Consider the following 144,179-nt stretch of genomic DNA (forward strand, 5'->3'; position numbering starts at 1 on the left):
CTGACTGGCATGGGGATACTGCAGGACTGAGTTGAAAAACACTGCTCTAAACAGCTTATTGGGGGGGGGTGGAGTTCTATCTGTACTTAGCTCCTATTTTGATCTTACTGAGCAACAATTGATTGGTTTCTTGTGAGCACTGCACATCACGTGAAACTGGATGGAGTAAAGGTAACCTTAAGAAGCACTTGAAAGCGATCACCCATATAAGATTAGATTTAAATGTAACCTTCAGTATCCTTGAACAACATGGAGCGCTGAATTATTATCTGAGATATATTACTTGCTTGAAATTGCTTATGTTAAAAGTGACCTCACAGATTTGATATAGTAGTTGTCCGGAATATGAAAAAAAAAAAAATACAGTACCGTAGCATATCAACTTTCAAGACCACATAGGTCAGAAAAACGGATGTATGTGGTCCCCAGGGCTCGTGAGCTACAATAGCATACAGCAGGGTAGAGGCAGTTCAGAGAAAGACTACAAAACAATGCAACATCTAAAAGGTCCTAGGAATAAAGACATTCAGGACGAAATATACATACTTTAGTAGAGAGCAGGAAGATGCAAAATATGATAAAGACATTCAGGTAACTAAAAAGTTGAAATAGTGCACAGGAAGCAATTATTTTGAACGCAAAGGAAATTCTAGGTCAGACTTATGAAGCCTAAGAAGATGCTTCTTCATGGAAACACTAGCTGATACAAGTAGAGCAACAACCGCCAGCTAGAAGTGGTGGAGGCACAAGTGATACTAGATTTAGGAAAAAGAAGGCAATATGGCACATTAAGGATCCCCGGCTATGAGAAAGTAAAGACAAAACCTGAGATCGAGTAGATTCATGAAATGGAATTTGCAACAAGAAAGGAAAATGGGGCATACAAATTTGTCCCCGCGAGTTTTGTCACTGTCCCTGCCTCATTCCTGTAAGCTCTGCCTTAACCGCACAAGACTTGAACACTTATGATTTTAAAGTGTTTGAGGCTTGTGCAGATGAGGACGGAGCTTAGGCATTGGTGGAATGAGGCATAATGACATCACAATCTGAGCTCTAGAATGTTGCTACTTAGGATTTTTAAGTGTTTGAGGCTTGTGCAGATGAGGACAGAGCTTGCAGGAATGGGGTAGGGACAGAAAAAGAACTCGCGGGGTCGGGATGGGAAAATGAGTTCCCGCGGAGACGGTAAAAAGTTTGTCCCCACATCATTCTCTAGTCTGCCATCATAGGAGGATGAGGTTAGAATGGTTAGGCCAACCAAACAAAGAGAAGATCTTGCCTTACTGTAATAACAGACCATAAGAAAAAGCAAGAGAGATGTCCTTCCAAACAAACAATATTTATTCTTTAAAATGCATGTAGTCCCAGCATGGATCCAAGTTTTGACATGAAAGTATGCCTTCTTCAGGGGACACTTTTTTCGTTTTCATCAAACATCTGGATGAATGTTCATCTTTTAAAAGCACTGATTAAGAGCCCACAAGCTAAGAGAACTAAATTTTATGGTTAACTGTTTACAAGTTATTAAAAATTGCTGCAATAAAGTTATAGGTGGACTGGGAATTTGTAGGAAATCTCTATAAACCACATTCAACTCATTCAGAAACCTCTGGATTCCAGGAGTTTCTGATTTCCTTTTCCCTCTCCAGTGGAACAGGCCGGTCTCCTAATCTCCTTCTCTTAAAAAGGATGATAGTTTGCATAAGTCCTCTGGAGAGACCGCTGTAGTTTCAGTCCTCATGACGACCCAGGAAACAGTCCGCAGTGGCATGCTTATGGACAGAAACTACATAAGAACATAAGATTTGTTGCTGCTGGTTCAGACCAGTGGTCCATCGTGCCCAGCAGTCCACTCACAGGGTGGCCCTTAGGTCAAAGACCAGTGCCCTATTTGAGTCTAGCCTTACCTGCATATGTTCTGTTTCGAGCAGGAACTTATCCAACCTTTCCCCTATAGCAGCCTCTGGAAGAGCGTTCCAGATTTCTACCACTCTCTAAGTGAAGAAGAACTTCCTTACATTTGTACGGAATCTATTCCCTTTTAACTTTAGCCACCAATTCATGCCAGCTCTGGCCTCCAGAGTCCAAGGAAGAGAGGTCTGTAACGCATCTTGTGTGGGAGCCTAGCAGGAGAGCAACACATGCTGGAGAGGACGCATGTGTGCCCTTGCTTAAGGAACTACATCAGTGTGGCTGCAATGGACCCAAGGACTTGAAGATAGTCCCACGTTGATGGAGCTGCTTTGTCCAGAAGAAAAGAAATCTGAGCACATAGCTTCTGTCTGTGTGCCTCTGGAAGATAGACATGGCTCACTGTCATGTTGAACAGAACAACCCAAAACTCCAGAGATTTCATGACAACAAACTGCTCTTTCTGTAATTCACAATCCACCCAAGGTCCTCCAAAATCCAGATCACCTGATCCACAGTGTGCTGACTCTCGGCAGACAAGGGGGCTCTGATCAGCCAGTCGTCCAAGTATGGGTGCACCTGCAAACCCATTTTCCTCAAGTGAGCTGCAAACAACTACCATCACCTTTGTGAAGGTCCGAGGAGCCGTCCCTTGGCTAAACGGCACAGCTGAGAATTGGTAATGACTTTGTAAGACATGAAAACGCAGAAATTTGCAGTGAGCTAGAAAAATCAGGATGTGCAAGATACAGAGAGGCAAGGAACTCTCCTAGGGCCACTGCTGCTATGACAGACCTCACTGTCTCCATAAGAAAGCAAAGGATCCTGAGGGCCTCACATGCGTAAGATCCAGAATAGGCCTTCAGTCGTCGGAGCCTTTCTTTGGCATGATAAAGTATATGGAGTTTCTTCCCAAGCCTGAGAGGTTGGGTGGCACTGGCTCTGTGGCCTGAATATCCAGCAATCTTTAAACATGGCGTGCACCCAGACCAGTTTGTCCAGGCACCTTGCAGGAGAGTCCATGAACCAATGCATCAGAGGCTGGGAAAATTCCAGCTTGTAACCTGATCAAATAATGTCCAGAACCCACTGGTCAGATTTAATGCATTCCCAGGCCTGCAGGAATGCAGAAAGCCTGCCCCCTGTCCAAAGAGGGGCATCCCTCAGCTTGGCGTCATTGCGCCTTTTTGGCAGAGGGAACTGAATAGGAGGTAGAAGACTGGATGCACCTTTAGCTTTAGAACTGCTACCTGGAGCCCTGTGAAAACCTTTGAGACGTGGCACTGCAAAGTGGGCGGAGACGCCTGGCACCACAAAAAATTGCAGGCGGACCTTAGGAAATTGGAAGACTGGGCGTCCAAGTGGCAGATTAACTTTAATGTGGACAAATGCAAAGTGATGCACATTGGGAAGAATAACCTGAATCACAGTTACCAGATGCTAGGGTCTTCCTTGGGGGTTAACTCCCAAGAAAAGGTTCTGGGTATCATTGTAGACAAATGATGAAACCTTCCGCCAAATGTGTGGCGGCGGCCAAAAAAGCAAATAGGATACTGGGAATTATTAAAAAAGGGATGGTTAACAAGACTAAGAATGTCATAATGCCCCTGTATCGCTCCATGGTGCAACCTCATCTGGAGTATTGCATTCAATTTTGATCTCCTTATCTCAAGAAAGATATAGTAGTGCTAGAAAAGGTTCAAAGAAGAGCGACCAAGATGGTAAAGGGGATGGAACTCCTCTCATATGAAGAAAGACTAAAACAGTTAGGGCTTTTCAGCTTGGAAAAGAGACGGCTGAGGGAAGATATTATTGAAATCTACAAAATCCGCGTGGAGTAGAACGGGTACAAGTGGATTTATTTTTTCACTCCGCCAAAAATTACAAAGATTAGGGGACACTCTGATAAAGTTACAGGGAAATATTCTTAAAACCAATATGAGGAAATTTTTTTTCACTCAGAGAATATTTTAAGAGCTCTGGAATACATGGCCAGAGGATGTGGTAAGAACGGATACCGTAGCGTTTTTTTAGAAAGGTTTGGACAAGTTCCTGGAGGAAAAGTCCAATAGTCTGTTATTGAGAAAGACATGGGGAAGCCATCTGCTTGCCCTGTAATCACGGGTGAGCATGGAATATTGCTACACCTTGGGTTTGGCCAGGTACTAGTGACCTGGATTGGGTCACCGTAGAGAACGGGCTACTGGCTTTGATGGACCATTGGTCTGACCAGTAATGCTGTTCTTTATGTTCTCTAGAGGGCTGAGGTCTTAGGGTGACAGTCCAACTCCAAATTCATGAGATTGTCCAGGCCCTTTCCAAGCAACAACTGCCCTTTAAAGGGAAGCCTAGCTAGAGTAGCCTTGAAGGTTTAATCACCAGCCCATTGTCAAATCCAGAGCATTCTACAAGCAGTGCCGGCAAAGGATAAGTCCTAGATAGAGCGGGAATGTGCAGGTAAAGAATGGCCCACTCTGAAATGCCTGCCACCAGATATTTCATGAAGTCCATAAATGCTTCCAGACCCTGGGGCATAGAGACACCATTAGATTATATCACTTTATGTTTCTTGGGCTGCAGAAGGTCCATAAATGTTTGTACAGAACCGTCAACCATGCCAAGCACCCAAAAAAGAGAAACCGCCCTGACAGGCTAGCTGAGCATTTGGTCATAAGAACATAAGAATAGCCTTACTGGGTCAGACCAATGTCCATCAAGCCCAGTACCCTATTCTCACAGTGGCCAATCCCGATTACTAGTACCTGGCCAAAACCCAAGGAGTAGCAATATTCCATGTTACCGATCCAGGGCATGTAGTAGCTTCCCCCATGTCTTTCTCAATAACAGACTATGGGTTTTTCCTCCAGGAAATTGTCCAAACCTTTCCCCATTTGTAAATCAGGGGAGAAGCTAAGCTTGGTGCTGCTGCCTACCCCGATTGTGTCACACAGCATTCGGCGCAAGGATTCTCCTGAGGTGCTAAATTTGCACAATCCTGGCATGAATTCATATTAGGAGAGTCCAAGGGACTCCATCCCAACAAGTTTTGAGCAAAAACTGCAGTTTTGAAAGTGCAGAGAGCTTTTAAAAAAAAAAAAAGAGTGCTTAAAATCCAAGATGGCTACCATCAAGGAATTCACACCACAACCATGATATTATTCACATAAAGAAAACGCCAAAAATTGTGATTTTAGGATTTTTCATGTGGAGGAACACAGGGGACATGCATAAACCTCAAAAACTTCCAAATTCAGGCCCCCATTGCCCCAAACCACCTCACAGCCTTATTCACTGTGACCTGTGTTGTAAATGTGCTGCAGCCTGCCTCAGCTCGCTTACAGTAGCTGGACTCAGAAATTCACTGCTTCATGCTGGGAATGCTTCTTTGATGCTGATCTTCAAGCTGCCAGTCAGACACCGTGTCTGACCGTACCTCCACCCTTGCAAACTGAAGGATGCGCTCAGGAAGGGTGGAGGCAAAAAATGCAGCCAGCATCCTGCAAGACACTGCTGAGTTTCCTAGGAATACCTAACAGCCTGTGCTTAAACCTCAGTTCGGCAGTAGGAGAAAAAACACGGGGACAACCCCGAGTTCCTAAGAAACTACTGTAGGCTGGCTAACAGGTACCCACTGAGATCTGCCTGTCAGCTGTAGGACCGAAGTCTGTTGATCTCAATGCAGGCAAAGCTTAAGAATTGTTCCGAATACAAATAAAACCTGAAAAGGGGATGAAAATACCGACTAAAATAAGAAAAAAGGGAGAGCAGAACAGAAACACTCCTTCAGGCACGCGTGCAAAAGGGAAAAACTGTAGGTAGATGGTGTTGTCATGGGAGGTGAATGAACGGGTAAGAGCATTCTTAAAATTTGCAGTGTTACAGAATATAAGTGTTAAGCACCCAAATTGAATGCTAGGACTTGATTTCAACAAGTCCTGGCACCCAAAGCTTGACACCGAAATCAGCACTCAGTGCTATTCTTAACTGAACACTCTTCTTTGCAATACTATGGATCTGAAAATCATTGATTTGGGGCATAATGCTGAATATGGCGAAGATTTTTATAATTATTTTGTGCAATTGCTGTCTGTGATAGTTTCAAGTTTATTTAAAATTTCTTATACCGCTCAATCAAACTTCTGAGCGGTGTACAATAAAAATATACCTTTCAACAGATAAGATTATGATTTGACAATTAAAAACGACATGAAAATTTAGAAGGACAAGATAGAACTCAGATTAAGACAAACGGGAACAGATGGAGAGAGGGGAAGAACTACAATATTTTGAGTAAAGAAAAAAAAAATAAAGGGATGAACAACAGGGAGGGAAGGGTGTTGCCAACAGCAGTCAGCAAGTGTTTGCCCCTTACAAGGGCAATTAGGTTTCGAAAGCATCTTGGAACAAGAATGTTTTCAGGTTTTTTTTTTTTAAATGAGGCAAAGATGATTCTTCACAAAGGTAATTGGGAGTAGAGTTCTAAAGAGATAGAGCGATCACTGCAAAGTTGTTTGATCTTATTGTGCTAATATGCTTAGAGAAAACGAAAAAAACTCTGTGGAGCAATGATGATCCTGAAATGGACTTTAATAAAGGCACAAAGTTCCAAATGCACATCAAAACATTCCACAGAAAGATGAAATAATCCACATAAAAATCTGATATCGCTCCTCACTTATCTCCCCCTATGCTCCCCCCCCATCCGTGATCTCCGTTTATCAGGCAAGCCCCTCTTATCTGTACTCTTCTCTTCCACTGCCAACTCCAGACTCCGTCCCTTCTTTCTTGCGGCACCGTATGCCTGGAACAGGCTGCCTGAATCCATACGTCGTGCTCCATCCCTAGCAGTATTCAAATCAAAGCTAACAGCCCACTTTTTTGAAACTGCTTTCAACTCTTAACTACCACTCACTGCTGTCAGATACCTAGACCCACTGTATCGTTTCCTCTACCATTATCTCCCCAACCCTGAACTGACCTGTCTAAATTAGAATGTAAGCTCTTCTGAGCAGGCAGGCTATCTATTGTATGTTAAAATGTACAGTGCTGCATACACCTTTCAGCGCTATAGAAATAATAAATAGTAGTAGTAGTATGCTCCACATTCCTCGGTGCCTAATTTTGAGGCACCATCTATAGAATCAGGTTCAACGTGGATAAGTGTAAAGTGATGCATGTCGGTAACAAAAATCTCATGCACGAATACAGGATGTCCGGGCCGGTACTTGGAGAGCCCTCCCAGGAAAGGGATTTGGGAGTTCTGATTGACAAGTCGATGAAGCCGTCCACACAATGTGCGGCGGCAGCAAAAATGGCAAACAGAATGCTAGGAATGATAAAAGAAGGGGATCACGAACAGATCGGAGAGGGTTATCATGCCTGGAGTACTGCGTCCAGCACTGGTCTCCATACATGAAGAAGGACACGGTACAACTCAAAAGGGTCCAGAGAAGAGCGACTAAGATGGTTAAGGGGCTGGAGGAGCTGCCGTACAGCGAAAGATTAGAGAAACTGGGCCTCTTCTCCCTCGAACAGAGAAGATTGAGAGGGGACATGATCGAAACATTCAAGGTACTGAAGGGGATAGACTTGGTAGATAAGGACACGTTGTTCACCCTCTCCAAGGTAGGGAGAACGAGAGGGCACTCTCTAAAGTTGAAAGGGGATAGATTCCATACAAACGTAAGGAAGTTCTTCTTCACCCAGAGAGTGGTAAAAAGCTGGAACGCTCTTTCAGAGGCTGTTATAGGGGAAAACACCCTCCAAGGATTCAAGACAAAGTTAGACAAGTTTCTGCTGAACAGGAATGTGCGCTGGTGGGGCTAGTCTCAGTTAGGGTGCTGGTCTTGGACCAGAGGGCCGCCGCGTGAGTGGACTGCTGGGCATGATGGACCACTGGTCTCACTCAGCAGTGACAATTCTTATGTTCTTATGAGAGTCTTAAGTGCCATTGATGAATTGAAACCTCAGTGCCCGTTAGCACTTATTTTATAGCGTTGCCCCGTTAATACTTGTTTCATCCAAGCTCTTGAACAGCAACATTAAATTGAAATCCTACAATGCTTTCTTCTACAGTATTTTGGGCCAGCAAATACTTTATCCCTAACTATGATGCCCAGCAAACAAATCAATATGTAATAATAGATAGTACAACTTTCCAAACAGAAACCTGAGCATAATTGTACTCATTTTCTGAATTTATTCTTATGTATTAAACATTTCAATTATTTTAGAGATATACTTTAGGGTGCTAATGAAAGGGACAGCGTAAGAACCATGACAGAGTGGGGGGTTCGTGCTCATGAATTCCACACTCTGATTACCAAATGTAAATCAAAATATTTGATGAATATTAAGAGCCTTTGGGGACATTACAATGAAGATGGCCATTGTGTCTACGACAATCAGGAAGTATAACATGAGTCAGTTAAGGTAAGTGGATTTTAGTGCCAGAGGGAACATTTGCTGTTTTGAAGTGGTCCCTAGAGAATTTTTCACTATAAATAACATGTATTTATGTCTCTAAACCTTCTACTTGGTATTGAGTTTTTATCTCACATTTTAAAAAGGAAGCACATTCTGCAAGCACTTAAACCAACATTACCTTTCAGAAGATTTTCAAAGGTTTCTAGGGTAAGGCAAATGGAAATTTACCACTATACAGGAAGTAGTCTGAAATCCTTTTTTTTTTTTTTTTTAGCTTATTAGGCAGGAATTGCTGTCTAATGGGTAGGAGGACATGGAGTCATGAACTTGAAGCATTTTAATTTGGCTTTACTGTTCACTGATCACTAGGTAACCCTGAGCAAGTTGTTTAACCCTCTTGAAATGAAAACACAATTATAAGCTCTTTGAGGATAGATTTTTCTTTAAATTCAGCTAGAGTTGACCTTCTGTTATTTTCTGTTAATAAAAAAAAAAGAAGGCTGATGTAAGAGAAGAATATTAGGTGAAGATACATTAGAAGGGACCATGTTTTTTTTAAAATAGAATCCCAAACCTCATGTTGTGTGTCTCATGTCTTGTGTGTCGCATGTCACATGTCACATGTGTGTATCAAATGTCACATGTCCGTGTGTGTCACGTGTCGCATGTTGTGTGTGTCGCATGTTATTTGTGTCGCATGCCGTTTGTCATGCGTCGCATGTCACATGTCGTGTGTGCCACGTGTTTCGTGTTGCCATATATGTTGCATGTCGCATGGCACTTAGTCACATGTTGCATGTCGCATGGCGTGTGTGTCACATGTTATATCGTTTCATGTTTGTCGCATTGTCCATGTGTGTCGCATGTCACATATCGCATGTCGTTGTGTGCCAAATATCGCATGTCGTGTGTGTTGCATGTCATGTGTGTCACATGTCGTGTGTGATTAAAACATGTCGTATGAGATTAAAACAAAATTAATCATTTAGGCCCTGATTCTGCAGAATGCGTCTAAATTTGGGCGCCATTTAGGTGCCTATGATAGGCGTCCTTTGTAGAATCACGCTCATGCAGAGTTCAGCACGGTTTAGGCGTCTAACTTTTTAGGCGTCCTTTAGAGAATCAGGTTTTAGGTGAGGTTTTAGACGTCCAAACAATGTCCTTAATGTTAAATATTTTATTATGTTATTAGAATGGTGATTTTATGCTGTTTTTCATTATTCATAGTAATACTAGGAGTTGGATCTGTTTAATGCTTTTATTTATTTCATCCTCCATCAGACAGAGTGATTGGGATTCGAACCAGCAACTACTTAGATTGGACACCTAAAGCACGCCTAACGTCAGGCATGCCTTAGACGCCCTTTATAGAATCAGGGCCTCAGGACCTAAGAGTTCAGTCCGTATATCCACGTACCACAAGTATGAATCTATTCCAGATCATTCCATAATAGGTAGAAATGAACTGTTCCTTGTTGTTATTTCAGTGTTTCATTTTCTATGACATTATGAACATTTGTGACTCTAAGGCAGTGATCTTCACAAATTTTTAAGTTGAGACCCCTTTAGATCCAATGAGCTCAAGGAGGACTGCCACATATCTTCCCAAGATAGGTCATGGCATTGTTGACCATGTTTGTCAATGACATCTACCCCACCAGCCCAACTTTGAAAATACCCACTATAACTGAATGTAACTTGCTTTAAGCCATTACTGGAAAGGTGTGAGCTGAATCCAAATTCCCCTCCCCATCTAAGCCAAACGTTCTTACTAGGCACCTACTAATATTTACACAAAAACAACATAACAATGAGTGGTACTTTATAGAGTAACATATTTATTGAGGCCCAAGTCTTGAGGATAATGGATGAAGTAGAATCTTGTCTTTGAAAGCTTATACCATAATCAGCCTGTTAGTTGATATGGTGATACAAGTTGCTATGTTATTTTTGGGTAGACAGAGGCAGAGAAAAAGGGAAGAAAGGGCTGAAAGGGAAAAATAAGTAGTTTTACATTTAGTATTGATAAATTATGCAGCAAAACTGAAGGGTTCAAAAGAACTTACAAAGGATTTCCCAATGTAGCAGGCTGCCCAAGTGCTCTTTCCTATGCATTAGAAACAAAACAGAGTGGAAATGACCAAGCAACTGAAGGCAACCCAACGCAGAAATGTCCTTTATTAATGATCAGTCACATCAATCTCTAATGGTAGTTGACAATTGAGTATATACAGAATGGACACAGGCTTGGTTTCGGCACTAATGCTCGCATAAGAAGTCCCTAAATACCAACAGACAAAGCAAATAAGATTATCATAAATAATAAATGTTTTTACAATAAATAAACATTCATAAAAACTAAAAATTATCCCCCCCTTTTTATGAAGTCACATTAGGCTTTTTATCGCCGGGTCTGCAGCAGTATTAGCTCCGATGCTCATAGGAATTCTATGAGGGCCAGCAATAAAGCCTAATGCAGCCTTATAAAAGGGGGCCTATATTAAAACATTATATAAGAGACAAGATTAAAAATAAAACTATGTAAAAAACATAAACAGGTCCTCATCGACTTACAACCTATGCAACTACGATGGTTTGACTTTACGACGCGTTTCCCCCATCTCCCATTCTAGCCCATACTAACTATTTTTTTATCCCTCCCCGCGTACCTTTTCCCTGGTGGTCCAGAGGTGTATCCCGCACTGAGCCCCTCCTGCTGATGTCAGCGGTTAGAAGCCAGCAGCGCACCTGGGCTGGCACACGCAGGAGTGAGCTTTTTGGAACTCCCGCCCTGCCCCTGTGCCGCTCATCTGAAACACTGCTGCCAGTTCTCACGGGACTTGCAGTTACTCGCGGCAGCCATTCAGAAAGCTGCTTAGGGCCCAAGCAGGAGCTCCATAAGCTTGCTCCTGCGCATGCTGGCCCGGGTGCACTGCTGGCTTCTGACCGCTGACATCGGCAGGAGGGGCTCAGTGCAGGATACACCGCTGGACCACCAAGGAAAAGGTACGCGGGGAGGGGTAAAGAATTAATTGTATAGTTAGTTTTATAAATTATTTATTTAACTCCACCAATCCTGTACAATACTAAATTAGTTTGATTAAAAAGAGGATAGCACCTTATTTTTGTGCGGGATACATATACTGTATTAACAAAGACCGACTTGCGTCCAGATCAACTTGTGACCTGTCAGTTGGAACCAATTGTGGTCGTAAGTCGACGAGGACCTGTATAATTGTCTAAACATGGAAAATATACTTAGTGGGACTAATATTCAGCTGGAAGCAGGAAGCGCACTTAAAATCCACTACCGGCACTGACCTCGGATATTCAATGCTAGTCCATTTCTGGCGACCAGCATTGAATATCTAGGTTTTTTTTTAAAAAGGTGGCTAGCCAATAACCAACTAGTCAATATTCAGTGCTAGCCGGCACTCAGCACATAATGATAGGACTGATATTTATTCTGTCCTATGTCACAACCCCAGCCTTAAGGCTAAGCTTGTGCCAGGTAAATCTCCTCATAATCCAACCCTTACCCTGAAAAGGGCTAACCAGTGTGACAGGTTAAACTCAGACAGACAGATAGGGTCTGAGTTCCAATTGAACCACCATGTTACAGAACCCTGGGGAGGAGAAGATGAGTGGGAGAACAGCCTGGAGCAGCAGGAGGTGCCTTACAAAAAAGGACAGCCTAAGAGGCAGGCTCAGAGCTCAGGAAATGCACAACTGCTGGGTCCAATTAAGGCCCAAAGGAAGACTCAGCAGAAGCAGCAGGTTGCCCTTCCCCCTCACAGGTTAGGGCGTATCCAGCTCAGGGCTTTAGAAGCTGAGCTGAGGAAGAACAATTCAGTCTACCCTGGGCCTGCCCAGGAAGGAGGCTCGAAGGAGTGGGCTCCTGAACTCCAACAGAACCAGGACATTGAAATGCTGGATGCAACTTCTGTCCCTGAGGCAAACCAGCCAGCCAGCCAGGATGCCATAGAGCTTATGGATATCTCCATGGAACCTGAAGAAATACACATGGATGAGAGCTACGTGAATTTCCTGACTGTTTGTGTGCTATGAATTTGAAGTTTTCTTTTGGACTCTCTGAAAGCACAAGGAGTGAGCAGTGCTAGGCTCATGGCTGGATTTGGAGCCTTATTTGTGGGACATTGAAGGAAGTGTGTTTTGTGCATTTTTACTTTTGCCTTTTTTCTGTTTGGATGGAACTTTGTTGCTGACCGTATGTAAGGGGTAGTAGTGGGGAGAATCCACTGAAGATCCTCGGGTTGGGATTGTGGGGCCAATTTTTGGCAAGTTAAAAAAATATAGTGGATTCAGCTACTCCCCTCCCCCACCAGCTTGTTAAGTTGGCTGGGGAAGGCCTGTTAAAAACCGGGCCTAGGCAACATGTTCTAAACTGTTTAGAAACCTAGTGAAGAACCAGTATAAAGGCTGGGTAGTTTTTGTAGCCTTATTTTGCCCTTTTGACTGTGGGACTGATAGGGCAATGCTACAATAGAACCATTTGGACACTTACCTGCAAGAAAGGTGTGGGCTATGTTTTTGTAAGCCCGTATTTTCTGTTTGTGTTTGAATTCAAAGACTAAACTGTAGCAGTTGCTACTTGGGAAATAAAGTTGGACTCAAGTTTATTGAAAACCTTTATTGTTCCTGACCTTTTGCTTTATTTTACTCTTAAGAACCAGCAGGACCTTCAACTTCTTTTGAAGGTACGTCGAGTTCGGTATTTGTTGAGCCCTGGTCAGTGGCCATTTGCAAAACCCCGGCACCGGCAGGCTCACACCTATCTATGTGCTAACCTTGACTGGTTAGCACTGAAAATTGGGGCCCTACATAGGACCTGCCCCCGAAGCATCCCCAGAATGTCCCTATAATTGCCGGCTAGTGTTTTGGTACTAACTGGTGATTTTCAGCCAGTATAACAATCTATCTCCTGCTGAAAATGACCATTAGTCTCCAAGACACAGGTTAACTGGTAAGCAGCCATTTCCAACTGGTTAACTCTTTCTGAATATTGGTGGAAATAAAAACAAAACCCAGCAAATATTATATTTAAAAAAGCAGCAATTTTTATATAAAAACATGCATATAGAAACTTTGAAACAAAACAGTCATGCTTAGGATAAAGAGAAATAAATACAATAATCCATTTTTGTACTAGAGGTGAATCAAATTATTATTTTTTTCTTTAAACTATGGTAGACTGAGTATACTGAATGGTTAATAAAAGTAAACATAACTGAAGAATATGTAATCTTCCTGTAGGATAATATCAGGAAAATCAGACAAAAGTTGTTGATCTAAAAGGAGTAGCCTTGTAAAGGCTCATTCATTCTGACCAGGAATCACCTAATCTTACCACCTCAGAATAAATTCTCCCTTTCAGTTCCTTCTCAGATTTCTGCCAACCTTCACTTGATGAAATTCAAAGAACCATCCAGAGCCTCAACATCTCAAACAACTCCCTAGAAACTATACCTCCTAACATCTTGAAAAAACACTTTCTCGATATTTGGGCCCTTTCTCTACGAAATGATTCAGCTAAAGTCTCTCTACAGGCTTTATGCCCAACCGATGGAAATCAACCTTAGTATTTCCCTAGGATTAAACAATCAACATCTCCGAAGAGGAAATCAGCAACTACCGACCCATTGCTAATCTTCCCATTTCTGGCCAAATTAGCTGAAAAACTGGTTTTTAACTAACTTTCCAACTTTGTTGAAAAAAAACAATGCTCTCCACCTTTACCAGACAGGATTTCGAGCTCATCATTCCACCGAACTTTCATTAATTGGTTTAGTTACAAACATTCGCTACTTCCAAGACCATCACAAGGCAGTTCTCCCTGATATCTCTTGTCCTGACATCTGCTTTTGACACCGTTGACCATACCTTACTGCTTAAAAGATTACAATCCATAGGTATTACAGGGACCTCGCTGCAATGGTTCACATCTTACTTCCAGAATCGTAATTACAAAAGTTCAGGTCAATAATACCACATGTTTAACAATAGCTCAAACCTATGGAGTTCCACAAGGCTCCATTCTCTCCCCCCCCCTCCCCATCTTTTCAATATCTTCATGTCCTCTTCTCACCCTAGCACTATCTTTGCATACGCCAACAATATTCAATTACTTCACCCCCTGAACTCTACTTTACCAGAAGAAACAGAAGAAATCAATAATAAACTTAACAAGATCAGCTCCTGGCTTCGACAAAACAAGTTTTCCCTGAACATTTCCAAATCCAAGGGTATATTTTTCTCTACTTTTCCAAAAGTAACTCTCAATCATCCAATTAGAATTGATTCACACCCTAACTAACTAGACAATAAAATCAAACTCCTAGGAGTTATTATTGACGAAGATATCAACTTTCATCATCAAATCAGCAATGTCACTCAGAAGTGATTTTACAAACTAAAACTCATCCGTTCTATCCTTTCTCTATTAGATCCCCCCTCCATAAACATTCTGATTCACTCCGTTGTTATCTCCAACATTGCAACATTGACTACTGCAATACCTTGTATCAAGGTATTACACAAAAGGAAATTTGCCAGCTTCAACTATTACAAAACACTGCAGTCAAACTCATCATAAGAACATAAGCAGTGCCTCTGCCGGGTCAGACCAGAGGTCCATCCCGCCCAGCAGTCCGCCCCCGCGGCGGCCCAACAGGTCATGACCTGCCTTAATCACTAGAAGGGGCCCCCTTGCCCCCTAGGTTTCTCATCGAAGTCCTATCTTCCCATCAATGTCCTAACCCTCCGGCCTTGCACCTGCACGACCTGGTGAGCTGTCTATACTTATGCAACACCCCAGCACCTCCCTCAGTACCCCCCCGATCCCCTTTTCCCTCAGGAATCTGTCCAATCCCTGTTTGAATCCCTGTACTGTACTCTGCCGGATCACTTCCTCCGGGAGCGCATTCCATTTGTCCACGACCCTTTGGGTGAAGAAAAACTTCCTTGCATTTGATTTGAACCTATCTCCCTTCAGTTTCTCTGAGTGCCCCCTCGTACCTGTCGTCCCTTTTAGTCTGAAGAACCTGTCCCTGTCCACCCTCTCTATGCCCCTAAGTATTTTGAAGGTCTCTATCATATCCCCCCTGAGCCTCCTCTTTTCCAGAGAGAAGAGTCCCAGTTTATCCAGCCTCTCAGCATATGGGCAGTTTTCCAGCCCTCTTACCAGTTTCGTTGCCCTCCTTTGGACTCTCTCAAGAACTGCCATGTCCTTCTTGAGGTGCGGCGACCAATACTGAATGCAGTATTCCAGATGTGGGCGCACCATCGCTCGATACAGCGGCATGATGACTTCCCGCGTCCTGGTTGATATGCCCCTCTTGATGATGCCCAGCATCCTGTTGGCTTTCTTCGAGGCTGCTGCACACTGTGCGGATGGTTTCATGGATGGATCCACTAGCACACCCAAGTCTCTCTCAAGTCCGGTGTCTTCCAGCAATCTCCCCCCCATTTTATACTCGAACAACGGGTTCTTTTTCCCTATGTGCATGACCTTGCATTTATCTACGTTAAAGCGCATTTGCCATTTGTTTGCCCAGTCCTCCAGCTTATCGAGGTCCCTTTGCAGTTCCTCACACTCCTCCCTGGTCCTAACTCTGGCGCAGAGCTTGGTATCGTCTGCAAATTTTATAACCTCACACTTTGCCTCCGTTTCCAGGTCATTGATAAATATGTTTAAGAGTAGCGGCCCCAGCACCGATCCCTGCGGCACACCGCTTGTGACTCCCCGCCAGTCAGAATATTGGCCCTTTACTCCGACCCTCTGTAGTCTACCTGACAGCCAGTGCTTGATCCATCTGTGTACATCCCCGCCCACCCCGTGGTTCATCAACAAAGCTAAAAAAAAAAATTCTACCATGTGACCCCCTCTTGTTCAAAGCCCATTGGCTATCTGTTCCTTACTGCATCACTTACAAAACAATTCTGTTAATATTTAAAATCAAGCAGTCCAATTCACCTGCATTCATCGACAAACTTCTCATTCCATATGCCCCTACCCGGAATCTGTGTTCCATTACTCAAAATCTACTTTCTGTCCCCTCTATTCATAAATTATTTCTTGATTCCACCTGCAAAACCATTTTCTCAGTCACTGCCCTTACTTTATAGAATGCCCTTCCATCGGATCTTAGACAAAAAACATCTCTTGAAAAGTTCAAATCCAAACTAAAAACATTCCTCTTCAAAGACGCCTACTCATTCTGACTTGCCTCATTCAATAAGAGCCCCAACTTCTACGCAGTCGGCAGTACCTAATTGAAATGCTTCTTTGGAAGCAACCACTACCCTATCCTAGTGTGTTAAGCCCCTCCCTCTCTTCCCTCCCTGTTAGATTTTATTTTATCATTGTATTTAAGCTCTCAACTTTTCCCACTTTTCCTTTTGGTACTAGTAAGTCCACATGTGTTGTCGACCCCCTTCTACTTTTTATTTTTAAGTTTTTATATTTTAATATTTTGATAATTGTAAACCGTTTAGGTATGCTTTTGATAAACAGTATTTCAAAGATTAAATAAACTTGGAAACTAGAGATGAGCAGGTTCTCAGATCTTGCAGATAGGAATTATGAACAAACAAATAACAGGGGAGAGTATGGTGCAGTGGTTAATACTAAAGCCTCAGCACCCTGAGGTTGTGGGTTCAAACCCACACTGCTCCTTGTGACCCTGGGCAAGTCACTTAACACCCCATATATACCATTCTGAGTTCCCCTGGGAGAACAGTATAGAAAATTGAATAAATAAATAGTGTGAAAAGTTTCAGCCTCTGATAACCAGAGTTGGCAACATCATAACCACAAAGCGCTTAGCAGCGCCTAATGTCTAAGTGGGTGTTTCTATGGGTGGAGCGGGAATTAGGCACTGCTAAGTGCAAGTCTCCAAAAACTTAGGCACCTGAAATGTAGGCCTTTAAAACCCTCACCAATATTTCAGGTGCCTAAAGTTGTTACATAGGCCCTACTAGCCATGATTCTGTAAATGGCGCCTAAGCTTGACTGACATATGGTTGATGCCTTTTTTTTTTAGGCGTCAGCTAGTTTAGGAAGCATTTATAGAATCGGTCCCTCTGCGAGCAAGAGAGTGCAGTGTGGGAGCTGGAAATGGAAGACATTGTTCAAAGGAGACCAGAACTGTTAAATAACCCAATTAAGTTGTTTTATTGCAACTACTTTAAGGGTTTTATGGGCAATTTGTCTTCTTGTTTTCATCATCCTTAATTTGAATTTACTTGTAAATTACTGGAAATCCACTAAAGGCTCTTTTTTCTAACGCTACTTTGATTTCCAGTTTTCTTTTCTGCCTTTTTATTATTTAGTTGGGTCTATTTTTCATTCCACTAAATACCTTGTGGTTATTGGAAGGGAAACCCTTTCCCTGTCTGTGTGATGTGATATAGAAAAGAGAGTAGGAGTGTGAAGTTGGCCATAGACATCATTTATTGACTATGTTAAAAAAAAAAAAAAAACTATACAAAATAGGGTAAATATAATCAATTACTGATGGACTCTATTTAAAAGCTTTAATAATAATAATAATAATAATAATAAGTTTATATACCGCAGGACTGTGAAGTTCTATGAGGTTTACAATGATTAGAAATGTTACAGATTGAATGGAATAAACAAAGTACAGACTTAGTGATTGATAGTTCTAGTGATCGTTTGTTGAGGACTAAGATTGTATAGGTTGGTTTCCTAAGTATTTGAAGAACAGATGTGTTTTTAGGCGTTTCCTGAATTCCCCATAGGTAGAAGGCACGAGCAATTGTTCAAGGTCTTTACCCCATAATGCTGCTTGATGTGCGAAAAGATGTTGGTGATGACTTTTAAATTTACAACCTCTAACCAGTGGAGAAACAAAGTTTGGGTGTGAGCTTCGCTTGTGTCTGTTGGTTGTAAAAGAGAACAGGTCTGTTATGTACTTAGGGGCTAAGCCATAAAGTTCCTTGAAGCAAAAACAACTAAACTTGAATTTCCGTCGGCAGCCAGTATAAAAGTCGATAGGAAGGTGTCACGTGATCAAACTTCTTCAGTCCACAAAGTAGTCTAACCACTGCATTTTGAACTAGTTGCAATTGCCGCATATACTTCTGGGGGAGTGCCAAGTAGACGATGTTACAATAATTGAGTTGGCTTAGTATAAGGGATTGTACCAGAATTCGAAATGATGAGACATCGAAGTAAGCTCTGATGGACCGAAGCTTCCAGAGGGTGAGAAAGATTTTTCTGATCAAGGAGTCTACCTTGTCTTTCATGGTCAGGTTCTGGTTCAGTGTTACTCCCAATATCTTCATAGTGGGTTGAATGGGATAACTAAGGTTGTTGATACACATTGGTGCTTTAGTGTCAAGTGGGTATGGCGATGCTATGAAAAATGTTGTTTTCTCTGAGTTTAGTTTTAGTCTGAATTCAGACATTCATTGCTCCATCCGATTTAGTACTTCTGTTGCTTGGGGGTGACTTCTGAGACAGAGTTGTTGAATGGGATAATTATTGTGAAGTTGTCAGCGTAGCTAAATAGTTTTATCCCCAGCTGGGACAGTTGTGCACCCAATGAGGTCATGTAAACATTGAAGAGCAAAGGGGATAGCGGTGATCCTTGTGGTACGCCAGATGGATTGCTCCATGTGTCTGAGAGATCGTGATTAAAACGGACATGGTAGATGTGTGATATAAGGAAACCTCGAAACCAGTTCAGTACCTGTCCTCTGATTCCAATTGCGTCTAGGTATTGTAATAGTTTTCCATGGTCCACCAAATCAAAGGTAGAACTCATGTCAAATTGCATGATTAGGGCATTGAGGCCCTTACTGATAATACCTGTAGCTTTTCCTAGCCTATGATTTTGTCATTAGTAGCATTTTGCACTTTGTATTACTTGTTATTGTAGATTTTAAATGTAGATGAAATAAATTGTGTTAGTTTTTAGGATAGGAATTTTTAGCCCATCCTCCCAAAGGTACACAGAATGGGTTACAAATCAGATACTCGGACATTTTCTCTATCTGTCCCGGCGGGCTCACAATCTATCTAATGGCTTAGTCCCAAAACACAAAGGGGCTGCTACACTAGTTAAAAAGCTAAGGAAGCCTAGACTAAGCAATTAAAACTGGCCAGAACAGGAGAAAGTCTGTATTAGGTAGCTTGATTCATGAGAGAGTAACAGACGATTTTGAAATAGCTATATTTAGCCTTCCTTTTTTCATATTCTTTGGGGCATTTTGAATTAGTGAGACAATCGCTCTATTAAAGAAGTCATAGGATAAGGTTGTGCTGGGGCAGAGAAACATAACTCTCGGAACAAATGTGATATAGATTTTGCTGCAAGCATTTAAAACAGATCAAAAGGCCATGAGGAACTTCTTTAAGGTTACACAAGTCCAACGACTCCTGAATATGTTCAGGACACGTAATCAGAAAATATGTGGCAATGAGGCCCAGTAAGGGGAGAGGGGATAATTTGGCCAGATGCTGGCTTTTCAAGGTCCTGCAAAGGTGCCTTATGCTGATGGGAAATAAAATCCAAAAATCTTTTAGAATTAGTTTGACAACACTAACATCGCCTACTTAGCCATTTCCCAAAAAAATATGCGACGTGTACAACTAATGCAAAATGCAGCGGTCAGATTAATCTTCGGACTAAAGAAATTCGATCATGTATCACCCTACTACCGGCAGTTATATTGGCTACCGATGGAAGCACGCATAAAGTTTAAATTCGCCTGCTTCTGCTTTAAAGCGCTAAACGGACTTGCCCCTAAATACATAATTGACCTTTTCTCCTTCTCTGCCAACAGACACAAGAGAAGCTCTCATTCCTACTTCGTTTCCCCCCCCCCCAGTTAGAGGTTGTAAACTGAAAAAACACCATGAACACCTTCTTTCACATCAAGAAGCATTGTGGGGTAAAGACCTAGATCAACTGCTTTCGCCCACTACTTATGAGGAATTCAGAAAACATCTAAAAACTCAACTGTTCCTAAAGTATCTAGACAACTGACCCACTCATCTTCTTTCTCCTCCATAGTGATTCCTCTGTCCTATTAATCTCTTTCTCCTCAACAACGCATTTCGGGTCCTATTAACTCTCCTCTTCCCCCCTCTTAAAATCAATCAATTTGTACCTCGCTTAATCTATTGTAAACCGCATAGAACTTAACGGTATTGCGGTATATAAACTGTTATTATTATTATTATTATCTCAGTGGTTGTGCCAAATGATGAGTTCAAGATAGGAAGATAGAAATCAAGCAGAAGAATCTAATCTAATACTTGGTTTTGTATACTGAGACTTCAATCTAAGAGCGCTCAACTCGGTTTCCAATAAATTGAGCTGAAAGAAACATATTGAATGGATCTCAAAAAGGATTAATTACCAAAGTGTTTAGTAAACAGAATAGTTTTCAAAGAAAAGAAGAAAGGAAACCAGAACTTCTCAGAAAAAGTGGAAGATCATTCCAAAGTTGTGTGAACTTGAAGGACTGAGAGAGGCCAAAAATCTTGGGTTCTTTTGATACCTTTACTAGATGGGCAGGAAAGCTTAAGTTGTTGATCGCCTCTTGCAAAAGAGAATCTATAAAGATTCCAAGATAAAGGGACTAAGGGAGTAAAAATACCAAGAAGAATTTTAAAAACAACACAGGCACACTTGAACTGGACTCTAAAATATACCGAGAGCCAGTGAAGATTGAAGAGCAGTGGGGTCACATGATCAAACTTACACTTCCCAAAAATCAGCTTATGTTATGTGCTAAAAATAGACACACGAAATTGAAGCCCCTAAACTAAGCCACTATTTATTCTCCTGTATTTACTATAAGTCCCTAAATTTGGAGCCTAGCATTGGACTTCAGTGCTAAGAGCCAACTTACCCTCTAAAGTGCATGAGTATTCTACCCAAATTTCTACCATCAGGGTTAGTACAGCAATATCACTGCATTTTAAAAATAATATCTGCAGTTTTAGAAATAGTTTCAAGTTTATTAAAATTTTGATATAAACGCAATATCAAATATTTTCAATGCGTATAACAATAAAAAAAAATTGGGGGGGGGGAGGACAACATAAAACAATTTAAACAGGCAAACATACCATCAATGTACACAATTAATAAGTGATACATAAGGAAAAAAGATTGAACTACAATTATTAAAGAAAGTAAGAGAACATTTAAGGAAAAACAACATCAGGAGGGATGCAGAGGAAAGTGTGTTCAAATCCACATCAGGCATATTGAAGTCTCCTAATAACACTGTATCCCCACGTAAGGTGATATTATCTATGTCACCGATTAATTCCATATCTAGATCATCCTGTTGCCTTGGGGGTCTGTATATTATGCCAAGATACAGGCATTTGTCATTCCCCCTGGCCAAATTTACCCAAAGGGATTCCCCTGTGTACCTGATATCTGTGATTCTGGTGACTTTAATATCATCCTTAGTGTATATTGCTACACCTCCTCCCATTCTGCCCTCCCTGTCTTGGCGAAGTAGGCTGTGGGTTCAAACAGACACTGCTCCTTGTGACCTTGGGCAAGTCACTTAATTCCCCCATTGCCCCAGGTACATTAGGTAGATTGTGAGCCTGCCGGGACAGACAGGGAAAAATGATTGAGTACCTGAATAAATTCAAGTAAACCGTTCTGAACTCCCCTGGGAGAACGGTATAGAAAAATTGAATAAATAAATAAATAAAATAAAAGGTCCATGTAGCTCAAGCAGGAACAGCCCCAGGGATGCATAGCAAACATACTACATGGAGGGCTATGTACGTCAACGCCCACAGTTTGGGCAACAAGATCCTGGAACTAGAGACTGAAATGAGGAACGCTGACCTGGGTGTGGTGGCGATATCTGAGACCTGGCTCACAGACTCCCACGGGTGGGACATGGTCATTCCAGGATACAGCCTACTTCGCCAAGACAGGGAGGGCAGAATGGGAGGAGGTGTAGCAATATACACTAAGGATGATATTAAAGTCACCAGAATTACAGATATCAGGTACACAGGGGAATCCCTTTGGGTAAATTTGGCCAGGGGGAATGGCAAATGCCTGTATCTTGGCATAATATACAGACCCCCAAGGCAACAGGATGATCTAGATATGGAATTAATCGGTGACATAGATAATATCACCTTACGTGGGGATACAGTGTTATTAGGAGACTTCAATATGCCTGATGTGGATTGGAACACACTTTCCTCTGCATCCAGCAGCAGCAGGAGACTATTGAACTCTATGAAGGGAGCTAAACTGAGGCAACTGATATTGGAGCCAACAAGGGAACAGGCAATACTGGACCTATTACTTACCAATGTCGAAAGTGTCACTGGGGTCTCAGTGGGCGACAAGTTGGCCTCCAGTGACCACAACATGGTATGGTTCAATCTCAGGAAGGGTTTTGCCAAAACTAACACATTGACCAAGATCCTTAGCTTCAAGAACGTCAACTTTGAGGGTATGGGGGATTTCATCCATCAAGCGCTACAAAACCGAGCAGGAACAGATAACGTAGAAGAACTGTGGTCAACTCTGAAAGCTACCATTCAGGAGGCAACCAACCGCTATATAAAATCAGTGAGTAAACGGTGCAGGAACAATAAGCCACAATGGTTCTAAACTAAACTAAACCTTGGGTTTATATACCGCACCATCTCCACGAATGCGGAGCTCGGCACGGTTTACAGGAAGAAAGATGAGAGAGGAACTACAGTGGAGAGATTAAAGAGTTAGGTGTAAAGGGGGAAGGTGAGAGGCCTAAGAGGGGGGAAGTGTTACAGTTTTGAGAATAGCCAGGTTTTTAGGTGTTTGCGGAAGAGTTGGAGGGAGCTTGAGGTTCGGAGAGGGGAGGTGAGGTTATTCCAGATCTCAGTGATTCTAAAGGGGAGGGATGACCCAAGTTTGCTCTGCGGAGATCTCGGACCTCATAAAAGAGAAGAAAAAAGCGTTCATCTCTTACAAACATACAAGGTCTCAGGACTCTAGAGAAGTCTATTTGACTAGGACAAGAGCCGTCAAAACAGCAGTTAGAGAGGCCAAATTCCGAATGGAGGAAACTTTAGCAAAGAACATCAAGAAGGGCAATAAATCCTTCTTCAGGTATATTAGCGACAGAAACCGAAACACAAGCGGTATAGTACACCTTAGGAAACCAGACGGGAACTATGAAGAAGCTGACTCGGAAAAAGCTGAATTGTTAAACAAATACTTCTGTTCGGTCTTCACCCGCGAGGCGCCGGGTTCCGGCCCTCAGCTACAGAAAAAGGATGGCTCAGAAGACCCGTTTAGTAATTTCAAGTTTACAACAAGCAGTGTCTACTGTGAGCTGTCAAAACTCAAGGTTAACAAAGCAATGGGGCCAGACAACCTACACCCCAGGGTGCTCAGGGAGTTAAGGGACGTCCTGGCGGAACCACTATCCGCGCTCTTCAATCTCTCCCTTAGTACAGGTAGAGTCCCGTTGGACTGGAAAATGGCTAACGTCATTCCACTCCACAAAAAAGGTTGCAGGACGGAGGCTGAGAACTACAGACCAGTGAGTCTCACATCAATAGTGAGCAAACTAATGGAAACTCTAATCAAACACCAATTAGATAAGATCCTGGACGTGGAGAATCTACGGGATCCCCGTCAACATGGATTTACCAAGGGGAAATCCTGCCAATTCAACTTGATCAGCTTCTTTGACTGGGTGACGGGGAAGCTCGATGTTGGAGAGTCCTTGGACATTGTATACTTGGACTTCAGCAAAGCATTTGATAGTGTCCCACACCGCAGGTTGTTGTGCAAAATGAGTTCTATAGGATTAGGTGACACTTTGACAAAATGGGTTGGAGACTGGCTTGGTGGTAGGCTTCAGAGGGTGGTGGTGAACGGCACCCCCTCCGTAACGACGGCAGTGATCAGCGGAGTGCCGCAGGGCTCGGTCTTGGGCCCGATCCTTTTCAATATCTTTATAAGGGACTTGGCTGAGGGGCTTCGGGGTAAAATAACGTTATTCGCCGATGACGCCAAACTATGTAATATATTAGGTAAGAGCACAACGGACAATATGATACACGACCTACTCCTATTGGAGCAATGGTCTAGGACCTGGCAACTGAGTTTCAATGCCAAAAAATGCAAAGTCATGCACCTTGGCAGTCAAAATCTATGCGAGACTTACACCCTAAATGGCGAGATCCTATCAAGGACTGTTGCAGAACGGGACTTAGGGGTAATCATCAGTGAAGACATGAAGACTGCCAATCAAGTGGAGCGGGCTTCATCTAAGGATAGGCAGATCATAGGATGTATACGTAGGAGTTTCGTCAGCCGTAAGCCTGAAGACATTATGCTGTTGTATAGATCCATGGTGAGGCCCCATCTGGAGTACTGCATACAATTCTGGAGGCCTCATTACCGCAAGGATGTAGTGAGGCTTGAGTCAGTCCAGCGAATGGCCACCTGGATGGTCTCGGGGACTCAAGGATCTCCCGTACGAGGAACGGCTAGATAAATTACGCCTATACTCACTCGAGGAACGCAGAGAGAGGGAAGACATGATCGAGACGTTCAAATACCTCACGGGCCGTATCGAGGTAGAAGAAGATATCTTCTTTTTCAAAGGTCCGACGGCGACAAGAGGACATCCATGGAAAATCAGGGGCGGGAAATTGCACAGCGACACCAGGAAATACTTTTTCACCGAAAGAGTGGTTGATCGCTGGAATAAACTTCCACTTCAGGTGATCGAAGCAAGCAGCATGCCTGATTTTAAGAAGAAATGGGATCGTCACATGGGATCTATAAACAGAGTTAAATAGGGGAGGGTCATTAGGGTGGGCAGACTAGATGGGCCGCGGCCCTTATCTGCCGTCTTTTTCTATGTTTCTAATATGTTTGTGAGTGACACTGCTGAAGGGTTAGAAGGAAAAGTGTGCCTTTATGCAGATGATACCAAGATTTGTAGACACTGTAGAGAGTAGACACTGAAGAGGGAGTGGAAAATATGAAAAAGGATCTGCAAAAGTTAGAGGAATGATCTAATGCCTGGCAACTAAAATTCAATGCAAAGAAATGCAGAGTAATGCATTTGGGGATTAATAATCGGAAGGAACCGTATATGCTGGGAGGTGAGAAGCTGATATGCACGGACGGGGAGAGGGACCTTGGGGTGATAGTGTCCGAAGATCTAAAGGCAAAAATCAGTGTGACAAGGAAGTGGCTACTGCCAGAAGAATGCTGGGCTGTATAAAGAGAGGCGTAGCCAGTAGAAGGAAGAAGGTGTTGATGCCCCTGTACAGGTCATTGGTAAGGCCCCACTTGGAGTATTGTGTTCAATTTTGGAGACCGTATCTGGCGAAGGACATAAGAAGACTTGAAGCGGTCCAGAGGAGGGCGACAAAAATGATAGGAGGCTTGTGCCAGAAGATGTATGAGGAGAGACTGGAAGCCCTGAATAAGTATATCCTAGAGGAAAGGAGGGACAGGGGAGATATGATTCAGACGTTCAAATACTTGAAGGGTATTAACGTAGAACATAATCTTTTCCAGAGAAAGGAAAATGGTAAAACCAGAGGACATAATTTGAGGTTGAGGGGTGGTAGATTCAAAGGCAATGTTAGGAAGTTCTACTTTATGGAGAGAGTGGAGGATGCCTGGAATGCGCTCCCGAGAGAGGTGGTGGAGAGTAAAACTGTGACTGAGTTCAAAGAAGCATGGGATGAACACAGAGGATCTAGAATCAGAAAATAATAGTAAATATTGAACTAAGGCCAGTATTGGGTAGACTTGCATGGTCTATGTCTGTTTATGGCCGTTTGGTGGTGGAGGGCTTCAGTGGCTGGGAGGGTGTAGATGGGCTGGAATAGGTTTTAACGGAGATTTCGGCAGTTGGAACCCAAGCACAGTACCGGGTAGAGCTTTGGATTCTTGCCCAGAAATAGCTAAGAAAAAAAAATTAAAAAATTTAAATTGAATCAGGTTGGGCAGACTGGATGGACCATTCGGGTCTTTATCTGAGTTTCAAGTTCAAGCTTCAAGTTTATTAGGATTTTATATACCGCCTATCAAGGTTATCTAAGCGGTTTTTACAATCAGGTACTCAAGCATTTTCCCTATCTGTCCCGGTGGGCTCACAATCTATCTAACGTACCTGGGGCTATAGAGGACTGAGTGACTTGCCCAGGGTCTGCTGTTATCTATTATGTTACTATGTAACTATGGAGCTGATCTGATCATGGAAGGATAATTCATGGTCCAATAATACGAAAGGCAGATCAGACAGGGGCTAATTTGGGGGGGAGTTGTGTGTATAGAGCACTTTTGAAAGGACCTCAAAGTCAGAATAGCTTTCAATCCTTAACCCTTCTCCTCTGCCCTCCAACCCAGTCGGCTGATTAACCGTTCCCCATAACTGTATCCATGACATCCTGTTTGTCTTTGGAAAGCAGAGCTGAGATTGTGATGTCATAATGCCTCATTACATCAGTGATGTCACAATGGCTTGATTGTCCTGTACTCCTTTCTGCCCACCAACACAGCCAACAGATTAACTGTTCACTTAATTTTCGAATGGTAAAATGAGGAAAATGGTTAAACAGAAGCTAAAAGAATCAGTGGCAAAGGTTAGGACTGTAAATCAGGCATGGACATTATTTAAAAATACCATCATGGAAGACTAGATCAGATATATGCCACATATTAAGAAAGATGAAAAGAAGAGGAAACAAGAGCTGACATGGCTAAAACGGAGGTGAAAGAGGCTAATAGAACAAACAAACAAACAAAAAATCCCATCCTTTAAAGAATGGAAAAAGGACGCAAATGAAGAAAATAAGAAGACATAAGTTCTGGCAAGTTAGATGTTAAGTTGTGATAAAGAAAGCTAAAAAAGAATATGAAGAGAAACTGACTAAAGAAGCAAAAACTCATAGTAACAATTTTTTTAGGTACATCAGAAGCAGAAACCCTGTAAGGGAATCCGTGAGATCGTTGGATGATCAAGAAACAAAAGTGGCTCTCAGGGAGGATAAGGCTTTAGCAGAGAGACTGAATGAATTCTTTGCATCGGTCTTTATAGAAGATGATGTAAGAAATCTACCTGAACCAGAAATGGTTTTCAAGGGTGATGACGTGGAGGAACTGAAATAAATCTTGGTGAATCTGGAAAATGCACTAAGACAAATTGACAAGTTAAAGAGTGATAAATCACCTGGACTGGATGGAATGCATCCCAGAGTACTGAAATAACTCAAACATGAAATTGCTGCTCTGCTGTTAGTGATTTTGAAACCTGCTGCTAGTATTTGAAGAATAGAGAGTGGCCAATGTTACGCTGAATTTTAAAAAGGGTTCCAGCATTTTTCCCTGTCTGTCCCAGGGGGCTCACAATCTATCTTATGTACCTGGGGCAATAGGGGATTAGGTAACTTGCCCAGGGTCACAAGGTGCAGCGTGAGTTTGAATCCAGCTTTAACCACTGCACCACACACTCCGAACCCAACCCAAAACATAGTTATCAGATGCTAAGGTCCACCTTGAGGGTCAGCACCCAAGAAGAAGATCTGAGTGTCATTGTAGACAATATGCTGAAATCTTCCACCCAATGACTGGGGGCGGCCAAAAAAGGCAAACAAGATGCTAGAAATGATTAGAAAAAGGATGATAAACAAGAATAAGAATGTTATAATGCCTCTGTATCGCTCCATGATATGACCTCACCTTGAGTATTGCATTCATTTCTGATCACCTTATCTCAAAAAACATATAGCAGAACTAGAAAAGATTCAAAGAAAAGTGACCCAGATGATAAAGGTGATGGAACTCCTCATGTATGAGGAAAGACTAAGGAAGTTAGGGCTCTTCAGCTTGGAAAAGAGATGACTGAGGGGGAGATATGACTGAAGTTTACAAAATCCTGAGTACAAGTGGATCGATTTTTCACTCCGTCAAAAATTACAAAGACTAGGGGACACTGGATGAAGTTACAGGGAAATACTTTTAAAACCAATAGGAGAAAATATTTTTTCACTCAGAGAATAGTTAAGAGGATGTGGTAAGAGCAGTTAACGTAGCTAGTTTTAAAAAAGGTTTGGACAAGTTCCTAAAGGAAAAGTCCCCCACCCTCCCACATGGATTATTCACCTTCTCATCCTTCTCCTGATGGTACTTGTCGCCTTGATAAATCATTCATAACATTCATCCCCAACCTTGGGTGCGAGGACTTATGCCTGCTGAAACCTGGTATAAATCCTGATGCTCGTGTTGGGCGCATAACCCCAGTATTCTATAGCTCTGTACCTAAATATTGGATATGCCCTGACCTATCCATGCCCCTCCCATGGCCACACCCCTTGTGGGTTGTGTATGATACATTTTGTACACGCAGCATAGAACAGCTTGTAAAAGGATGTGTGCATAAACCCAAATTAGTGTCAATAATTGGTTGTTAGCATGGCTAATTAGTTTATATGTATATCTGGGCTCCATGCCTAAATCTGGGCGCCCAACTCTGGGTAATAGATTGTCACAGGTAGGGTTCTTTCTGGTATTCAGGTCCATGCACTTGTCCAGTCTGTGTAGAAGGCCAATATAAAGTCTCCATAATCTACAAAGGCAAGAATCTCTCATCTAGTCAAGCCCACAACCCTAGATGGCTCCAGAGGAACAGTGTATGACTTAACCTGCAGACTGCACCCAAGGTCCTGATGTGGGGTTCTTTCTCACTCAGGGTAACCAAACAAGTTCATGATTTCAGTCTGCAAAAAGCTTGAACTTGTGAAGATTATACTGTAAAAGTTCATCAGATAAGCTTTATCTCATGGATTCTTTCCTCAGGGACCTTTAATCCAGTGATTAATATTGCCCATAAATTATATGCAAATGGTGCCTTCTCTTGTCTCCTCTGTTTATGGACTTCTCCCCAGCTTTAGGAGTTCTGGAGGCTCCTGATAACTATCCCACGGGGAGGCGCTAACTTATCCACTGGAACTATCCCTATCCCCATGCTGTCAATTAAGAAGTTGTAAATTCCAGCAAGTCTCTTGGCAATCCTCTCTTCTCATACATGGTCCTTATCTCAGGGTGCTACTCAATTGGCAGCATCAGAACAGTCCTGATCCTCTACTTCTGGGACTTGGTCATCTTCTGGTAACTCATACCTCTCCACTTCCATAGGACTTGGTTCTTCCTGCCAGTCTGCCACCTAATCAGGAAAAACACATTCATACCAAGGAGAACTCATATACACTTTACCCACCCCCCAATCAAAAGTACACAAAGCAAAAAAATATACGACGGACTATTAGCCACCAGAGCAGCAAAACTAGACCGCCACCTCTCCAATATGCTGACCATAATGCCCAACTACAAAACATTCAGGAAAGAACTTAAGACTTTTCTATTCAAGAAATTTGTCAAATGATCTAACTAAACCTGATCAACCCTCCACAGATCCCGATGCATACTACATGTATTAACCATGTATTTTCCCTGGAAATGCCCAGGCCAACTCTTGTTGTAAACCGCCTAGAACTGAAAGGTATTGGCGAGATAGAAGACACTAATGTAATGCAATTGAGAACTCGCCTCCTCTAGACTTGCTGAGATCCATAACATATCGGTTGCAAATTCAGGGAGGCGCATCTTCCTCAGGGCTATTTTCCTCCCTAACTTCAGCCTTGCAAAGTTTCCTGGGCATCCATGACCCTTCGCTGGGGAACTCCTTGGCTACTGGTGTTTTAGGTGTTCACAAAACTTCTGCTATACATGGGTTTAGGGTCAGCTTCATGAACTGGAACACAAGGATGGGTATGAATATGACAATATATAGAATCAGAGCAACGGTGGTGCAGTATTCAAAGGGAACATTTCTCTTTACAAATGCTAATATTTGCAAGCACACTGGCTGCCTCCACTTATGAAGCTAAAAGTAGCCTCTATATCTAGTTGTTACATATATCTGAGACATCACCACTAACATGATATTCAGTGTAATTCTCAGTCAAGGCCATGGATAGTGTGGGATCAGCCATATGTGCTTTTACACCATATGCATTTAATTGCGTTAATAAGTACTGGTGGCTTTACAAACCACTTCATTCATTCGTATTCATACAGAATTGAGTTCCATCACTATTATCACTTCAAGGACACAATATGTTTAACAAAGAAAGAAAACATGACAATAAAAAAGAGAAGCGGCATGAATGTAATCAGTTCTGCGAGTCCATAAAATCTGTTCTAAAACTGAAAAGGAACATTCCCAAAATGACAATTTAAAATTCTGCTCAACTCCTTTCCTTTTCTTCCCCCTTTCCCCTCCCTCCCAAAGTGAAATAATATTAAATGTTGCAAAACGATCATTTTGCAATCATAACAGAGGTGTCATTTCATTGAGGAGCTTTATCATTACCGCAAGGATCTTAAAAAAAAAAAAAGTGGAAGTTTCTGCAGAATTTGCTGAAAGGAAATCTAAGTATTAAAATTCAGGCTTCATATTCTGTTCTTACCAGATCTCATGCATTGATTAGATGGAGTCCTCATTGAAAAGTGCCAGCTTCAACTAAAGGACAATTCTTTTTCTCCTACGAGTGTGAACATTATATGCCGATATGAATAAGAAGCTTCACTACATTCTTCATCCAGCTGTAGATAATACTAAAACTACTCTATCCTTATTTAAGGCTCTCTAATCATTTTAAAGATAAAAGAGAAGGGCAAACTTTTTTTGAAATAACGGGGCCTGTTTACTAAAATGCATTACTAACCACAAAAATGGGATGATTTATTTATCTTTCTGGCAATCAGTCATTACATGACAATAAATAAATATATAATGCCCTCTTATTAAATTTAAAACAGTTATTTATTTAAAATTTCACATACATACATAATACACATAACATCATTACATTCATAAAGTGCAGACTAAAGTTCTAATTAAAGTGCTGTGTATACTTATAAATGGCTGCTATCTCAGACCTGCCATCAATTTCATTTGATTTCTCCTCAGTCTGTTGAACATAAGAACATAAGAATAGCCTTAATGGGGTCAGACAAATGGTCCATCAAACCCAGTAGCTCGTTCTCACGGTGGCCAATTCAGGTCACTAGTACCTGGCCAAAACCCAAGGAGTAGCAATATTCAATGCTACTGATCCAGGGCAAGCAGTGGCTTCCCCCGTGATTTTCTCAATAACAGACTATGCACTTTTCCTCCAGGAACTTGTCCAAACCTTTCTTAAAACCAGCTACGCTATCCGCTCTTACCACATCCTCTGGCAATGCGTTCCAGAGCTTAACTATTCTCTGAGTGAAAAAAAAATTTCCTCCTATTGGTTTTAAGAGTATTTCCCTGTAATTTCATCGAGTGTTGCCTAGTTTTTGGAATTTTTGACGGAGAAAAAAATCGATCCACTTGTACCCATTCTTCTCCACTCAGGATTTTGTAGACTTCAATCATATCTTCCTTAAGCCATCTCTTTTCCAAGCTGAAGAGCCCTAACCATTTTAGTCTTTCCTCATACGAGAGGAGTTCCATCCCCTTTACCATCTTGATCGCTCTTCTTTGAACCTTTTCTAGTGCCACTATATCTTTCTTGAGATAAGGAGACCAGAATTGAACGCAGTACTCCAGACGAGGTTGCACCATGGAGCGATACAGGGACATTATAACATTCTTAGTCTTGTTAACCATCCCTTTTTTAATAATTCCTAGGATCCTGTTTGCTTTTTTGGCCGCCGCCGCCACCACACATTTGGGCAGAATGTTTCATTGTATTGTCTACGATGATATCCAGATCCTTTTCTTGGGCGCTAGCCCCCAAGGTGGACCCTAGCATCCGGTAACTGTGATTCAGGTTATTCATGTGCATCATTCCCAATGTGCATCATTTTGCATTTGTTCACATTAAATTTCAGCTGCCTCTAGGGAATATGTATACCCTAGAGCAGTGGTCTCAAACTCGCAGCCCGGGGGCCACATGCAGCCCGCCAGGTACTATTTTGAGGCCCTCGGTATGTTTATCATAATCACAGAAGTAAAATAAAACAGTTTCTTGATCATATGTCTCTTTAGCTGTAAATGACAATATTATTATTAAGACTTGGCCAAAAGGAAAGATTTATAAACTATAAAGAGTTTTACCTCATGCAAAATTGTCATTTCTTTAATAAGACATTAACTATTTTTTCTGAGGCCCTCCAAGTCCCTACAAATACAAAATGTGGCCCTGCAAAGGGTTTGAGTTTGAGACCACTGCCCTAGAGGTAAGGAGAGACAGGGGAGATATGATTCAGACGTTCAAATGCTTGAAGGGTATTAACGTAGAACATAATCTTTTCCAGAGAAAGGAAAATGGTAAAACCAGAGGACATAATTTGAGGTTGAGGGGTGGTAGATTCAAAGGCAATGTTAGGAAATTCTACTTTAAGGAGAAGATTCCAGAACCCCAATCAGAGCAACATTCCAGAGCTGAGATTGTGATGTCATAATGCCTCATTCTACAGTGCCTCAGAGCCAACCTCATCAATGAAATTACAATGGCTTCATTGTCCTATAAGTAAGAACATAAGAATAGCCTTACTGGATGTGACCAATGATCCATCAAGCCCAGCATCCTGTTCTCACGGTGGCCAATCCAGGTCACTAGTACCTGGCCAAAACCCAAGGAGTAGCAACATTCCAGCATCTCAAAGAATAAAAAGATTCCAGAACCCCAATCAGAGCAACATTCCAGAGCTGAGATTGTGATGTCGTAATGCCTCATTCCACAGTGCCTCAGAGCCAACCTCATCAATGACGTTACAATGGCTTCATTGTCCTATAAGTAAGAATATAAGAATAGCCTTACTGGATGTGACCAATGATCCATCAAGCCCAGTAGCCCATTCTCACGGTGGCCAATCCAGGTCACTAATACCTGGCCAAAACCCAAAGAGTAGCAACATTCCATGTTCACCAATACAGGGTAAGCAGTGGCTTGCCCCATGGCTTTCTCAATAACAGACTTTGGACTTTTCCTCCAGGAACGTGTCCAAACCTTTCTTAAAACCAGCTATGCTATCTGCTCTTACCACAATCTCTATTTCCCTGTAACTTCATCGAGTGTACCCTAATCTTTGTAATTTTTTGACAGAGCGAAAAATCAATCCACTTGTACCACTTTAGAGCTAATGTGTGTCATAACTTTTAGGTGCACCCGTTTAGGCCACCCCTCGATGCCTATGTCTAAGTTACACGCTAAACAATTAGTCGGCATACAAGACTAAGAATGCCCACGATCTACCCTTGGCCACAACCCCTTTTAGTATTGCGCACTGGACATGGCGCAAAACACTTTATGCAATGTGCATACCAAGTTGTGCATATAAATTCCAATTGATTCCAATTAGTTTTAATTAACAGGGGTTAATAGCCAATTAGGGCTGATTAAGCTAATTAATCAATTAAGTTGTGCATCTTAGGTGCTATATATTAAATAAGAACATAAGCAATGCCTCTGCTGGGTCAGACCTGAGGTCCATCGTGCCCAGCAGTCCACTCACGCGGCGGCCCAACAGGTCCAGGAACTGTACAGTAATCCTTTATCTATACCCCTCTATCCCCTTTTCCAGGAGGAAATTGCCCAATCCTTCCTTGAACCCCAGTACCATACTCTGCCCTATTACGTCCTCTGGAAGCGCATTCCAGGTGTCCACCATACATTGGGTAAAGAACTTCCTAGCATTCGTTTTAAATCTGTCCCCTTTCAACTTTTCCGAATGCCCTCTCGTTCTTGTAGTTGTCGAAAGTTTGAAGAATCTGTTCCTCTCCACTTTCTCTATGCCCTCATGATCTTGTGAGTCTCTATCATGTCCCCTCTAAGTTTCCTCTTCTCCAGGGAAAAGAGTCCCAGTTTCTCCAATCTCTCAGCGTATGAAAGGTTTTCCATCCCTTTTATCAGACGTGTCGCTCTCCTCTGAACCCTTTCGAGTAACGCCATGTCCTTCTTAAGGTACGACGACCAATATTGGATGCAGTACTCCAGATGCGGACGCACCATCGCCCGATACAACGGCAGGATAACTTCTTTAGTTCTGGTAGTAATACCCTTCTTGATTATACCTAGCATTCTATTCGCTCTCTGGGAATGAGGCCCAGTTTCCTAAGTTCTCCACCCTGATAGACACAGAAGCATAGAAAGATGACAGCAGATAAAGGCTGAATGGCCTATCCATTCTGCCCATCTGCAACATCCACTATTTCCTCCTCTCCCTAAGAGATCCCATTTGCCTGTCGCATACTTTCTTGAATTCAGACACAGTATTTGTCTCCACCACCTCTTCCGGGAGACTGTTCCACGTATCTACCACCCTTTCTGTAAAAAAAAGTATTTCCTTAGAATACTCCTGAGCCTATCACCTCTTAACCTCACTCTGGTGTTTCCTTTCAACTGAAAGAGTCTCATCTCATGTGTATTATGCCACATAGTTATTAAACGTCTCTGTCGTATCTCCTTTCCTCCAAAGTTTACATATTGAGATCTTTAAGTCTGTCCCTGTAAGCCTTATGATGTAGACTAGTGTTTCTCAACTCGGTGCCACTGAATGACCATAGCTAAACGGGGCATTTCAGGAGGAGTGTCGAGAGCAAGAGTTACGCAGGACGTGAGCTGGCTTAGACTTAGTCGTACTGCATGTATAACTGAAAGTTATACAGCACAGGATCGACGGAACTTGGACTTTGTGACTTAGACCATTTAAAACATGGTCTAAGTCACAAAAACCCACCTAAAGTCACCAGATAAGCACAAAAAACACATAATACAGATCCCCACACACTACCCCAGTGATCATCGACCCCCTCCCCCCAACCCCCATAAAAATCATTATCACACCTTTAAAATTCAACCTCCAGACCATTATCACCTGGCAGCCTGGCATGGGAAAGCCTAGTCAACCTGCACAGAGGCATCTTAAGCCATCTTGGGGGTGGGTATCTTCTTTGGTTACTGCTGAGTCTTATTTTAGCATCATTCCAGAGCATTCTTTTCAACTGAAAGAACCTGGTCTTCTATGCATTTATGCAATGGAGGTAAACATCTCTATTGTATCTCCCCTCTCCTTCCAAAGTGTACATCTTTAAGTCTGTCCCCATATTTTTTTTAAGTTCAATTAATTTTTATTAGAATTTTCAATTATAAACAGATTACAATAATGAATAATAAATAGATTTGTTTACAAAGATCAGTATACATATAATGGTAAGAACATAAGAATAGCCTTACTGGGTCAGACCAATGGGTCCATCAAGCCAAGTAGCCTGTTCTCACAGTGGCCAACCCAGGTCACTAGTACATGGCCAAAATCCAAGGTGTAGCAATATTCCATGCTACCAATACAGGGCAAGCAGTGTCTTCCCCCATGTCTTTCTCAATAACAGATTACGGACTTTTCCTCCAGGAACTTGTCCAAACCTTTCTTAAAACCAGCTACGCTATCCATCCTTTGGCAACGCGTTCCAGAGCTTAAAAAAAGTTTCCTCCTATTGATTTTAAAAGTATTTCCATGTAACTTCATCGAGTGTCCCCTAGTCTTTGTAATTTTATGATGGAGTGAAAAATCGATCCACATATACCCGTTCTACTCCACTTAGGATTTTGTAGACTTCAATCATATTTCACCTCAGCCGTCTCTTTTCCAAGCTGAAGAGCCCTAACCTTTTAGTTTGAAATCTTTTTTTATTGGTAAAGAGAATAACAACCCACAACCACAGGGAACAGATAAGAATTGAAACATTTCCAACAATATACAAAAAGGGGAGAACCCCCCCCCCAAGAGGACTGGACTCTGCTGTCCTCCCAGGTTACAACCCCCCACCCCCACAGACCCCAAAGCAAAAGGAAACCCAGGTCAGACAGGTGGGATAGAATACAGCTGCAGTCTATTCAAAATTTGACTACGACTTCTTGGAGACAAACAGTCCAAATAAGGAGACCAAGTTCGAACAAAGTCTCTGTTCTTACGATGAGAGGAGTAAGCCAGCCTGGCTTCCCAGCCCATAGGTTCGTGTAGTTTATTCCTCCAGTACCAAAAGGAGGGAGGAATATCAGCCAGCCAGTGATTCAAAATACACTTTTTCCCCAAAATATAACATTTGCTAAAGAACAATTTTTCAGCAGAAGTATAAACAGAAAATGCAGTGAAGTGAGCAAACAGCATGTGAAACACAGAAAGAGGGACAGGAGTCTGAAGCAAGCCTTGAAGGAAGGAGGCCAAGGCCCCCCCAAAAGCCCTGAATACTCTCACAACTCCAAAGGCCATGAAAGTAAGAATTTACTTCAGTGAGGCACTTGAGACAGTGTTGGGTATCCACACAGCCCATATAGTAGGCCCGGTTCTGGGAGGTATAGGCCCTTAACAAGGTTCTGTAATGGCTCTCACGCAACTCCGTATTATATACCAAGGCCAGGACCCGTCGGAGAGCTCGGAGCAACAAATCCGCCCCAAGCTCCCTCCCCAAATCCCTCCGCCAAGCCTCCAATACAGAGGAAAAATCACGAGGAGGCCCCAGGGCACCAAGCTGCTGATGGAAAAGGGAGACTGAGATCCGAGGTTCTGGATCCTCCCCCACCCCCTCCAAAAAAGCTCGAAACCGCAGCCCAAAGGCCAAAGAGAGGGAATCCCTAGGGAGCAATCTCACATAGTGCAGCAACTGGCAATGAGCGTAAGCAAGGCCAAGGGAAGGAAGACCACAGTGCTGCAAGTCAATCCTGGATTTCAGCTCACCGTCATCCAGCAAGACCTGAAAAAGAAACTCAAAGCCCCTAGCCCACCATCTTCCGAAAACCGAAAGAACCAACCCCGGGGGGAAGAAAAGGTTACCAGTCAGAGACAGCAACACACTGACATGGGATTCCTGACATCACAGGGGAAGTATCCGCTGCCACACCTCCCAAAGAGGGCAAAACAAGGCACCACGTCTACTAGGTACAGGCACCTCCGCCAACCGAGCGTGAAGAAGAGACAGAAGGTGAGCCAGGTAGAAATAATCACATTCGAGGGAGACATCAGTATACAGAGTAGTACCCAAGACCCAATCCCTAATATGCCGCAAAAGACAAGCCTAATTATAGAGCACAATATTCGGCACCCCAAAGCCTCCCCGGTCCCACGAGCCCACTATCAACTGCCACCGCATTTTAGGCTTCCTGCCCCCCCAACAGAACCTCGAGAGCAAAGAGTGAAAAGTCTGAATGTCCCTGCACAAAAGACACAAAGGAAGCGTCTGCAGAACGTACAACCATTTAAGGAACAGTACCATCCAAAAAAGATGCACCTTCCTCATCAAGGAGAGCGGAAAATCACGCCAAGAAGTCAGGACCGAGCCCATAGAAGACAAGAGATGCGTTACGTTCAGCCAGTAAAGCTCCCGCACATCCATAGAGAGCTGGATCCCCAAGTAGCGAAAGGAGGACTCAGCCCATTTCAATGGAAAGGCCTCTCCCCAAGACTCTCTGAGCCCCATCGTAGAGGCCAACGCCTCAGACTTAGTCAAATTCAGTGCAAAACTGGAAAAATCCCCAAATTCCCGAACGCTCTCCAGGAGAGTAGACAAAGAACGATGCGGATCAGTCAGGAAGACCAGGAGATCATCAGCAAACGCCGCTACCTTAAAATAAGTAGCACCCAGATGAAGGCCAAAGATGTCCGCATTAGATTGCAGCTCCCGAACCAACGGGTCCAAATAAAGTACAAAAAGCGACATTGAAAGAGGACAGCCCTGACTGGGCGAGCACGCACAAAGCCCACCTGCTGGTCAGACACCAGAGAGGGCAGCACCCAGGCTAAACGATTGGCCAGCACTTTAGCCATCAATTTCATCTCAAAATTCAGCAAGGAAATGGGTCGATAGGATTCCGGCAAAACTGGGTCCCGACCCAGCTTCGGAAGAATGATAATCTGAGCAAGATTCAAATAACGGGGCAAGAAGCCCTTAGATACGCTCAAGTTAAAGATCTCAGACAAAACCGGAGCAATCTCGGTAACAAGCAATTTGTAAAACTCACCACGGAAGCCATTGGGCCCCGGCGACTTGCCCAACGGGCTAGCTCGAATCACCCATTCCACCTCCTCCCCAGTAATAGGACGCTCCAAGATATCTGAGTCTCAGACAGAAAAGCGGGGCAAATCCAAACTATCCAGATAGATTCAGCCATCAAGGAGGTCCAGGCCAGGCGAATCATACAAAGTGGCGAAAAAATCACGCAGAATTCGACTAACGTCCTCAGTCTTATGAGGTAAAACACCCCCGGGAATCCCGCAATGCTGCCACACCTGACGTCCCATGATGAGAGTGGACCAGCCAGGCCAGCAGCCGACTACTCTTGTTTGCAAACCAAAACAACTGGAACTTATAATGATCCCAAGAGCGCTGCGCCCCACGATGCAAAAGTTCATTCAATTCCCACTGCACCTCTAAAAGCTGCATCTTGAGCTCCAAAGAAGCTCGACTGGCGTAGCACCGCCGTAGGGCCAAAACCCGACGTTCCAGTGCAAGAACTGCCCTATGGCGTTGTCTCGTGGGCCACAAATGCCATGATCTCCCCGCATAACATGGCCTTCGCCGTTTCCCAATAAAGAATGGGGTCCTCTCTATGTTCCCGATTAGTACATTTAAAGTCCCCCCACTTGCGCAACAAAAAATTCTGAAAGTGAGCATTCCAGTACAAATGACAAGAAAATTTCCACTGGGTACCACTCCCCCCCCCCCCCCGAGGGCCCCCAATGCCAGTCAAGGACCACCCATGCGTGGTCGGATATCTCAATAGGGCCAAGTACCGCCTCCTGAACCACAGGTAACAGTGCTCTGGAAAGAAGAATAAGATCAATCCGAGAGAGCATGCCATGGGCCCTAGAAAGATGAGAATAATCCTGTTCCACTGGGTGAAAAACTCGCCAAACATCCAACAAGTCAAGAGAAGACACCAAAAGCTGAGCCCCAGTACAGGCCTTAAGTGCTTCCCTACCCGAGGAAGAGGAACGATCCAGCCTCGGGTCCAGAACCTCGTTAAAATCCCCCCCAAGCAGCAGGAGAATATCTCCAAATTGGAGCAAGAGAGTACGCAGCTTCCTAAAGTAGGTGGCAGAGGGATTATTAGGAGCGTAAAGATTACACAAGAGCAGGGGCTTATTGTTAAGCGTAACCGAAGCGATAAGATAGCGGCCCTCAGAGTCCTTAAGAACCCTGTGAGTCTGCAGCTGAAGACCCTTGCGAAAGAGAATCACCACCCCGCCCTTCCCCCTCAGAGCCGGAGCCTCCAAATGGTCACCCACCCACCATGTACAGAGCTTTAGCATGTTCTACAGATGTCAACCGAGTCTCCTGTAGGAAAGCCAAGAAAGCTCGTCTCCGATTCAGCAGCTGTAAAATTTTATAGCGTTTAATTGGGGAATGAATACCCACCACATTCCAAGAAATCAATTTATGTTCCAGGAAAGATTAGATAAAGAGAAAATAGCAAGTACAATAGAACCCAGTTAGTAGAACCAGAGAACTGTCCCAGCTACCCCCCACCCCCAGCCATAGCAACCCCCAAGAAGATCGCCACTGCACCACCTGTCCGAACCCAGGAATACCCCAACCCCCAAGGAACCCACCCCTCACCCTCCCGAAAGATCCCCACCCTAGCCACCCTTCCCACTTCCCCGTTGCCCATCCCGCAGACCACAACCCAAAGGTTGTCACTTCCAGAAAGCAAAATACGGCCACTACATGATCCCCAAAACGCCCCCCCCCCCCGCACTCCAAACTCCAAATAGAAAGCGTCTCCCCCAGGAAACAATCCCCCAGAGCCACTGGTGGAAAAAGGAAACCCCAACACGGAGGAGGGGGGAAGCGGCCAAGGAAGAAGCAAGAAACAAAGAAGAGGAATGAAAAAAAAACAACAACATGACAACAAAGAGCACAGGAAACCCCAAGGCCAACCCCTCCCCATACCCAACCCAGGAACCAAAAGCTCAGAAACAAGGCAAAAGGGGAAAGGACTCCAGAATCATGATGCGAAGCAGAGCCGAAGCAGCCCTATAAACCAACCTCCAGCTCCAACCCCGCCATGAAGTAGCTAACAAAGATAAAAGGCCGCCATACTCCCAAGTAGGCAAACAATAAGCATACAACACACGGACCCCAAACAGTCACTCACCAACACGCCCTCTCAAATTAAACCCCCAAACAATACCCCACTTACACCACTCAAACACTCCCCCCTCCCCCCACCAGTAAATAGCAAAGGTGCCTCTACAGGACACATCTCGCGCCCCAGAAGAGGCCGAAAGCAAGGCCAGCATAAGTCCAAGAGAATGCAGATAAGCCGTTCCCTAGGGTCAGCACCATAGGCTCAAATCCCAAAGGTCAAGTCTCGAGGGGATCTCCAACAAAGCAGCAGAAGGACCAACAGTGCTTAGGAGGAGGCAGCTGGGATCCTCTCATCCACAAAGCGTTGAGCAGCCTCCGGAGAGTCAAAATGGTGTGCTTTACCCAAGAGCATCACCCGCAGTCGTGCCAGATATTGCAGAAAAAAGGGAATGTTGCAGCGAACTAGTGCAGAGCAGACTCCAGCTAATCCAGAATACTGCAGCCAAGTTGATCTTTGCAAAACGCAAGTCTGACCATGTTTCCCCACTCCTAGCCAAACTTCACTGGCTCCCAGTGATTTCCAGAATCCATTTCAAATGCTTCTGCCTGGCTTTTAAGATCATTCACAGTATCCTTCCTCCCTTAATCCCACTATCTTATAACTCCTCGAGTCCTGACTCTACCAGACCCACCCAAAGGTATAAATTATCCTTCCCCTCTCTACATGGTATTCTCCACGCAGGTAAACTGGGAAAATCACTTCTTTTCAAAATCACAGGTCTCTGGAATGACCTTACTATCCCGCTGCGGAACCTGAGCTCCCTCCATTTATTCCGCAAGCAACTAAAAACCTGGCTCTTGTCTAACATGTAATTTCTTTTCCCTTACTTTTCCACTCGATTTATAAACTTATGTAAACCTTTTCCTACCCTTTCTCATTTTTAAGTTCATATAAACCGTGCCGAGCTCTACTTCCGTGGAGATGATGCGGTATATAAACTTAAGGTTTAGTTTAGTTTAGTTTAGTTTAGTAACACAAGAAACTAACAGCATGGATGTACAGTACATTACCAATAATGAAAAAAAAAATGATATTCATTTTAAATGTATTATATCACTATATTTTATGAGAGGCTTCCAAATCTTTTTAAAAATGTGCAAATATCCCTTTTTTCCCCCGCAAACACATAAGAACATAAGAACATAAGCAGTGCCTCCGCCGGGTCAGACCACAGGTCCATCCCGCCCAGCAGTCCGCTCCCGCGGCGGCCCAAACAGGTCACGACCTGTCTGTATCATCAGAAGAGGCTCCCTTGCCACCTTGGTTTCTCATTTAAGTCCTGTCTTCCTATCGAAGTCCTAACCCTCCGGTCTTGCACCTGCACGACCTGGTTTGGTTTCTACTCATTACCTGGTTAGCTTTCTATACTTGTGTTACATCCCAGCTCCTCCCTCAGTATCCCATGATCCCTTTATCCTTCAGGAATCCGTCCAATCCCTGTTTGAATCCCTGTACCGTACTCTGCCTGATTACTTCCTCCGGTAGCGCATTCCAAGTGTCCACGACCCTTTGGGTGAAAAAAAACTTCCTTGCGTTTGTTTTGAACCTATCTCCCCTCAGTTTCTCCGAATGCCCCCTCGTATTTGCTGTCCCCTTCAGTCTGAAGAATCTGTCCCTATCCACCCTCTCTATGCCCCTCATGATCTTGAAGGTCTCTATCATATCTCCCCTGAGCCTCCTTTTTTCCAGAGAGAAGAGCCCCAGCCTATCCAACCTCTCGGCGTATGGGCAGTGTTCTAGCCCTTTTACCATTTTCGTTGCTCTCCTTTGAACTCTCTCAAGTACCGCCATGTCCTTCTTGAGGTGCGGCGACCAATACTGAACGCAGTATTCCAGATGTGGACGCACCATCGCTCGATACAATGGCATGATGACTTCCCGCGTTCTGGTTGTTATGCCCTTCTTTATGATGCCAAGCATCCTGTTGGCTTTTTTCGAGGCTGCTGCGCACTGTGCAGATGGCTTCAGTGATGCATCCACCAGCACACCCAAGTCTCTCTCAAGCCTGCTGTCTCCCAACAATACCCCCCCCCCAATTTGTAGTTGAACAACGGGTTCTTTTTCCCTATATGCATGACCTTGCATTTGTCCACGTTAAAGCGCATTTGCCATTTGTTTGCCCAGTCTTCCAGCTTGTCCAGGTCTCTTTGTAGGTCCTCACACTCCTCCCTGGTCCTAACTCTGCCGCACAGTTTGGTATCGTCTGCAAATTTTATAACCTCGCACTTTGCCTCCTTTTCCAGGTCATTGATAAATATGTTAAAGAGTAACGGCCCCAGCACCGACCCCTGTGGCACACCGCTTGTGACTCCCCGCCAGTCAGAATATTGACCCTTTACTCCGACCCTCTGCAGTCTGCCCGACAACCAGTGCTTGATCCATCTGTGCACATCCCCTCCCACCCCGTGGTTCCACAGCTTCTTAAGCAGCCTTTCATGTGGCACCTTGTCGAAAGCCTTTTGAAAATCGAGGTAAATGATGTCTATGGGTTCCCCATTGTCCACCCGACTGCTTATTCCCTCAAAGAAGTACAGAAGGTTCGTTAGGCACGACCTTCCCTTACAGAATCCGTGTTGGCTTGTTCTCAATAGGTCATTCTTCTCGATGTGCTCGCAAATGCCGTCCTTGATCATAGCTTCCACCATCTTCCCTATAATTGAAGTCAGGCTCACCGGCCTGTAGTTCCCGGGGTCACCCCTCGATCCCTTCTTGAAGATAGGTGTGACATTCGCCAGTTTCCAGTCCTCTGGTACCTCACCAGTTTTCAAGGATAGATTGCAAACATGCTGGATTGTGCCCGCTATTTCTTGTCTTAGTTCCTTCAGAACCCTTGGGTGGATCCCGTCCGGGCCCGGTGATTTGCCGCATTTTAGCCTGTCTATCTGTTTGAGGACATCCTCCTTACTTACCTCTATGTGATCCAATTTTTCAGCCTGTTTCCCACTCATGAGCTCCTCTGAGTCCGGTATATTAGATGTGTCTTCTCTCGTGAAGACCGACGAGAAGAACGTGTTCAACCTCTCAGCTACCTCTTTATCCTCCTTAATCACTCCCTTCCTATCCCCATCGTCCAACGGCCCCACCTCCTCTCTCGCTGGTCGCTTTCCCTTAACGTAACTGAAGAATGCCTTGAAGTTTTTCGCCTCTCTGGCCAGCCCCTCTTCGTATTCCCCCTTTGCTTTTCTAACTTCCCGGTGGCATTCCTTTTGGCATTTCCTGTGCGTCTGGTGATTTTCCTCTGTTGGGTCCTTTTTCCATCTCCGGAAGGATACCTTTTTGTCCTTTATCGCCCTCTTTACCTCTGTTGACATCCAAACCGGGTCCTTTGATCGCTTGTTCTTGCAGCCTTTCCTGAAACTGGGGACGTACCTTTCCTGAAACTGTTAGGCTTGCTAAATTCCACCATGCCATGTTTTCAACTCCTGAGAAGTCCTTCCAGTGAATAAGGATTATTTTTATTATTAAGATGAGCAAAATTCATACAAGTTTGGCCTGTGCAAAATGATATTTATGGTTAATGGTTCTTTAACATTAATCAATGAACAAATGGAATCCCAAACTTTTCACCAATAAAACTTTATGATGAAATCCACTGACCAATTTAGTAGGTGCCTTATAGACCAACACCATTCCGCTCATATCTTTTTACAGGTTTGGCCTTCAGAATTATATGCAGTATTCCAAATGAGGTCTCAACAGAGACTTATATCGAGGCATTATCACCTAATTTTCCCAGCTGGCCATTCCTCTCCTTATACACACAAGCATCTTTCTGGATTTTTTCCACCAAACTTTCTATCTGTTTGGTAACCTTAAAATCATCATATTTGATCAACCCCAAGGGTTCATAGACGAAAGCGCGTGGTCCAATCGTGAAAAAACAAAGCCGCTAAGACAAATGCGCGCAGGACATCAGCGTGCTGGATTAAAAGGTAACTTTAAAGTGCTTTGAGGGGGAGTGTGGGGGGGAACACCCCGATTTTACTTAGAAGTGTTGGCATTGCCGTTGGGGGGTTTGAGGGGAAACCCCCCCCCCCCCCATTAGAGAGGAAAGTGTAATTTTTCTCAGTGTTGTAGTGAAAAATTACAGTTTCCTCTGTAAGTTGGGGGGTTTCCCCCCACCCTACCCTTAACGGAGGCGGCAACACTTCTAAGTAAAGTGGGGGGATTCCAACACACATACACCATCGGAGCGCTTTAAAGTTACCTTTTAATCTGGCACGCTGACGCCCTGAGCTCATTTGTCTTAATGTCTTTGTCCGCATGCGATTGTCCGGTACGCTTTAGTCCCATCACCCCCCATTCCTCTCATACACAGAAGAACTCAAGTTTCCTAGTTTCCTAGACAAAGGTTCAAGGCGGTGTACAAAAACACCCCCAATAAGACTCACAATTAAGACTAGAGACTTACAGATATAATAGGATAAGAAAGGGAAGAACTACAATATAAAAATAGGAAAGTAACATAAAGGAGAAAACCAAATGGAAGGGGAACGTTTGAATCCATAGTTCAGCTAAAAAAAAAAAAGGCTAAAAGTAGTTAATCACATGACGTTCTGAAAAGGACACTCAAACATTAAAAGCATCTCTGAATAAGAAAGCTTTTAATTTAGATTTAAACCAATCCAGTGATGATTCTTTTCTTAGATCCAAGGGAGCAGCATTCCAAAGCGACGGGGCAATGATTGAAAAGATAGATGTGCGCAATGTATATATATGACTAAGTGAGGGAGCGGATAGAAGGTGATTTGAAGCTGAACATAGCGCTCTTGAAGGATTGTAGGGGATCAAAAGTCTATTTATGTATTCAGGACTGCTTGTGGTGCGCGTTTTAAATGTCAAAAGAAGAATTTTATATGTTATCCTATGTCTGACTGATAACCAGTGTGCCTTTTTCAGCAAGGGGGGGGTAACATGATCGTATTTTTTTGAGTTGGTGATGATATTTATTGAAGTGTTTTGAATGATTTTGAGGCAACGTAACTCTTTCTGTGTAATGCCATTGTAGAGAGCATTGCAGTAATCGAAACTGGAAATTACAAGTGAGTGGATTAGGCTGTTAATTGCTGTAGAGTCTAGAATTTTTGATAGTGGATCATTCTCATTCTGTAGAAACATTTCTTAACTGCACTAATTTGTTCGTGATACGAAAAGCTCACGTCAAATATAACACCTAGTAATTTTATCGTTGTGACTATTTTTAATGGTGTAGATTTGATTTGGATAGAGCAAGAAATCTGAATTCCCTTTCTGCTTGCAAAAAGCATGGCTTTAGATTTCTCGACGCTCAGTGATAACATGTTCTCGCTCAACCAATTACTAATTACTTCCATTCTTGAATTGATCTATGCCCTATTCTGTGCCACTCCTTTGAGTTTTTGTAGACCAAATGCATAACCTTCCATTTTTTAGCATTAAATCTTAGCTGCCAAATTCTGGCCCATTCTTTAAGCTTTGATAGGCCCCTCCTCATGTTATCCACACCATCAGAGGTCTCTATACTATTCAGATTTTGGTATCATCTGCAAAGGATTTTCCACTGGGTGATTGGAACATATGAGTACTTGGCCCACACCTTTAGGTGGATGGCAGATTGTGAGTGAACCCTCAGCCCATAACTTTGGATGGGTGGTAGATTGTGAGTAGACACATGGCCCATACCTTCAGATGGGCAATGGATGGTACCGCCTGGCAGGGAGGGTTCATAGAAACATGATGGCAGATAAAGGCCAAATGGCCCATCCAGTCTGCCCATCTGCAGTAACCCTCATCTCTTCCTCTCTCTAAGAGATCCCACATGCCTATCCCAGGATTTCTTTAATTCAGACACAGTCTCTTTCTCCACCACCTCTTCCAGGACACTGTTCCATGCATCTACCACCGTTTCTGTAAAAAAGTATTTCCTTAGATTACTCCTGAGCCTCTCACCTCTTAACTTCATTCTATGCCCTCTCATTACCACAGCTTCCTTTCAAATGAGACTCGACTTTTGCGCATTTACATCACGTATGTATTTAAACATCTCTATCATATCTCCCCTCTCCTGCCTTTCCTTCAAAGTATACATATTGTGACAAATCCAAGTTCGTTTCGGGTTTTGTCCATAACAAACCCGAATCCGTCCTGGGTTTTGTCCCAGAAATGAAAAGAAAACACACTGAGCCCAGATGTAGGAGAGCTAATCAGGTGGAATGCCCATCTGCAGATGTAGCTGACTACTGCTCAGATAGCGAGATGGAGTCAGAGGAGGCATGGCAGGAAAAGGATAGGCTGGAAAGCTGTACCCAGTGCAAACCTGTTCCTGCCACTGTTAGAAGTTTGTTACCTTTTGAGCAGCCTGTGCCTATGAGAACTAGGGCTAGAAAGAATCCTGCCTGTAATCATAGGGAGCAGGTTAGTATGTTCTTATGTGGAAGGCCCTTCCCCCACCCAGGCTGAGGGGGAGTGGCTCTTCATAGGATAAAAGAGTCTCTTCAGAACAGAAACAGGAGGGAGGCAAATAGGAAGGAGGTACACAGAGGAGAAGCAGCCAAGAAAGAGACAACCAGCAGGGGAGGATAAGTTCCTCTCTACCTTACCAGCAGTGGCTGAGGATACAGATTGGCAAATGACTGAAGCAGAGGAGCTGAGTCCTCCTTCTGAGCTTTGAACGCAGGATCTTGAGGAAGTCATGGACACTCAAGAAAGCCAGGTAGGAATTGAGACTTATCCCATAGCAATGGAAGTGCAGCGAAACACAGGAGTTCTGTTTCTGTCTGCAGTTGGGAGTCTCAGTGAATCTGTATTTAATTGTGAAAGAGTTTAGGGTCTCTCTTCAGCATGAACTTTGCGTTTTTCCTTAAAGCCTTGAGGTTTGCTGCCAACAAACGTGTGTATGTTTTCTCAGCTACTTACCAAGCTGGAAAATTACGTTTCTCCTTCTCAGCTGTGTGTGGTTGCTACAGCAATGTTTCAGGAGTGATTAACAGACCAAGTTCTGGCAGTGTTTTTTTTGTATAAACTGTGTAGTAAATGCTGCAAGACTGAAATATAACTGCTCTGGTGAAGAGGTTTCAAGGTTTATTAAATATTTGATGAATCGCTGAATCTGTTTACAAAGCAATGTAAATAATTATAAAATAGGATAGAATTAAAAAATACAAAATACATGAACATTGAGATTAAGACAGGACAAACATTAGTTGGAAGGGGAGGAGGGTAAAAAGATATATCTGTTATATCGAGAAAGACAAATAAGGGAAAAAACAAAAGGAAACAGGGTAGTTAAAAAAAAATATATCATAAAAATCGAAAAAGGTTTAAATGTTAAAAGAGGACTGAGTTAATTACTTGGATAAAGCCCAGAAGCAGGGGACTGCGCTTAGTCTAGTGCTGACAAACTGGAACACTTTGATTTTGATGTTTTGTTTTTATATGATTTCATGAAATGTATCTTTTCCTGCAACTGCCAGGCTGAAGCCCGTATTTTGATTTATTGGGCCAGTGGCCAGAATAAAGTGTTTGTTTTGCCATATCTGACTAGAACTCATTACCTTGCATGCCCATTAGGCATATACCTTGCCTGAATCAAGTCCTGAAGGGTCCCTTAGTAGCAAGGGACACGCTAGGTCAGAGGTTTTGTCATGTCCCCGTGAGCTCGCTGCACACTTCAGGGGCGCGAGTGTGACAATATTGAGATCTTTAAGTTTGTCCCCATACGCCTTATGACGAAGACAATGCACCTTTTTAATAGCCTTCCTCTGGACCGACTCCTTCCTTTTTATATCTTTTTGAAGGTGCGGCCTCCAGAATTGTACACAACATTCTAAATGAGGTCTCACCAAAAAGTCTTATCAGGGGCATCAATACCTCCTTTTTCCTACTGGCCATACCTCACCCTATGCAACCTAGCATCCTTCTAGCTTTTGCCATCACCTTTTCAACTTGTTCGGCCACCTTAAGATCATCACATACAATCACACCCAGATTGCATTATGGGACAAAGATTTTAAGCAGCTCTTATCCTCATCTATTTCTTATCTTCACTATAGGAAACAACTCAAGACTTTTTTGTTCTCTAAGTTTCTTTATTCTTAATATAATATACTAGTCTTTAAGCCCGTTACATTAACGGGTGCTAGAACATATGTGTGTGTGTCTGTCTTTTTTTCTCTCTCTCTCCTTAGCCGCTTTCTTTCTTTCTGCCTTTATTTTTCCTTGGCTGTCCATCACCACCCCTTGCCTGCTCCCCCTGTCCATTTTCCCTTCCTTTTACCTCCACTGTGTCCACCACCACCCCTTCACTGCTCTCCTTATGCAGCAGCAGCCCTTCTCCCTTTGTTTTACCTCCCCCCTGTCCAGCAGCACCTCTTTCCTTCTCCCTCTGTCCAACATTAGTCCTCCGTTCCTTTTTCTTCACCTCCCCTGTCCATCAGCATCTCTTTCCTTCTCCCCCTGTCCAGCAGTAGGCATCCCTTCCTTTTTTATCCTCCCTCCTCCTTCTTATCCCTATGATACTCTTACCTTGCTCTGCCCCTGATCAAAGGTTCCCGACAGCTGCCCAGTTGCACCCATTGGAAAAGTTCCCACTGCCGCATCCCGCACCCCTCCTGACGCGGCTCCCGCTGTCCTTTCTGTCTGTCTCTGTCCCTGGCCTCCTTTGCCTGTCTGTCTTTCTGTGTATCTCCCTGACTCTGTGTCTTTCTTCTTTCCTTTCTGTCTCCCTTCCTCCCTCTGTCTGTCTGTCCAAAGCAGCATTCCATCCCCTCCATTTCCCTCCCCCCACAACAGTTCCCTGTGCACCTGCCCCTGTGTCTTTCTTATTTTCTTTGTGTTTCCCTTCCTCTCTCTGTCTGTCTGTCCGTCCAAAGCAGCATTCCCTTCCCCTCCATTTCCCTCCCCCCCCACCAGTTCCCTGTGCAGCAGCATTAGCGTTTCCTCTACCCCCCCCTTTCCCTTCCCGCGGGCCGGACTACAAAGGTGGTGATTCCAGCAGCGCTTGCATCAGTCTCTACACGCTGCTTCGGGCCCTTCTACTGCCCTGATTTACTCTGGCACGTCCCTGATGACATCATCAGAGACGCGGCAGAGCAAATCAGGGCAGTAGAAGGGCCCGAAGCAGCGTGTGGAGACTGATGAACACGCTGCTGGAATCGCCATTCGGGCCCGCGGGAAAAGAAGGGGGTGGGCGGCAAAGGAGAAACGGAGATCGGCGGCGGTGGCAGGAGAAACGGAGAACGTCGTCTGGCTGCGGTCCGGCTTGTGGAGGCGATAGGCTGGTGACATATTAGCGCGCATGCGCTCTCCTTAGGCCACAGACCTACAGCGCACGGAACACGCAAATAGTAATGCGCATGCGCGAGTTAGCCTTTTATTATATAGGATACATCATTTTGAATTATGTTTTGTAGTTAATCTTTTGTTAACTGCATTGAACTTTAAGGTAATTGCGCTTTAGAAAAAAAAAATTATTTTATGTTATGTTTCTAACACAACCCATCACTTTGGGACCCATCCCAAGATCACTCGGTTTATTTATTTGATGTCTGTGTGGAGCACTGTCAAAAGTTTGTGGGGATGGTGAGGGAATGGGGATGAAAAATACACTTCACTGCAGGAACAGTGAGGGGACAGGGATGAATCTTTGTGCTCGCGTCATTCCCTACTCCCAGCCTCAAGCCATTTGCATCAGCATCCTATCTCTGGAAAGAGGTTTTCCTGTTTTATGTTGAAAAGGATGTCTCTTTTTTTTTTTTTTTTTTTTTTTTTACCTAGATGCTCTATATAAAATCAGGTTTTAGGTGTGCACTTTAGAAATTCTTGCTTTCTACATATGCTGAAGATCCCATTTAGAATAATTTTTTGCTTACAATTGAAAAATTATGGAAATTATATGAATGTGACCCAGAATTCATACAGTAGACTTCCATGTTTCTTAGTTTTACAAATTGGGGCTTTTTGCAATATCCAAACACTTTAATGTATAATAAGGGCTACATTTACTTCCATTCATATTTTGACAACACAAACTTTTTGACAAGTTAAAGAAATAAAAAACAAACAATGTTGCTCATCTATAATTTTTTTTCACTTTAATATAAAACAAGAGCTCAATTTGCTTCCATTCAGAACTGTTTGACAACAAGTTTATTAGGATTTTCAAGTTTATTAGGATTTTATATACCGCCTATCAAGGTTATCTAAGCGGTTTTACAATCAGGTACTCAAGCATTTTCCCTATCTGTCCCGGTGGGCTCACAATCTATCTAGCGTACCTGGGGCTATGGAGGATTAAGTGACTTGCCCAGGTCACAAGGAGCAGCGCTGGATTTGAACCCACAACCCCAGGGTGCTGAGGCTGTAGCTCTAACCACTGCGCCACGCACTCCGCCGAAAATCTTTTTGACAAGTAAGATTAATAAAAATCAAGGTTGCTCACCTGTAACAGATATCTTCCAGAAAAAAAATACAGAAAGACATAAACATAAGAAGTGCCTCTGCTGGGTCAGACCAGAGGTCCATCGTGCCCAGCAATCCGCTCACGCGACGGCCCAACAGGTCCAGGACCTGTCTATACCCCTCTATCCCCTTTTCCTTCAGAAAATTGTCCAATCCCTTCTTAAACCCTAATACCGTACTCTGTCCTATCACGCCCTCTGGAAGCGCATTCCAGGTGTCCACCACCCATGAAGAAAAACTTCCTAGCATTGGTTTTGAATCTGTCCCCTTTCAACTTTTCCGAATGCTCTCTCGTTCCTGTAGTTTTCGAAAGTTTGAAGAATCTGTCCCTCTACTTTCTCTATGCCCTTCATGATCTTGTAAGTCTCTATCATATCCCCTCTAATTCTCCTCTTCTCCAGGGAAAAGAGCCCCAGTTTCTCCAGTCTCTCAGTGTATGAAAGGTTTTCCATACCCTTTATCAAGCGTGTCGCTCTCTTCTGAACCATCTCGAGTATCGCCATATCCTTCTTAAGGTACGGCGAACAGTATTGGATGCAGTACTCCAGATGTGGACGCACCATTGCCCGATACAATGGCAGGATAACTTCTTTCGTTCTGGTTGTAATACCCTTCTTGATTATACCTAGCATTCTATTTGCTCTCTTAGCGGCCGCTGCACACTGTGCCATCGGCTTCATTGTTTTGTCCACAATTACTCCCAAGTCCCTTTCTTGGGTACTCTCACTCAATAACATCCCTCCCATCGTATATCTGTACCTTGGGTTTCTGCTTCCTACATGCAATACTTTACATTTCTCTACATTGAACTTCATCTACCATCTCGTCGCCCATTCCCCTAGTTTGTTCAGGTCCCTTTGTAATTCTTCGCAGTACTCTTTAGTCCGAGCACCACTAAATAGTTTAGTGTCGTCTGCAAATTTTATTATTTTGCACTTCATCCTTGTTTCTATATCATTTATAAATATATTGAATAGCAGCGGTCCGAGCACCGACCCCTGCGGAATACCACTCGTGACCCTCCTTCAGTCCGAGTAGTGGCCCTTTACTCCTACCCTCTGCTTCCTACCCGCCAACCAATTCTTGATCCATCTATGTACGTCTCTTTCCACCCCATGGCTCTTCAGTTTCCGAAGTAGGCGTTCATGGGGTACCTTGTCAAAGGCTTTTTGGAAATCTAAATATACGATGTCTATGGGGTCCCCTTTGTCCATCCATTTGTTAATTCCTTTGAAGAAGTGCAGTAAGTTCGTTAGGCATGATCTCCCCTTGAAGAAGCTATGTTGGCTTGTTTTTAGAAATTTATTTATTTCAAAATGCTCATCGATGCTGTCTTATCAGCGCTTCCACCATTTTCCCCGGAACCGAGGTCAGACTCACCGGTCTGTAGTTCCCCGGGTCACCTCTTGATCTCTTTTTAAAGATGGGCGTAACATTGGCTATTTTCCAATCATCCGAGATCACTCCTGTTTTCAGGGATAGATTGCAAACTTGCTGCAGTAGTTCCGCTATTTCCTCCTTTAGTTCTTTCAGAACCTTTGGGTGGATTCCGTCCGGGCCCAGTGATTTGTCAGTTTTTTATTTTTTTAACTGCAAGCGTACGTCTTCAAGGCTTACTTCCATGGATGTTAATTTATCTGTTTGGTCTCCTTTGAAGATTTGCTCAGGTTCCGGTATGTTGGATGTGTCCTCTTTTGTAAATACAGACGAAAAGAACATGTGTAGTCTTTCCGCCACTTCTTTCTCCTCCTTCACCACTCCCTTCTTGTCTCCATCATCCAGCAGTCCCACCTCCTCCGTAGCCGGCTGCTTCCCTTTAACATATCTGAAGAACGGTTTGAAATTTCATGTTTCCTTGGCTAGCCTTTCTTCATATTCTCTTTTGGCTTTTTTAACCACAAGGTGACATTCTTTTGAATACTTCCTGTGCTCGTTCCAGTTCTCCTAAGTTTTGTCCTTTTCCCATTTCCTGAATGAATTCTTCTTGTCACCTATCGCTTTCTTCACTTCTTTGATTATCCACGATGGGTCTTTTGTTCGATTCTTTTCGCACCCTTTTCTGAATCTTGGGATATGCAGATTTTGCGCCTCGATCACCGTGTCCTTGAATAAAGACCAGGCTTGCTCTACAGTCTGCCATTTCTTTGAGGTGTTCCTAAGTTTCTTCCTTACCATTACTCTCATCACTTCATAGTTTCCTTTCTTGAAGTTAAAAGTTGTCACTATGGTCCTCTTTCCCTTCAGTATTTCTACTTCAACTTTAAACATGATCATATTGTGATCGCTGTTTCCCAATGGTCCCACTACTTCCACTTCCTTCACAGGTCATCTTAGCCCACTTAGGATTAGATCCAGAGTGGCATTTCTTCTCGTTGGTTCTCTAACAAGCTGCTCCATGAAGCAATCTTGTGTAGCCTCCAGGAATTCTGTCTCCCTAGCGCATCTTGAGCTTCCAAGACTCCAGTCTATCCCGGGGTAGTTGAAATCTCCCATAATAACCGTGTAACCGCTTTTGCATTCTCGCTTCATCTCGGCTTCCATTTCTTCATCGATATCTCCGGTTTGCCCGGGTGGACGATAGTATAGGCCCATCTTTATTTCAGGCCCTTTCCTTAGTGATTCCAGCTTGTTGGTCATCTCTGCTGTGTCCATTTTTGTCGATTGTATGATTTCTTTTATGTATAGGGCTATTCCATCTCCTTTCTGTCCTGACCTGGCCTGACGATAGAGCTTGTACCCCGGCAGTGCTGTATCCCATTTGTTTTCCTCATTCCACCATAAAAGTGGGTGACATTGCTGATGGCACCAGGATGGAGCTGAAATTCAAAGGGTTACAATAAAGTCTTCACTCTTCCATAAAACTAGTGCAAAAAATTCCCATGATATGCTCAAACTAATGACCGTGCAAATGAATGCTGTGTTAAAATAGTACACCAACAAATGAGCGCAGGACAATTGTGCCCCATCAATTGCGTTAGTGTTAGGGTAAGGTTTAGATGAGGATTAAATCCAAGCCGAAACAGATAATGTAGAAGTAATGTGGTCAACTCTGAAATCAACCATACACGAAGCAAACAACTGCTATGTAAAATCAGTAAGTAAACGGCGAAAAAACAACAGACCACAGTGATTCTCTGCGGAGATCTCAGACCTCATAAAAAAGAAGAAAAGAGCGTTCATCTTCTACAAACAATCAGAGACGCAAGAATCCAAGGAAGACTACCTGGCCAAGTCAAAAGTGGTCAAAACGGCAGTCAGATAGGCCAAACTCCGAATGGAGGAGAACCTTGCGAAGAACATCAAGAAGGACGATAAATCCTTCTTCAGGTATATTAGTGACAGAAAAAGAAACACAGATGGGATAGTACACCTTAGGAACCCAACAGGAACTATGTAGAATCGGACTCTGATAAAGCCAAACTTTTAAATGAATACTTCTGCTCGGTCTTCACTTGCGAGGCGCCAGGGTCCGGCCCTCAGCTACCGACAAGGGAAAGCTCAGATGACCCGTTTTGAAATTTCGTGTTTACGCCCAGCAGTGCCTATGATGAGCTATCAAGACTCAAGGTGAACAAAGCTATGGGACTGGACAAACTACACCACAGGGTGCTCAGGGATTTGAATGACGTCTTGGCGGAGCCATTATCCGCGCTCTTCAATCTTTCCCTAAGTACAGGAAGAGTCCCGTTGGATTGGAAAACAGCCAACGTCATTCCACTCCACAAAAAGGGATGCAGGATGGAGGCTGAGAATTATAGACTGGTGAGTCTCACATCGATAGTGAGTAAACTTATGGAAACATTAATCAAACATCAATTAGATACAATCCTGAATGAGGAGCATCTACGAGATCCCCATCAACATGGTTTTACGAAGGGAAGGTCCCGTCAATCAAATCTGATCAACTTCTTTGATTGGGTAACAAGAGAGCTGGATAAAGGGGAATCCCTGGACGTCGTATACTTAGACTTCAGCAAAGCGTTCGATAGCGTCCCGCACCACAGGTTATTGAGCAAGATGGCCTCGATGGGATTGGGTGAAACATTAACCGCATGGGTTAGGGACTGGCTTAGAGGTAGACTTCAGAGGGTAGTGGTAAACGGTACCCTCTCCAATACGACGGAGGTGATAAGCGGAGTGCCGCAGGGCTCGGTCTTGGGCCCGATCCTGTTTAACATCTTCGTAAGAGACTTGGCTGAGGGGCTTCGAGGTAAAATTACATTATTCGCCGATGACGTCAAACTATGCAACATAGTAGACAAAAGCACAATAGACGAAAGCACAGTGCCCAACAAAAGCTCAATGCCCGACAGTATGACGCAGGACCTACTCCTGCTCGAGCACTGGTCAAAGACTTGGCAACTAAGTTTCAATGCCAAAAAATGCAAGGTCATGCACCTTGGTGGCAAAAATCCATGCAGGACGTACACCCTAAATGGTGAAATCCTAACAAGGACTGTAGCAGAACGTGACTTGGGGGTGATCATTAGCGAAGACATGAAGACTACCAATCAAGTGGAGAAAGCTTCATCCAGGGCTAGACAAATCATGGGCTGTATCCGTAGAAGTTTTATCAGCCGTAAACCCGAGGTCATAATGCCATTGTACATGGTGAGACCCCATCTGGAATCCTGTGTACAATTCTGGAGGCCGCATTATCAAAAAGATGTGCTGAGAGTTGATTCGGTTCAGCGAATGGCCACCAGGATGGTCTCAGGACTCAAGGATCTCCCGTATGAGGAACGACTGGGTAAGTTGCAGCTATACTCACTCGAGGAACGCAGAGAGAGGGGAGACATGATCGAGACGTTCAAATATGTCACCGGCCGTATCGAGGTGGAGGAAGATCTCTTTTTTCTTAAAGGACCCACGGCAACAAGAGGGCATCCGTTGAAAATCAGGGGTGGGAAATTTCATGGCGACACCAGAAAATATTTCTTTACCGAAAGGGTGGTTGATCGCTGGAATAATCTTCCACAACAGGTAATTGAGGCCAGCAGCGTGCCAGATTTTAAGAAAAGATGGGATTGGCATATAGGATCTCTTCATGGAGGTAGTTTGGGGGTGGGTTATTAGTGTGGGCAGACTAGATGGGCCGTGGCCCTTTTCTGCCGTCATTTTTCTATGTTTCTATGTAACACTAGATACCAAGTGAATATTTTAAGTGTATTGGGGGATTCCCCCACCCCCATCCCCCTCAAAAAAAGAGGATCACTTTGTAACCCTCAAAAAGACAAAATAGTATCCGCTGTATGGAGCATAATTGACGGGGACGCATTTGTCAGTACATGCATTTGACGGGACGCCATTGTCCTGCATGCCTTTGTCAGGCCACGGTTAAAATCACTGCAGGTATCTGTCTGCAGCTCAGCTTTCCTGTCAGTGTCTGAGCAGTAAACAGAATGCATCAGCCCCTTACCTCAAACCCTCCAAACATCCTTGGTTTCCAGTGGCACCCACCCTGGCCTCATATCTGACTCCCCCCCCCCCACACACACACTTTCCCCTAAGATTAAAAAAGGGCTGGTGGTCTAGTAGACACTCAACCCCAATTCTGATCCAATCCTTCTTCCCCTAATGTTAACAAAAATGTCTTTGAGGTTCCCCCCCTCTCTCTAGCAGTCCCCTCCTTCACCCCAGTCCCCCCAAAATCCCTGATAGTTTAGCAGGACCCCTACTTGCCCCAAACCCTAACCTCCCCACTCCCATACCTCCAATGAAGCAGCAGCAATGCCCACTTGCTCTTGCCTCCAGGCTTTATCATCTGCAAAATAGCAGCATCCTGCTCCATGCAGTGCATCCTACGATGCACTGGGCAAGGCCTGGCTACCTTATAAGGGAGTTCTCTTAAAAGAGAGTACTTTTCTAACTGAAATGACTGCTACTTGGAAGAATAATTTCAATATTAGGAACTCACACATCTAAAGGCTCAAAAGGAGAATTTTTAAAAGGAAGAGAGTGCCAAATTTAGGTCTCATGGTACAGGGGGGTTTTCATACCACAGACTTTACATGAAAGCAGGCCTTTCATGAAAAGAGCCATGATCTAGGTGTGATCCTAGAAGGTACTCCACCATAGCATGATAAGCCAAAAGCACAGAGGATGCTCTAGTAGGTTTGGTGGCCAAGATGACAAAGGTATAGATGCCATAATATTATCATAAGAGGACACATGATAAGCTCATGATTATTGATAATGCACCAGATTAAACATCTCTTCTACTTCATCATTTTGTAAATCGTGTCGATATGGTTGTAAGAGGTTTTGTTTAGGCATCCAACAAGTATCGGAGAAGGAAATAGGTGCTACTTTAACTAAACAGAAATGGCAGTGTTTTTAGTTCCAAGGACCTCGCCAATCTGTATCAGCATCATTTAAACAGTCTGTACATTTTCTTTTTTCTCTGTGGAAGAGCAGATCCAAAATCAGATCATCTCGGTTGGTCCCGTAACTTGCAGCCAGACATCCCTTATCATTTGACTTATGGATGTCCTCACTTGAAACATTTTTAGTCAAAAGTATAGCAGAGAATCAAAGACATTTTTAAACTTATTGAAAACATTTCCTTCAAATTAGTGACTTGGAAATCATTGATACAAGGCATTATAACATTTTCATCTTTTTTTCCATTCCTTTCCTAATTCCTAACATTTTATTTGCTTTCTTAGCAGCCACCACACATTGAGCTGAGGGTTTCAATGTATCTCAACAATGACACCTAGATCCTTTTCCTGGACAGGGACTCCTAACATAGAACCCAGCATCACATAGCTAAAATTTGGGTTCCTCTTTCCCACATGCCTCACTTTACACTTGCTCACATTAGACATCATCTGCCATTTTGATGCCCAGTCTTCCAATCTCACAAGGACCTCTTGCAATTTTTCACAATCCTCTTGTGATTTAATAACTTTGTGTCATCAGCAAATTTAATTATCTCACTAGTTATTCCCTTCTCTAGATCCTTGATAAATATGTTAAAAAGCAGTGGTCCCAGCACAGACCCCTAGGGAACCCCAATATTTAAAAATCTTAGTCCAAATTATTCAGAGGTGTAAATCTGCTACAAATAGCTCCTGAACTTAGATCATTTTTTAATTACTATCAAAGGGGCAGAGCCTCAGATCCCCTTGTGTTGTATGTGCTTTACAATCACTGGCTCATGCTCCCCTCCTGCCCTGTTGTTAACCAATGTTATTTAGAGACGTGTTAAGTGTACTATGTACAGCTTCTCCTACTATTGGTCTTTCTCTTTCAGACACTGGTCCACAGCCCTGACGCAGCCTGAGGGCGAAACGACAGCTAGCTTAACGTTGGCGAGAGGACTAGCAGAGACAGCAGAAAAGATTGAATGATAACGATTTTCACTGCTAACTTTCAACACACCCTGCCCGGGATTTAAAGTTAAGTCCTTGTTTCTTTAAGAACTCTGAGTATTTTTGGTTAACAACAGGGCAGGAGGGGAGCATGAGCCAGTGAGATTAATTCCCTTTCTAGTGTGATTGTAAAGCACATACAACACACAGGGAACTGAGGCTCTGCCCCTTTGATAGTAATTAAAAATTATCTAAGTTCAGGAGCTATTCATAGAGGATTTACACCTCTGAATAATTTAGACTAAGAATTTTGAAATTACATTTGAGAAGGGTATTTTTTTTTTAATAAGTATATGTTCTTTCTCATCCTGTATATAATTTTGGTGAACCCCAATATTTACCCTTCTCCATTGAAAATATTGACCATTTAAACCCACTCTGTTTTCTATCTTTCAACCAGTTCTCAATCCATGCTTACGTATATGTTATAATAGTCTCTACCATTTTGCTCGGCACCGATGTCAGACTCACCAGTCTATTATTTCCCAGATAACCTCTGGAACCCTTTTAAAAATTGGCTTCACATTGGCCATCCTCCAGTCTTTTTAAAGAAAAATTATAAATTTCTAATATATATGAACATGTGTCAGAATACTATGTAAAGCTGTATTGGCTTAAAGTGGAATATAGGATTTGTTATAAGCTGCTGTTGCTCTACCTTTGTGTAAACCAACTGGCATCAAGGTACCTGGTGGATAGTATTCTGCCATATGTTCTGCTTCAAAAGCTATGCTCTGTGGATGACGACGATCTATACAGTATATGCCAACAATGAAACAATTGAAATTACAAGTAACTAGAGTGAGTATGTTTTCATGTGTAGGTGCTGAGTGGAATGCAATTCTGCTATATATACATGAGCAAAGGAATTTGAATATTTTTAAAAGATTATTAAAATGATATCTATTTAGCAAGATGAAATATGGGAACTGAGTTTTCCGCTGTACAATTGAGCATTGGATGCTGATTAGTCTTGTAACTGTTTGTTTTATCGATGTTTGTTATTTTATTATGTACTGTATGTACTTGTGACACGCTTTGTATAAAGCTGGATACAAATGAATAAACTAACAATAGCTCTGCAAGTTCATTTTTCAATTCTACCAGCACTCTGGGATGTTTACCATCTGGTCCAGGCAATTTGCTACTATTCAATTTGTCAAATTGACCCATTACATCATCCAGTGTTACAGAGATTTGTATGAGTTCCTCGGATTCATCAGAATTGAATACAGTTTCTGGCACTGGTATCTCTCCCACATCTTCCTCAGTGAAGACTAAGGAAAAGAATTTATTTAATCTCTCCACTATGCTCTTGTCTTCCCCGAGAGATCCTTTTATCCCTCGGTCATCTAGCAGTCCAACCAATTCTCTTCCTGGCTTCTTGCTTTTAATATACCTAAAAAAAAAAATTTATTGTGTTTTTACTTCCAGCGCAACTCTTCTTTTCAAGATCTCTCTTTGACTTCCTTATTAGTGCCTTGCATTTGACTTGACATTCCTTGTGCAGTTTACAATTATTTTCAGTCAGATCCTTCTTCCATTTTCTGAAGGATTCTGTTTTAGCTCTAATAGCTTCTTTCACCTCACTCGTTAACCATGCTGGCTGCTGTTTGGTCTTCCTTCCTCCTTTTTTAACACATAGAATATCTAGTCTGGGCTTCCAAGATGGCATTTTTAAATAACAGCCATGCCTGAAGTATATTTTTGACTTTGCAGCTTCACCTTTAAGTTTCTTTTTTACCTCATGTTATCATAGTCTCCTTTTTTAAAATTAAGGCTGTTGTATTGAGTTTCCTGTGTAAACTTATTCCAGGGATTATATCAAATCTGATCATGTTATGATCACTGTTGTCAAGCAGCCCCAGCACCATTACCTCCCTCACCGATTCATGCGATCTACTAAGAATGAGATCTTGAATTGCTTCTCTTCTTGTCAGTTCCTGAACCAGCTGCTCCATAAAGCAGTCCTTGATTTCATCAAGGAATTTTCATCAAGGATGATACATTTACCCAGTCAATATTGGGGTACCCATTATTACTGTGTTATCCAGTTTGTTAGCCTCCCTAATTTCTGATAACATTTCAGTATCTGTCCGTTCATCCTGGTCAGGCAGACAGTAGTACACTCCTATCACTATCCTTTCTCCCCCCCCCCCTACACATGGAATTTCCACCCATAGGCATTCCAATGTGTGTTTCTGCTCCTGTAGAATTTTTAGTCCATTCGATTCAAGGCTCTTCTTAACATATAATGCTACGCCTCCACCGATTCGATCCATCCTATCACTACTATATAACTTGTATCCCGGTATGATAGTGTTACACTCATCATTGATCAGCTTTTTTAGTTTAGTATATAGAGCGTCATGTAAATCTTCACATACATTCAGTAATTTCGATCTTTTTATCAATATATTTGATTTTTTTCATGCTTTTTGTCACTTTGCAAAGTTATGTGGCACTTATCTGAGTGCTGTCCGAATGTCAGCTGGCGACTAGTTCTTCCAACATGTTTTGCCTATATCAGCTGTATCAAGGATGTCCCCTAATTATGTTGCTCCGGTTCATTCCCCATAGTCCTAGCATTTTAGGAAAGAGTAAACGTGATTCATGTCTACCTATTCCACTCCACTCAGGATTTTATAGACCCCTTCCCTGAAAAAAATGGCAGCTCGTGAGACTGCCGCAGGAGGACAAGGTTGCCATTTTGGAACTGGGAATGACAGAGCAGCAGTGACCTGCTCCTGCTCAAGACATTCTCAATTCAAAAATGGCAGCCCTGACTTCCTGCAAGGCTGACAGGAGATGTATGGGCATCCAGGAGAGAAGCTTTTTTGTTGATAGGGTGCTGGATGGGCGCTTCTCTCAAGCATGTCCAGGGAGAGGCCAGGGTCTTATTGCAGAAAGGTAAATAATCTTGTTAGGGGTCAATTAGGTTGGGTTGTATGCTCTCAGGAGGAGGGAGGGACGAGCAAAGGAAGTTTCAGACTTATACCTGGAAATTATGTGGGGTACTGGCTGACATTCATAAGAACATAAGAAGTTGCCTCCGCTGAGGCAGACCAGAGGTCCATCTCGCCCAGCGGTCCGCTCCCGCGGCGGCCCATCAGGCCTATTGCCTGAGCAGTGGTCCCTGACTATTTCTATAACCTACCTCTACTCCTATCCCTATAACCTACCTCTACTCCTATCTGTACCCCTCAATCCCTTTGTCCTCTAGGAACCTATCCAAACCTTGTTTGAAGCCCTGTAACGTGGCAGCATAGCCAGGCAAACAAAGTTAGGACTGCATAAAGGCTATCCTATCTGGTCACTTAGCTACGTAGGCGCTGGCATCCAAATAATTTCCTGCTCTTCCCAGTTTCTACCTCTGGATCAGCCCTCCACTTCCTGGTTTTGATATGACCAGTAAAAAGCAATATTCAGCGCCACTGTCCAGTTAACTACTGTAAAATATCAGTGACCGGCTCAGCATGGATTAACCAGGTAGGAACCTCTTTTGAGTAGCGGGCCCATAGTTTATAAAATGCATGTACTGTACACACATAGGAGTGTGTGATGCAGTGCTTAAAGCTACAGCCTCAGCACCCTGAGGTTGTAGGTTCAAACCCACACTGCTCCTTGTGACCCTGGGCAAGTCCCTTAACCCCCCCATTGCCCCAGGAACTTAGATAGATTATGAGCCCACCAGGACAGACAGGAAAAAATGCTTGAGTGTTTGAAAAAATCATATAAAACTGTTCTGAGCTCCCTGGGGAGAATGGTATAGAAAATTCAAGAAATAAATCAATACAATTCGCCACACTCATATATTCATACCTACTCCCTGGAAGGTGCATGGATGCATTTTAGCCACGCCTGTGCAGCTTTTCTGAGAGTATTTTATATATACAGTACAGACAATGGTTAGACCTACAGTCTCAGCCCCCTTAGGTGGTGGGTTCAAATCCCTTGCTGTTCCATGTGACCCTGGGCAAGTCATTTAATCCCCTCACTGCCCCGCTGGGACAGATAGGGAAATATGATAAAGTACCTGAATGTAAACCACTTAGGATATAAGTAGTATATTATTAAATAATAAAATAAACATACAGTAGGTTCCTGTGTTTTTATAAAATAATCTCAAAATAACATGCACTTCCTACATACAATAGATAACCTGTTATCAAATTTTCCCTAAAAGCTTTCCTATAGTAATCCATGGATCCTAAGGAAATTTTGATTTCAAGGCAAATTTTTTAGATGTATCACCCAAGCAGCAATATTAATTAACAGCTTTAAATCAGAAGAATTTAATTTTGCCAGAGGCAAGAGACAAGGCTGCTCTATTCCTGCTGTTATTTATTCTAGCTATTGAGCCATTAGCAATTCAATTAAGGAAGAGCTGAGAAGAATTTCTGTAGGCAAACTTGAAATTAAACAGGTCCTGTTTGCAGATGTTCTCCTTTTGTCCTCAGAAAATGCCAAAACAACAGTCTATCCAACTGTTCATCCAATCAGGCATTTTGGGAACATCTCATGTTTCACAAGAAAGTTTGAGAAATCATATAATTCACAACACTGGTTCCTGAAAGAAATGATAAGCTGAGGAGTTGCTGCTAAAATGGATGAATGGATTTATCAGGGGAGGAGAAATGGGGACTTGCATGCTATGGTGGGCACTGGAGGACTGAGTGGCTTGCCATGATCATAAGGAGCAGGACTGAGATTTGATCTTGCAACCCCTGGGTGCAGAGGCAGCAGCTCTACCAGTGAACCATGCTTTCCCCCTGTGTTTCTTACTCCTAGACAACACATGAATTTTCTTTTAGTCTTGTAATAAATTATAGGAAAACAGAGATGTTTATTTATTTTTATTTATTAAAAAAACATTTATTTTCTTCTCTATCAACATTTCTAGGTGGATTCCAACAAACATACGTGTGGAGGGGCATAATCGAAAGGGACATCTAAGTCCGTTTATGTCCATCTCGCAAGTCGTCCAAAGTTAAAAAGAGCCTAAGACACATTTTCGAAAGACATCCAACTTTTTTTTACTTTCGAAAATCGTCTAATTATACGTCCTGCCAATCTGATCGTCCAAGCCGCTAAATCATCATCTTTATACCACATTTCCATCCAACTTTCCGTCCAAGTCCAAAATGCCTAGAATAAGCCCTGTTAGACGTGGGAGGGGTCTGCAAAGTGATGGATTGAACACCCAGACATGCCACCTAAATAGTGGGGTACCTTACAGGGCACTGCTGTGAACTTCACAAAAAGGGGGCCATGGCTTCTCCTCCCTACAGCTCTCTTATAGGTCACAGTGAGCCCCCCAAACCACCTCCAGAATCCTCTAGACCCACTTATCTACCACCCCAATAGCCCTTATGGCTTCAGGAGCCAGTTATATGCCAGTAAAAAAGGGTTTTGGGGTGTATAGGGGAGTGCACATGTTTAAGTATCAATGCAGTGATTACAGGGGCTTATGGGCATGGGTCCTCCTCTCCATGAGTCCCTAACCAACCCCCAAGATGACTTAAGCTGCCTCTGGGCTGGATGATTAGGCTTTCCTATGCCAGGCGGCCAGGTGATGATGGTCTGGAGGCTAAAATTTAAAGTTGTGAATAAAATATTTATGGGGGTGGGGGGTTGGTGATCACTGGGATAGTGTGTGGGGGTCTGTTTTATGTGTTTGCAGTGCTTATCTGGTGAGTTTAGGTAGGTTTTTGTGACTTAGATCAAAGGTCTCTCGTATGAAGAGAGACTGAACAAATTGCAGGTCTACACTCTCGAGGAACATAGGGAGAGGAGAGACATGATCGAAACATTTAAGTACCTCACGGGACGTGTCGAAGTGGAAGATGATATTTTCTTTCTCAAGGGACCCTCGGCCACAAGAGGGCACCCGCTCAAACTCAGGGGCGGAAAATTTCATGGCGACACCAGAAAGTGTTTCTTCACAGAGAGTGGTTGATCATTGGAACAAGCTTCCAGTGCAGGTGATCGAGGCAGACAGCGTGCCAGACTTTAAGAATAAATGGGATGCCCATGTGGGATCCCTACAAGGGTCAAGATAAGAAAATTGGGTCATTAGGGCATAGACAGGGGGTGGGTAAGCAGAGTGGGCAGACTTGATGGGCTGAAGCCCTTTTCTGCCGTCATCTTCTATGTTTCTATGTTTCTATAGTTTCAAGTTTTATTAGTTTTAATATACTGACCATCGACGTGCATCTAGCCGGTTTACAATGCTAAAAAATTTAAAGGTTAAAAAAAAAAATCCTATATAATAAAACTCTAAGCGCGCATGCGCACTTAGGGTTTTGTGATCCCTGCCGCCATATTTTCTGTTCCATGGCCAAATTCTATTTTAGAACACGGCAGCAGGGAACATTCTGGCAACTCTCCTCCTCCCGCCCTCACTCACCAACCACTGCTGCTGGAGGAAGGGCAGGCAAGCTCTCTCCCAGTGGCTCCAGAGCTGCGTCATCACTGCCCGATTGCTGGCCGTGGTGGCTGCCCCTGCTGTGAAACTGCCCAATACCACAGCCGACGCCGCTCTTCAAAGGAGCCTGGTGAGGATAGCGGCCGGCTGTAGCAAAATTCACAGGCCGCTCAGCAGCTCAGTAGCATGTTTCCTCTGATGTACGCAATCGCATCAGAGGGAACTTGCTACTGAGGTGTATAGCGGCCTGCGAGGTTCACTACAGCCAGCCGCTATCCTCACCAGGCTGCAAATGAACATGCTGGATGGGGGAGCAGGGAAGAGGGACAGGGGGAGCACGGAAGAAGTGCTGATGGACGGGGGAGCAGGAAAGAGGGACAGGGAGAGCACGGAAGAGGTGCTGATGGATGGGGGAGCAGGGAAGAGGGATAGGGGGAGCACAGAAGAGGTGCTGATGGACCGGGGAGCAGGGAAGAGGGACAGGGGGAAGAGGTGCTGATGGAGAGGGGAGCAGGGAAGAGGGACGGGGAGCACGGAAGAGGTGCTGATGGATGGGGAGCAGGGAAGAGGGACAGGGAGAGAGACAGACACACACATCTATTCTAGCATCCATTAATGTAACAGGCTTAAAGACTAGTATATAATAATTATAAGAGGGGGAAGAGTGAACATTAAGGACAATTTACAAATACAAACTTAGGCGTGAGGGTAAAGAGGGGAAGTGGGAGTTAATAAATACATCATTAAAAACCAAGTGAAAGAACAGAGAAGAGGGGGGATATAGCATCAGGAGTGGGGTGGCTTCTTGAAAGCGGTTGATGTTAAGTTTTACTAGCTGTCGGAGAAGAAGTTTTTAAGGACTGTGATATGCATCTTGAAATAAGAACATTTTTAGTTTAGTTTTAAATTTGTCGAGGAAATTTTTGAAACGGAGTTGAGGTGGCATAGCGTTCCATAAAGTTGGAGCAACTACGGAGAAGTTAGTTTTCCTGGTGTAGTAAAATTCTTTGATGGAAGGGATGGTCAATAGATTCTGATCTGATGATCTAAGTGTCCAAGAATGGCAAAGAGGAATGATGAGTTTATCAAGAAAAGATGGAAGTTGGGAAAGTTTGATTTTAAAGACCAGCATTAAGATTTTATAAGCGATACGGTGTGTAATGGGTAGCCAGTGGGCTTCTTTCAGAAGAGGAATAACATGATCATATTTCCCTACCTTATGAATAAGTTTGCTGTATTTTGGATGAGCTGCAGACAACGTAATTCTTTATGAGGAATTCCATTATATAGAGAATTGCAGTAGTCTAAATGAGAAATGACTAATGAGTGATGTATTTACAGTCCCTAATCCAAAATATTCTTGCAAAGCTCGAGCTTTTTCATTTACCCATCGGTGAAGGGTTGCAAATTTAAAAGATATCATGCACGTACATTGTCATATCAGGCTGCTCTTAGGGATAAAGATTTTAGGCAACTATTTTTTTGTATCTATGTCATACTTGGAGTTCAGAAGGCATTTGAAGACTTATTTATTTTCTAGATTATTGGGGTAATTAATTTTCTTCATTGTTCTGTAAACCACATAGATCCTCACGGTTATGCAGTCTATAAGTCGATTTTATGTTTATGTTACTTTACAAAATCTAGAAAATCAGAATTGATATAACCTAATTTAATCTGGTATTTCTGAGTCATGCTATGCCTAAACAGGTTCAAGGCGACTTACGATATTTCAAATTATAGAATGAATATACTACATTATAGTAATTTGAAGAGGACAGAATTATAAATAGTGTAATAGAGATGAGAAAATGGAGGTTTTTTGATTGTATTGAATACAATGGAGGTGCTGCTGTTGGAAGATTTCAACTTGCCGGATGCGGACTGGAAAGTTCCGTCTGCGGAATAAATGGTGACGGAACCCACGAGGGAAAAAGCGATATTGGATCTGGTACTCACAAATGGTGAGCGTATCTCTAATGTTCGAGTGAGTGTTAATCTGGGAAGTAGCAATCATCAAACGGTCTGGTTTGCTATAACGGCTAAAATGGAGAGCAGCCGCACAATACTTAAAGTTCTAGATTTCAAATGTACGGACTTTAATAAAATGGAAAAGTACCTGAAGAAAGAGCTGATAGGATGGGAGGACACAAGAGAAGTGGAAAAACAGTGGTCTAAGCTGAAAGGAGCTATAAAAATGGCTACGGAACTTTATGTGAAGAAAATAAATAAAAACAAGAGAAAAGGGAAACCGATATGGTTCTCCAAACTAGTGGCAGAGAAAATAAAGGCGTTCGTGAAATATAAAAAAAAAAGAAGAGGAGTACAGAAAGGACTACCTGGTGAAACTGAAAGAAGCCAAGAGAGAGCTACGTCTAGCAAAAGGACAGGAGGAAGAGCAAATGGCTAAAAATGTAAAAAAGGGAGATAAAAATTTTGTCAGATATATTAGTGAAAGGAGGAAGATAAAAATGGAATTGCTAAACTAAAAGATGCTAGGAACTAATATGTAGAGAGTGATGAGAAAAAAGCAAATGTGCTAAACAAATACTTCTGCTCTGTGTTCACGGAAAAAAATCCTGGAGAAGGACCGAGGTTGTCTGGCAAAGTTGCACAAGAAAATGGAGTAGATTCTGCGCCGTTCACGGAGGAAAGTGTTTATGAACAACTTGAAAAACTGAAGGTGGACAAAGCGATGGGACCGGATGGGATCCATCCCAGGATACTGAGAGAGCTCAGAGAGGTTCTAGCAGGTCCTATTAAAGACTTGTTCAAATCTCTGGAGATGGGAGAGGTTCCTGGGGATTGGAGAAGAGCGGATGTGCTCCTTATTCACAAAAGTAATCACAGAGATGAAGCGGGAAACTACAGGCCGGTAATCCTCACTTCGGTTGTTGGAAAAATAATGGAAGTGTTGCTGAAAGAAAGGATAGTGAACTTCCTAGAATCTAATGGGTTACAGGATCCGAGGCACCATGGCTTTACTAAAGGTAAATTGTTCCAAATGAACCTGACTGAATTTTTTGATTGAGTGACTAGAGAACTGGATCAAATACATATGATAGATGTCATTTACTTAGATTTCAGCAAAGCCTTTTACACAGTTCCTCATATGAGGCTCTTGAACAAACTTGAAGGGCTGAAGTTAGGACTCAAAGTGGTGAACTGGATTAGAAACTGGTTGTTGGACAGACACCAGAAGGTGGTGGTTAATGGAAGTCGCTCAGAGGAAGGAAAGATGAGTAGTGGAGTCCCTCAGGTTTCGGTGCTGGGTCCGATCCTGTTCAATATGTTTGTGAGTGATATTCCTGAAGTGTTAGAACGAAAGGTCTGCCTTTTTGTGGATGATACCAAGATCTATAACAGAGTAGACACTGAGGAGGGAGTGGAAAACATGAAAAAGGATCTACAAAAGTTAGAGGAATGGTCTAATATCTGATAACTAAAATTCAATGCAATGAAATGCAGAGTAATGTATATTCGGAAGGAACTGTATATACTGGGAGGTGAGAGGCTGATATGCATGGATGGGGAGAGGGACCTTGGGGTGACAGTGTCCAAAGATCTAAAGGCAAAAAAAAAGCAGTGCGACAAGGTGGTGGCTGCTGCAAGAAAGATGTTGGGCTGTATAAAGAGAGGTATAACCAGCAGAAGAAAGAAGATGTTGAAGCGCCTATTCAGGTCATTGGTGAAGCCCCACTTGGAGTATTGTGTTCAGTTTTGGAGACCATATCTGGAGAAGGACATAAGAAGACTTGAAGCGGTCCAGAGGAGGGCTATGAAAAGGTAGGAGGTTTGTGCCAAAAGACGTATGAGGAGAGATTGGAAACCCTGAATATGTATACCTTAGAGCAGGGGTGTCAAAGTCCCTCCTCGAGGGCCGGAATCCAGTCGGGTTTTCTGGATTTCCCCAATGAATATGCATTGAAAGCAGTGCATGCAAATAGATCTCATGCAGATTCATTGGGGAAATCCTGAAAACCCGACTGGATTCTGGCCCTCGAGGACCGACTTTGACACCTGTGCCTTAGAGGAAAGGAGGGACAGGGGAGATATGATTCAGACGTTCAAATACTTGAAAGGTATTAACGTAGAACAAAATCTTTTCCAGAGAAAGGAAAATGGTAAACCCAGAGGACATAATTTGAGGTTGAGGGGTGGTAGACTCAAGAGCAATGTAAGGAAATTCTTTTTTACGGAGAGGGTGGTGGATGCTTGGAATGCGTTCCCGAGAGAGGTGGTGGAGAGGAAAACGGTGATGGAGTTCAAAAAAGTGTGGGATAGTAAAGATGGGCTGAAGTGAGCTTTGATGGAGACTTCGGTAGTTGGAACCTAAGCCCAGCACCGGACAGAATCAGGTTGGGAAGACTGGATGGACCATTCGGATCTTTATCTGCTGTCATCTACTATGTTACTATGTTAGTGATATTACATATTTTGAGTTAGTTGTCTACAGTGTGCATGCTGTCAAAGAAGGCAGTTTTTAAATTTGGAGGGGAATCTGTTGTATCCATCCTGATGTCAGTCAGAAAGTTGTTCCAAGTCTTAGGGCTCCTTTTACTAAGGTGCGCTAGCGGTTTTAGCGTGCTTATCACGTGCTATAATACCGCAAGTGCTAAATGCTAATGCCTCCATAGAGCTTGCGTTAGTATTTTTTGGTTAGCGCATGCTTAGCTAAAAACGCTAGTGCACCTTAGTAAAAGGAGCCCTTAGTGTCAAGATATTACATTACATTACATTAGTGATTTCTATTCCGCCATTACCTTGCGGTTCAAGGCGGATTACATTCAAACTAAAAACAAGAATTACATTCAAAATTTGAAAGAATAGAATAAGCGATGATATAAAATTTTTAAGGTAATAAAAAAAAAATTGGGTAAAGAGTTACCAACTGGAAGTAGAAGTCTTTAGGAGATAAGAATGGGGTGAATTATGTGGTTTTAGATAACATTAGGTAAATAGAAGAATATTAGAGAGTACTAAGGGTATAGAGAGTGTTGGATGTTGGGTTGGGATTAGTCGTGCTGGATAGGTTTTATGTGTTTTTTGAAGAGTATGGTTTTAGTATCTCTCTTGAAGGTTTTGTAGTTTGTAGTTGAAGATAACAGGGTGGTGATTTGTCCGTCCAGTTTAGCTGCTTTGGAGGCTATTAGGTTGTCATAAAGTTTTTTTCGTTTGACATTTTTGGATGATGGATGAGAGAATAGTGAGTGGGTTCTTCTGTGTCTGGTTGAGGAGGATTAATTTAGTCGGTTATTCCAGTAGGTTGGGCTTTCTCCGTTGATAGCCTTGTAAAGTAAGCAGTAGAATTTGAAGTGCACTCTAGTTTCTATTGGAAGCCAGTGCGAGTCATGGTATACCTCTGTGATATGGTCATATTTTTTTAGTGAATAGACAAGATATGTGAAGAGCAAGTTGAATACGCATTTGTATTTAACCCCTTTGGGTTGGGAGACGGGAGTAGCAGTTGAAGCAATTTCAATTTTCTGGTTAAATGTAGGCCAGGAATTGACAAATAAGTTTATGAGCAGTTCAGCAGTTTTTGCATATAAGATTTGAAACATTATGCATGATAGTTTGAAGGTGATACGAGTTTTGACAGGTAGCCAGTGTAAGACAAAGTTGGACAAGTTCCTGCTGAACCAGAACATACGCAGGTAAGGTTAGACTCAGTTAGGGCACTGGTCTTTGACCTAAGGGCTGCCGCGTGAGCGGACTGCTGGGCATGATGGACCACTGGTCTGACCCAGCAGCGGCAATTCTTATGTTCTTAAGTTCTTATAGTAGGGTGAGACAGAGTCAGATTTTGTTAGTTTGAATATTAGTCTGACTGCTATGTTTTGAATCATCTATAGTTTGTTCAGGAGAGTAGAGTTTAGATCTGCATAGAGGGAGTTGCAATAATCCAGCTGGGATAGTTTAAGCATTTGTGTTAGCTTGGCAAAGTGGCGTTCTTGAAAAGAGGGCATGATGAGACATAGTCTTCTCATATTATAGAATGTTTTCTTCCTTAGATTGGATACTTGAGATTCATACGATAGGGTAGAGTTGAGAATGATTTCTAGTACCTTGAACGTCTTGTTGATATCCAGTGTGGATCCTGAGATTAGAGTTACAGCATTAGGAACCGTGTGTACAGCATTACGAAACCACAGAATTTTGGGTTTGTCCGCATTTAGTTTAAGTTTGTTGGATGTTTCCCAGGTCTGTATTTTGTCTATTCCATTTGATATTATCAGCATTGTGTCATTAGAGTCACGGCTAATTGGGATAAGTAGAAGAATGTCATCTGCGTATGAAAATGTGCATTCCTTGTTGTCGAAGTTGGTACTGCCTAGTGAGCTCATGAACAAGTTGTAGAGGATCGGCGATAACCATGATCCTTATGTAACACCACAGAATGCTTTTTCCAGTTTTTTGAAAACACTTCATCTTTGTATATGAGATATTGTCAGTTTTGAAGGAAGTCCTTGAACCAGTTAAAGACGGTTCCTATGATGCCTATTTTGTTGAGTTTGGCTAGTAATAGTTGATGGTCTACCAAATCGAAGGCAGCGGATATTGGAAGAGGATCGCCTGGAGGAAAAGGGAGCCAGGCCGGCACGAGTAGTTGCTTGCACTGTCAAAGATTTAAAGGGGTAAAGAGGCGGGTGGGGAACAGAGGGTACGAGCATGGCAAGGGGTCGCAAAGAGGTGCCAGTGCCTCCACCAAGACAGTTCCCAGGATGGTCCGCCCCCTCTTACTATGCTACTGTGTGTGTGTGTGCGCGCGCACGCGCACACATGCTATCATTTCACTTCTAGGAATGTATACTTTCAAAAGGTACATTTTCAAAGGCTTAGTCCAAGTTTTCATACAAAATATATGGGGTTAAACGGGTTTATTGAATCTGCATAAGTGAATTTTATTTCCATGAAAGCATGCACATACTTTCCAACATAGGTAATTTGGGGTTTCATTAAAAAGAAGTCGTTCAGAGGCATTTGTAAACTAAGTTCAAACATCTGAGTTTCAAAATTATATAATTATATCTGCGTAATCAGCCTACCACTAAAATGGACACCTTGTACCTTCATTTAAAACAAAAACATGTACATCGGCTCGGTTCTTAGACTGAGGGTATGCAAATTTAGTTAATGAATATTCTATAGACATCTTGAGAAGCAGGCCTCTTTGCAGTGCTTGCAGATAAAACACCACCTATATTCTCGGGGCATGCATCAAAATGCTTAAATTAGCTATAACATGTTCAATAATATCAGAATTGAGTCGTATGAATACAAAATAAAAGCGAGTATAAAGGTGAATTTGATCTTTTATGCACAGTGTGATTACCGGTTTTCCGTTGATTTAATTATTTAAAATTTGGTGTGAATATATGGGATAATTAGTACATTTTAAAGAGGCTCAATGTTATAAACCAAAGAACACCTAAGCTAACAGACATTTAAAATTATTTTCACTGTTAGCTTATGTGAATATGTTGTTTCTTGCTTAGGCTAATGTTTCCATAGCATTCTTAATGCTGAGAAGCCATTGACTAACCCACCTACATGTCCCTTATGTAAAGCATAATTGTTTTAATAACACTGGAGTAGGACTTAGATGTATATTACGGCATACTTGTTGCTGTGCACTGAAAAAATCTGCCAAACATTTTCTTTCTTGATTATAGGTCTTAACAGTTCAATAAATAAAAGGATTATCACCAAAATCATATTAATCTGCAAAAGGTCTCAGTAAGGAGCAAGTGGCTTATTTATGAATTGCAATAGGATCTCAAATGAAAGAAAAACGCAAATTGCCCCATTTTAATTGTACATAAACGGTCTACAGGGGCTTGGAAAACGAGCATGATGTGACTGCGTTTTAGTGTCACCCATAAGAAAGCTTGATATTTAAAAGTATATGCTTCCTGTTGAGAACAATTGTTGAATTCTTGAATCTTCCTTGTGTGTACATGATGGTTACAGAGATAAAAAGTTGGGAAGGTCATTTTTCAAAAATCATCCCCATGGGTAAAACACTGGCTTTTTTGCAGAAATGGAATTTCGTTTCCATTGTATAAAAAGTCCCATAAACGTGATGTCCTTATATTGAAAGGATACAGTTGATAGAAACATAGAAAGATGACGGCAGAAAAGGGCTATAGCCCATCAAGACTGCCCACTCTACTGACCCACCCCAATAAGTCTAGATGCTAGTGATTCGTCCTACTTAGGGATTCCACGTACATGTCCCATTTACTCTTAAAGTCAAGCACGCCGGTGGCCTCGACCACCTGCACCGGAAGTTTATTCCAGTGATCTACCACCCTTTCTGTGAAAAAATACTTCCTGGTGTCACTACTAAATTTCCCTCCTCTGAGTTTAAGCGGATGCCCTCTTGTGGTCGAGGGTCCTTTGGGGAAGAGGATGACATCTTCCACCTCGACACGTCCTGTGATGTATTTAAATGTCTCAATCATGTCCCCTCTCTCCCTGCGTTCCTCTAGAGTGTAGAGCCGCAGTCTGCTCAGTCTCTCTTCGTACGAGAGACCCTTGAACCCCAAGATCATCCTAGTGGCCATCCGCTGAACTGACTCGACTCTAAGCACGTCTTTACGGTAATGTGGCCTCCAGAATTGCACACAGTATTCCAGATGAGGTCTCACCATGGTTTTGTACAGCGGCATTATGACTTCTGGTTTCCGACTGATGAAACTTCTATTGATACATCCCATAATTTGCCTTGCCTTGGATGTGGCCTTCTCTACCTGCTTGGCAGCCTTCATGTCTGCACTGATGATTACTCCCAAATCTCGTTCTACTGAGGTCGTGGCTAATGTTACTCCATTTAGGGTGTAAGTTCTGCACGGATTTCTGCTACCGAGGTGCATGACCTTACATTTCATAGCATTGAAGCCTAGTTTTCCAACGTACGAAGGTCCTGTGTCATACTATCCTGTAAAAAGCTTTCACTTACTATGTTGCACAGTTTTGCGTCGTCAGCGAATAATGTTACTTTACCCTGTAGCCCTCGTGTCAAGTCCCTTATGAATATGTTAAAAAGGAGAGGACCCAGGACCGAGCCCTGCGGCACTCCGCTGGTCACCTCTGATGTTTCAGAGAGGGTACCGTTGACCATCACCCTCTGAAGTCTACCACTCAGCCAATCATTGACCCATGCAGTTATCATCTCACCCAACCCCATTGATTTCATCTTGTTTAGTAGCCTGCGGTGTGGGACGCTGTCAAAAGCTTTGCTGAAATCCAAGTATACTATGTCCAGAGACTCTCCTGAGTCCAACTTTCCTGTTACCCAATCAAAGAAGCTGATGAGGTTGGATTGACACGACCTACCCTTAGTGAATCCATGTTGACTAGGATCCCTAAGATTCCCCTCATCCAAGATCGTGTCCAACTTACGTTTAATTAGTGTTTCCATGAGTTTACATACTATCGATGTGAGACTCACTGGTCGGTAATTCGCAGCCTCTGCCCTGCAACCCTTTTTATGCAGAGGAACAACATTCGCTGTTTTCCAATCCAGGGGGACTCTCCCCTTCCTTAGGGAGAGATTGAAGAGCATGGCTAATGGTTCCGCCAGGACCTCGCAAAGCTCTCTGAGCACTCTTGGGTGCAATTCGTCTGGATCCATGGCTTTGCTCACCTGGAGTCTTGACAATTCGCTGTAGACATCAGCTGGTGTGAACTCAAAATTCTGAAATGGGTCTTCCGCGCTTGACATTGTTTCCAGATGTGGCCCTTTCCCTGGTGCCTCGCAGGTAAAAACCGAGCAGAAGTATTCATTCAGTAGTTTGGCTTTATCGGAATCTGTTTCCGCGTAATTCCCGTCCGGTGTTCTGAGGCGTATTATCCCGTTTGTGTTTTTTTTTCCTGTCACTAATATACCTGAAGAAGGATTTGTCCCCTTTCTTAATGTTCTTTGCTAGAGTTTCTTCCACTGCAAGCTTGGCCTCCCTGACTGCTGTTTTGACTGCTGCAGACCTGGCCCTATATTCAATGTTAGCTTCACCTGTTCCCGTATGTTTGTATGAAAGAAATGCTCTTTTTTTCTCCTTGACGAGGTATGAGACCTCTTTAGTGAACCATTGGGGTTTTTTGTTTCTTTGTTGTTTATGTACCAATTTTATGTAGCGGATAGTTGCCTCATGTAGGGTCAATTTCAGGTTTGACCACATGGCTTCCACATTATCAGTTGCTTCTTGATCCTGCAACGTCTGCTGGACGAAATCTCCCATACGTGCGAAATCAGTGCCCCAGAAATTGAGTACCCTCATTTTAGTTTGTGATTTAGGGAAACCTTTCCTGAGGTTGAACCATACCATGTTATGGTCACTGGTAGCTAGCGTTTCTCCCACTGAGACCTCCAAGACACTCTCGCCATTTGTAAGTACGAGGTCTAGGATGGCCTCGGCCCTAGTGGGCTCTAGCACCATTTGTTTGAGCTGTACTCCCTTCATGGACGTCAAAATCCTCCTGCTACCACAAGTTGTCGCTGAGAGTGTGTTCCAGTCTACATCAGGCATGTTGAAGTCCCCTAGCAGAACAGTGTCCCCCTGTAGAGTAATATTTTCAATGTCTTCAATCAATTCGTTATCCTTGTCCTCTGTTTGTCTTGGAGGTCTGTATACCACACCAAGGTACAAGCACTTTTCTCCACCTCTGGCCAGGTTGACCCAGATGGATTCCCCGGTGTACTTAACATCTGTGATCCTGGTTATCTTGATGTTCTCTTTGATGTAAATTGCTACCCCTCCTCCTAGCTTACCCTTCCTGTCTTGTCGAAGCAGGTTGTATCCTGCTATAGTTGTATCCCACCCATGGGAGTCCGTGAACCATGTTTCTGATATTGCCACCACGTCTAGGTCGGCATTCACAATTTCTGTTTCCAGTTCTAGAAATTTATTCCCTAAACTATGTGCGTTAACATACATAGCTCTCCACTCTGTGCGTTTGTTAAACCCCTGTAGAGAGATTCCTATCTGACTCAAAGTGTCTCCTAGTGAACCTTTAGCAGTGAGGGTACTTACCTTGGACTTAGAAGCACAGTTTTGGATCACCACATCAGGATTGTTTCTTACTGCACTGGTATATAAGTGGGTACCCTCCCCCGACTTACCTAGTTTAAAGCCCTCCGAAGTAGGCGGGCTAAACGGTGTCCGAAGACATTCTTACCTCTGCTGGTCAGGTGAAGTCCGTCTGGTCCCTGGAGTCCCTGTAGTGCCTCTCCATGATTTGGGAATCCGAAGTTCAATTCTCGGCACCATCGTTGTAGCCATTCGTTTGTCTTCAGGATGCGTTCGTCTCTATCCCTTCCCTTGCCCCTAACAGGAAGAATAGAAGAGAATACTACCTGTGCTCCTGTCTGCTTCAGCTTTTCTCCCAGAGCTCCGAAGTCTCTGGCTATGTCCTCCGGCACGTTCCTGGCAGTGTTTCGGCCCCCAGATGGAGGCCTACCTCAAGGGTGTGTCTAAAAGTCCACTAGTCGGGAGACCTTTGTGTACTCTGTTGCTTTAGTCTTTTTTACGAGCATTGCATATATTTACAGTCTTTTTGAAGATTATTTTACAGTCTGCATTCCTAGCATTGGAGTAGCACCTAGTGGACCATTAGACACACCCCTGAGGCAGGCCTCCATCTGGGGGCTGAATACACAGATCGTGTCGAACCATCAACTGGATCCTTTCAATATAAGGACATCATGTTTATAGGACTTTTTATACGTGTGTTTTTATTCATGTGTTTCTGTATTTATTTTGAGTTTATAGAAATAAAAGATTGTTTTTGAGAATTTTTAAAGTATAATCTTAAGATCATATTTAAATCTTGCTCAAAAACAAAGGATATTAGAAGTGTAGATCTTGCAGTATCTGGATTCAAGGTTTGTTCCAAAAGAGCAGTAACATTGGCAAAGTCAATCTGTTCCTCTTGTCCATTATTTTTCTCTTGTTCAACATTTTTTTCCTGAGGAAATTTTTTGTTTGGCAAATAATAAATCTTATTTAAAGGAGGAATATTTTCAGGAGAAATTCCCAATTTTTCAATCAAATATCTTTTGAAGAAATCAATAGGCGGAATACCAGGTGAAATTGGGAAATTCAATATACGAAGATTCAATCTCCTATTATAATTTTCAAATTGCTCTAATTTCCTATGTATAGAGGAATTATCTTTAATTATTGCTGTTTTAAACATTTGAAGCTGTTGTATATCCTCCTGTATCTGTTTGTTTTGGTTTGAGAAATCCAGTTTAACTGAGTCAATAGATTTAGTTAAAGTATCAATTTTAAAGTTAATATTTGTTACCTCCTCAGTATTTTTAGCCATAGAAGCCTCCATACGTTGTAGAAGCACCCAGATATCTCCCAAGGAAGCCTCCGATGGTGTTGGTGTAGATATGCTGATTGTTGGTTCTTTCAGCTTCCCTGCACTTGCTCGTTCCGGTCCAGCGCCCTCACCGGGCAGCTCCATGGTTTCCCTTCCGGGGTCATGTTTCTCCCGCTGCTGAGTCCCGACTGTAGCAGGACACCCGGGGACGAAAGGATCCGGAGGGGACAGAGATATTTCACTCCCCGAAATGGAGAAAAGCTCTCCACCGCCTTCTCCCAAAACCGGGTCACCACCTCCGATAACTCGGGTTGCCGTCGATTGAGTCGTAAAGAAGCGTTCCAGCGATTGCTGGATAGTTTGCTGCATGGGTGTCGAAGAGAGGGCTGGCGAGGAAACGGCCCTCAACACCCCTTTCCTTTTCGGCGGCATTGCACTCAAAAGAGAGGTAAGAGGAAAATACTCCTGCAAACGTCCGGCAAACGTCCCGATCTTCTTACACGCTTCACTGCGACTCACTCACCGCCGCCATCTTGTCACAACGTATTTGGATTTATCCAGATGTTTCCAAAGTGACTCAGGAGCGAAGGAAAGAATTTCTTTCCCTACGACAAGAAACTTTAAAATTGGGTGCTACATTTCTTCTAGCCTACCCCTGTAAATGTTTGGTAAGGTATTTGGGAGTCAAATATGTTTTCTTTTCATCAGAACATTTAAAGGAGTTTCTAAAAGTTAAAAAGATTACTAAGAGTTAAAGGATTACCAAGGTATGATGTAGAAAGGAATAAAATAAATTGGAGGGTAGCCGTGCCTCATTAAGCCTTTTTCTTTAAATTAAATTCTTTAAATTTATGTCTCCAACTAGTATATGATTATCACACCCCTTTTTAGTGGTCTAAGGAAGGGATAAAAATGTATTTTTAAATTTTCAATTTGAATTGTTTTGTTCAAATTTGATATATTACTTTGGTGGAACCTGTTTTCTTTCTCTGTATTTCATGGAACAAGATTACGCTTGTGAATTGTTGTTTTGAAAAATTTAAATAAAGAATTAAAAAAAAAAAAAAAGATTGTTTGTCTCAAGGTTGATATGTTCTATCCCACTCCCCACTTGCTCTTTCTTTGTTGGATTTTTCGTGAGGTCTCTTTTCCCTTTACTTTGTTCTATAGTTCATTTCCATTCCATTTCTAGACCACAAATATATTTCAGTTCAATGTGGTATACAGAAAATAATAAGAGAAAGTGTACAATAACAGCGATCTACACAACTCATTGGAAATAATCCATACTTTTAAAAAAGACATATGTTACCAAAATCATCAATTTTTCTAGAAATCTAACAAACAGAGATGATTTCAACAATTTTCTAAAATGCAAATGCGAAGACAACAATATCCGAAGTTCATCATCCCAGCTAGCTGCCTGAAAAGTGAATGATCGTTGTAAAAACTTCTTATAAACACAACCTCATACCAAAGGAAACACAAATAGTGAAGTAGCCCGTAACGGGCGAACAGTATTGAAAAAGCTAAATTGAGCCACTAAACACCCTGGAACCTATCCTTGAAGGACTTTGTAACAGAGAGATCCAAATTTAGGGCTCCTTTTACTAAGTTGCGATAGCGTTTTTAGCACACGCAGGATTTTAGTGCGCGCTAAACCCGTGCTACGTGGCTAGAACTAACGCCAACTCAATGCTGGCGTTAAGGTCTAGCGCACGCAGCAATTCAGCGTGTGCTAAGCGCACTCTAAAACCGGTATCGCAGCTTAGTAAAAGGAGCCCTTAGACAGCACCCTGGCTTCACAGAATTGTCTGTCCAGGATGGATGGACAAGTAAGCACAAATGGAATGGATGCCCATACTGGTCCCCGCAGCAAACAGAGACATTCCTAGGGATGTCATTTATTTATTTAGATTTCTATCCCATCCTCCCAGAAGCTCAGAACAGGTTATAATAGGACATTCACAAAGAAAATTTAAGGAAATGACTTGCTACAAGGTTTCAGATTTCAGGTTTATTTAAAATTTGATTATATCTGTTGTATTATTGTCCATTGATACTTAATTTCTGGAAGTCAATTTGGAGACAAATAAATATTATTCTTGAGTCATCAATCCCGTTAACCTACGAAGCCAAAAATAAATACTATTCAAACAAAATTGACAAAGCTAAAAACTCTTCTACTCTATATAATATCCTAAAATCCATTGACCCTAAAAACAAAACAAGCAATACTACCCAGAAGTCCACATTAAAAGCACAGGAATTGGCAGACGCATTTAATCAAAAAATCAATAAAATCCGAAGTTCATTTCCTTCTAACTCAGCCAGTAGTCTCATGAATAATAATCAAATCGAATTTATACCTATAGCAAAATGCTCTAATTTCAAAATCCCCTCCCTCAATGATATAGAAATTCTCTTCAAACAAATCAACCTAAAAGGCTCCAGTTCCGAAATCATTCCCCCATTCTACTTAAAAAATTTTTTTTCCTGTTTTGGTCCATTCATTCATTCACTTATCCTTAAAAGCTTACTTACTGCTACTGTCCCTTCCCTATGGAAAACCGCCATTATCACCCCGATACTCAAAGATCATAAAATTAGTACAAATGAACCATCGAACTATCACCCAATTGCTAATTTACCATTTTTGGCAAAATTAACAGAAAAACTGATATTTAATCAGATTTCCGATTTCATTGAAAGCACCAATGCTTTACATCCCAACCAAACATGCTTTCGAAAATCCACAATACGGAATATTCCATGATAGGATTAACAAATAATATCCATTATTTCTTAGACCACCATAAATCCGTTGTTCTATTTTCTTTAGACATTTCACCAGCTTTCGACACAATAGACCATGACCTACTCCTTAACCGGTTAGAATCGATAGGTATAAATGACCATGTACTTACCTGGTTTACTTTGTACCTTGACAATCATACTTCACTAGTTAGGTTTAACAATGAACACTCTGAAGCTTACTCTTCTTCTTTCGGAATTCCACAAGGTTCCATTCTGTCCCCTCTCCTGTTCAACATCTTTCTCTCTCCATTACTAATTATCTGTCAGTCAATTGGTTTCACGCCTTTTTCTTACGCCGATGACATTCAACTTATTCATCCACTAGATCCAGAAAATATCAATGACATCTCATCGATCAATAAAAAGCTTGAAATAATTCAAAACTGGCTTAATTCGAATAAATTGGCATTAAACATAAAAAAGACCAAAACAATGCTCTTCACTTGGAAAAAGGACATAGACTTGAAGACCCCATTCGTCCTTAACAATACCCCCTTAAATTTAGTTTCCACTTTAAAAATTCTTGGAGTCGTAATTGACGATAAATTACTTTATCATGAACATATTTCTTACATAGTTAAAACTTGCTTTTATAAGTTACGCTTAATCCGATCAACCACCAAATTTCTTACCCCCAAATCAATCAAAATACTGATCCACTCTCTGATTATAGCAAAAATAGATTATTGTAACACACTTTTACTCAATATCTCTCAAAAAGAAAAAAGAAGATTGCAGATCATACAAAACACAGCGATCAAATTAATATACAACGCCAAGAAATATGATCATGTTTCGCCATTGATGACCGATGCCCATTGGCTCCCAAACAGCCATCGCATATCCTTTAAGGTCATGCTGCTTATATTTAAAACTTTAACTTTTAATGAACCTCAATTCAAATCTAAAATGTTAATACCTCATAACATTTTACGTCCACTTCGGTCATCATATCAAAATCTCTTATCTGTCCCTTCCTTAAAAATAGTAGGCACGAGAAGATCAGACATGTTCTCCGTAATGGGCCCTCAATGGTGGAACTCTCTGCCACAATATATTAAAAACGAAAAGGATCTTACATTTTTTTTTAAATCGCTAAAATCTTATCTTTTTAAAGATTCTTTTAACATTTAAATTTACCATAAATTTAAAATGTGCTCTAGTCTCAACCCCCTCCATTTCCTTTTATATTTTCCTTGCTTGTCTATTTCTTCTAAGATAAAAATTGTAACTTTTCCTCCTTCCCTCCCTTCTCGTGTTTGTATTAAATTATAGAATCTTATTTGATTTGTTTTTATGTAATTTACGCTATTTTTAAATTTTGTTCATCGCTTAGTAATTCAAATAGGCGATTCATCAAATGCTAATAATAAACTTGATAACTTGATAAACCATAATTTGTGGTACAATATTGCATATTAAGCCTTCTTTAGATAGATATAAAAGCTAGCTCTTCTTGATTATGACCGGAATAGCCATCCAGATGATTACACGTAACTGGAAGAGTTACGACAGACTTAATTACACATTTTGGTGGGCAAATATTTGTTCCACATATAAATATGAGAGAATGAATGCGGAGTGTTTGGGGTCTAGAATGATATTCAATAAGGTGTGGAGCCCATTGACTGCTTATGTTGAATTGCCATGAATGTCAGGTATCTCCCTTTTTACAGATTCCTTACACATCTGGGGGGGGGGAGGGAAAGGTATTTGGGTTTGCTAAAGGTATTTATCTATAATATTGTAATAATATATGTATGTGCAGTGTAATACTTATGTGAGGAAGGGAGGGAGAAAAGGATTGGTAATGTATGAATTTTGTATATTTTAAGTACGTTATGTATAATGCTCATGTTTAATATATTTGTATTGCACTGTCAAAATTTGAAAATCAATAAAGAATTAAAAAAATAAAATAAAATTGTTTTATTTATAATACTTCTAAGCGATATACAATTTTAAAAATTGGAATACAGATTACAAACATATACTAAATCAAAATGGGACCAACATGATACAAAAGGGACAGGGATTGAAATACAATAAGGGTAGTAGAAAATGGGCCAACCGGGAAGATGTCTGAAGCTTCCTGGGATTCGTGTTTCCATGGACACGTGGCAGTACAGGTACCGTCATCCCTCTCCTCTTAGCCCTCCAGCTCGAGGTTATTTACCCTTGCAGTTAACACAGCAGTGGAAATAATTTGGAAAGTTGAGTTTTATGGTCTGGCCCATTTGCAAAATGAGTGCTTTGCGGGCCGGATTAAAAAACTAAATGGGTCGGATCTGGCCTGGGGGCTGTAGTTTGCCCATGTCTGGTCAAGACACTGAGATCTGTTACTGGTTTTCTCTCAACTGACAGTCTCTCTCTATCTCTCCAAACAATAATCCAGTCTTTCACTACACTGGTAGATTACCTCCCACCTGAACATCCCCTAAGAAGAGCAGAACAACAACAACAAAAAAGCAGTGAATATGATCTACAACTATGCACTACATGTTTACTGAAACAGAGAAATTGATGGCAGACCTAAAGACCAACAAAAATTTCATTGATTAGTGCCTGTCTTAGTCAAATTATATGGAGCAGCATTTTGCAAAGGATGCACAAGCCTGATTAAAAGCTTCTACGTCAGTGGGTTTTCTCCCCCTCCACTTCCTCCCCAGATGGCACACTGGCCATTGGTATGATAGCTTTTGGATAATATACAATTGTATTTCTAAGGTCACAAAGATAACCAATTAGGTGTCAGCACAAACCTAGTTCTGTAACCATTGTACAACATAACAGAGTACCGAATATACTCGAATATAAACTGAGATTTTTGGGCCAAAAATGGGGGTCTCGGCTTATATTTAGGTCTTCGCCCACCCCCCTCCCTCTCCCGGACTTGTTGCAGACCTACTGTATGGCCTGGTGGGGTGGGCCAAGACAGGAGGGATCCCTCCCGTCTTCTGTCATGGCCGACTCTGCCAATTTTTTTACCTCCCTACCGCCTCCTCCCGTGTACCTTTTTTAACCCCTGGTGGTCCAGCGGTGTACCGGGCATGAGCGAGCTTTCCTCGCTCCTGCCCAGCACTGAGCCACTCGCTGAGTTCTCATGGGACTCATTAGAACTCACAGCAGCCATTCAGTGAGTGGCTCAGTGCCAGACAGGAACAAGGAAAGATTGCTCATGCCTGGTACACCACTGGGCCGTGAGAACTCAAGGTGGCCATTGAGGGAGGGGCTTAATGCGGGGCAGGAGCATGGAAAGCTCACTCCAGCCTGGTATGCCACTGGAGCACCATGGATTCAAAAAGGTATGCGGGGGAGGGGAAGGCAGGAGGAAAGTAAAAAAATTGACAGAGTCGGCTGGGACAGGAGACAGGAGGGATCCCTCCTGTTCCAGCCCACCAGGTCATACAGCAGGCCCGATGGAGGACATCGGGAGAGAGGGGATACAGGTTACAGAGCAGGGAGAGGGGCTGGGTGCAGAGTCTAGCAGGGAGGGAGGGGGGCTGGGTGCAGAGCCTGGCAGGAAGGGACAAGAGACAGAGTCTGGCAGGGTAGGGAGGGAGGGGGGCTGAGTGCAGAGCCTGGCAGGGGAGGGAGCGAGGGGGGCAGGACACAGATCCTGACAGGGCACATTAATATTATCCCCACCCCTACCCTGGTCTTATATTCGAGTCAACCTTTTTTCCTCCTTTTTGGGGGGAAAACAGGTACCTCGTCTTATACTCAGATTGACATATCTAATATAATAAAACGCTAGGCCGCGCATGCGCAGTTCCATAGCGTGCGTCCGTTTTCCGTGAGATGTATAACATCTCAGATAGGAGTGGCATGCGCCCGAAACACTCTCTCTCCTCCCCCGAGACGGATGTCGGACACGGAGGCTGTCGGCCCGTGCTGTTTTTTGATCTGCCCTGCTCCTTGCCTGAAGTCCTCTCTCCTCTCCCGAGGCTGATGTTGAACCCGGCGGCTGTCTCCCCCGAGGCGGATGATCTTATGGGAATCAATGTTCTTCGCTCTGCCCTGCTCCTTGCCTTACTATATTTTTAAGTTGAAAGACCAGGCAGCAGCTTCTCTCAGGATCCCACCTGCGTCGGAAGTCTAATGCAGTCAGGGATCTTGAGAGGAGCCGCCGCCGCCGCCGTGTCTTTCAACTTAAAAATATACTAAGGCAAGGAGCAGGGCACAACGATCTTCAAAATGGCGGCAACTCGATCTCCGTTCCTCCGGGGGGGGGGGTTCTGGGAGGAGAGGGATCGCGGCCACACCGAGGAGCCCAGCAACTTTCCGCTGTCCGGGACCCGACTCATTTGCCGCCCCCCCCCTCTTCCCTTACCGCGGGCCCGACTGGCGATTTAAGCAGCGTGTCAGCACTCTTCACACGCTGCTTCGGGCCCTTCTACTGCCCTGATTTACTCTGGCACGTCCGGAGCAAATCAGGGCAGTAGAAGGGCCCGAAGCAGCGTGTGAAGAGTGCTGACACGCTGCTTAAAACGCCTTGTGTAGTCGGGCCCGCGGGAAGGGAAGGGAAGGGGGGGCGACAAAGGACTCGGGTCCGCGTTTGTAGTCGTGACTGTGGGAAGGGAAAGAGGGTAGAGGAAACGCTAATGCAGGCACAGGGAACTGGTGTGGGAGGAGGGAATGCAGCTTTGCACAGACAGACAGAGGGAGGAAGGAACACAGAAAGACAAGAAGAAAGATACAGGGGCAGGTGCACAGGGAACTGGTGTGGGGGGAGGGAATGCTGCTTTGGACAGACAGACGGAGGAAGGTACACAGAAAGACAAGAAGAAAGACACAGGGGCAGGTGCGGGACAGCGGGAGTCGCGTCAGGAGGGGTGTGGGATGCCGCAGAGGGAACTTTTCCAATGGGTGCAACTGGGCAGCTGTCGGGAGCCTCTGATCACGGACAGAGCAAGGTAAGTGTATCATAGGGATAAGAAGGAGGAGGGGGGAGAAAAAGGAAGGGACGCCTACTGCTGGACAGGGGGAGAAGGAAAGAGGTGCTGATGGACAGGGGGGTGAAGAAAAAAGAACAGAGGCCTAATGTTGGACAGGGGGAGAAGGAAGGTGCTGCTGGACATGGGGGGAGGTAAAACAAAGGGAGAAGGGCTGCTGCTGCATAAGGAGACCTGTGAAGGGGTGGTGGTGGACACAGGGGAGGTAAAAGGAAAGGAGAATGGACAGTGGGAGCAGGCAAGGGGTGCTGATGGACAGCCAAGGAAAAAGAAAGCGGCTAAGGAGAGAGAGAGAGAGAGAGAAAGAAATAAAGAGAGACACACACACATATATTCTAGCACCCGTTAATGTAACGGGCTATAAGACTAGTATTCAAATATTTACGGTATATGCTAGCAGATAAACTGGTTATATGCTAGCTTTGAACCTGTCAAATTTAATTTTTCTAAAATGGATGTTTATACTGAACACCTCTGGCACATAATGGTCCATTTCTCCTGTATTTTAGAAAATGTTTATAGTGACAGATTTCTATTCTATAAATACTTGCGAAACTTGAGATTCACCGATCTGCATGGCTTATTCATTACTTCTACAACCTGTTTAAAATGGGGGCTGCCCATATAGCGAGTCTTTTAAGATTTTGAAGATCAAGGATATTGAAATTCAATTTGTAAAGTGCATTAAAACTTTGGGAGTTGTTTTATATCCAGCCCTTAATATGAAAGAGCATATATCTTATGTACTGAAGAAATGTTTCTTTTAAACTTAGGATAGATAAGCCACTTATCAGTTGATAAGTACAATTATACCATACTTCGATTACTGTAATTCATTATTGGCAGGAGTTACCTAGGAAATACTTAAAGTCTCTTCAATCTGCTCAAAATACTGCTGCGAGGGGTAGTATATGGAATATCTAGGTATGAACATATTACACCCAGTGAAACATCGTATTAACATTATATAATACTGGATGTTATGATATTCAAGGTCATTAATCGGAAAGATGTTCCTGTGCTAGTGGCAACCTTGCATTACTATCATCTGGGACACATATTCTTGGTGTCTCCTTTTTTTACTTGATTCACTTAGAACAGGGGTGTCCAATGTCGGTCCTCGAGGGCCGCAGTAAGTCGGGTATTTCAGGATTTCCCCATATGAATATGCATGAGATCTATTTGCATGACACGCTTTCAATGCATAATCATTGGGAAATCCTGAAAACCCGAATGGACTGCGGCCCTCGAGGACCGACATTGGACACCCCTGACTTAGAAGAATGTAAAAATTATATCTTCTATATTTTTATTTATTCCATTCATTCATTTTTATAGCCTGTCCTCCCCAAGAGCCAGAAACGGGTTACAACTATACATACACAAAGTTATTACAGGAACAGTAGATACGTACGCTATAAAATCAAGACACAAAGCTATAGAATCAATAACGTACAACTTATAGAGAATGAGACTAAGAAACACATGCTTTGCAGAAGCTAAGAAAATAAATCATAGAGTCACGAATGGGTATTAACATATCCACAGTGAACGGTTAGCAGGCACAGGTGTTCTGAGGTGAGGTACATTGAAGCAAGGTGTGTCAAAGTTTGAGACCAGAATTGTATCAGGGGACCCCCCCCCCCCCCATGATTGACGTAGAAACATAGAAAGAAAGTGTTTGAGGCTTGTGTAGATGAGGACAGAGCTTGTAAGAATAGGGCAGGGACAGGAAAAGAACTCGCTGGGATGGGAAAATGAATTCCCATGGGGACAGAAAAAAATTGTCCCCGTGTCATTCTCTAATTAGCACAAAACCATTTAAAGCAATTTGCCTTATGGAAGTTGGCCTAACCATATGAAGAATCCTACCATTCTATGTAAAATATGTGTCTATTTACAGTAGAGTTCTTAGGTAGATTTTCAGCATATAGCCATGCACATGCTGGTATTACATTACATTAGGGATTTCTATTCCGCCATTACCTCGCGGTTCAAGGCGGATTACAAAAGTTATAGAAGGTGGATTACAGAAGACGTCTGGTCATTTTCAGGGAAAATAGATAGTAGAGTAGGTTGTTTCTGGGGGGTTGTGGAGTTAGTGGAGGGAAGGAAGAGGACTTGTGGTGTCGGGTCTTTTTCAGGGATTTCTTGAGCAGTATAGTCTTTATTTTTTTTCTGAATGTTTTGTAGTCTGGGGTCGCTATCAGTAGATTGGAGATTTGGTTGTCAAGTTACGTTGCTTGAGTGGCCAGGAGGCCATCATATAGGTTTTTTTTTCCTTTTAACTTCTTTGATTGGAGGTATGTGAATGGGGTATGAGTTTTCCTTTGCCTGGTTGAGGTGGTTTGGATGAGGCGGTTGTTCAGGTAGGTTGGGCTGTCTCCGTTTTAAATAGTAGACAATAGATATTCTAAATATTTGATGCATAAATGTTAATGCCTACTTTAGAGAGTAATTCTACAGCTGGAATCCCAAGTTCCATTACAGAATATTAGCATAACCTGGTATTGGCATACCTAACATTTATGTGCCACAGTTATACCAGCCATAGACCTGGCATAACTGTAAGCATATAAATGCAGCAGGAGTGTATATAAGTTCCATGTGTAACTGGAAGCCCCGCCTATGTCTCACTCATACTCTGCCCATGTACTGCATACACCCCCTTGTACTGCCCATGTACTGCATACGCCCCCCACATGCTATGCCACTAACCTGCACCATTACAGAATAGCACTTATGTGCCCTACTGGCACTTTCACAGGTAAATGTCCACTTAGGCATCCAAGTGCTAGTATGTATATATTTATGTATGTACATAGGGTGTGTGTGACAGTGGACTGCTAGATTATAGACTTGTTCTTTTTGTGTACAGTTCTCCACCTTTTTTTCCTTTGGAAGCTTGCAAATGCTGCTCATAACTTTGCAGAAGTTGCTGAACAGCATTTGATAGATTGGTTGTGCTGCCCCCTTGAGGAGTCAATTGATAAAACACACAGCCTAATGTGACCTAGTTAGCTACTTCAACCAAGACAAAAGGTTACTCGTAGCTAGCTAGGCCTGAGAAAGTAATAAGCTGCGAAAAGGTGAACACAGACAGTCTCTGGAGAGGAGAAAAGAATCCAGAGGAACCAGTGTATCAAGGGTGAGAGAGCCATCTGCTCATCTGTTGAGAAAAGGGGGAATAGCATGGATAAAGGAGAATTCTCTCACCCAGGTTCATCCCTGCTATGCAGCTTGTGGGCTCTCTCCTAGGTACACTGCTGCCTCCCAAAGGTTTCTTTAATGTCAAATGGCAAAATAGCATAAAAGATAAAGAATGTGGTTGTTTAAAGTCTTTGAACAACCTTTTTACTCCTCTCCCTCACCTAGATGGTTCCCTTCCTTGTCTCTCTTATGCTAATGCAATGGTCTCCAACCTTCTTCATTTAACGGGCCACTTTGAGGGCCACCTGTGCAAGGTTCCCTAGACCAGAGAAAGAGAGAGTTCTTAAGAGGGCAAGGTTGCAAGCAGGAGATCTTGGAATTCAAGTTTTGGCTGAAGTTGTGAGAAGGCATTTGAACCTGCTTGAACTGCAAGAGGGCAGGGGTGCCCTGAACTGTGGGGCATGATGTAAAAGGGACAGTATCTTGCCTATTTTGGTGTGGAAAGAAGAGAAGACCCAGGAATTTAGGAGTTTTGTTTGTGAAATAAACCTTGGACAGATTGTAAACTTAAAGTTTCTCGGGGTATTTTCTTTCTCCAGTCAAGCAAAAGGTGCTAACAAAGATGGCTCGTGGTGTGGATGGTGCTTTGCCTATCTGGCAGCTGTGCCCGACCACAATACCCATCACCCCTCAAATATAGTAACATACTAAATGACAGCAGACAAAGACCTGAATTGGTCCATCTAGTTTGCCCAAACCAGGAAAGTGACACTCATACAAGAACCCGTAATGTTAAGATTACAACACCAGATATGGCCAATCTTATCTCTAAACCAAATATCATAATAATCCGCCTACATGAGCACAAACCAAGATATCTATGTCATATACCCTAATGAAATAAAGTAAATCCTGGACATAGCAAGGCTCTTCTAAATTGTAAATCTCATTGAACTCCTTCTGGGGCAAATTAGCAATCCATAAATATTAATGTAATGTAATTTATGTGATATATTCTAACCACTAAACCCAGTAATGAATATTGACTGTAACCAGCTATATTGCGTGATATAAGAACATAAGAATTGCCGCTGCTGGGTCAGACCAGTGGTACATCGTGCCCAGCAGTCCACTCACGCAGGGGCCCTCTGGTCAAGAGAGAAGAGGCCCAGTTTCTCTAATCTTTCCCTATACGGCAACTCCTCCAGCCCCTTAACCATCTTAGTCGCTCTTCTCTGGACCCTTTCGAGTAGTACCGTGTCCTTCTTCATGTACGGCGACCAGTGCTGGACGCAGTACTCCAGGTGAGGGCACACCATAGCCCGGTACAGCAGCATGATAACCTTCTCTAATCTGTTCGTGATCCCCTTCTTTCTCATTCCTAGCATTCTGTTTGCCCTTTTCGCCGCCACCGCACATTGCGTGGATGGCTTCATCGACTTGTCGATCAGAACTCCCAAGTCTCTTTCCTGAGAGGTCTCTCCAAGTACCGTCCCGGACATCCTGTATTTGTGCATGAGATTTTTATTACCTAAATGCATCACGTTACATTTATCCACGTTGAACCTCATTTGCCATGTTGATGCCCATTTATCGAGCCTGATTATGTCACATTGCAGATCTTCGCAATCCCCCTGTGTCTTCACTACTCTGAATAACTTCGTATCATCCGCAAATTTAATCACCTCACTCGTCGTACCAATAGCCAGATCATTTATAAAGATGTTGAAGAGCATGGGTCCAAGCACCGAGCCCTGCGGCACACCACTGGTGACGCTCTTCCAGTCCAAGTATTGTCCATTTACCCCCCACTCTCTGTTTCTTATGCTCCAGCCAGTTTTTAATCCACGTGAGTATTTCACCCTCGATTCCATGGCTCGCAATTTTCCGAAGTAGTCGTTCATGTGGAACCTTGTCAAACGCCTTCTGAAAATCCAGATATACAATGTCGACCGGGTCACCTTGTCTATCTGCCTGTTTACTCCCTCAAAGAAGTGCAGCAAGTTCGTCACACAAGATCTGCCTTTGCTAAAACCGTGCTGATTGGTCCTCATCAGCCCGTGTCCGTCAGATTCTATAAACGGAAACCTAAATTAGCAGGTGCCTTGAAAAAAGGCGCTGGCTGCATGTCAATGATGCATAGGAACTACACTTCTCCCTCCGAATTCACGAGGGTTAGGGGTAGAGCCAGCCCGCGAATATGAACATTCACAAATAACTTTTAGAGTCGACTCTGACCCACTCCCGCCTCCCTCCTGCATCCCGGACCTTACCTGGTGGCCTAGTGGTGAAGCAGGGCAGGAGCAATCTTCCTATACTCCTGACCCATGCAGAGCTGTCATCAAAAATGGCTGCCGTGAGTTCCTGTGGTCTTATGAGACTTCAACAGGAACTGACGGCAGTCATTTTTGATGACGGCCCTGCATGGGTCAGGAGCGTAAGAAGATCGCTCCTGCCCCGCGTCACCGCTAGACCACAAGGTAAGGTCTGGGGAGGTCCAGGCAGCCTTTAAAATTTAGTAGAGAAAAATCATGAATAATCAAATTCACGGGTATTAAACCTGCAAATTCGGAGAGAGAGGTGTACTTACAGAATCGCGCATTACGGCACCTATCACAAAACTTAGTCACCAACAATGTAGGCCAGGGTTTTACTGGTCTATGTTGTACTTGCCTAAGTTCTTTTCAGAATCATGCCTAATGGTGCCTATCTCTGTTTCCACCCCCAAACACATCCATTTAGGCGTTCGGTGCCGTTAGGTGCCATGCTATAAGGCGACTAGCTTTTATAGACTTGGGTAGGCATCTGTTGGCCTATTAAGTTTACCCCCCCCCCATTATGAGCTTGTTAAAACTTGTTTAGGAAATTAATCCTCCCTTTAACAAAACCATGATAGCGGTTTTTAGTGCAGGCCGAAGAGTGTCGGGAGCAGCTCAGAGCATTCAGCACACTGGCCTGCGCTAAAAAACGCTATCGCGGATTTATAAAAGGGGGGGGGGAGAGGTAATGTAGGTGCTGATTTAGGTGCCTAGAGGTGCCTAACATAGGAGTCCTGTATAGAATCTGGGCCTATGCCCTGACCACAAATATTCTGCAGAGATAGGCTATCTCCTGCTGAATATGCACAGTTAGCTGTTTAAACATTACATTACATTACAGATTTCTATTCCGCCATTACCTTTCGGTTCAAAGCGGATTACAAAAAGAGTTATGGAAGAAGGGTTACAACGTTAGATCAGAGAAGGTTTCCAAGAGAGGGATAAGTAGGATCTGGGGTTAGGGAGGGGATGGTAAGAGGGGGGTTAAGCTATTTAAGTAGTCAGCAACCATTGCTGACTGGTTAAATAGTGCTGAATATCAGGGGAGGGGGTATGTACTTAATCAAATGGCAGCTGTTTTTATTGAAATAAGTAAAGGCATAAGAAATGCATCTGTTGGAACATTTTATTTTTATATTTTCTTAGACTTTTCCATAAATTAATTATGGTGACCTTCTTTTTAAATCTAAAGTAGCACATACTTTTGGAATGCTAATTTGACAGTGGTGTGAAAATTATATGGAAATAAGATACCTTTACCCTGCTGAAATACTGAAGAGAGAAGCACATGTATATCACCGTTGCAGCTCAAGAAATTAATTTATATATATTTTGATAGTGCCTTGCTTTGAGGAAGCAGATAATTTTGTGAAGTTCATGCTACTGAAAACTGCATTTAAAGTTAGCAATTCCAAACTTCTCACCATCTGTGAATTAAAGCATAACTTTTCAAAAAGCTTATAACAGATTTAGAGGGGAAAATAAATTTTACTCTGGCCTTAAATTATTTGTATTTTTGCTTCGATCCTGCAAATTTCCTGAACCATGTAAATGGTTGAATGTCTGGAGATATTTAGCAATTTCTCAATTTGTGGAAAAAAAATAAATAAATAAAATAAAAGTAATTGATGCTAGTTCAGGGAGCTTTTACCTCGGTCCTGTGGAAATTTACTCTGATGGTCTAATTTTTTTTATTTTCTGTACGTCTCCAGTTTCGGCAGTATAGAAGTCCCTGTGTGTTTAATGCTTTTTGCATTCTTGACAGACAGCAAATTTCTTTCATTCTAACTGTGCTGTCTTAAAAACCACTTTTTTAAAATTTATGTCTCTTTCAAGTAGAAAAGAAACTAAAAGGACATGTTTAAAATATTACTTTCAGCGCCATGATCATATAAAATGATACACTCTTGATACCTCCTCAGAAAGCATAATTCACACACATCTAACACAGCTTCCAGCAAAGCTACTGTGCCCAAGTATAAAAGCATTCTTGACTAGTCTGATTTTGGTGCATAATAATTATTATTATGGAAGATTAATGATGTACTGCTGTACTGTTTTTGAGATGCCATCATATGGGGGGGGGGGTTTGGGGAGGAGTGCTGTTTGTTTTTTGCTTTTTTGTGTGTGTGTGTGTGGGGGGTTGTTTTTGTTGTTCTTTTATTTTTGCAATGAGGCCACACATCAGGAGGTAAAGAGTATGTTCTGTAATTACTTTTCCAGTTAACCTTTAAAATCACTATTTGTAGAATAAGGAAGAATGATCAGTCTGTTATTGCAGGCTCTTCTGTATAATTTGTGAGTCGTCGTGAAATTGTGGGCTGTGTAGTCCAAAGCCAATGCAACAGAATTTGAGTGGGTTTCCTGCAAGCTAGAAAAGCAGACTGGTTAGGAAAACATTAGAGTGTATTCTGTTATAAAGGAAAAGCTGTTTCTTTATTTAACCAGCTGTGCCACAGAGTTCTTCTTTCTCTGGGTTCAGAGAAAAGAGAGACTTATTAGGTTGCGATACACATTGGATTCATGATGGAGCCTTTAACAACCACTATTCTCAGCCCTGGGCCTCGTGTAAAGGGACTTTGCAAATGTGCCGATCTTACAATGTGTATCCATGCATTATTTAAACACCCAGTTAAACCAAGCCAAGATCCAAAGGAAGACATGCTTTCTTCATTTTCAACTGTTTATTGCAAATAAATGAAGCAGATAACTTACTGCGTCGATGAAAAACAAGCGTTCTGCCGTGGCAGGATGAATCTGTGGAGCTGGATGCTGATCAATTGGATGACAGACTGCCAGACTGAAAAAAGTGGAAGTTGTGTGACTAGAGAGATGTATTCTGAATTACTGCAGAGGTAGAAGTTAGCTTCCGTAAGGAAAGGGATGCCCGACTGTCGACTAGATAAATGCAGCTTACATGCAGGAAGGATGCTGGGTCTTGTGAAGGACGTTGACCTCTTTGGGGGAAAACGGGATGCTTTCTCAGGGGAGAGAAGGGACAGGGAGCTGAAGACAACTTGCTCTTGAGCCCAAGGTGAAGAAGGGAACAGAGAATACCCATAAGACTGGGGGCAAAGGAAATGACCAATAGAGTCAGTGCATTTGGTTGGTGGGTATAAGGACCTATGAAAATAGATAAGTCCTACCTGGAAGTAGATGCTAGATTGAAGTATATAAAGTAAATTAAAATACAATAAATGTAAACATGCAAACACAGAGCAGAACATCAAAAACATTGCAAACCTCCTAGAAACGGGTGCTTTCTAGCTATAGTATAATTGTGAGAGCAATCCAGAAGGAAGTGCATAGTGAGCAGTTACCTTAATTTATCCAATAGTTCTTCGCCGCGCTCAGTCACTGCACAAAGGAACGTGCCAAGGAATGCATCTTCATCTTGCGCCTTAGGTGTCACGCTGAGAAGCAGTGCATCGCTAGGTGCATCGTCATATGTAGGCGCCACTCTTCACCAGTTGTCAGGGGACAGAGCTTAGCTCCCACACCGGCCCACTTCTCCCCCCCTCCCCCCCCCCCCTTGCAGCTGCTGGATTTCCTTGGGCAGCTCCCAATGTCAGTTGAGCTGTCCTTAAGAAATAACTTGAAACAGTTCTTCACCGGTTGTCATGGGGCTTTAATGGCTTTAATAGAAGTAACTGTGAGCAATTGAACATATCGCTTTTCCACAAAATTCCCATGCAAGATGATGCATTGGCTTACATCGTTCAACTAGCTTCTGCATTCCTGCAGAGAAGTTTTTCAGCTGCTCCCAAAGCCAGGTAAGCACCGTTTCCTTTGTCTTTTGCTCTCTGGGTCATAGTGATGCACTCATGTCTCGTCACCGGTGACAACTCTCTCCAGAATACATGTATCTTCTTTATACCGTCTCAGGAACTGGGCTGCAACCTCCATACGCTGTTGCTTGTGCAGATCAGTAAGCTGTTTGGGAACCCATCGTGCACAGACTTTCCTGTATCCCAAGTCATCATGCATTATGGCAAATGCAGATCCATAGCTGATATCCAAAATTTTTCAGCCAATTGAGACACCGTTATTTGTCAGTTTTCTCCAATCAAGGCATCGTTCCTGTCAATGTGCTCTTATGTGCACGATGTTGATGGGTGACCAGAACAACTTTCATCAGTTACACCTGTTCTTCCCGCTTTAAACCTTTTTACCCACTCATAAACCTTTCATCGATTCATGGTGCTGTGTCCATACTGAGTCAATATCCAATGGTGAATTTCCACAGGTTTCACTCCCTCTGCCCAAAGAAAGTGCACTACTGCACGTTGTTCTTCAATCGTGCAATCTTGCAATGGAGCGGCCATGTTTCTGACCTCGTGGCTGCCACACGACTAAAGGCTGAGCCCTGCACTGTGCATGAACGAACTATCCAACAGGTAAATTACCAGTACATATGTTGCATTTTGCTAGCTCTGCTCCGGTTATCGCATAATTTAACAATTGCCTTTAGTTTTCGATTCACCCTTGTAACATATTAATTCTGGTAACTACAGAGCTGGAGGCGAAGGGCAAATTATAGCCAGTTTAGCTGGCACAGAAATCTTTACTAAAATCTATTTTCCAACCTTTGGGTCTGTAGTTTAGCTTCAGTCTTCTGTCTGTATTTGATCTTGGATTTCACTCTATCCCCCGAGTTTGTGTATTGTTTGTTTATTGAAAGCTTCTGTACCGCTACTAATAACTGGATAATTAATTCAGAGCAGTTTACATGAACTTTTATAATTGTGTTACGATACATGAGCTTCAGTAATGGTGTTACATTACTTGAGCTATGATATATGAGCTTTAGTACAGAGATAGGGTGTTTATGTGATAGTTATCCATACATGAGCTTCAGAAGTGTTCTATTGTTGATATTGGTTATTTGTTAATGCTTTTTTGTGTTGAGATTTTATATTTAGAATGGAACTGAAAATGTCTTCTGTGACTGCTGACTGCTTTTTAAAGCATGCTGATTTGTAACAATTGAAATATGTATGTTTTGTTTAACATTTTATGCTTGTTCTTATATAAACTGTATGGTTAATATAAGGGATATAAATTTTTTAATAAAATAAATAAATTGGTGCTTTGGGGCATCCTGGTGTGGTGCATTTACATATCCTTTATAAGTGTACAGTATTTACATACTATCTTTACCCTGTATATGCGCATTTTAGATTACTATATTTATCCTATATCTACTTTTATCCTACATATTTATATCATAGAAACATAGAAATATAGAAAAAAGCAGCAGAAAAGAGCTATAGCCTACCAAGTCTGCCCATTCCAAGTATCCCCTCCCCTGAATTTACTCCCTTAAAGATCCCACGTGAGTATCCCATTTTCTCTTAAAATCCATCCCGCTGCTGGCCTTTATCACCTGGAGTGGGAGTCTGTTCCAATGATCCACTACTCTTTCGGTGAAGAAGTACTTCCTGGAGTCGCCATGAAACTTCCCTCCCCTGATTTTCAGCGGATGCCCTCTGGTGGTCGAGGGTCCCATGAGCCAGAAGATATCATCTTCTGACTCGATGCGTCCCGTGATGTACTTATATGTTTCAATCATATCTCCCCGTTCTCTTCTTTCCTCAAGTGAGTACAGCCGCAATTTTTTAAATCTTTCTTCATACGTGAGATCCTTGAGCCCCAAGACCATCCTGGTGGCCGTTCGCTGAACCGACTCGATCCTCAGCACGTCATTTTATGTATATACATTACACAAGCCAATAAAAATAAATTTCTTGGTGCCTTGGGTTTTTTGACCTGTTCCTGGGGTTATTTGAGGCACTGATTCAGAAAATTGCACTGGAAAGACCACCATCAGCTCTAGTTTCTTAGATATGGTTGAATTTATGAATTTTTGTACTGCTATTTAAAAGATCACTTCTGGAGAATCGGGATGTCATAACAAGCTTTCTTTTTTTGAATGGGAAATTTATGTATTTAAATTACCCACATTTTTTTGTGTGTATAATGACCTTGTTTCACAACTATTCATCTACTTCCTTTCCTATAATGGACACCGGCATAAAAATGTAAAGCTCAAATGACAAAATCACCCTTGTTCTGTTATATTACATAATTATGTGCAAAAAATGTAGGTGGTAAACATGGTTTCCTTAGACTACATAAATTTGTATTTCAAAGGTTTCTCAGCCTGATCTGTTTAAAACAGTTGCACACAGATTTAAATTCTAACGGGTTTTTCAACTTTGTCTTCTGTTACCTGGTTTGTGCTTTTATGTATAAGTTAGCAGATATAGTGAGAGTGTTTACATATTTCCAACTGTAGTTTTACATCCAAAACATTGGATTGTAAAAGGTAAGTAACATACCTGTATAATAGTTATGATCGTATAGGAGGTGTGTATACAGTATATTCCTACTCATATCATTTCATTTTTGCAGCTCAAACACCATAGAGGCTATGGCTACTTCAAGATGGAGCTGCTTGAATCATCCCGACATATTTTGCTATATTTGTGGGGAGTACACACTGAAAGCAAGTAGGAAACCTATCTCTAAGTTTGTAAAAATAACAGATGTAGGTTATTTTGGTGTCAAGTTTGGCGATCAAGATAAACCATGGGCTCCTCATATTGTATGCAAAACATGTACAGAGCATTGTGCCAGTGTTCTAATGGAAAGAGAAGCTGCCTGAAATTTGGAGTACCAGTGGTTTGGAGGGAACCAAAAAAAAAAAATGACATCAGAAACCTTCTGAAGAAAATGGGTCTTCCAGGATATACCCCAAGTGAGTGGTGTGTTTTCATGGACAGTTCAAAACTTAGCTTGATCGGTCCCCCTACTCCCAATCCCCCTCTCCGTACCTGAAAATCGTTGGTTGGCTGGACGGGTGCCAATCCCGTCCGTCCGACAGGCCAGCCATCCCCAGAATGGCTGGCCTTAGGGCCTGGTTGGCCCAGGTGGCTCAAACCCTGCCCACAGGTGGGGCCTGAGGTGCCTGGGCCAACCGGAATAGGCCCATTAGCCTTAGGCCCCTCATGTGGGCGGGGCCTTAGGCACATGGGCCGGGTTCCAAGTGGGGGTTAAGCTATTATTTCCTCATCTTTGCTACTCCCCCCTGAATGTTTATTAAAGAGGTCTGTGAAAAGGATAGTCTTTATTCCTTTCTTGAACTTTCTGATGTCCTTTTCTAGTTTTAATTCCTTTGGAAGGGAGTTCAACCACATTGGAGCCATTACTGAGAACATTCTTGTCCTGACATTGTTGTATTTGATGTCTCTCAAGGAGGATATTTCCAGTAGGTATTCCTGGCTCATTCGCAGGGTGCGTGTTGGTGTATGGTTGTGTAGTCTGGTTGCTAGGTATTGTGGTTCTGAAAAATGAATGATTTTGTGCGTCAGCAACATGATTTTGAATTTCACCCTACTTTCGATCAGTAGTGGGGTGCCACTTGTCTGCTTTGATTTATCCAGTAGAAATCTTGCTGCTTTGTTTTGTACTATTTGGATCTGCCTAATCATGTACTTTGGAATTGGAATGCTCAGCAGGATTGTTTTGCAGTAGTCAAAGATTGAGAGTACCAAGGATATTTTTACGTTGGACATCGCTTGATAGGTTAGGTAAGGTTTTAGTCCTCCAACCTAGTAGAGTTTGCCATAGGTGTTTTTCACGATGCATTGGATTTGTATTGTCATGTCTAGGTTTGGGTTCAGCCATACTCCTAGGTTTCTCACTCCCTCCATGAATGATTTTATGGCGTTGCCATTCAAAGTTAGTTGGTAGCTTGAGCTGTTTTCTCCCTATTTGTTGATTAGATTGTAAGCCCAATGAGACAGAAAGGGAAAAATGTTTGAGTACCTGATTGTAAACCGTTCAGATAACCTTGATAGGCGGTATATAAATACCTAAAATAAATAAATTGGAAGTAGTTCTGTTTTTTTCCTTGATGGCTACTAGGCCGTTTGTTTGGAACCATCTGAAGATTTTCTCTAGGCCTGTCTTGATCTTCTGTTTAGTCTTCAAGTCCCATTTCTTCAGTGAGATGATTAGTTGGATTTCATCTGCGTAGATGTAGCATTCCCATCCTAGTTTTCTGATGAATTTCCCCAGTGGTTAGAGGAAAGTGTTGAACAGCATGGGTGACATTGCTGATCCCTGTGGTACTCCTATGTTTGTTTCTTTCCAGTTGCTTGTATTCCCTTGCCATTCTGCTCTCATTAGTCTTTTTGATAGAAAGCACTATCATTAAGAATCATTAAGAAGGTATCATTAAGAAGGGTATCACGACCAGGACAAAGGAAGTCATCCTGCCACTGTATCGTGCTATGGTGCGCCCGCACCTGGAGTACTGTGTTCAGTTCTGGTCGCCGTACCTCAAGAAGGACATGGAGGTACTTGAGAGGGTCCAGAGAAGAGCAACTAAGCTAATAAAGGGCATGGAGGACCTCTCATATACTGACAGACTGAAAAAGCTAGGGCTTTTCTCCCTGGAAAAGCGGAGACTTAGAGGAGACATGATAGAAACCTTCAAGATCATGAAGGGCATAGAAAAAATAGACAGGGACAGATTTTTCAAATTAAGGGGATCAATAAGTACAAGGGGGCACTCAGAGAAATTGAAAGGGGAGAGGTTTAGAACAAACGCCAGGAAGTTCTTTTTCACACAGAGGGTAGTGGATACATGGAACGCGCTACCAGAGGATGAGATAAACAGGAGCACGCTACAGGGGTTCAAAGAAGCTTTGGATAGGTACTTGGAAGACAAAGGGATTGAGGGGTACAGAAAAGAGTAAAGGTAGATTATAGGGATGGGATTAGAGGTAAATTACAAAATTAATCAGGGATCACTGTTCAGGCACTAGGCCTGATGGACCACCGCGGGAGCGGACTGCTGAGCAAGATGGACCTCTGGTCTGACTCAGCGGGGGCAACTTCTTATGTTCTTATCCATGTCATGACTTTTCCTTTGAGACCCATTTCTTTGCATCTTGATTTTAGCAGTGTGTGTGTTGGACTAGGTTGAAGGCTGCTGAGAGGTCCAGGAACCCCAGAAGCACGTCTTCTCCTTTAGCATGGTGTTTGAGGACTGAGTCTTGTACTGCTACTAGTACAGTTTCAGTGCTCAGGTGTCTTCTGAACCCTGATTGGGACTGGTCTAGCTTTGATGAGTTTTCTAGGAAGTCTGATATTTGTTAGCAGGCCGATTTGCCTGTTAGTTTAGATTTCCACAATTGGTTGGCTACTGGTCTGTAGTTGGAGAAATCTTCTAGATCTTTTTCTTTATTTTTCAGAATGGGCCTGATGACTGAGAGCTTCCATTTAATTGAATCTTCTCCAGACTGTAGTGATTTATTGATAAGGTCTGTGAAGTAGTTGAGTCTTGGGCCTTTGAGTTTTCTCATCGGGTGTATCAAGCATACATTAACGGATAGTGGGCCAGGTTTCACTCTTCTCAGTAGTTTCTTCACCTGGTTCTCTACAATTGATTCAAACTCTTCCATTGTGTCTTCTGTTTCCCTCATATGTTTGTCTATAGATATGTTATTATTTAGGCCATTATCTTTCTGTATCCTCTTTATTTATTGTTTATTAATTTATTTGTTTTTATAAACTGCTTAAATCTAAGTGGTGTACATATCAAATTATAAAAACAAGAATATTATAACAAAAAATACACACATAAAATGAATAGTGAACAAAACATCATAAAATACTATACTAAGCTCAAATCATTCTTTCTTGATCTTCCCTTAAAAATTAACACCACTCAAACCTGGAATAATCAAGACCACACTGAACTTAGAGAAAGGAATCTACGAATAATTACTTGAATGACATATGATCCTTACATAGTCTCATCACTCCTGGAATGGAGTTTCAAAGAGTGTCTCTAGCAATGGAAAAAATAGCCCCCACTGCTCTGTTGCCATGTCTGGGTGACCAGTCCATTACAATTCTGGCCCCTCCCACGTCCAAATGGTCTTGTTCTGGATGTTTGAGACTTGGACGAAATTATGAAAATGTGGTATAAAGATAGATGTTCTGACGGTCTGGGGATGTATACTAATGTATTTGTAATCCGCATAGAATTGTAGGATATGCAGAATATAAATAATTAAATTAAAATAAATAAAATAGTGATTTGCCTTTCGAGAATGAACATTTGTGCAATGCTGACTTCGGGCCGAATCTGACTTAGATGCATGTTTTGATTATGTCCCTTCACATGTTTATGGTTCCCTTTAATTGTGCTGTCAATTTCTCTTAACATTTGCATCTCATCTTTGACTTTCAATCAATCTAGTTACTGTCATTCTGGCTGCTAGTAATAAACTTAATATGAGTGGTTTAATATTTTTAGCTATTGCTATTTCTAGGAATTTTCCTAAGAGGCATAATTCTGCCTTTTCCTTCCCGTTACCCCCCCCCCTCCCCACTCTTTTTCTTTGGCTTGGAGAACTGACCCAATAATCACTACTCCCTCCATGATGAGCGGGAGTCCTCCAACTGCATTGGCGCTTCCATATTGTGTTTTCAATGGCTAGGGATAGGCAGGATCCCTAGAGTCCTGCAGAGCTTGCCTGGGCCACACTATTGAAAATGTGATTGTGAATCAGCGTCCCCCACCCCAACCCCCGCCTTACTGGTGGGACTGTAGGTGGAGGAGGACTCCTGCTCAACTTAGAGGGAAAAGTGCTCATAATATCTGAAATTAAGGTATAATCGATTCTGGAAGAGATCAAAGCCCAAATGATGAAGTTATGACTTGTGTTTTATTTTGGTCACACTGTCAGAAGAGAAAGATCGTTGGAGAAGGACATCGTGTTTGGGAAGATCGAAGGAACCAGGTGAAGAGGGTGACCTGCAACCAGATGGCTGGACACACTGAAAACAGCCACGGGAGTGATGCTAGAGGACCTTACTGGACTAGCACGAAACCGATTTCTTTTTAGATCTGTAATTCATCAAGTCACTAGGTCTTGAACACGAGGTGATGGCGCCTGACTGACTAATGTACAATGATGCAATGGCCTCTATGAAAATGTGGTAATGTGTGTGCTCTAATTTCTCCCTAGCAAAAAATTTAGCTTCTGTGTTAGATTAATTAAAATGTTTATAACTTCCTTTTTGTCTTCTGCTAATGATGCCAAGTTGGTAGGAGGAAGCAGGCATCGAGCTGGCATTAATTAGCTTTTCAATGTATGTTCATTTTGTGCCAGTTTGCAGCACGGCTGCAGCAAAATGTGCCTTCTTTAAAATCTGTGAACTGTAAAACTTCTGACTGCAGCTCTGCTCCTGCCTTTTGCTGAAATTCCAATAGCTAAAAAAAAAAATACAGTAAATGCTGAAGCAGGCATTTGTTTATTCTCTTATGCACACATTTTCTGGTGTAATAAAAAGAACCGATTTTTCATGCCAATTGCTTTGATAACCTTCAAAGCAGAAAACGATACAGAGCGGGATTGACTCGCAATCATATCAATAAAGACGAGTGCATCCAAGAGTTTTTGAAATAAACCTTAATTAGCTTTTTATATTGAAATATTTTAGGACTCAAGAGGTGAATATTCAGCATATTTAACAGCATAAATTAATCAAAGCCTGAGTTCCTAATGTGTCTCTCTCCCCCTCCCTTATTTAACCAGAAAAACTTTCTCTAGCCAACAACATTTAACCAGTCTGTAGAGGGGGGAAATAATTAAAAAATCTTTGGTAATATTCAGCGCGTGGTGGTAAGTAAGAACATAAGAATAGTCTTACTGGTTCAGATCAATGGTCCATCAAGCCCATTAGCCCATTCTCACAGTGGCCAATCTAGGTCACTGGTACATTGCCAAAACCCAAGGATAAGCAATATTCCAGCATCTCAAAGAATAGCAAGATTCCGGAACCCCAATGAAAGGAACATTCCAGAGCTGAGATTGTGATGTCATAATGCCTCATTCCACAGTGCCTCCGAGCCAACCTCATCAGTGATGTTACAATGGCTTGATTGACTTGACACACATAAGAGCATAATAGCCTTATTGGGTCAGACCAATGGTCCATCAAGCCCAGTAACCCGCTCTCATGGTGGCCAATCCAGGTCACTAGTACCTAGCCAAAACCCAAAGAGCAGCAACATTCCATGCTACCAATCCAGGGCAAGCAGAGGCTTCCCCCATGTCTTAATAGCAGACTATGGACTTTCCTCCAGGAATTTGTCCAAACCTTTCTTAAAACCAGCTACGCTATCCACTTTTACCACAACCTCTGGCAACGCGTTCCAGAATTTAACTATTCTCTGAGTGTGTGGCGCGGTGGTTGAAGCTACAGCCTCTGCACCCTGGTTTAAACTCTGCAATGACCCAATCCAAGACCAATCGAAGTTGCGCCGCCAAGTAGTACCAATGGAGATTTGGGACAGCTCTAACACCCTCCTCTCGGGCTGCCCACAGCACTTGTTGCCCAATCCGTGGTGATTTACCCCATCAAATGAACAGTCTAAACTCCCTTGGGGACTGCTAATGGAAGGGTTTGAAATAAAAACCCTGGGGGTTGTGAGTTCAAATCCCGCACTGCTCTTTGTGACCCTGGGCAAGTCACTTAATCCTCCATAGCCCCAGGTACGTTAGATAAATTGTGAGCCCATCGGGACAGATAGGGAAAATGCTTGAGTATCTGATTGTAAAACCGCTTAGATAAGCTTGATAGGCAGTATATAAAATCCTAATAAACTTGAAACTTGAGTGAAAAAATATTTCCTCCTATTGGTTTTAAAAGTATTTCCCTGTAGTTTCAATGAATGTCCCCTAGTCTTTGGAATTTTTGACGTAGTGAAAAATCGCTCCACTTGTACCCGTTCTACTCCAATCAGGATTTTTTAATTTTTATATCATCTTTAATTAACAGTACTTCCTTAAAATATTTTGAAAACAATATTTATGAAGACAGAAATCTTGTTTTTGGAAAATCCTAAAATCTAGGATAATTAGCTCATAGCAAAATTTCAAGTCACTCCAATCAATTATGGATAGACTATCCTTTATTGCCGCCGCACCAATATTCTTCAGTGTGGAAACTGAGGTTTCAAAGATTGGAGACTTTGTTCAATCAAAGCAAATTTCTTCTCCATTACTTTCTAATTTGAGAATTGTTTCTTGGTAAAATTGACGGAGCTGACAATGTCACTCAATCTGGACTACGACGGGAACTCCCTACAGCCATTTTCTCATGGCGATCTGCACGGAGTAGGAGCGTAGGAAGATTGCTCCTGCCTTGAAAGCCCGTTAGACCACCAGGTAAAGCCGGGAAGGCGGCAGGGAGGTAAAAAATATGTTTTTTTAAATTTTCCCCCTCTCCAGAAAAAAATCGTGATTATGTGAAATCACAAGTGCAGAAACCGCGAATGGGGAGGGGGAAGTGTACTCATCTTTAAATCTTCAGTCAGGTAGATGGGCCCAGCCAGGTTAATGCTGAGCCCACCCAAAATGCTAAGGGCTCCTTTTACTAAGATGCGCTAGTGGTTTTAGCGTGTGCTACAATGCCCACACTAAACGCTAATGCCTCCATAGAGCTTGCGTTAGTATTTTTCATTTAGCGCATGGTTAGCACGCGCTAAAAACGCTAGCGTACCTTAGTAAAAGGAGCCCTAGGTCTGGCTATGCCACTGATCAGTTGTGATTAAAGTTATTTTAAATCACTGAAAAAATATGATTGGTGTTAATTTGTAGTGGAATGTGGTGATTTTGTACTTCAAATATCTAATATAATAAAATGGTAAGCCGCGCATGCGCACTTCCTATGTGTGCGCCGGTTTTCCGTGAGCTGTAGCAACACATAGGAAGTGCGCATGCGCGGCTTACGGTTCTTTGAAAGACGCGGCGGTGGCTACTCTCACGATCCCCGCCTGCGTCGGACTTCCGACACAGGTGGGGATCATGAGAGGAGCCACCGCCGCGTCTTTCAACTAAAAAAAAAAAAAAAAAGTCAAGACGGATGTCGCCGCCGCGGCTGTCAGCGGCTGCAGGCCGCGGAAGCTGTAGCCCGCCACAGCCGAGCATTGAGACGGGACAAAGTTTTTTTCAACTTCAGAGATGCTGCAGCGGCTCTATCTATATCCGGTCGTCGGCGGCGTCTTTGTTCCTCTCCCCGGCACACCCGAACCCCTGTTCAGCCTCCCATCCGACCCTCCCTTCGGCTCCCTTAGTTCCTTGCCGCCGCTCCTCTTCTCTTCCCTCCCCGCGGTCCCAAAAAAACGTCCTTACTCCAGCAGGGGCCGCAGCACTCTAAACACGCTGCTTCGCGGCCTGCTACTGCCCTGATTTGCTCTGCCCGACACGGGCAGAGCAAATCAGGGCAGTAGCAGGCCGCAAAGCAGCGTGTTTAGAGTGCTGCGGCCCCTGCTGGAGTAAGGACGTTTGTTGAGACTGCGGGAAGGGGGCGGCAAGGGACTAAGTTGGCCGGTAGTGCTGTTTTTCCGTGATGGAGGAACACGCGAAAAGAAAAGAAAACAAAATAAAGAAAATGTTGGCCCCCGCCGAAGAAGCGGAAGGTGGAGGAGGGGCGTGAGGAGCCGGAGAGCTGTATGTAAGTGTGTGTGTGCGTGTGTATAACCGAGGAGGAAGTGTAGCAGGAGCAAGGAGGTGGGGGAGTGGATTTCCCCTATTTGGATGCCAGACATCAAGAGGATTGGAGTAAAAGCTTTGGTCCTGTGATCCTCACTCTTTTCCTGGGGCTACTGCTGGACAGGGGGGGGAGCAGGATATAAAGGAGAAGGGCTACTGCTATATGGGGGGAGCAGGGAAAGGGGGAGAAGTGTTGCTGGACAGGGAGGAGGTAAAAATAAGGGAGAAGGGCTGCTAGCACCCATTAATGTAACGGGCTAAACAACTAGTGAAAATATAAATGATTGAAAACCAATGATCTACAGATGTTGGATCAAGCAGATGGTCTACATTGGACAATTAAACAGCAAGCAATAATGTGGAGGGGCATAATCGAAAAGAACGTCTAAGTCCATTTTCGTCTAAGTTGAAAGTCGTCCAAAGTAAAAAAAAACAGCCTAGGACACATTTTCGAAAATACGTCCAAAATTTTTTTGTTTAGAAAATCATCTAACTATACGTCCTGCCGATCTGATCGTCCAAGCTGCTAAATCGTCCATCTTTATATCACATTTCCATCCAACTTTCCGTCCAAGTCCAAAACGCCTAGAACAAGCCCTGTTGGACGTGGGAAGGGTCTGCAATGTGATGGATTGAACACCCAGACATGCCACCTAAATAGTGGGGTACCTAACAGGGCACTGCTGTGAACTTCACAAAAAGGGTGCCATGGCTTCTCCTCCCTACAGCTCCCTTATAGGTCATGGTGAGCCCCCCAAACCACCTCCTAATCCCCTAGACCCACTTATCTACCACCCCAATAGCCCTTATGGCTGCAGGAGCCACTTATATGCCAGTACAAAAGGGTTTTGGGGTGTATAGGGGAGTGCACATGTTTAAGTATCAATGCAGGGATTACAGGGGCTTATGGGCATGGTCCTCCTCTCCATGAGTCCCTAACCCACCCCCAAGATGGCTTAAGCCGCCTCTGTGCTGGACGACTAGGCTTTCCTATGCCAGGCTGCCAGGTGATGATGGTCTGGAGGCTGAATTTTAAAGGTTTGATTATGATTTTTATGGGGTTGGGGGGGTCAGTGATCACTGGGGTAGTGTGTAGAAGTCTGTTTTATGTGTTTGCAGTGATTATCTGGTGACTTTAGGTGGGTTATTGCCACTTAGACCATGTTTTACATGGTCTAAGTCACAATGTCCAAGTTCCATCGATCCTGTGCTGTATGACTAAGTCTAAGCTGGCCCATGTCCCACCCAACTCCCGCCCTCGACACTCCTCCTGAAATGCCTCGTTTAGCTTTGGTCATTCAGTGGCATTATGAAGGCCTAGGCCATTTAGAAATCTGTTCAAAACCCATTATTATTATCGGCACTTGGACATATTTGGACAATGTTCGTCCAAGTGCTGACTTAGGCCAGTTTTTGGACGTTTTTCTCTTTCAATTATGAGCCCCCATAATGTTCAGATGGGATGTGGAACTGCAGTTTATTGGTTATTGCTATTTGTATTAATTCTGTGTGATAAGCTTAATGAAAACATTGGAATAAAAAATAATAAACTTAACAAAAAATCATACGAGAGAGAAATTCAAAGGAAAAAATCTTGTAAATGTTTGAAATACATTTCTGTATATGTTGCTATAGCAACAGTCCCACTGTACAGACCACTAAAATTGTAAGAATGTGATACTCAATAATAGTTAATTGAAAAACTTAGCATTGTTTCAGAAATATCATTTACTGTGCTGTAGCAGTTGTAATTATCTGTTTTAAATAGATCTAAAGCAAATAGGCTCTCATTTAAATGAAAAAAATGTGCACATGCTGCATGAACTCCCGCTTGTTCTGATATCTTCTTGTAAGACAAATAGAAAGAGGGAGACGGGGGAAACCAGTTTTTTTGTGGGGCAAATTAAGAAGATGGATACTTAGCCTAAATGGTTTCTTCTTAAACAAAATGGAGTCTTGGTCACCTCTGAAGCTGTGCAACTCGGCTATAGAGGGGTCATTGTTGGACTTCTTAAAACACCTACTCACTTATCCACCCCTCCCTTTTCCTGTGAGACTATCACTGAAATGTTTTCATGTTTCCTTTATATTTATTTATTTATTTCAATTTCTATCCCATTCTCCCAGAACCTCAGAACGGGTTACAAGTAGACATTCACAATCATTTGAAAACAGACTAGTCATGACAACAAATAATAATAATAACAGTTTATATACCGCAATACTGTTAAGTTCTATGCGGTTTACAATAGATTAAGCTAGGTACAAATTGATTGAATTTAAGAGGGGGAAGAGGAGAGTTAATAGGACCGGAAATGCGTTGTTGAGGAGAAAGAGATTAATAGGACAGAGGAATCACTATAGAGGAGAAAGAAGATGAGTGGGTCAGTTGTCTAGATACTTTAGGAACAGTTGAGTTTACAGTAGACAATAACAGAGCTTATTCTAGAGGCCAGACTGGTCATAGCGAAGAGTACTAGGAGAAGTATATTGAGGAGGCAGTTTTTAATGTGATTCACTACTGGAAATGAATGGTAACCAGTCCCTTAACCACAGAAAGTCATACAAAACCACGGACTGAGATATACTTGGTCATGGAATGAAGCCCTCAGTAACCTGTGATTGCTGAATAATTAAAACAGCAACCTGGTACAGGTAGGCACTTTTTCATTCATTGGGCTTCAAACCGTATTTTTTTAAATATTTTTCAATGCTTTTAAAACTTATTAGTTTGCTATTAGTGTATATGCAAACTATAGCGACACTTATCTTTTTTAACGAGTCGCTTATCAGCTGTGCTCGAACTATCGGCCCGACGGGACCCGTTTCGCCACTCTGGCTTCTTCTGGGGTCAATGTAGTCGAGCTGCAACATTAAAAAGTGAGATTCTAGTCAATCCATTTAGACAATTGTGATTTTATAAAAATTTTGACCCAGCTTAGAAATTACTAACGGTACTCACCGCTCACAGCGTAACCTGTCTTTACAGATCAAAAAGATGGCGTCGGCAAACACACAATTGTGCGCATGCCCTTTATTCAAAAATGGCTATGACGTCACAAGCCTTTAGAACACAAATTTTTTAACACCTTCTTTTTATTATTATTATTGTTAAAAAATTGTTAAAGGAATGCGTACCAATCAATAGAGCTGTTTAAGCCATGGGGCTTTATGGTATTGAAAGTAAAAATCCATTTACATTCTGCCTATACCGCAATACTGTTAAGTTCTATGCGGTTTACAATAGATTAAGCTAGGTACAAATTGATTGAATTTAAGAGGGGGAAGAGGAGAGTTAATAGGACCGGAAATGCGTTGTTGAGGAGAAAGAGATTAATAGGACAGAGGAATCACTATAGAGGAGAAAGAAGATGAGTGGGTCAGTTGTCTAGATACTTTAGGAACAGTTGAGTTTACAGTAGACAATAACAGAGCTTATTCTAGAGGCCAGACTGGTCATAGCGAAGAGTACTAGGAGAAGTATATTGAGGAGGCAGTTTTTAATGGCCAGATTGGCGGAAGAGGAAGGTCTTTACTGCTCTGTGGAAGGTCATTAGTGAGTCTAGCGACCTGATCTGTGTGGGTAGTCGGTTCCATAGCTGAGGTAGGAAATGGCTGTAGGATCGTTTGTACACCATACTCATTCGGAGGGATCTCCCTGTGGGAATGCTGAGTCTTTGTTCTGCTTTAGAGCGGAGGGGGCGGTTAGGGATGTATAGGCGTAGCTTGGATGCTATGTAGGCTGGGATTTTTTGGTAGAATCTCTTGTGTGTCATGACCAGGGCTTGAAGATGCAATGCTTTTTGACTGGTAACCAGTGAGCTGCATAGAGCGCTGGAGTAATGGGGTCATGGTAGCTGAGGTTGTATAGGAGTTGAATTGCTGAGTTCTGGACTTTTTTGAGGCGTTTAGATCTCTTGCAGCGATGCCATTGAAGAGGGAGTTGCAGTAGTCTCGTCTAGAGAGTACATAGGCATATAGCAGTTGGGCTAAGTCTGTCTCTGGGAGGTAGGGTTTGATCCTTTGCAGTTGGTGTAGGTAGTAAAAAGATGTGGAAACTACCTGTCAACATTTGCTTCTTTTTTTTTTTTTTTAGTGAAATTTCAGACATAGTACATTCAAAAATAATATGAAACAATACTAATGAACTTATACCTAGACAAATTACAGGATTAATATATTATAACATTCTCAATGTATGTGGACATATTACAAGTTTAACATATGAAAAAGAAAAAACAACTCATTAAACAGTGCACACATGAGGAAAAAATAAGGAGTTATAAGGGAATTCCAACTAAATTCCTACAATATTCATCCATTTGCTTATTTCTGATCTAAAGAAGAAGAGTTACCTTTGAAAGCTCATCATAAATTGCATTGAGTTAGTCCATTAAAAAGCTATTGCCTTGGGGAGCTGTCTCATATTTTGAGGATACTACCTGGGAGGATTTGCTGACTGTTCCTGGTCTCCTGCAGCAGCGGCTGAACGCTAATTTGGCATTTCGGGTAGGCACTTTCAGAGACGGACCCCTTTACGTCACCGGGTCCATCTCCACCACTTTAAAGTCGGACTGCTGCCGCGGTTGCGGCCGCAGCCGCGCGGCCGCAGGGCGTGCCCTAAGGGGCACGCCAGGCCCCTTGGGAGCCCTTTGGAGACACGCGGAGCTCGGGAGCCAGAGACAGGTTTGGTAAAAATATAAAATCTTTCTATTCCTTTTATGTGACTTTAAGAATATGGGGAAAAGAAAGATAAAGATTAAAAGTTCCACACCAGTGGCATCTGGTCCAATGGACAGACACTTAGTATTATTATCGGATAATCCACCAGTGTTACCTCCAGATGTAGACTCCTCCTTGTTAGGAGCCTCAATAAGTCCTCTCAATCGCACTCCCCCCCCTTCATCCGGTACCCAGTGATGGTGGGAATATAACCCCCACTATATCCGATGTTCAAGTGACTTCACCCACCCATTCAAGTAGATTAGTATATGCTGAAATACCTAAACCTTTGACTTTTTTGGGTGGAGTGGATGAAACCACACGAACAGAAGAAACACAGGATATTACCTTAAAAGATTTATGGTTAGGAATATCCAGAGTTGAAGGGTTTCTCAGGACAACGATGAAGCAAATGGGAGATTACTCTCAGTCAGTTTCTTCCAAATTGGAAAATGTGGACATTAATTTAGGCTGTTTGGATAAACGACTAAATGTGGTAGAAAATCAATGTAATAATTTGCAAACTGTCTCTGTATCAGCTGTTAAAGATTCAACAGTAATACATTCTAAAATTGAATCTATGGAGAATATGAACAGAGTGAAAAATCTACGCTTGATCAATTTCCCAGTAACTCACCTATTGTCACCTGAGATTTTATTAATAATAATAATAATAATAATAACTTTATTCTTATATACCGCCATACCCATCGAGTTCTAGGCGGTTTACAACAATTAACAAATGATCTGCATTGACAAGCTTATTTACAACATGTTACAAGCAGATTTACAAACAAATTACCTGAAGATTTACAGTAAATTACAACAATTTACAATTTACAACAGTCAGCAATGAAGTTACCACAATTTACAGTAGTCTGCAATGAAAGGAAGATATATAACGGTTTAACTGAAAATTGTGGGTTAGATCGGACTAGACAAGGGAAGTGGAGAGAGGGTCAAGGGGGAGTCGGGTGTGGGAGGAAGGGGTTGGGGTGGGGCCGGGGTTATGTGAGGTGAAGGGATTAAGTAGGGGTCGTGTTTGTTGAATAGGTAAGTTTTTAGTAGTTTTCTGAAGGCAAGGTAATTAGGGGCCTCGAGTATCATCTGGGCCAGCCATGGGTTCAACTTGGCTGCTTGGAAGGCGAAAGTTCTTTCGAGGGATCTTCTGAGAAGGCAGTGTTTTGGCGAGGGGAAGGCGAACAGTTGAATTCTGCGTGGTGTCCTGTTGTTGCAGTAAAGGTTGAAGTGGGTATTTATGTAACTTGGGGAAGAACCGTTAACTGATTTGTAACAAAAGCATGCAAATTTAAAGAGAACTCTAGATTCTACTGGCAGGAAGTTCTTTAAAGAAGTACTGGGATTGACCAACGCAGAGAATTTTCCAATAAATAATTATTATTACATTCCCTTTAAAAAACTTGAATCTGCCCAGGGGGAGGACCATCTGACCACACCAGAGATAAATTTGTCTGATTTTTTAGAAGACACACAGGATGTGATTCAGACTAGGTCCACCCTGGTAATAACATGCGTGAGCGAGATGGATAAAATGTTGATAATGAGACTCTATTTTAAAAATAGGTTAACAAAATTCTGTGGGGATTTGGTCAGGATTTTTCCGGATGTATCCAGAACCACACAGTTGAGGAGGAAAGAATTTTTGAAACTGAAGGATAGAGTGTTGGCGCTGGATGCATCCTTTTACCTGAAATTTCCCTGTAAATGTATGGTTAAATTACAAGACATTGAATATTCATTTTGGGATCCAATACAACTACAACAATTTTTGATTGCAAGAGAAAAGAAATAGAAATAGAAATGAGATTTGTTTCACTTTACTGAGAATATGAGGAGAATTAATAAAATAGTATCCCGGATTAAGGAATGACTCAGGGTTCATGAGAATGAATCAAGAATCATTATTATCCTTTATATTTCCTGAATTTTATTTTATTAGAAATAATGAGATATACTCCCCATTAATGTGGGCTTGAAAGGAACTTTGTATGTAGGTATGATTTCATTATGTATTACTTTTTGCTGTTATCCTTTTTTCTTTCAAACTGTTGGATATTGTAAAGTATTCAAAATTATAAATTAAAAAAAAGCTATTGCCTTATTTCCTTTGTTTTTGTTTTATTTCTATATATTACCTTGAAAAGTGGACTAACACAGCTAACACACCATTTCACTCAGATCTAAAAAGAAATCGATTTTGTGCTAGCCCAGTAAAGTCCCCCAGTGTCATCTCCACGGCTGTTTCAGCATCAAAACTCAAATGAGCCAATTTTCTTTCTGCTTTGTTTCTGTAGTGTCCAGCTTTTGCATCTATAATTGATAAAATGAGTGTGTGGACAAGTCTGATCTTCATTTGGAGTATTATTTCCTTTCCTTTGAATTCTTTGGCAAGCGTTCATTGAAGAGCGATCAAGTGCTATTTTGTGGAGTATTTGTTTCCTACTAGTTGCTTCATTGTTTACAAAAGAGTTCAGGAGATTGAAATGCTTTACAACTTCTATTCTATCACCTCCAAGCTCAGAATCATCATTTACCATATTCATGATCTTCGTCTTGTTTATATTCAGTTCTAATCTCATATTATGCCTTTCAGCTTTGACTTTTCTTAGTTGATACAGCATGTCTTCTTTGCTGCTGGTAATGAGCATTGTATCATCTGCATAGCATAGGTTGTTTATATTTCAGATACCAACTTTGAAACCGATACTCTCTTCTTCCAAATTAGCTTTTCTGAAGATGTCTTTGCCGTAAAAGTTGAATAGGCAAGATGCATCTTTGCCTGATGTCACATTTTGCTGAAAACCATTCAATGTTGCCATATTCAGTTTTCACTGCAGCTTCATGATTTTCATAGAGGTTCTTTATCAGCTGAGTTATGTGTTTGGGTATTCTCATTTGCGCTAGAGTTCTCCATAGTTTATTGTGATCCACACAGTCAAAAGCTTTGCTGTAGTCAATGAAGCAAAAGTATAGGGGCTTTTGGTATTCTTTGCTCTTCTCCAATATCCATCTAACATTAGCAATAATGTCTTGTTCCTTGACCTTATCTGAAACCAGCCTAACTTCAGGTAGTTATTGCTCAACATATGATTGTAGCCTTTGTTGTATTTTCAGCAATTGTTCTGTAGTTGTTACAGTCATTGGCATCACCTTTCTTCAGTGTAGGTATGAACAATAATCTTCTCAATCGGTTGGCCATATTTGGCCATATTTTTTCCTTCCAAATCTGTTGACACAGTCAAGTAAGGGCCATGATAGCACCTTCTGAGCCTTTAATTAATTCAGTTGGAATACTGTCAATGCTAGGTGACTTGTTTTTTTGATAAAGGTTTAATTATTGTTATGACTTCTTTTAAAAATATCTGGTTCTTCTTCGGCATCAGTTTCCAGTTCATCTTCCCCAATATTATCCTCATTGCTTTTTTTGTATAAATTTTCTATATATTCTTCCCATCTCTTTTTAATACTTTCTTGATCATTCAATATCATTCCATTGGCATGTCTAAGCATCCCCATTCGAGGCTGGAATTTCTTCTGCAATCTTTTAACATCCTGATATGCTAATCTGTTTTTTCCATTAACATGTTCAGATTCAATTTTCTGACAATTATCCTTGTGATATCATTCTTTGTCTTGCCGAACTTGACATTGAAACACTTGGTTCATTTGTTGTACTTTCTCCGTCACTGGAAAATTTTGCTTGTTTTCTTTGTTCTGCTACTTTTCTGGTTTCTTCTGAGATCCATGGTGATTTCTTGGCTTTCTTTCTCTTCTGGAGTGTTTTTTTCAGCTTCATCACTAATTACGGCTTTGATAATATTCCATAATTCTTTGGGTTCTCTTTCTCCTGTATCAAGAAAGGCAAATCTGTAATGCAAGATAGACTATTGCTAGCAAGGAAAGTCGAAAATATGGAAAATTATACTAAAATGTTAAATCTGAGAATACTTAACTTTCCTAAAGTACTAGCAATGTCTCCTAGAGATTTATTTCATAAATTTCTTAAGGAATCGTTTAAATACCCGGAGTCTGGAATTCCACCTTTACACAGAATATATTACCTTCCAGTATCTATGAAGGTCTCTCAACCTGAGGTTTCACCTGATTCAACGAGTTTAATGGACTTAAACAAGAATATTAGAAACCTCAGAGGATGAAGCCATCTCATACTGTACACTCTGGTGACTTTTGTCTTTCAACAATACAAAGAGGCACTTTTTAGGCTGTTTTTTAGGCTTAAAGAAGTGACCTTTATGGATTCTAAGATCTCCATATTCCCAGATGTTTCAAAGTTAACTCAGACCATAAGGAAAGGGTTCCTACAATTGAGACAATCCGTACTATCTTTGGGTGCTAAATTCCAGCTTAGATATCCCTGTAAAGTTTTTTTGACCCCACCCCACCTCAGTTACGGTTTTTCCTAGTAGAGAAAGGAGTAATTCCTCCCAGTACCTCCACGGGGACATAGTCCTTAAATATTGTAGAAGATGTAACACTGCAATTATTGATATAGTTGGGGGTTTTTATATTACCTTGATGATAACTATCAGATCCCATGATGGAATATGAATTGTTTCTCCCATAATGTGGGCTTTATTAGAGAGATTGATAATTTCATATGGAGTGTTATTTTATCTTTTGATTGTGTTTCCTGTTTAATTTGTGTATAAATCTCTCTTTTTTCTTTATAGATATACTGGAATTGTATATTTGTAAACTGAATAAATAAAATTAAAAAAAGAAAGGCAAATCTGTTGTCTAGTTTTATCCAGTAGTCCAATGGAATATTTTCAATGTCGTATTTTGGGAGCTCTCTAATGATCTTTTTATGAAGTTTTACCTTGATCATGCATGTCAAAAGCTCGTGGTCACTTTCACAATCAGTTTCTAGTTTAGTCCTTGCAGTCAAAACTGCAGATTTCCCTTTCTGTCCTATGCAGATGTAGTCAATTTGATTTTAATACATGTCATTTGGAGAGGTCCATGTTTACTGGTGACATTTGTGGTGTTGGAAATGCGTATTCATGATTGACAACGTGACATAATCAAGCTTGAGAAATGGGCAACGACATGGCCAATGAGATTCAATGTGAATAAGTGTAAAGTGATGCATGTCGGTAACAAAAATCTCATGCATGAATACAGGATGTCCGGGGTGGTACTCGGAGAGACCTCCCAGGAAAGAGACTTGGGAGTTCTGATCGACAAGTCGATGAAGCCGTCTGTGCAATGCTCAGCGGTGGAAAAAAGGGTGAATAGAATGCCAGAAGGGGATCACGAACAGATCAGATAAGGTTATCATGCCGCTGTACCGGGCCATGGTGCGCCCTCACCTGGAGTACTGCATCCAGCACTGGTTGCCATACATGAAGAAGAACACGGTACTACTCAAAAGGGTCCAGAGAAGAGTGACTAAAATGGTTAAGGGGCTGGAGGAGTTGCCATACAGTGAGAGATTGGAGAAACTGGGCCTCTTCTCCCTTGAAAAGAGGAGACTGAGAGAGGATATGATCAAAACATTCAAAATACTGAAGGGAATAGACTTAGCAGATAAAGACAGATTGTTCACCCTCTCCAAGGTAGGGAGAATGAGAGGGCACTCTCTAAAGTTGAAAGGGGATAGATTCCGTACAAACATAAGGAAGTTCTTCTTCACCCAGAGAGTGGTAGAAAACTGGAACGTTCTTCCAGAGTCTGTTACAGGGGAAAACACTGTAGGGCGTAGTGCAAGTAGTATGGTGTCTAACAAAAAAACGTATTGCCTGTATGGGGACGGAAAAAATGTTGTTCAAATTCAAAAGTTATCTCACAAATCTGACAAGAATTGCACTTTCTATGTCCCCCAAACATCATAGCATCCTGGTGTTGTGTTCTTATCGAAGAGGGACTCAATATTTCTTTAAAGTTTCTTTGGCGAGTAAAAGCCATCCTTAAAAAAGAGTCTGCAAAAGCTGAATCTTCCTTTAGTATGTCCCACACCATTTTTCCTGTGTGTTTCATGACCAGAGTAGCAGATCCAAAGCTTGTTTGGTTGAAAATGGCCCTGTCTTAGAGGGAGGGTTCTTGTTGAGGGAGGGTTCTTCGAGTGGGCAGACTTGTTGGGCCGACAGCTCTATTCTGCCGTCATACTCTACGTTTCTATGTCCTGTCCATTTGAGTTCACTGATCCCTGTCAAACCAATTTTGTTAAGTGACTTGCCCAGGTTCACAAGGAGCAATGTGGGTTTGAACCCACAACCTCAGGATGCTGAGGCTGTAGTTTTAACCACGGGGACGCACTCTCCCCCAGTTGCTGATTCTTTAGCTCCTTACTTTCCCAGTCCATGTGAGGGACACGTTCTACACCCAAATACTGTGCCAAGGCATATTTTGTTTGCATGGTTTCAATAACATATTATGCTTGAAACTTTCCCAATATTTTTAACACCTTATGCACTTGCCAAGAATTTCATTTCCCAAAGTTACTGTGTATACACAGTTTGACTCATAATGCAGTGTATTTCTTTCTTGTGTCTGAGAATGGGGAAATTAATAATGTGATACTGTATCTTGAAAATGGCATTTCTTGATATTCACTTAATTCTCCTATTTAATTTATTCACGGTTTCCATGAAAAGTAATGTTCACCTATTCAGATAGGTAGAAATTAAAGCTTAACAAGTTCTGAAAGACATCATTTTACTAAAGTAATTTAATACTGTACAATTGAGACTAGTTTCAATGTGTTGACCTGATGAAGGGGTCACAGTTCTCAAAAGCTACTCAAAATGTATTTAGTCTAATAAACGAGCATCACTGACAACTTTGTTGCAATCAGTTTGTTGGCACACCTCAAATATTTAGTGCAAACAATAAATTTAAGGCACATTAACCTATGAATTAAATGTATAATATACACTACATTTATTTTTATTAACAAGATTATGTGAAACAAATGAAAGAAAGCTGAAAACTAGGGAAAAGGACAAAGGGAACCCAAACTTTAAGAACATAAGAATTGCCGCTGCTGGGTCAGACCCATGGTCCATCGTGCCCAGCAATCCGCTCACGCGGCGGCCCTCTGGTCAAAGACTACCACCCTAACTGAGACTAGCCCTACCTGCGTACGTTCCGGTTTAACAGGAACTTGTCCAACTTTGTCTTGAATCCCTGGAGGATGTTTTCCCCTATGATAGACTCCGGAAGAGTGTTCCAGTTTTCTACCACTCTCTGGGTGAAGAAGAACTCCCTTATGTTTGTACGGAATCTATCCCCTTTCAATTTTATAGAGTGCCCTCTCATTCTCCCTACCTTGGAGAGGGTGAACAACCTCCCCTTATCTACTAAGTCTATTCCCTTCAGTACCTTGAATGTTTCGATCATGTCCCCTCTCAATCTCCTCTGTTCGAGGGAGAAGAGGCCCAGTTTCTCTAATCTTTCGCTGTACAGCAACTCCTCCAGCCCCTTAACCATCTTAGTCGCTATTCTCTGGACCCTTTCGAGTAGTACCGTGTTCTTCTTCATGTACGGCGACCAGTGCTGGACGCAGTACTCCAGGTGAGGGCGCACCATGGCCCAGTACAGCGGCATGATAACCCTCTCCGATCTGTTTGTGATCCCCTTCTTTATCTTTCCTAGCATTCTGTTTGCCCTTTTGGCCGCTGCCGCACATTGCGCGGACGGCTTTATCGACTTTAATATATGCCTAATATGGCGCGGATGGCTTCATCGACTTTAATGTATGCCTAGTATGGCTATTAGCATGTAGAGAGATACTGGAAGGAAGAAAGGAAAGAAGAAGCTGTAGAAAAGGCAGAAGAGAAGAAGAAGGAAGAAAGCAAGAAAGATGATGAGTGAGAAGTGGAAGAAATGGAGGAACTAACCTGACCAAATAGGAATTCGAACCTAGCTATAACACCCAACACAAATTTCTATTTATTTATTTATTTTACAGTAAGCGGGTGGGTATAGTAGGTTTGGGAGAGTTTTGGAGGGTTCACATACATTATAAGGGGGTTATGATGAGATGTTCCTCTGGCACCCTTTATGTGAAGTTCACAGCAGTGTCCTCTAATCTTCCCCACTGCTCTGTTGGCATGTCTGGGTGGCCAGTCCATTACAATGCTGGTCCCTCTCACTTCCTAATGGTCTGGATTTGGACATTTTGAACTTGACGTTTATGTGGTTGAAAATGGCAAACAAAGTTGACCATCCTAAAGATGGACATCCCGGCAGCCAAGATGTCTAATACGCAATTTTCAAAAATAAAAATGTGGATGTCTTGCAGTTTTGCCGGTTTAAAAAATAGTCATCTTTCTGCCTCCGACTTTGGACATCTTGCAGGAAATATTCAAAGTTGGACTTAGACATCCTGCCAAAAATGTCTCTTATACTAAGGCTGAAGACAGATTCATACTTAAAATTTCACTAAACTAAATATAGGAGAATAAAAAGTAGGTGCAACTGGGGCAGATTTAGGGCAAGGGGAAAAAAATAGCATAAGACTTTATTTTTATTCTGCAAAACCTTCTGGTTTCTTGCGGATAACAAATTAAGAAAAACTGCACACAGTGCGCTACAAAATTGTAATCAATATAACAAAACATATCAACCAGCCATCATTACTTACCAATAAATTTTTGAAACAAAGAAGTCTTCAGTAACTTTCTAAACAGAGAAAGCAGTTTTTGTTATTGAAACCAGGTTTAATTTCAGTGGGGGGAAAGTGTTTTCTTAGGTTTCCCTGTAAATGTATTGTTCTGTATGGTTCAGATAAATATGTTTTCTTTGATCCGACACACCTAACCAATTTTTTAGCTTTGAAACATCTTGAGAAAGGTGGAACAACTGAAGTAATAACTGTCTTATGATTAATACTCCCTGTAACTTCAGTCACTTTTGATTTACTTCTTAAACGATTTCTTTTTTAATTAATAATATCACTCTTTGTAAGTCTTGGATCACAGATTGTGGACTATTGATTGCTTAATATTGTAAGGGGAGTATGTTATACTTCTCCCCTTTATAAAATTATTTTCTTTTCTTCCTAAATTACAATCATACTGTACAAGATATTATGCTTGATAAATTGTGTAAAATGATAAATCATTTTTTTTTAAAACTAAAATGAAAATACAAAGCAGAGGCAAGTGTTTATGGGTGAAACTCAGATTCCCAGCTTGTGACCTGAGAAGAAAGTCGTCGCCCAGGATGTGTTTCGTAAACACAGCCTTTGGGAGAGGGAAATGTAAAAAAGACCAAATTCCGCTGTAAATGTACAGGAGTAAAAAATAAATAACTAAAATGATCCATTAGATAATTTGGTAGCAAACCATACGACACTTTGGGCTCCTTTTGCAAAGGTGCGCTAGCATTTTTAGTGCACGCTATAGCATTTTAGTGCGCTCTATTGCAAGCGCTACCCAAAAAACCACCACCTGCTCAAGAGCAGGTGGTAGTGGCTGGCGCGCGCGGCATTTTAGCGCACGCTATTCCGCGCGTTAAGGCCCTAACGCACTTTTGTACAAGGAGCCCTTTGTAGCAAAAACAACTGAATTTAAACGTAAGCTGTGCTTCCGCTTGGAGCCAGTGTAATTTGTGAAGCTAAGGCGTTGCATGTTCAATTCTGCTCAAATTAAAAATTAAGCGAACAGCTGTGCGCCGAATCAAAGTGAGCCTTTTAAAGCGCTGCTTAGTCAAGTGTGGACAGTGCCAAAGACTGCACCAAAAGTTGAAAAGCTGGTCTTTCAAAACAACTCCGAATGGAACTTAAGTTCCACAGAGTATAAAAGCATTTATGAATCACAGCATTCACTTGATTTTGCATTGTTAGATTTCAAATCTAAAAAATGCGCCCAAAAGTTTCAACACAGGTTCTATAGTATATACCGAACATAAGAAGTTGCCTCCGCTGGGTCAGAGCAGAGGTCCATCGCGCCCAGCAATCCGCTCCTGCGGCGGCCCATCAGGTCCATGACCTGTAAGGTGATCCTTGTTTAAATCATTTAATCCCCCTTGTCCTTCTATCTACGCCCCATCATAGCCTATCTCTACCTCTATCTGTATCCCTCAATCCCCTTATATTTCAGGAACTTATCCAATCCTTCTTTGAAAGCCCATAATGTACTCTGTCCTATCACAACCTCCGGAAGCGCATTCCAGGTGTCCACCATCCTCTGAGTGAAAAAGAACTTCCTAGCATTGGTTCTAAACCTGTCCCCTTTCAATTTCTCCGAGTGCCCCCCTTGTTCTAGTAGTTCCCAGTAGGCTAAAGAATCTGTCCCTTTCTACCTTCTCTATGCCCTTCATGATCTTGTAGGATAAGTTAGCTATACAAGTAATGTATTCTTTATTTCCTATGTATTCAATTTAACTGTGTAAATTCGCTGTGTTTTACAGGTGGGTAACTCCGGTCCTCGAGGGACAGAATCCAGTCGGGTTTTCCAGATTTCCCCAATGAATATGCATTGAAAGCAGTGCATGCAAATAGATCTCATGTAAATTCATTGGGGAAATCCTGAAAACCCAACTGGATTCTGGCCCTCGGGGAACGGAGCTGCCCACCCCTGGTCTAGGGGATGGTAGACTGAAACAAAAATTCATCCCCAAAATGTGATTGAGCATCCAAGCTCTAATCAAAATTGATGATTGAAGTCTGTATCTGTCTGAATATAGACTTTTGTCTCGGAGACAAACGCATTCTCTGGCTGCATTTTTCTCTCCTTAGCTCTGTTCGCTGGCCCTTGTAGACTATGTGACCCTTATTGAAACTGCTGCTCTGTACATTCACAGCTCTGAGTTCAAGGCCGTGCTGCGATAATGTAAGTTCTTGTGGAGGTCATTTTCTCTCATATGCTGTATATGTGCTCTGGTTTTATCTTTGATGATCAGACACCCCTATTGTGTTGTTGAAACGGCCTATCAATGAAACGCAGGCATTGTCAGAGACTGACGAGGCTCGACACCAGGTACTTCAGCCATTTTGCAGTGGGGAGATGAAGAATAGTTCCCAAAGCATTGATTTTTTTCCCCCCCTTTAAAGTTGTCTGTAGTGAATGTATTCAAGTTCTTTTTGAACTATATCTTCTTCACTATAACACCTCAAAGATTATACCGGTTGATGGCTCACTGCTATTATATAGTTTACAATAATAGTGGATGTACTGTAGCGAAAGGTATGAGCAGATTCCTATATTTCAGACCTTGCTGCAGTGTTGATGAAACTATTTTCCAATAATAGGTTTCTGGCCCTTGTACTTACCAGTATGCTCTTTTCTTTTTTAGAGCTTTGGCATGAGTCTTTGGTCTACCATTGGCCTCGCTTTTCTTGCGAGTCCTCATGGCTAATCGATTTACCCGAGGTTCGCTGTTGAATCAGAGGTGGTTGATTTCCATCATCTATCAAATTGAAGAATTGTGGCTTATAATTGGTTATGGTATAAAATATGCACACTTGCTCCTGATCTGTGCTACCACATAGGGGACACGGATAGAAGCCCGTCTGGCATCAGCTCCACTGCCCCACTGCTGGAGTTGCCATCAAGCTAACTTCAGCCCATCCCGATCTGTCTTGCCATATACAGGAAAAAAAAAAAACGTAGAAGTCAGTCTGGCATCCTGATTCCAGAAAGATTCCTAACGCATCATAAAAAAAGAATTTAGTTCAGCATTGAGAACGTATTAAGGTTTATTATAGATAATATGGAAATATATTTTGGAGGAATAATAGAACTATGTTTGACAAATATTTTTATGAATATAGTTGTTATGAATTTAATTTGTATTATATTTTTGTATACTTATATATTCCTTTAATAAAATGTTATAAATTAAAAATTACAATCATGAAATATTTTAAACAAACATTAAATAATCAAAATATTTATTAAGGTGCGCTAACCGATTTAGCATGCGCTAAATGCTAAGGCGCCCATAGCTTTTAGCGTGTGCTAAATCTGTTAGCACGCCTTAATAAAAGGACCTCTTAAAGCAGAGGTCCCTAACCCTGTCCTCTGGGCCAGCAGGCCAATTGGGTTTTCAGGCTAGTCCTAATGAATATGCATGAGAGAGACTTACATCCTTGCAGCGATCCTAGATTACATACGCAACCTATTCAGCAAAGGCCACAAAGCCTTAGTCATGCAATTCGACATGAGCTCGGCCTTCGACTTGGTGGATCACAAAAAATTACTACAATGCTTAGACGCAATCGGCATCGGAGGCGAGGTGCTGGACTGGTTTCGAGGATTCCTTACGACCCGCACCTATCAAGTGCGCTTCAATCGTAACCTCTCCAAAATATGGAGAAACCCATCAGGCGTTCCACAGGGGTCCCCACTATCCCCACTACTCTTCAACGTCTACATAGCTTCACTGGGTACGCAGCTGACACAGCGAGGCATAAAAGTATTTAGTTATGCAGACGACTTCACAATCATTATCCCGTTTAATACATCGCCCTCCGAAATCACCCCCACAGCAACTGAAGCACTAAACATGATGGAACAATGGACCACAGATTTCAAACTAAAGCTCAATTCAGAGAAAACTAAATTCTTTATAGCCTCGCCACACGCACATAACACGACAAAATCACTACACATTAACAATCTTAACTACCCTATTCAACCAACGATGAAGGTTCTGGGAGTAATACTGGACCAGGGTCTAACCATGAAAGACCATATAGACTCCCTAATCAAAAGAGGGTTTTTCACCCTCTGGAAACTTAGGTCTATTAAGGCGTACTTCCACACTTCAGCCTTCAGAATTCTAGTACAATCCCTAATACTAAGCCACCTGGATTATTGCAACATCACCCATCTGACAATCCCCCAGAAGCAAATGCAAAGACTACAACTGATACAAAACGCAGCAGTCAGGATGATTTTCGGGTTGAAGAAGTCCGACCACATAACCCCTTCCTACAGACTCCTACACTGGCTGCCGATGAAGGCACGCATGAAGTTCAAGCTAGGATGTCTCTGCTTCAAGGTATTAAATGGTCTAGCCCCTAAATACATCACAGACCTCTTCTCATTCCCTACCAACAGACATGAAAGAAAAACACACCTGAAATTTGTCTCCCCACCGGCTAGAGGGTGTAAATATAAGAGATACCATCAACAACTGCTATCGTACCAAGCAGCCACATGGGGCAAAGACTTAGAAAAACTAATTGCACATACAAACAACTATGGCGAATTTAGGAAACACCTAAAAACCTACCTGTTCTTGAAATACCTAGATAACGAACCAGAACATCAGCCCCCCTCATAATACCACCACATACCCAAATCTGTAAATTGTAAACCACAACCCAATCACTAACCATGAACACTCCATTCAATTTAAGGAATATTTCTAATCTTGTGTAAGCAGCATGGCACACAAACTGCTGTTAATATTATTAATGTTGGAATTACCAGATGTACAATGCTATACCCTTTAATTCGCTGTATGTACAGTTTCTCTTTATTGTATCTACAGTTTCTCTATATTGTAAACCACTTCTCTTTATTGTAAACCGCCTAGAAGTCGCAAGATTGTTGGCGGTATATAAGAATAAAGTTATTATTATTATTATTATTATTATTACATATAATGGAAGTGATAGGCATGCAAATCTGCTCCATGCATATTCATTAGGGCTAGTCTGAAAACCCGATTGGCCTGGTGGTCTTCCAGGACAGGGTTGGAGACCACTGCCTTAAAGAATAAAAATGATTTGAGTTAGTTATGAAACAAAAGAAAGAAATTATTGTCCCAATTTTCAAAGGGAGACTATTCCATATTTAAAAGCTTGAAAAGTAAAACAGCTTTTCAATATATATATATTTAAAACGGACCTTCTTTACTGTTGGGCAATTCATAATTAAGAAAGCTGAAAATCATGATAGACCAGGGATCTCAAAGTTCCTCCTTGAGGGCCGCAATCCAGTCGGGTTTTCAGGATTTCTCCAATGAATATGCATTGAAAGCGGTGCATGCACATAGATCTCATGCATATTCATTGGGGAAATCCTGAAAACCCGACTGGATTGCGACCCTCAAGGAGGGACTTTGAGACCCCTGTGATAGACCTTACAACTTACAATCTCCCCAACCCTGCTGCTATCAGATACCTTTACCCAACCCTGAAATATCCTCTCTAAATTAGATTGTAAGCTCTTCTGAGCAGAGACTGTCTATTTTATGTTAAAATGTACAGCACTGCGTACCCTTTCAGCGCTATAGAAATAATAAATAGTAGGGTTTTTTTTAATTAATTTATACTTTTACAAATTGTTAAACAATTTAACTGGAAATAAACAATTGAAATAAGAAACAAATAAAACAAATTATAAAATAATTCCACATTAGTAACCAATATAAAAGTCCACAATCTGGGGAGAGAGAGAATCCATCACTTCCAAGGGAAGTTGGTTTTCAGGAATATTTCAAAATGAAATCACATTACCGAGCACCGATTTGGATCTCACTGGAATGCTGGAAAACATCTCAACAAGAAGAAATACTTACTGGAGCTACTTTATTGGTAACCTTCGTTTGGCTCCAGGATAAGGAGGCAATTCTTCGTCTATTCTACAGGACTGATAATGTGGAATTTCATGGATTCAAAATTTCAATGTTTCCGGATGTTTCAAAACGGACGCAAGCCAGACGGAAGAAATTCCTGGCTTACCGTCAGTCAACTTTGAGTATGGGAGCAACTTTTCAGTTACGTTTTCCTTGTAACTGCTGCATTACCTATCAGAGTATTTTATGAACCTGATCAGTTGAACGTTTTTCTTGAGGGTAAGGCAGCTGGAAGATCTTCAGAGGCTTCCATGGAGTCTCTCAACCAGGCCGTTAGTTAAATAATAAATAATAGTAGTAGTAATCTAATATAATAAAACGCTAAGACGCGCATGCACACTCCCATCGCGTGGGTCCATTTTCCGTGAGCTGTAGCAACCCATAGGAAGTGCACATGCGTAGCTTACGGTTCTTTGAAAGACGCAGCGGTGGCTACTCTCATGATCCCCGCCTGAGTTGGACTTTCGACGCAGGTGGGGATCATGAGAGGAGCCACCGCCGCGTCTTTCAACAAAAAAAAAAATACGTCAAGGCGGATGTCGGCCGCGGCGGCTGCAGGCCGCGGCAACTGTAGCCTGCCGTGGCCGAGCACGGAGACGGGCCGAAGTTTTTTTCAACTTCTCAAAGGCGCTGCAGCGGCTCCTCTCAAGAGCCGCTCCTGCGTCGGAGAAGGCAGCGATCGTGAGAGGAGCCGCCGGGAAGTTACACTGCTGGGGGCTCGGGCTGTTAGGTCCGTGCAGGCTCCTCTCGCGGTAAATAGAGGGAGAGGGAATGCTGCGGCTGCTGGACAGGGAAGTAGGGAAGGAGATAGGAAGAAACCATAGACGAAAGACAGACAGACAAAGGGGGCCAGGGAGGGAGAGAGACAGAAAGAAAGACAGCCAGCGGGAGGAAGAGACAGAAAGAAAAAGACAGGGGTATGGAGAGAAACAGAAAGAAAGACAGACATATATTCTACCACCAGCGGGAGGAAGGGAGACAGAAAGAAAAGAAGAAAGACACAGGGACAGGGAGAGACACAGAAAGACAGACAGACAAAGGGGGTCAGGGAGAGAGACAGACAGAAAGAAAGAAAGACAGCAGGACAGAGAGAGAGAGAGACAGAAATAAAGACAGACAAACAGACATATATTCTAGCACCTGTTAATGTAACGGGCTAAAATACTAGTAAGATAATAAGGACTTATGGGATTCTTTCATTATGGTACGCTAACTGATTTAGCTTGTGCTAAATGCCAAGACATCCATTATATTCCTATGGGCATCTTAGCATTTAGCGCATGCTAATCTTTAGCACATACTAATCTTTAGCATGCGCTAAATCACTTAGTGCACCTTAATTAAAGGACCCCTATATTCTTAATATTTTGAAAACCAAACATGCAGTTTAAACTCAACAGAAGCCTGACAGGGCAACCGATGCAGTTGAATTAACATAGGAGTTAACTTATCAAATTTACTAGATTGTAAGACTGTTTTCTTACTCTTTGTGACTCTGTACAGCGCTGCGTGTGTCTGGTAGTGCTATAGAAATAATTAATAGTAATAGTAGTAAAAGAAAAAAAATCAATTTTGAACACAGAATTCTGTAGTACTTGGAGTTTATTTTACAACTTTACTGAACTTATGTGCAGGATGGAAGAGCGGGACTTGGGTGTGATTGTATGTGATGACCTTAAGGTGGCCAAACAGTTTGAAAAGGTGATGTCGAAAGCTAGAAGGATGCTAGGTTGCATAGGGAGATGAAAGGCCAGTCGGAAAAAGGAGGTATTGATGCCCCTGTATAAGACTTTGGTGAGACCTCATTTAGAATATTGTGTACAATTCTGGAGGCCACACCTTCAAAAAGATATTAAAAGGATGGAGTCGGTCCAGAGGAAGGCTACTAAAATGGTGTGTGGTCTTTGTCATAAGGCATATGGGGACAGACTTAAAGATCTCAATCTGTATACATTACATTACATTACATTAGGGATTTCTATTCCGCCTGTGCCTTGCGGTTCTAGGCGGATTACATTATGGAAGATATCTGGGCGGTTCCAGTAGAATTACATTTCAGGATAGGAGTATATTACAGTAACAGTAAAGAGTTATGATACTTCAAGTTCACAGAAGATAATACTTATCACAGAAGTTATTACATATAACAGAAGATAATGCATTTTGCAGAGGTAATACATGGCAACTCGGTCGTTTAAATCGGGTGTAAAGTAGAAGAGTTACAGTACATTTTAGGTCACAGACAAAGAGATAGTATAGATGGGTGTTTCCGAAGTCGTTGGTTGGGAACTCATTGGGTGGTGGTTAGAGTGATGGGAGATATTTTTTGAACAGTAGTGTTTTTATTTCTTTGCGGAACTCTTTTATGTCTGTTGTTTTGGTCAGTAATTTTGAGATGTCAGAGTCTATTTTAGCTGCCTGTGTCCCCAGGAGGTTGTCGTAGAGTTTCTTACGACAAGTTCCGTTGAGTGGTGGATAGGTGAAAAGGTTCTGTGTTCTCCTTCTTCTTGGTGGGTGGTAGTGATGAAAACAATTAATTAGGTAACTGGGTGCCGTGCCATGTATACTTTGGAGGAAAGGCGGGAGAGGGGAGATATGATAGAGATGTTTAAATACCTACATGATGTACATGTGCATGAGTCGAGTCTCTTTCATTTGAATGGAAACTCTGCAATGAGAGGGCATAGGATGAAGTTAAGAGGTGATAGGCTCCTGAGTAATATAAGGAAAAACTTTTTTACAGAAAGGGTCGTAGATACATGGAACAGTTTCCCAGAAGAGGTGATGGAGACAGAGACTGTGTCTGAATTCAATAGGGCCTGGGATAAGCATGTGGGATCTCTGAGAGAGAAAGAGATAATAGTTACTGCGGATGGGCAGACTAGATGGGCCATTTGGCTCTTATCTGCCGTCATGTTTCTATGTTTCTAACTATACTGAAATTTATAAATATAAATAATAGCAATAATCAAACTGAAAAATTATGATTGCTTGAACTAAAATTCTAAAATACTATGGACTAAAAACAAATCTGATAGAGCACAATTGTCTCAACCTGAAAGTAAAAGCATACTTTCAACCAGGGTGATTGGCATTGGGATTCAGATATCAGAGTCGATAAAGTTTTTATTAGGCTCAAGCTAATGATTAAAGGTATGATTGAAAGCTTATAACTAAACATAAAATCATTGTTTTAAAATTTAGTGAACTTTAAAAGATGTCTGAGTCAATGCTGTCTTTCACTTTATCCAACAGTGATAAAATATCGCCCCCAATAGGTCTTAGTACAAAAATATCATCTGCATAAAATAAACTTTGAATCCCCTGCTCCAATATATAAAAGCCCAGCAAGTTTAAAAAAGCAAGGGTGAAAGTGTGTGTGGGGGGGGGGGCGTTAGGGGGCGCAGGATACATCACGTAAAATGCCAGATAAGATTAATTTCCTGCTTTCTGTATGAAATAACTTCTTATTCCTAGGAAGCCTGTCAACCACTCTGAAGTATTTCCCAAGATTCCTAAATCATGCAACATTATTAGCAACAGCTGATGGTCAACAGTATCAAATACTCTTCAGATGTCAAAGGGTTTAAAAAAAAAAAAATTGTTTTTTTATTTATATATTTATTTATTTTTAACCCCCCTCCCCCTTTTTACAAAACCGCAGAAGCATTTTTTAGTGCAGGTCGGCACACTGAATGCTCTGCGCTGCTCCCGAAGCTCATAGAACTCTATGAATGTCGGGAACAGCGCAGAACAATCAGCGTGCCGGCCTGCACTACAAAACGCTTCCGTGGTTTTGTAAAAGGGGGGGGGGGCGGGTTAATTTGTTTTCCATTCCGTTTACCCCGACGAGCTCAGAACGGGTTACAAGTTCGACATACATAATAGACAGTCATAGTAGGTTGCAATATGCCCTATTTACAATACAATGTGTTTATCCTAGCTTGACATATACAAAGGAGCTGGATCCAATGTGCATGTCTTTTGAATCAAAACGACAATGGCAGGGGAATTAGGTGAAGAGGTAAGTTTATTGCTTTCCTAAAGTTCAGGAATCAGGAGCCCTTCAGGGGATCTAATCTGTGGGGGCAGTTGATTTCAGTACCATGGTATGAAATGGGAGTAGGGTTGTCATCTGGCGTTATGCAATTGGGGGGCTTGATCAGGAGACATTTTGCGGTGTATTTTATGGCTTCAGAGATCTTGGTTTTTAATCTGTTTGATGTTTTGGGTTTTGCTTTGGGATCTGTCTAATATAACTGACGGCATGTGTTTACTGTGAACGTGCTTTTGTAACCCGTTCTGAGCTCACGGGAGGACAGGATAGAAATCTAAATAAATAAGGGCTCCTTTTACGAAGGTGCGCTAGCGTTTTTAGCGCACGCACAAGATTAGCGCGCATGCTAGCCGAAAAACTACCGCCTGCTTAAAAGAAGGGAGATATAAAAGGAGCCCTAAATTTTTTTTTTATTCATAATTTACAAAAATGTGTTTTATTACAGTGTATTTACGCGATATATATTTTTAGGAATTACTTGTAATTACTAGACCTCTTTTCTCTCTTTAGACAGGGGTGCAACTTTCCTCTTCTTTTGCTTAGGGTAGAACAGATAAACTCCCTTTGTGCTACATTTCTTATATATTGCTTCTATTTGAAGTGATTTACATTCTGGTGCTCAAGTACTCCTCCTTATCTGTCCTGGTGTGCTCACAATCTATGGTACCAGGGACAATGGAGTATTAAGTGACTTTTCCAGGGTCACAAGGAGTGGTGTGGGGATTAAACTCGCAACCTCAGGGTGCTGAGGCAGGGTTTCTAACCACTAGGCCACTCCTCTAGACACCAATGCTAAAAAGCAATGCTTATGTACTATGCATTGATCTACAGTCAAACTAAGTTGGGTGTATGCAACTGTGATGCTATTAGAAACATTGTTTTATATCAAAATTGTCAACTTATTATCATCCTATCTTAACTTTAGAAAAATAGTCAAAACAAACCTGTTCAACTGATTTGTAACCAAGAACTTTTAATGCCTTACCATGTACGCTTCCTACATGTACTCAATACCTCTACTCTGTGTCTATCACTCTGACTCACTCCCACTCAACTTGTATCCGCCCTTCTCCACTTGTACTCGACGATGTCATTGTAAATTATTTTCACTGATTGTCCAGCTCTTCTTGTAAATCGCCTCAAACTACTATGGCTTTGGTGGTATATAGGAATAAAATTATTATTATTATTATTATTAAATTAAGTTGACAATTTTGATGTAACCAATGATTCTAACAGCTTAGCAAGCCATGGTGTGCTTGCATTAGGCCTATAGTTAAATAGGTGTCTTCGCATTTAGGACCAGGAGCCAACAATATACATAGGATAATAACTCTATAAAAATTACATTTACTTAATAAAAATCTACCAAATCAAAACTTTCTGTGGTAAATTCTTTAATTAAAAAGAGAGACAAAGATCCAATGGGCACGAAGCATTTGAAAGCTTATCTAATACTGAAGAAGCATCCAGTGGCATAGCGAATGTGAGAAGTGCCCAGGACAGTAGTAATAATAATAATAACAACTTTATTTTGTACTAGTGTTTCAGCCCGTTACATTAACAGGTGCTAGTAAAGGCTCCTTCCCTCACATGTCCCCTATTTTCAGCCCCAGCTCCAGGTCCAAACCTATTTTTACCCTCCAGCCCCCTTCTCTGATCATTGTTGCTTCCAGTGTGTACTCGGCAAGCTGCTAGAGGTGGTACCCCTCAGGCCTCTGCCCTAGTTGAACAGAATATCCCTTCTTTCTTTTCCCTTCAGATTGGATCTCTTTTCAAAAGCATGTGAACAACCCTTTTGGTTCCTAGGCAACATCCTTCTGGCACTAATGTCAGGTTCCATTGGTTCTGGAGTCTGAGCTGTGCCTTTATTAGGCAGATCAGCAGAGTCTGTACAGCAAAGCGTGCTCTTTTCTCCACATTGCAACCGTGTCAGCTGTACAGACCAACAGCAGCATCTGCAGACTTCCTGCAAAATGTGTACTGAATTTAGGTAATAGAGCTGCAAATTCGTGACTGGTCATATCAAATGTGAAAGGCACAGATATTTTGCACTAATATCACTGAATGTCGATCCGGCCTGCTCCTGACCCTCCCACCGCCGACAAACCTCGGGACTCCAGCCGCGTAGGCAGCACTTTAAACACGCTGCTTCGCGGCCTTCTACTGGCGATTTTCTCTGCTGCATCTGTCTCCGATGATGTCATCAGAGACGCAGCAGAGGAAATCGGCAGAGAAGGGCGCTAAGCAGAGTGTTTATAGTGCTGCCTACGCCGCTGGAGCCGGGAGGCAACGGAGAGGGCAGGGGGTGCTAGCGGCCGGCAGCCGCCGCTCCGCAGGTGGAGAGCATGGAAGGTAAGCCGCGCATGCGCACTTCCTATGTGTGCTACAGCTCACGGAAAACGGACACACGCAGAGGAAGTGCGCATGCGCGGCTTACCGTTTTATTATATTAGATACCGTAATATCACAAGCAGTTCAGAGCGGTTTACAGAGGAAAGGACTGTACATATACAGCGATGTTACAGAAAATATTGTCAAGTACATTGGTAACAAATTTCAATTACATTAGTGAGCCGAGAGAGGTTGGGTATAACCGGAAATATGTCAGAGATAAAGCAGGTATTTCAGTGATATAACAAGGTAGGGAGGGGTCAGAGAAATTTATCAAAGAGATAGGTTTTAATTGATTTCCTGAAGGATTGGTAGGAGGGTGCACTTGAAATGAGAGTGGTTAGACATTTATTCCATTTGCCAGCTTGGAATGACAGTGTTCTATCAAGGAATCTCTTGTAGACACAGCCCTTTAGGGAGGGGAAGGCAAACAGATAGGCATTGTGTGTGCAAATGGTGCCTGGAAACACAAAATGGCGTGACAGGTAAATCGGGGATGAACCCGTTAAGGATTTGAAGCAAAGGCAGGCGAACTTGAAGATGACCCTTGCCTCCATCAGCAACCATTAAAGTTTTCTGTAGAACGGGGTTACGTGATCCGACTTTTTGAGACCATAACTGAGACGGCCGGCAGTATTCTGAATGATTCTCAGGCGTTTGATGGTTTTCTTGGAGGATCCCAGATATGATATTGCAGTAGTCTAAGGTACCCCAGCTTTCTTCTCCACCCAGCCCTTCCCTTCTCCCCCCTTCCCCCGCCACATGCACGTATCTCTTCTCTTCCCCCAGACCTCTTTACCCTCCCCGGTTCAAGAATTTGCTCTTAGCATCAGCTCTCCCTCTAATGTCACTTCCTAGGTGCAGGACCCAGAAGTGACATCAGAGGGAGAGCCGACACTGGCGCAAGCAGCAGGTTGGAGTTGCTGCTCGTGCCAGTGAAGAGAGGTATGTAGGGGGGGCGGGGGGATTGAAGGTGCGCATGCTATGGGGGGGAGGAGTGGGAAGGAGCGGGGGGGCAGAGAGGAGGAGGGGTGCCTGCACCTCCACCAAGATGGCAGCTGGGGGCAAGCTGCCCCCCCTTTACTATGCCACTGGAAGCATCAGATGTAGATACTATATCTAGAGTATCATAAAACCTGTCTGACGGAAAACCTTCCTGACATTCGTTAGATGAAAATTCATAGTATTCCATAATAACTCCTTTTATTTAATAAAGGTTTCCTAACCTGATGGACTTTCAGTAAAATACTGAGCTAACTCATTAGCAGATGGTTCTAAATTAACTACCGGAGAAGTAATGGTAAAAATAGAGACTAAACACTGAAATATTCCAAACAAGTTTCTGTGTTCCGGGTCATGATGCCCAATTAACCCAGTAAAATAATTTCTCTTTGCTTTGTTAACTGCTAATTTATAGCACTGAAACTGCTATTTCCAGACTACATTAAATTGTATATTCCCAGACTTTCTCCATGCGTGCTCTGACTGCCAACATTTTCTTTTCTGCTCATGTAGGGATTGAGAATACCACGAAGAAGATAAAGATCTAAAAGAATTTCTATTGTTTGGAGGCAGTACTTTTTAGGATAGTGTTTATGGAATAAGTCCAATTTAAAAACATGGCGGAAGGCTGATCCATTGCCACACTACACAGGGGAGATACTTGATCTCTGTATCCTTTTCAGCTTCACCTCTACCCTAGGTATTTTGGATTATCTAGTCTAATCTAATCAGGATTTCTGTATCGTTCTTATCCAGTACAGTTTCAAGGCGATTTACAAACAAAAGGTCCATATAGAGATGGGGATAGAAATTGCACCACATCAGGTAAGAAGCCTATTTGCAAGAAGAAGAGGCGACGGAAGGGGGAGATACCACCAAGCATAAGGGGAATATACAATTGCAGAAGGAGATTACGGGTTTACAAATGGTGTTGAGTCACAATGTAGTCAATTCATGGTTCAAAGGGAGGTACGGATTGAGTTATTGAGTGGCAGGGGAATTGTCAAACAAGTAGGATTTCAGCGTTTTCCTGAAGATGAGGTGGTTTGGCTCAGTCCTTACGGGTGTAGAAAGGCCGTTCCAAGTACTGTCATTACAGGGCATGAAACCTTCAAACAAAAAAGAAAAATGATCAGTATCTGAAACTAACATAGAAACATAGAAATAGACGGCAGATAAGGGCCACGGCCCATCTAGTCTGCCCACCCTAATGTCCCTCCCCTACCTTTGCCCTGTGAATAGATCCCATGTGCCGATCCCATTTGGCCTTAGACTGGGAAGGGAATACTTGAAAATCATGAGTCAGAATAATATTTTCAATAACTATGTGTAAATAATCTAAAACTTTATAAGAGTATTGGCATTAGAAATGTCATCTATATGAAGATATGGACATATTGATCATTGAGAGCTTCTATACTGCTACTAGTGACTGGGGAGTCAATTCAGAGCAGTCTACATGAGCCTCTGCAAAGGTTATGATACATTAGTGTTGTATTTCTATATGGCAAGGAGTTATGATCTGGGTACACTAGACCAGTGTTTTTCAACCTTTTTACACCTATGGACCGGCAGAAATAAAACAATTATTCTGTGGACCGGCATCGGTCCGTGGACCGGCGGTTGAAGAACACTGGGCTAAGACCCCACCCATCTCTACCCAATCTCCACCCAGACCTCGCCCCCATAATAGTACTAATTGCACCTTGCACGTCCTGTGCCTCAACTGGAAGGCTTCCCTCTGACGTTGCAACGTCAGAGAGAAGACTTCCGGTTCAGGCGCAGGATGCCCATAGGAGCCACTGCCCGTGGCTTTGTGCACTGAATCATTTAGGAAGAGGGAGCTGGCTTGAAAATAACGCCGCATCGATCGCGCTGTGGACCGGCGGTTGAAGAACACTGGGCTAAGTCGTGGGACAGACCCCACCCATCTCTACTCAATCTCCACCCCAGACCCCGCCCCCATAATAGTACTAATTGCACCTTGCATGTCCCGTGCCTCATCTGGAAGCCTTCCCTCTGATGTTGCAACGTCAGAGAGAAGGCTTCCGGTTCAGGCGCAGGATGCCCGTAGGAGCCACTGCCCGTGGCTTTGTGCACTGAATCAATTAGGAAGAGGGAGCTGGATCGAAGATAACGCTGCATCGATCGCGCCGTGAACTGGTGGTTGAAGAACACTGTTTTGGGCTTGATGCATGTGTTGGACCGGCAGGAAATTTCTGTGGACCGGCACTAGTCCATGGACCGGTGGTTGAAGAGCACTGCACTAGACTGCTGCTTCTATCCATTTGGAGGAGAAAATGTTTGTTTTTGGGGTTTGGGGGGGGAGTTGCCCACGCACATCTTCCTAAAATGCTGCTTCCTCTGTTTGTGGAGGGACGTTAACATGCAGTTGTATACTTCGGGCTCCTTTTATAAAGGTGCGTTAGGGCCTTAACGCGTGGTATAGCGCGCACTAAATTGCCGCATACGCTAGCCGCTACAGCCTCCTCTTGAGCAGGCGGTAGTTTTTCAGGTGTCGTGCGCTATAGCGCGCTAAAAACACTAGCGCACCTTTGTAAAAGGAGCCCTTAATTTACAGGATGCTCTACGTTTGGCAGAGCTTCTTGTAAACTAATATGGGAGGTCCACATATCCTGACTTGGACATGTAAATTTCCCTCTCCATGCTTTAACTAAAATATGCCTCTATATGAATTGGCTTCCTTTTATCCACATATATATTTATGCCTTAAAAAAATTTTTTTTTTAAAATACAGCGGATCGGTGAGGCAAAACTTCCTTTGGCTAAATCCATATTATTTCTTTCCCTTAAAACCATGTCCGTCTATGTTCTCAGAATTTTGTTCTTTATAATAGCTTTTACCATCTTGCCAAGCATGATATCAGGTTCTCCAGCGTGTAGTTTCCCAGATCACTCCCAGAACCCTCTTTAGATATCTACATTATCTAACCTCTATTGTCTGAATGACATGAACTCAGCAGCTTCCACATAGAGATAGTAATTCTTTAGTTGTTTAGTTAAATTGTACTGACTGTGTATCTATATTGTGGTGTACTGCTCTGTCGCCAACCAAGACTCAAGTTCAAGTTCAAGTTTATTAGGATTTGATATACCGCTTATCAAGGTTATCTAAGCGGTTTTTACAGTCAGGTACTCAAGCATTTTCCCTATCTGTCCCGGTGGGCTCACAATCTATCTAACGTACCTGGGGCTATGGAGGATTGAGTGACTTGCCCAGAGTCACAAGGAGCAGCGTGGGGTTTGAACCCACAACCCCAGGGTGCTGAGGCTGTAGATCCAACCACTGCGCCACACACTCCCCCAAAACCCCTCTCTCTGCCTAACTCTTGCTGAAGTTTCCCAACTTTTAGCTACTGAATTGTGGACATGCTCTGTGAGGCTTATTTTCCATTACTCCTCCTAGGTAAGAAAGTAGCTTATAGCTATCGGCTGGTTTAATTTGCTGTTAGAGATTACATTAAAGAAACTACAGTATTTATTTGGTTTTAAAGGAGAAAAGTTAGATTCTAGCAGGACTTGATTTTTGTATCAAATTGTCTCATTGCTTGCCGCTCCTGGTGAGCAGTTGTAAAAGTAGTTCTTGGCTGAATCACTGGGAGATTTATAGTCCAACCCACCTCTCCCGCACACCTGGGCTTACTACTCATATAATCGACAACCCAATAATCATTAACAATACTCCTCAGTCACATAAAAGGTAATCTTGCAAATTATTAATTCTGTTGTAGCATACCTATTACATATCATATCTATTGCAACCAATCAAGATGACTTTTATTCAGTGTAATACGAGTAATTGTGGTGTTTTGATTCCAAGACACACTGGCTGGAGGCATAGGTACTGTCCCATCTGTCTTCAGCTTGCTAGTATTAAAGAGGAGCTCAGCAAACTTAAGCAGAAAGGCCCTGATTCTACAAAGTGCGTCCCGATTTTAGGCAGCTGTAGGCATCCTACAGCTGTCTAATCAGCCAATCGGGATGCAAGTTTTTTTTTAAAAAAATGCTCCTCAGGCAGGCCACCTATATTGAAGGCGCCTCCGGGAGCCTAGGGAGGCCCGCAAGATGCCTAAGCTCACCTAAAAGCCTTAGGTGAACCTAGGCAGCCCTACACGTCTCCCTAGTAGAGGAAGAGACGCTTACAATATAGGCCAGCAAAATGCTGGCCTACATTGTAAGTACACGTGGCCGCTATACTTATCACGGCAAGGGATCTCCCTGCCGCAATAAGTATAGCGGCTGTCTGTCCGATTGCCGGCAGGAGGGTGCTCAACCCCTCCTGTCAGAAGGCCACCCCCACCCCCTCGACACTCCCGATTGCCGGCAGGAGGGTGCCTAACCCCTCCTGCCAGAACGCCGCCTCCCCCGAAACTCCCGATCGATGGCAGGAGAATGCCCAACCCCTCCGGACCCACGCTAATGAGCCCCCCCACGCTACCACCCCCTAACTTCCCCCCCCAAATAACCGCTAAAGTGTTGGCCGGATGGACAGGTCTTGTTGCTCTAGGCGCCTGGACCAATCAGGCCTTAGGGTTAGTGGGGATGGGCGGACCAGCTATGCCTACAGCCTGATTGGTCCAGGCTTCTAGAGCCTGGGTCAATCAGGCCTTAGACTTAGCGGAGATAGGCCTGGAAGGGGCGGGCCCACCTCATTTCGACGAGGCGGGCCTGCTGGCTGGACAGCAGCAAGACCCGGCCGGCCGGCCAACACTTTAGAGGTTAGTTGGGGGGAGATTAGTTGGGGGGGGAGGTTAGGGGGGTGGTAGCGCGAGGGGGTGGTCATTAGCAGGGGGGTCCAGATGGGGTGCAGCTTTCCGGCAGAAGGGGTTGGGCACCCTCCTGCCGTCGATCAGGCGTGTCGGGGGGGCGGTCTCCTGAAAAGCTGTTTTTTTAAGGACACCTTTAACTGAGTTATTTGAACTCTAAGTAATTAGGATACTCTTTAGTGGACTAATATGCTGTTAAGTGAAAATTGAGTGGGTAACCTTTCCCCATCCTATTGTTTCTCTACCCATGCCCTTTTTATTTTATTTATAAATTGTATTTAATCCTCTTTTTTTTTCTCTCATGTTGGTCAAAAGCCATATTATTGTTTCAATCAATGTGTTTTTCTTTTTACCCTGATTTTATTGTTATTTGTAAATCGCATTGGATTAAGATTTTGCGATTAAATCAAATTTTTTTAATAAACTTGTGAAACTTGAAAGATGCCTAAGGCAAATATAGCCTGTGTGTATTTGAGTGACCAGTGCCTAGGAACAGGTTTATGAGCAGAACTGAGTGTTTTGGGGATGCTTCAGAAGTGATTTTTCCTCCTATACAGTTCAAATTGCTGGTCTCATTGACAATCATTTTTCCACTGACTAACATCTGCTTTTACAACAGTTAATATTGACAAAATCCTGTTATTTGCCATCTATTAAAAAAAAAAAAAAAAAAAAAAAAACCATGCTCGCAATAGATAAAAACTCATGAGATACAAAGTAACATGAATTCTGGCATATTTTTGAATGGCTGCCACCATTGACTACTGCAATTCCATTGACCAGGCCAAGCAGCTACCATTTGGGTCACATGGGGGGTCATTAAAATGTATTCTTTCCCGAGAGAATTAAATTTATTAGTATATTGGTGATACTTTAAGTAACATTTCTAATATAGTATACGATGCTAGGTATAGAGAATGTCATTATAGGGTGGTATTACGGGCCTATGTTTCTCAAGCTCAACTATATCATATGGGAGATATAGTGACAGATTTGTGTTGTAAATGTGGATTGTATAGGAATGCCTTTACACATGCATTTTGGGGTTGTATCTCTATTTTGGATTTTTGGAAGGCTATATATGCATTCCTGGGCCAAATAATACGTATCGGAGTTTCTCCGGAACGGAACCTATGGAAGTATTTGGTCATTTCTCTCATACCTTACTTTCTTCTGGGCAACGTTTATTACTTCAAAAGGCTTGTATTGTTGGGAAGAAATGTATTGTATAACAGTGGGTTCATTCTATTCCCCCCTCTTTTTGGCAATGGAAAAACTTGTTCCATCAACTATTAATATGGGAAGCCCGAGACGCCTCTCATACATTTAAGAGGCGAAAGAAATTTTGGTCTATTTGGAAAGCATATATCCAGGCTCTACTGACACAGGCTCGCAGTTTCGTGCCTAATACTGCTAATTTACAATTGCTCTCTTTTTCCCGGTATGAAGGACTTCTGCTACCTCTCAAGTCAGATGTGTATGTGTGTGGGGGGGGGTTGTTTTGTTTGAAGTAGCTGTCGCATTCATTGGGGTTTCCTTGTCTGATTTCAGACCACAAGGTCTCAAAGACAAGTTGGCTTGAATGGGGTGGCTATTACAACAACTTAGGGGAGGAGTAAAGCAACAGGGTTTCTGGTCTATTTCATTATGGAAAATATTGGTGATGGAGCTGTTAGCTTTTGTGTGCTAGCTAATCTTTGAAGTGTCTTTATTGTATTTTTGCTGTATTTCTTGTTATGGCTTTTTGTGCTTTGTCATCAATAAAAATTGTTTATACATAAAATGTATTCTTTCCACATCGTGACATCCTGGTTCGTCGCTGTAAAACAGAGGCAACTCATCTATTCAGCTTCCTCTTTGTTTATTTTAGCAAAATAATAAAACATTTATAAGCATTAACCTACCAGCATGAACATTCTAGCCAGTTCTGGTCTGGTTCTCATTTTGTTTACTCAAATGGCAACGTACCAGACAGACTATAACAATGAAAATTAAGAGCTTCAGAAAGTGTGCTCACGCAGGCCTGCTTTTCAAGGCTGGTAGTCAGGTAATTAGCTTGACATTTAATAAATGACATTTCTAAGAGCTGAGAAATCTAACTTGGAGAACGGCAACTTAAGACAACCTTGCTCTGCTTAAAAAGACAACAGTCATAATTCTGTACAAAACTGGGTTGGATCATTCTGATCGACAAGTCGATGAAGCCGTCCGCGCAATGTGCGGCGGCAGCGAAAAGGACGAACAGAATGCTAGGAATGATAAACAAGGGGATCATAAACAGATCGGAGAAGGTTATCATGCCGCTGTACCGGGCCATGGTGCGCCCTCACCTGGAGTACTGCGTCCAGCACTGGTCACCGTACATGAAGAAGGACACGGTACTACTCGAAAGGGTCCAGAGAAGAGCGACTAAGATGGTTAAGAGGCTGGAGGAGTTGCTGTACAGCGAAAGATTAGGGAAACTTGGCCTCTTCTCCCTTGAAAAGAGGAGATTGAGAGGGGACATGATTGAAATAGACTTGGTGGAAAAGGACAGATTGTTCACCCTCTCCAAGGTAGAGAGAGAACGAGAATGGTAGAACGCTCTTCCGGAGTCTGTCATAGGTAGATATACTAGGAAGTGGACTAGCTTTTCTTTGCAGGTGGGTGCATCTTTGTTGTCAAGGAATATGGTAGTAATTCAGGTTATATTTGCTGTGGCATGCGAATTTTAGCGAGATTCCGTGTGGTAAATTAAGTGGTGTGTTTGGGGTTCCATCCATCCGGGGTGTAGACATGTGTCTTCAAGGAGCTGGGTTTGTAAAGAGGAAGGTTTTCATAGCTTTTCTGAAGTTCCAAAGACTGTCTAGTGATCTAATGGATGAGGGGATGACGTGCCACATTCTGGATATGTAATGAGAATATGAGCGTCTTTGGGCTGTCTCAGACGTGAGTGAGCGGCCTGGTGGCAGGACCAGCCGTTTCTCTGTTTGGGATCCCAGTGATCAGTTGGGGACGTAATTTTGAAGTTTTGATGCCTAGATTTGTTAACTTTTATTTTTACCCATTGGCATTAACTATGCTTTCTTAACCCAAACATAGAATGTCCCCTATATGAAGAATTACTCCTATGCTATAGATTTTTGTCAACATAAGAACATAAGCAGTGCCTCTGCTGGGTCAGACCAGAGGTCCATCATGCCCAGCAGTCCGCTCCGCTATACCCTTCTATCCCCTTTTCCTTCAAGAAATCGTCTAATCCCTCTGTCCTATCACACCCTCTGGAAGCGCATTCCAGGTATCCTACTAGTAATTCTATATTTGTCAGTTTTATCATCCCTTTGAATCATCCCTTTGAATTATAGGTCTTGGCATTATAAGAACAATGGTGTCCACAACAAAGCTTTGAAGAGTGTCAAAAACTAAGTAAATGATTTTAGTCATGTTACATAAGTGATACATTTTTTTTGTCCTCACATTTCCTCTTGCAGCAGTCACTTGTATGAAGGTATATAAGCTTAAGTCTATTTGATGTTAAATAAAATGAGCTCCCACGTTTCTATTGCAAATCGACTAAATTACTTGATGTAGGCCATCTGGGTGCGGTGATGAAAGCCAGCTCCTATTTTGTTTTTCACTCTGACTTATCCAGAAAAATCTCGACTCCCTTGCGACATACAGGCTGTCAGAGTCTGAGTTCTGCAATGTGCAATTTGCTCTGTAGTTTCCATTTTTAAAAAAATGGGATTTCTCCAGCTATGAGTTCTATCCAGGTAAATGGTATCACTGTTTCTTTAGTAATAATAAATGTCATTATTATAACTGTATATATACAAAAATTAGACATATCGAATGCAGTCACTATGATTAGCGATTGGTGTAGGAGGGGGAGAGGAAATGTTTAAGAGCAAAGAGCTGAGGCATCCTGTTTTTTCTGGCAGCAGTCTTAGCCTTTCAGACAGAATGCTTGTCTTAGAGATCTATCTATGGGTATAAAAAGGATAATTCTATGACCTAGGCATCTGCTCTGATGCATGCATTATCCCCTGGTGGTGCCATCTCCGAGTTCTGTGAAGTTATCAGGAAGTTGCAAGGGCCCAGTTTATTGGAATGCTCTCCCCTTGGAGTTAAGACAAATCTCTACATTGCTGAAGTTAGCTTAGTGGGGGTTTAAAAAAGGTTTGGATAATTTCCTAAAAGAGAAGTCCATAGGCCGTTATTGAGGCAATCCACTGCTTATTCCTAAGATAAGCAGCATAGAATCTGTTTTACTACTTGGGATTTAGCTAGATAGTTGGGACCTGGGCTGGCCACTGTTGGAAACAGGATACTGGGCTTGAATAGTGTGACCATATGGCTCCAGAAAAAAGGGGACGGATTGAGACATCCGGGTTTTACTTCCATTGAAAGTAACCAAGATGTCTCAATCTGTTCTCCTTACTTCCATTGCTTTCAATGGAAAGCAAACCCAGATGTCTTAATCCGTCCCCTTTTTTCTGGAGCCATATGGTCACACTAGGCTTGATGGACCTTCAGTATGACAATTCTTATGTTCTTAAGAAACAAGAATCACTTAAAGAATCAAGTTTTGAAAAAGGAGAAACATCAGTGTCTCAATAATTAATTTAAGCTCTCTTTCAGCAACAGATAACGTGATTTGGTTTAATTTGTTATTGTATTAGATTCACTCCTAATTCCGTAATCTTGGATCCAATGTTGAGGACTAGTGTGGGATTAAGTTGAAAAAATTTTATTACCTTTTATGTAATTTTGGTTTATTTTCAAGTTTGGGAATAATTAATGATATGTTTTCTTGATCGCACTTTTCTGTACAAGATTATATGCTTGTTAAATAATTTGAAAAATTTATAAATAAATAAATAAAAAAAGAATCAAGTCTCACTGGTTATTCCCATCTCTAGATCATTGATAAATGTTAAGAAGCCTCAGAAGTTATTCCAGGAACCTATATAGATGGGCGGCAAGTCAAATACACGCAAGCCAAAAGTGCGAAGACAATTGCGCGAAGACAACTGAGCGCAAGACAATTGGGCGAAATGACACTTGAACATAACATCAATTGCGCGCAAGACAACTCGGCGCAAGACAATTGCGCGCATGCAACAATTGAGCTCATGACATCTTAGCTCAGGACAATTGCGCGCAGCGAACTACAACACATGCACGCATTTGTCTGCGTGCATTTATCTTGCGCGCTGACTCAGAACCATATAGATGATAGGTGGTCCGTGGTTCTGGTAGCCCTGCAGTAAATAGACAACTATGTCCAGTTCCTCCTTTATCTTAGGAATAGTTGTAGTAGATTCCCTGATCCCTAGTCATAGCACAGAATTAAAGCAGCTACTGCCAATGTATGTTCTCCTAGACATCTTATAGATTGTCCTGATCAGGGTATTTAGGTGTGTCTCTCTCCTGTACTTGCTTAGGCTTAGATGGCCAAGGCATTTGATCTAGATTTTCCCAATTATTTAGCCCGTCCTCCCACAGTAGTTCAGAACGGGTTTCAAAGTACATCCACAATAAAATCGAGACAGGACAAAGATTACCTAATTTACAATATAGACACGACAAAAAATATAACCACTAAGCAGCTCTGGTGAGAACAGGTGGCGTAGGTGCGTTGACTCTGAATGGCATTTCTGGGTGCACGTCCTTAAGGCGCTAGGTTTGTGAAGAGGAAGGTTTTCACTGCCTTCCTGAAGCTCTAAAGTCCATTTAGTGTTCTAACATATTGGGAGGGGGAGGAAAAAACTATACAATGGACTACTGGCCACTCAGGCAGCGAAGATAGACAACCAAGTCTCCAACCTATTGACAACAACCCCAGACTACAAGATGTTCAGAAAGGAAATAAAAACTATACTCTTCAAGGAAATCCCTTAATAAAGCTTACCTTCCCTTCCCCAACCCTGATCCTTCTTATCCCTCTCTTGGAAACGATCTCTGATCTAACGTTGTAACCCCTTCTTCCATAACTCTTTTTGTAATCCGCTTTTGAACCGAAAGGTAATGGCGGAATAGAAATCTATAATGTAATAGTCTGGGTATGAAATGTAAGAAGGCAGCGTTTGCAGGCTGTTTCAGTTTTGAGGGAGCAGCCAGGAGGTATGGTCAGTCATTTTTTTCCTTGGGACCTCAGTGGTCACTTTGGGAAGTAGATTTGAAATTTAGTTGTCATGTAGTGTTGGAATCGTTCCCGTGGAATGTTTTGAAAGCGGGCATCAGGGGCCTTGAAGGCGCAGTATTTTGCACAGACAGCGAGTGCATGGAAGCTAATGAAGGGGTAACGTGTCACGAATGCCAAGGTTTTTCAGAAGGCTCTCAGATGACTCTCCCTTCTTACACAGGTCATTCGGCTGGGGAGGCAAAGAGCTTTTCTGCCACTGAAAGTATCAAAAGCAGTTTGATTTGTACCTTTTGGTCTATACTGCTACATTAGTCTGAGGCTTTTTCTCCCTCTTTTTTGGATACATGTTGGGTTTGAAGAGGAGGGTACCTCGGTGCCTACAATCACAAAACATTTTGAACCATTTATATGAACATATTATATGTTGTGCGTCCTCGTATATAATTGTTAGAAGATTATATTCTGACAAAAATGCATGAAGCAAGAGCGGATAGCGTAGCTGGTTTTAAGAAAGGTTTGGACAAGTTCCTGGAGGAAAAGTCCATAGTCTGTTATTGAGAAAGACATGGGGAAGCCACTGCTTGCCCTGGATCAGTAGCATGGAATTTTGCTACACCTTGGGTTTTAGCCAGGTACTAGGGACCTGGATTGGCCACCGTGATAACAGGCTACTGGGCTTGATTGACCATTGGTCTGACCCAGTAAGGCTATTCTTATGTTCTTAAGTTGTGGAGAGAGCTGCATTATTGATTTCCTTCGTATTCCAACAGGATTTGGACTCATATGAAGCAGTACTTTAGGTTCTCAAAATCTTTGTGTCATAGTAAAAAAAAAAAAATAAATATGGGCATATATGGATGTTTCAAAGGCCACACAGGAAAGACAGAAGCAGTTCTTATCCTTAAGACAGGAAACAATAGCTTTGGAGGCCTCTTTCCTGTTGGCATACCCCTGTAAGTGTGTTGTAAAGCACTGTTCTTCAACCGCTGGTCCGCGGAATGGTGCCAGTCCACAGAAAATTCCTGCTGGTCCGCACAGGGCTGACGAGATCGACGCGGTTAAATTTCCTGCCCCGGTGGTGTTGGCAGAAATCTGTTGTTCCTCCCAGCCTCGGGCGGTCAAGACAGGTTGCCAACATCAGGGCTTTCCCTCTGTGAGTCTCGCCTATGCGGAAACAGAAAGTTAAAACAAAATAGGCAGGACTCAGAGAGGGAAGGTCCCGACGTCAGCAGCCTATCTTGATCGCTGCCCCTGCCGAGTCACTGAAGAGGGCCGCAGGGAAGGTGCAGATGGAAGGGAGAGGGCTGCAGGTGCAGGTAGAAGGGAGATGGTCAGTGTGCGCGGGGGGTCAGCGTGTGTATTGGGGCCATCGGCAGCATCTGTGCTGAGAGTCTGCCCACGTGCGGGATGCGATGGGTAGGGGCCTCCGGCTTGTCTTGGGCAGCAGGGCCTGCAGTGCAATGCTTTTTGTGCCGGCTTGGGAGGGAGGGGGGGGGGCGAATGTGCAAGGCACGCAGGAGCAAGATCATGAGGAACCTTCAACAGTGGCTGTATCCCTTCCCAGCAGCTCTTGTACGTGCCAGG

This window comes from Geotrypetes seraphini, chromosome 1, assembly GCF_902459505.1.
Source record: "Geotrypetes seraphini chromosome 1, aGeoSer1.1, whole genome shotgun sequence".
In the NCBI taxonomy this organism is placed as follows: domain Eukaryota; kingdom Metazoa; phylum Chordata; class Amphibia; order Gymnophiona; family Dermophiidae; genus Geotrypetes; species Geotrypetes seraphini.